At 38.4% G+C, this 143391-nt stretch overlaps 11 protein-coding genes, 1 long non-coding RNA gene and 1 pseudogene across 13 annotated transcripts; 5 read left to right on the plus strand and 8 right to left on the minus strand.

Moving 5' to 3' along the window:
* The first annotated feature begins 24705 nt into the window (after window positions 1-24705).
* LOC121052303 (receptor like protein 22-like) lies at window positions 24706-26283 on the plus strand. The gene has a single exon (XM_040517031.1). It carries the CDS (start codon window positions 24706-24708, stop codon window positions 26281-26283), a length of 1578 nt encoding a protein of 525 aa, XP_040372965.1.
* Window positions 26284-28312: 2029 nt separating this feature from the next.
* On the minus strand, window positions 28313-29213 carry LOC112192389 (annotated as a pseudogene).
* Window positions 29214-33416: 4203 nt separating this feature from the next.
* LOC112194418 (ubiquitin-NEDD8-like protein RUB2) lies at window positions 33417-35788 on the plus strand. The gene is made up of 5 exons (XM_024334660.1): window positions 33417-33514; window positions 33893-33976; window positions 34436-34490; window positions 34719-34978; window positions 35677-35788. The coding sequence occupies exons 1-5, from the start codon at window positions 33417-33419 to the stop codon at window positions 35786-35788; spliced, it is 609 nt and encodes a 202-aa protein (XP_024190428.1).
* An 8128-nt stretch (window positions 35789-43916) lies between these two features.
* On the minus strand, window positions 43917-47715 carry LOC112193180 (ATP-dependent (S)-NAD(P)H-hydrate dehydratase). Its single transcript, XM_024333254.2, has 11 exons — window positions 47270-47715; window positions 47065-47141; window positions 46762-46871; window positions 46549-46663; window positions 46375-46437; window positions 46082-46245; window positions 45526-45587; window positions 44896-44962; window positions 44477-44536; window positions 44259-44387; window positions 43917-44177 (listed from the first exon to the last, which is right to left on the minus strand). Exons 1-11 carry the CDS (start codon window positions 47487-47489, stop codon window positions 44150-44152), a joined length of 1095 nt encoding a protein of 364 aa, XP_024189022.1. The 5' UTR covers window positions 47490-47715; the 3' UTR covers window positions 43917-44149.
* Window positions 47716-50322: 2607 nt separating this feature from the next.
* On the plus strand, window positions 50323-51891 carry LOC112193709. The gene is made up of 2 exons (XR_002933979.2): window positions 50323-50554; window positions 51494-51891. It is a non-coding gene; the product is annotated as an uncharacterized LOC112193709 (long non-coding RNA).
* Window positions 51892-52452: 561 nt separating this feature from the next.
* LOC112193098 (peptide methionine sulfoxide reductase A5) lies at window positions 52453-55139 on the minus strand. 2 transcript variants are annotated; one of them, XM_024333125.2, is made up of 5 exons: window positions 54982-55139; window positions 54128-54474; window positions 53624-53736; window positions 53402-53546; window positions 52453-52899 (listed from the first exon to the last, which is right to left on the minus strand). In XM_024333125.2, exons 2-5 carry the CDS (start codon window positions 54437-54439, stop codon window positions 52702-52704), a joined length of 768 nt encoding a protein of 255 aa, XP_024188893.1. In that variant the 5' UTR covers window positions 54440-54474; window positions 54982-55139; the 3' UTR covers window positions 52453-52701. The 2 variants fall into 2 exon arrangements, with proteins under 2 accessions (XP_024188893.1, XP_024188894.1); XM_024333126.2 differs by having other exon boundaries at window positions 52757-52918.
* A 29060-nt stretch (window positions 55140-84199) lies between these two features.
* On the minus strand, window positions 84200-87077 carry LOC112191969. The gene is made up of 8 exons (XM_024331472.2): window positions 87035-87077; window positions 86326-86595; window positions 85911-86197; window positions 85348-85521; window positions 85142-85249; window positions 84949-85018; window positions 84764-84865; window positions 84200-84634 (listed from the first exon to the last, which is right to left on the minus strand). The coding sequence occupies exons 1-8, from the start codon at window positions 87053-87055 to the stop codon at window positions 84533-84535; spliced, it is 1134 nt and encodes a 377-aa protein (XP_024187240.1). The 5' UTR covers window positions 87056-87077; the 3' UTR covers window positions 84200-84532.
* A 6-nt stretch (window positions 87078-87083) lies between these two features.
* LOC121052304 lies at window positions 87084-95088 on the minus strand. Its single transcript, XM_040517032.1, has 9 exons — window positions 94833-95088; window positions 94159-94284; window positions 93605-93676; window positions 88588-88992; window positions 88237-88449; window positions 88044-88136; window positions 87850-87963; window positions 87187-87763; window positions 87084-87097 (listed from the first exon to the last, which is right to left on the minus strand). Exons 4-9 carry the CDS (start codon window positions 88987-88989, stop codon window positions 87084-87086), a joined length of 1413 nt encoding a protein of 470 aa, XP_040372966.1. The 5' UTR covers window positions 88990-88992; window positions 93605-93676; window positions 94159-94284; window positions 94833-95088.
* LOC112194419 lies at window positions 90709-92784 on the minus strand. Its single transcript, XM_024334661.1, has one exon. The coding sequence runs from the start codon at window positions 92782-92784 to the stop codon at window positions 90709-90711; it is 2076 nt and encodes a 691-aa protein (XP_024190429.1).
* Window positions 95089-108611: 13523 nt separating the features above from the next.
* On the minus strand, window positions 108612-112416 carry LOC112194941 (cation/H(+) antiporter 19). The gene is made up of 3 exons (XM_024335208.2): window positions 112060-112416; window positions 110802-111803; window positions 108612-110108 (listed from the first exon to the last, which is right to left on the minus strand). The coding sequence occupies exons 1-3, from the start codon at window positions 112252-112254 to the stop codon at window positions 108873-108875; spliced, it is 2433 nt and encodes an 810-aa protein (XP_024190976.1). The 5' UTR covers window positions 112255-112416; the 3' UTR covers window positions 108612-108872.
* Window positions 112417-116746: 4330 nt separating this feature from the next.
* LOC112193425 (chromatin-remodeling ATPase INO80) lies at window positions 116747-127723 on the plus strand. Its single transcript, XM_024333573.2, is given in 24 exon segments — window positions 116747-116982; window positions 117116-117203; window positions 117445-117829; window positions 117936-118368; window positions 118464-118664; window positions 118836-118946; window positions 119278-119687; window positions 119803-119911; window positions 120027-120107; window positions 120180-120352; window positions 121775-121900; window positions 122361-122522; window positions 122604-122661; window positions 123261-123491; window positions 123630-123776; window positions 124475-125035; window positions 125187-125307; window positions 125310-125443; window positions 125548-125655; window positions 125873-125967; window positions 126071-126227; window positions 126445-126642; window positions 126782-126937; window positions 127064-127723. Coding segments are annotated over 24 exon segments (4521 nt in total). The 5' UTR covers window positions 116747-116916; the 3' UTR covers window positions 127274-127723.
* A 466-nt stretch (window positions 127724-128189) lies between these two features.
* LOC112193427 (eukaryotic translation initiation factor 3 subunit E) lies at window positions 128190-131397 on the minus strand. The gene is made up of 8 exons (XM_024333574.2): window positions 131073-131397; window positions 130824-130978; window positions 130433-130660; window positions 130196-130317; window positions 129506-129725; window positions 129278-129420; window positions 128634-128771; window positions 128190-128538 (listed from the first exon to the last, which is right to left on the minus strand). Exons 1-8 carry the CDS (start codon window positions 131278-131280, stop codon window positions 128445-128447), a joined length of 1308 nt encoding a protein of 435 aa, XP_024189342.1. The 5' UTR covers window positions 131281-131397; the 3' UTR covers window positions 128190-128444.
* Window positions 131398-133920: 2523 nt separating this feature from the next.
* On the plus strand, window positions 133921-137874 carry LOC112193428 (alpha carbonic anhydrase 4). The gene is made up of 7 exons (XM_024333575.2): window positions 133921-134161; window positions 135165-135382; window positions 135524-135630; window positions 135913-136015; window positions 136699-136857; window positions 136981-137034; window positions 137595-137874. Exons 1-7 carry the CDS (start codon window positions 133999-134001, stop codon window positions 137682-137684), a joined length of 894 nt encoding a protein of 297 aa, XP_024189343.1. The 5' UTR covers window positions 133921-133998; the 3' UTR covers window positions 137685-137874.
* The last annotated feature ends 5517 nt before the right edge of the window (window positions 137875-143391 follow it).

Below are 143391 nucleotides of genomic sequence, written 5' to 3' on the forward strand. Positions count from 1 at the left end.
AAAGCTTGAAGGCGACGATATTAGTTCAAAGTGCAGAAAGTGTTGAACCACTCGATTTCCCTCTCTTTTATGTCAACATCAAACAAATCTAAGTCGTCCGCTGAAAAACGACATCACACGATAGCCATACACGTGCCCCACGATGGCACTTACTCTTTGGATTAACCGAGGCGTTGCCTCGGCTACAAAATCCATAATTACTCGCATTAATGGCGAAGATACGAGTGTGCTAAGGAGACGTTATCCCACACGCTAACCAAATGCATGATGGCCACGTGTCGGGCGCCGTCAGACGAAGCATCTATCCGAAGTAACCGTCAAAAGGAAAACATACCAATTAGCGAGACAGCCTCTGCTAAGCGCAACACCGCTAGCGAAACCTCTCCCTTCTCATCTTGCAAGCGAGACAGTCTCCGCTAAGCGCAACACCGCTAGCGGAACCTCTCCCGTTTCATCTTGCCAGCGAGATAGTCTTAGCTAAGCGCAACACCGCTAGCGGACCTTCTCCCTTTTCATCTGGCAAGCGGGATAGTCTCCTCTAAGTGCAACACCGCTAGCGGAACTTCTCCCTTTTCATCTTGCAAGCGATAGTCTCCGCTAAGCGCAACACCGCTAGTGGAACTTCTCCGTTTTCATCTTGCAAGTGACAATCTCTGCTGAGCATAACACCGCTTGCTGAGCTTCAAGCCAAAAGGTCCTCGCGACGTTTTTTATCAGCAGAGGGATTTCCGCCAAAGGCGATTCCGGTGGCAACACCTCATTCTAACGAAGACGGCCACGCAGCGTTACAGTTAAGCTACGTCCCGCCAGGCCAAATAAGGGGACATGTCAACAGTCTTCGACTGCCCTGATTAGGCACGTTAACCCCTGACACCCGGGTATCAAAGATTGGGCTCACTACCCAACACCCTCTGTTCAGTACAGATCCCCCTCATCAAATAATATGTCGGCCAAACGGAGGCCCATCTTAGCCGGGGAGTGGGGGACTCCCTAGGGGGCCCACTCAAAAGGGTATAAAGAATTTGCTCAGTAAATCCATGGTTGACAACGCACTGACGCTAATTATGCTGTCACAAGTCTAGCAGAAGTAACGCTTCGAACCGCTAGGCAACTCCCCAACCAAGATTGCCCTCCTTGACTGGGGACTTGTACTTATATGAGCATTTGACAAGCATAATGAGCTATAATGAGCCATGCTCATGCTACCGCTAGCAGTACCAACTACCACCAACGGTGTGACCTACGGAAACACAGCCAAGCAGGCTACCGCCTGAGCCCCAGATCACCGCTGATGCGCCGCCACGCGCCGCATCAAAACAACACCAGAAGCTTCACAAACTGGGAACTGAAGCATATCAGTCCCACATCGAAAAAAAGGAAGAGTTCAGCCTCTTCCCCGCCTATAAAAGGTTCACTCATCTCTCCTCATTAATTACGCATTTACTACTTACCTACTGTTATTCTGTCAACATAAATACATTGACTAACTTAGGCATTAGAGAAGAGAAGACCGCCTAGTGCGGGCTCCCTCTGATGCCCTTTGTATTTTACTTGACAGGTAGCAGAAGTATTGATTACACCACAAGTATCAGTCCGCCCATCGGACCAGCTTTAACCAAGGTTTAGCTACCGCTAAATCTTAGACATTAACAATAACAGAACAAGGGCATTTGATCAGACAATTACATGAACACACATGCACAGTTGCTTTTTCCCTGATGATTAAGCTATAAAACCTATACCTGAGGCAACAATAAGATTAGTTTGCTCGTTTTCGTTTTCTGGTTTACATTTACATTTATATTATTCCTTCAAGCATATACCGGGGGAATATAAAGCATTATTATTCCTTCAAGATTTACATTTATATTACAGGTCAACAGTGGCTTTACACAAATTAGAAAATACAATATCTTGATCTGATGTCTTCATGTTGACTTTTGAAACAATGGCTTTACACAATAAGAAAATACAATACCTAATCAATTCCTCCATTTCCAAAACCCTCCTCTCTTTATCATCAATCGAAAAATTAAGTCTTTTCCAATTAGGTTTTACGTTCTTCAAACTCCAGTAGCTTCACTATAATGGCCGCCTCAATCTCATACAATTCCTCATCCTTCGACTTAAACCAGACTCTTTCTCTTCCAAAAGCTTCTCCCAGCACCCAATTTCCTCCTCGCGGGTCTAAAGCTCTTTGAATTGGGTCGAGATTGTGGTCAGGATCGAGATAAACTGGTCCCCAATTTGCTTGCAGCGGGCTCGTATATTCTCGAATGCTTCGGCCAGAACGATGTGGTTCACCTCCGATTCTTTCAAATCCGAGATCATCTCTTCTATTTTTGTTCCTTCTCTGCAAAACCCTAATTCTACGAGCTTTCCTGGCTCCAAAGCCTATCCTAGGCATGAGATTTCGCTATAAAGCCCCGGTGTTTATAGGCTGAAGGCTATCTCGTATGGAGGAGATTTTAAAAGGAAGAGGCTGTTATTTCTGAGGCTCTTCTGCTTCCCAAATGGGTTTATTTATAAGGTCAGGTGCAAGTGAATCCGGAAGAAGTCAAGGTCGGCTGGGAGCCCTGGAGGCAAGTGAAGGACAATAAATCAAACTAGCATTTTTCCGCACATGCTGTGCAAGTGCAAGTTATTAATTTTTTTTTTCTTCGAGATAATGGCATTAACCATCTCCTTAATTGATGCCATTAAACTCGACCTCTCAACCAACTGGTCATGAACAAGACAACACGCGTTCGGCCCTAGGAATATAAAAAATGCCTCGTGTATTCAATATGTGGGTTTGCTGCCAAAGGCAATACGGGCAATTACATATCAAAGTTTACTCGCCAGAAAGTTTTAAGTTTGTTTCGAAACTGTCCTTGCTTTATTAATGTGAATACAAAAAACACCCCCAACATGTGCACTGATTCACAGATGTGCAGTTCATATTGTCGTGCTATAATTTTGAAATCAATTGACCCAGTGTGTCTAACCCGGCTGGATTGTGAACCTTATATCTAACAACGGCGTGTCTAACCCATCGTCCGTTTTGAGATGTGACGTGCCGTCATGCCGAAATGGTTTTGTAAGATGCCAACTAATTTGGTCTATATTGTTTGTGATTACGGAGAGAGAGTATACATTCCAGAATGAACAAGGTGCAACCATGGAGGGAATAAAATTTAAGCTTAAGTCAACTCAAATAAAAAATTCAATCTCAATATGTACCCATCATTCGGCTCTACTATTAGCGTTAACCACCTTGCCTAAAGCCAAAAGAACATTGCACCTACTTTTTTACTACGTCTCAAAAGGAGATGTGCAAATGCAAAAGGAGAGGTGCAATACATTTTTCTAGTAGGCTTGCATGTACTCCAATGACACTACATAGACATCACCAACTGCCCGTCATATCCATAGTAGTAGTCCAGGCTAGACAAGCCATATATCGTGTGTATTTGCTTGTAGGCAAGTTTGAGGTGGTGCCTATTTATGAATTCGATAGGATTTCTGAATTCAACAACGTAATCCTTAGACCATGTCAATTGATTGGCCGACGAAACTAAAGGCCCAGATAAAGCTGTAGGCCCTGACCAGGGGTTAGACTCAGGTTTCTCACTATATACTAGTGCAAACGTAAAGGCAAATGTGCAATTCATGTTGTTGCACTGCAATTTTGAAATCAATTAACATTCCCAATACAATTTTTGGTAATTAATAGTAAGAAAACAAGAAGGAAATTAAAAGTATTTGAGATAACATTACTATTTACGTAACAGAATAAAATGTGACCAGGTGAGTAGAGAGATATCGGTGGAGCGAGGCTCACTTAAGTACCACTCATCTCAAAACCTACCTAGACATCACATTTACATTGAGTACGCCTACTTTGAAGAAAGACTAAACTATTGGCATCTACTACAAAAATAATATGGCAATTGCCTACATCTCTTGGAAAATAAAAGGACTTAAAAAAATCGCCAGTTTCTTGGCCCTTGAAGTCGTCCACCCTAAGAGCGAGATCGTCCTCTTGATCTTCTTTCTCCATGTAGTGCGCCTCCCTTGCTTCACGATACGCTTTGTATGCGTATGCAACATTCTGGGATACTCTACATGCTTTGGCCCAATGTCCGATTGATCCACATCAAAGACAAACATCATTATGGTCAGGCTCCCTTAATCGAGGTGCCTTTGGGGCGCGATTTGGACGACCATTGCTCTTGGTGGCGTCACCGGCCACCATGGTCAAAGGCTCCGCCTCTCTCTCTCTTCACAAGTTGACCTCCAAGGTTCCGTGCACGCCTCTCTTGGCGGTTTCCTTCCTCTTTGGGGCGAGTATATGGATCAGAACGTCCAGAATTGTCCCTTTTCTTAGGGTTTCGCTCCTTGTGTCCTCCTTTGGGGGCGCGACTATAGTTAGACTCCAGAATAGACTTGGTTCCCACGGGTCTAGCGTTATAGTTCTTCACAAGGATATTGTCGTGCTTCTCAGCTATGTTCATGGCACTAATAAGCTCATGAAACCTTGTGATACGTCCTGCATTCACATCAATCCGATAATTCTTAGAAATCATCAGTGTAGAGAGGGGAAGATAGAGAAAGTCTTCTCGATCAACATCGTATCAGCTATGGTTTTGCCACAAAACTCCATCAAAGACTTGATACGAAGGGCTTCCGAGTTATAATCAAGTACAGACTTGAAATCACAAAAGCAGAGGCTATACCATCTTACTTCTAAATCAGGAAGCAGGGAGTCACGAATGTTGCCAAATCGCTACTCAAGTTCGACCCATAGTTTTCTGAGGTCTTCCTCATTGAGGTATTCACTTTGGAGCGCGTCATTCATATGCCTTGTCATGAGAATGATGGCTTTGGCTTCATTTTCCTCTCTTGTAGCTCTATTTGCTTCAAAAGCAGCAGCTTGTTGATGAGTAAGCATGTCCTGACTTGGCTCTTGGATGGTTTCCAGAAGTCCATCAGCCTTAAGATGTTGGCGCACATCTCAAACCCACCTATGGTATCCTGCGCCTGTTGTCTCTAGTGGAAAAAAGTTCAATTTGTTCAGGTTGCTCATCCTGAAAAACAACACAAGATTAGGGTTAGTTTCGGAGCGAAAAAGGCTACCATGAAAAACTATAAATTTTTGAGTGTAGTCGCTTCCAAGAAATTAGGGATTTCAGAGCATAGTTGCTTTCAAGAAAATCCGATTCCAAGAGGGGTTTGGATTAGATCTAAACAACTATGTATGTGGTCGATCGTTTTCCTCTTAACGAACTCTAAGTTTTGAGGACTTTACAAGCTCCAAGCTTGGAGTGAGCACGAACCCCCACAGTTCGGCTTTTGGTCTCCCTATGAAGAAGAAACGGGGGTAGAAGAAGGGAGGTTGCAAGTCCCCGAGAAAAAGAAGATAAAAGAATAAAAAAAACCTCAAAAACGGGAACTTTTAGAAAAGTTTACCTTGAAAAGTTGCCGGAAATCTTGACTGGAAAAGTTGTTGAAAATGGCCTGAAAAGGTCACCGGAGATTGTCGGAAAAGTAGCAGGAAACAGGTGGTCGACGGTAGTGGCTAGAGCAAGGCTGGGCTGTTACGGAGGCTGTGCAGGGCTGTTGCAGAGGCTGTACAGGGCTCATGCAGGGGCTGTCAGCAGAAGGCGCGCAGGGGCTCAGCAGGTGTCAGCAGTAGGAGCACAGGGTGTCGGCAGGTCTCGACAGATGCTGCAGGGACTCTTAGCAGGGCTTCGGCAGATCTCGGCAGATGTTGTAGGCACTCTCGGCACGGCTCGGCAAATGTTGTAGGCACTCTCGGCAAGGCTCGGCAGGGGCTCAGCAGATATGCGGAGGGTAGACACAAGGCAGGCACAGGGCAGGGGCCGATTTGGATTTTCCGACAGCTGGTTCAGGTGGTTTCCTGCCGATTCCGGTGGTTCCGCCACTGGTTCTAGGCTCCTTGAGGCTAGGGCTTTTATATGTGACGCAGTGGATGCTGGAATTTGAGGGCTACGAAATTAGGGTTTTCAGGGTTAGGGCTTCGTGCTGATAACGTGTTTTAGGGAAACGGGAATTAAGAGAAAATCGTTGTGTATTGTCATTGATAATAGGGGCCTCTTTATATAGAGGATTACAATGCATATAATCTGAATCATACAAGTAAAGATAATCATACATTAAATAGGAATCTCTAGATTCTTCTAATTAAACTCTATTACCACTAGGTCAAGTAACCTAGAGTTTGGGTCAGACACAAAATAGAGATTTACTTGAACATTTATTAGATTATGATGTTTCTCATCAGAAGATTTTAATAGAGAGTTCAACTTCTGTATAATTAATTCAGACATTGACCCCATTGGGGATTCTCTTTTGAGCTTTTTCAGCAATCTCTGATACAAGTGATTTACTGATCTAACCGATGCTCAAAGGTGACTGCTTTGCCACAGTACAATGACGGAACCAGATCTTCAAACTCCAACCCCAGCACCAAACAACCCTATCCTATCACGGGTCAGACGCCTCCACCAACAAGCCTGCTACATTCACTGAAAGAGAACGATGTCAGAAGCGCCCTGTAGGGTGTAGAAAACCTTCCGGTCGCCGCCGCCCTGCTACACGAAACCCTAGGTTTCGGTATACTAAGCTCCGAGTTTTTAGGAGTCGAGAGTAGAATCTAATCTGAAAAGATTGAAATTATGAATAGTGAAAATAATTGTTTACCTTCAAATATAGAGGATGAATTTTAACAATAATTGCTATCTAAACGAATAACTTCAAGACATGGATCCACCATGCTCCGTCATAAAAAAAAAAAAGATATTGTTCACTGTAGTAATAGTGAAACGAAAATAATAAAAGGAAAGGATGGTGAAAGAAGAAAGGGTAGGTAAAGGAATAATTATTAAGTGAAGGGATAATGACCATTTACACAATTTTGGGGTTTATTAACCCCACTTATCCAAACACTCTAAGAGATTGCCCACTTACCCAATAATTTATATATATTTTGCCTATTTACGCAATTAAGTATTTTTTTTATTTATTTTTAGGACAATTTTGCCCTCTCCTTGTTTGTGACTTAGAGAGAGAAGTCATTGGATACCTCGCCGGACTCCGGTGACCAGTGGCCGGCCGCTGACTCCGGTGACCGGAATCCGGCAACCGGTAACTGAATTCAAGCGTCCGATTTTACTGCCCCTAATGATACCCAGTAATCATATTATTGATCCCCCAATAATCGTATTATTGTCCCCAAAAAATTGTATTATTACTCGCCAAAAATCGTATTATTGCCCCCAATAATCATATTAATGCCCCCTAGTAATCGTATTATTGCCCCCCCCCCCCCCCAATAATCATATTATTGCCTCATAAATTTTTTTTTTTTCTGTTTTCTTTTTTCTTTCCTTTTGGGCATTCTGCCCCAATTTTACCAAAAATAAATAAATTTGATTTGGGCACCCAAAAAATGCTCTGGGCACCCATATATCTTCTTCTCCTCCCATCTTCGTAGCCCACCTCAAACAAGGCCTGCCCACCAGCCTAGGACCCAAACCAGCTTCCGTTGCCCATCGACCGCCGTGACCACTGCTCCCTAGCACCTCCACCGTCACCTCCTTATTTATACCAAAATTTGCTTGAACATGAGATACAACAATCTGTTACTCTATTTTTTATCTGTATCTTCAACCACAAGAAGAAGAAGAATGAATCAAAATCACATGATATTGCTTTCTTATGAGTAGATCTCTCCTCCACCAAAATTAATCAAAGGGTTGGTTCTCGATCTTAATAATCCAAATCAGATTGCTTCAAGGGCAAGCGATTGAACTTGTGCGTAGGCTAGTAGCGGCAGAGGCTTGCAATAGGAATAGGTGCACGGGCGCACAGGAGAGGTGCACGGCGAATGGCAGCGAACTGGAAAAAGGATTTTTGGGTTTTTGGCTTCTTGAAACTAGGGTTAGGGCTCGTGTTGATAACGTGTTTTAGAGAAACGGGAATTGAGAGAAAATTGTTGTGTATTCTCATTGATAATAGGGGTCTCTTTATATAGAGGATTACAATGCATAGAATTCAAATCATACAAGGAAAGGTAATCATACATTGAATAGGAATCTCTAGATTATTCTAATTAAACCCTATTACCACTAGGTCAAGTAACCTAGAGTTTGGGCTAAACACAAAATAAGGATTTACTTGAACAATTTGGAGGTTTTCTCTCTTTGTCCTTATTTGTCTTTTCATATGACATGACAAAGTCTGTTTATAATTGAAAAAAATTAGAGGTCCAAATATCAAATTTGAAGGTCCAACTAGAACCACCCAATTTATTTTATTTTTCGGAAGATAATTGTTTTATAAAGTGTCTTTAGCCTAGATCGATGGAAGCTGGAAGACTATAATAGGGTATAAAATCATAAATATGCAACTAGCTATCTAGTTTGTGTCTTCAATTTATGTGTTTCATTAAGTTAAATCATAACATTCACAATACTTTATTCTGATATCTGTATAATATTTCAATCATAATTCATAAGTGATGTGTATTAGGGGTGGCTAAGAATGCCGGACCTGCCGAAACCAGCTTGAAACCGGCCGAACCGCCGCAGTCGGCACCGACAGAAGTGGTAGCCGAAGGTACGGTACGGCTGAACTGAACTGTATGGACGTTTTCGGCTCAGTAGTAGTTCAAGCAAACCAGCCTATCGGTTCAAACCGAACCAGCCGAGACAAGGAGAGTTATTCAAAAAGAGAATTAAATTTCTCCATTTTCAAGGCTCGAACCCTCGACCCTTCAAGTTCGGATTGTAAGTTAAGCCACTTTCCACTGGGCTACAACGTTACTTATTGTATTGCACCCAGAATTTTATTTTTATACTAGTTTAACTGAAAATAATCAAAATAGAGAAAAATGCACCAACAGTCCCTCACCTCTTGTGCACCGGCCAGTTTGATACCTAGACTCACAATGGTATCAATGTGATACCTAAACTCAAAATTTGCTATCAACGACATACTTCCGTTAAATTTTCATAACGATTCCGTTAAAGAACTGACATGGCAGACATGTGGAGAAAATAAAGATGGCAAATGACCAAAATAACCCTCAACTTCTACCAAAAGCTTAATTATTTAATTAAATGATTTTTTAAAATAATTTTCTCTCTCCTCTTCTTCTTCTAGCTTCTTCCTCAAAACAAAAGCAATTCCCTGATCCTGTATTCATGATCAATTGCCAGATTCAAACAATTAACCCCCACTCTTTAACCAGATGCATGCTTAAGCCCTCTCATCCCCCTGATTCTCCTAACACATTGAATAATCCTTGGGCATAATTGTGACACTCTTGGCATGAATGGCGCACAAATTAGTATTCTCAAACAACCCAACGAGATGGGCCTCCGCTGCCTCCTGTAGCGCAAACACGGCGTGGCTCTGGAAACACATGTCCGTCCTGAAGTCCTAAGTGATTTCACGAACAAGCCTCTGAAAGGGAAGCTTCCTGACTAGCAGCTCCGTTCACCAAATCGTTACCTAAATCCTCGAACTTCGGTTCTGGGAATTCACAATCTTAGCTTTGATTCCCGAACAGGGCCATAAATCCCATATTTCCGATTTCCGATTCCCGATCTTCACAATCGGGAGACTCTTCTGGCTTCGAGTTTTTCTGGGAATCGAAATCCGATCGTGGCTAGTAGGAAATTGAAAAAGTGAAGAGCGTATTTCTGAAATCGTCATCGTCAGGCAAAAGTAAGGCTCATGAGCTGGTTGGGGAAGCTGGGTTTTATAAAGAGAATATCGAATTCCAATTCCCCAATCTTAATTAATTCCAATCTGAATAACCATGGCTGGAGGCAAGAGTAATACTAATGGTAATACTACTCCCCAATTGCGTAGAGGTGCGATTCACGAACAAGCCTCTGAAAGAATTTGATACTATCGGATTTCACAGAGAGCCACGTTCTAGGGTGTACGGCTTCTTCACGCCTCCGGTGGTCGGGGCCGAATTCCCGGTGGCCTTCGTCACCAGTTGCTTCTTCGGAGCCTTGCCGCTGGTGGACTTTAGTACGGGCCATTGATAGATTATTTTCTTTGATTTGAGGTGTGAATTGTATTTTGGTTTGATAGCCTGCTGGGTTTACAAAGAATTCATGCTGAAGCTCAAAACAAAAGAGGGAGGAAAAAAAATCGTTCCAGAAATCAAGCAAGAGCAAAAGAAAGGAAGAAGAAAAAAAAATCAATATTATCACCAACGATTATTTTCTTTTTTTTTAGTGTAATTCAATTTATTTTATTAACAAGTTTAAAAGACATTTTTGCCCCTATCTTTTACCTCACGTGTATGCCACATCATCATATTTAACAGACGATTGACGGAACATTAACGGAAGTATGTTGTTGATAGCAAATTTTGAGTCTAGGTATCATATTGATACCATTGTGAGTCCAGGTATCAAACTGGCCGATGCACAAGAGTTGAGGGACCGTTGGTTCATTTTTCTCATCAAAATAAAAAAAGTAGAAGCCTCCTCGAGAACCACGACTCTTCTCCTTTCCTTTTTCTTCGTCTCTTTCTCTATTGGTTCCCTTCTTCTTCGACTATTCTTCACTTCTTCTGGTTCATCTCTTCTTCTTCTTCATCTTTTTTTCTTTCTTCTTCCTCTCAATTTCTTCACTTGGCTTATAGATCTAAGGTTTATGAACCTCAAGATTTATAGATATGGGGCTCATTAACCTTTAGATGAAAAAAAACTGCATATTGTACTACTGGATTTTCGCCAGATCATCGCGAGATTTCGTTCATCGCCTCTGAATTTCGACAATCGATGTGTCAAAATACCAACTGATACTGACAGTTTAACTCGGTAAACCGAGGTTTCGGTAACCTAAACTTCCGGCATGGTATCGGTTTCAATTCTGGTGAAACCAAAGACTTTCGGTCAGTATTCGGCTAACTCCAAAAATGTCAGCAACCGTGCCATAGCCAGCCCTAAATTGTATATGTGTGTGTGTGTGTGTGTGTTGTAAATCGATTAGGCAAATCTATCTCAGCTGCTATTTCAATACGATTAGGTTCACCTTCAATCTGCTAAAGTAGTATTTACATGCACACATTACTACATTAGCTTGTTGCTCTCATCCAACCCCAAAACTAAAGCCTTCTTATTGTAACACAAGGGGAAAGGAAGGGTTTTATAAACCATGATCCCTAAGATGCGCCACGTCGAAGCAGAGTGAAAGGGTGACCAACATCTTTGTGCCCACAAGTACTGCATAAGTGAAGCTTATCATCCCCAGTCGGCAGAGTCGGAAGAGCAGCCTGTACCTCAACAGATTCCAAGGAATAGTTTAGTCCATCTCTGATTCTCCTCCAGCAAAAGACTAGGCTGAGCTTGGATTCGACACTTGGATCAGTCTAGCTCCAAAACCTTGGTTGGTGTAGGGTAAGTATGTTCATCTTACTCAGCATCTTAGTCTTCAGTTGTTTCCCATTCGATTGCTCAGCATCACTCTCTCTCTCTCTCTCTCTCTCTCTCTCTCTCTCTCTCTCTCTCTCTCTCTCTCTCTCTCTCTCTCTCTCTCTCTCTCTCTCTCTCTCTGCCGTTGCTCTCTCAAACAGCGTAAAATGAAAGTTATTCATAAAGTGTAAAGTTTATTCAGGTGTTGAGCAATCAAGGGTAAACTGCAGGGTTGTCAACATTCAGTTGTCTGTTTCCTTTTCCATATGCTCTTAAAGAATAAACACGAGTAATTTTATTTTGTGCAAGGAGCAATTTGTTGTACTAAAAATAATCTATTTGTTCTATTATTATTGCTTTATCAGTAACCAAATGAGGCTTTACAGTTTCATGTACTCCTGGTAGCTTAAACAATGTCGACTTTTTCACTTTTAGGGTTTTGTGAGTTTTAGGTGAAATTTCTTGTTTGAAATCAGTAACTTTTTCCCTATTAAACTTATGTTTCCATCCATTCAAATTTAACTTAATGTTTTATTCCTTTTGGTTGATGTTAGTTAATTTGGCAACAAGGTGCTTGAAATGGCTACAGTGACCTACCCACCTCCACCACCATATTATAAGCTATACAAAAATTACTTGCATGATCCCAAATCAGCTCCTGAGCAGCCGCCATCAATTGAAGGGACATACATTTGCTATGTTGCTAATTACACCGTAAGCTTTTCCTATTCTTTACCTTCTTCTCCACATTTATATACAGATTGTAAATTTGACATGTAAAAGTTACTTTGTAGCTTAATCTTTGGATACCATAAATATTGTCGTAACTAGTTATATTATTTAATGAGTAAAACCCACCAATAGAGTCAAAACTTTTCTTCACCGGACAAAATGATACCCAACTTTCAAAAGTGATCAAAATGATACCTAAATTTTTAAAAGTGATCAAAATGATACCTAAATTTTTAAAAACAAATCAACTTGATACCCAACTTTTAAAAGTGATTAAAATGATACCTAAAGTTTTAAAAACAAATCAATTTGATACCTCGGTTTAATTTTTTGTAACTTTTTGTTAAAATTGATCACGTGTGGTGCAGTATTTTATGGGGTTATAATAAAATTTTACGCAAAAAACTATTTTTCAATTATTTTTTATTTTACTTTGTTAATTCTCTTCTTCTTCTTCTATCTCTGCCTCTCTCTCTCTTCCCATTTTTCTTTGTTTCTTTAGAAGTTGGGAAACATCCGAATTTTATTTGTTTCTACGATTGATGGTATAATTGAAATTGAATGGAAGATTTTTTTTTTAATTCTATAGAAGAAGAAGATTGGGTTATAGATGATTGATGGCCCTCTGACCACAAATCACTTTTGTGCTTGATTCTGCATTTGATTTAACAAAGAAGTTAAAAAAAAAAAGGGCTAAATACTGACTACTACGTAGTTTGGGTCCAAAATCAATTCAATCTCTAAACTTCTAATTTCATCAAGAACACCCCTGCACTTTCAATTTTGAACTAATAGATCCAATTTGTTAGCCTTCAGACAATTGAGTCATTTAACTTGTTGACGTGACTCATATATGGCCTATGTTTTATGATGTGGTGTTGAGGTGGCCTGCATAGTCAATTTTGGAGTGAGTCCTACTAGTAGAAATCTATTAAATAAATAGTTTTTCAACAAATAATCCAACTATAACTTGAACTCATAATAGAATATTAATGAATTGGACCTATTAGATCAAAATTGAAAATACAGGGGTGTTTTTATTGAAATTAGAAGTCCAGGGACTGAATTGATTTTGGACCTAAACCACAGAGTAGTAACTAGTATTTAGCCCTAAAAAATAAACTGAGGTATTGAATTGATTTGTTTTTAAAACTTTAGGTATCATTTTGATCACTTTTGAAAGTTGGGTATCAAGTTGATTTGTTTTTAAAAATTTAGGTATCATTTTGATCACTTTTAAAAATTTAGGTATCATTTTGATCACTTTTGAAAGTTGGGTATCATTTTGTCCGGTGAAGAAAAGTTTTGACCCTAGTGGTGGGTTTTACTCTTGTTTAATTTATTTGTTTGAAGAATGTAATACGTCATTTACTTCCTTAGGCCAGGAATGCAATATTAATGCATTTGAAGTAGCAGGTTTTGAATTTTAACTATTCAGTTGTGGATTATCAGCTTTAATAAAATAAACTTATTCTATTTTTAACAAAGTTTCATGTTTATTTCATATAGACAGATAACCTGCTTCCAAGCTTGGAAGAACAGGGAGTGCGTCAACTATACCCAAAAGGCCCAAATATTGGTACGTCTACTTCCAGAAGAAAGAATCTTTATTAAGACAAAAGCTATAGGGTACATGCCATGGACAAGTAGTTCACACTAGTTTAGTGTTTGTGTCCTGTGAAAAAACCTACCTTTGATACATAGGAATTCATTTGAACATCAAGATTCAATCACCTATATATATAGCAGATTCTCCTTAGGGTCAGTGGAATTAGGTAATTAGTATTTTTAATAAAAAAAGTTAATAAGACTCTTCTCTGGTAAGCTAGGACACCGATACTATGCTGGGGATCTTCACTTGTGTTACAAGGCTGAGAGGCGTTCAAATATGTTACATATATAGAAAATTCTTGGCAGGAACTATTGAATGTAAAGGCAAGAGAAGTAGCAACATTTAGGATATGTTCATCCACATCTCCAACTTATTAACCTATTTTTCTAGCCGGGAATGCATTCATCCATACTAGCTATTGTTCATCCACGTGCTGCTTACGTATGCCATGACCATATAAAGAAATGAAGCCATTTCTCATATCAACTTTATATAGGTATTGATGTGTTTGATTGAAATGATGTGGATTCATATGAATTAACTTGCCATACAAAACTTAAAGCTCAGGTGTAAAAAAATGTATATATGCCATGACCAGATAGTGAAATGAAGACATTTCTCATTTCAACTTTATATGGGTATTGATGAGATTGATTGACTTGGTGTGGATTATTTTGAATTAACTTACCATGCAAAACCTAAATCACTTGCATATGCTCATGAATAAATTTTGTCCTCTTGTTGTTGTAGATGCTGGGCAAGGATCTTTTGGTGGTTGTTTGGGATTCCGGGAAGCTCTTGGTTCTCTCTTTCTGCAACGAAATGCACAGGTATATAAGCATTTTCTTGCTTCTGTAACAATAGAACGAAAAGCTTAAACAGTGAGCATTTGCAGAGTCCAGAGTTATATACAAATGGACCTATATAACCACATCCTTACCGATTAACCTCATTTTCTTGCGTCTCTGCTGCTTATTCTTATCACACTTCAAAATGTTTGTGTAGATTTTTTCCTGTGACACACGGTCAACTTTCTAATCCTGGAAACTCAAGGAATCAGCTTGCAAGAATGTTAGCAATTGATTCAAGGTAAGTCACCATTGCTTTGTAAGTTTGAGAAAGGCAGATTTATAAGATGCCGTTTTCTGCTGATGAAATTCTCTATTTGATTTTTTCTTGTGGCTATTTTCTTAAGTAGCTCTGTATCAGGAAAGGAAATATCTAGGAAATTATATTTTGATTAATGATAGCTTAGAAATAGTTCATCTTTTTTCATGCAACTTTGATGCATCGATTTATGTTGGGCTTTTGTTGTCTTTGTTTATTCCTGGTGTAATTCTTTAATCATTATCTTCATTGATTTCTGGTACTCTCTCTCTCTCTCTCTCTCTCTCTCTAATTTCGGGAAGATCCAGGTACTCTCTCTCTCTCTAATTTCATCTTTTTCATTGATTTCTCTGTTTCTTTCATATCAACCAAATATATCATTTATCCATACGATTTTTCCTATAACACAATTAGGGTGAGGTTTTCTTGTTGCAGTTAGGGTCGTAATTTCTGTATATAATCTTGTTTTCGGGTTTTATTATCATATGGGTTTGTAGTTATCTCAGCCTATGGTTTTTTTTTTGTTTGGTTGTGTTTTATTTGGGACTGAATGATTTCTGGGTGTTGTGAAGATTTGATAGCTAGGGTTAGGGTTTCTATTTGTTTTTTCAGTTAATGTTCTTGTTAAATAAAATCTCTGATTTTTTTTTTCTTCCAGAAATGGGGCCTCTTGACAACAATATAGACGAGATTTTCAATCAATGATTTTCCCTTTCCCATGGCTTAAAGGAGTGATTTTTCATTCCTAATTGTGTGGTTAAACCATTATGTCATTAGTTTTCTTTCTGTGCCGTCCTATTAGTGTACATGGTGTCTCGTATTGTTCAGCAATTCTGTTGCTGTACAAGAATTCAATCAATGATCAGGTTAATTTGTGTAGTCGCTACTCGGAAAAGTGAACTGATTGATATACATGATGGCAAAAAAGCTTATTGTTATCAAAGAACTACTTATCATGATGAAAGCAGTAGATGTATAATGTGAAATTTTATGATCAAGCATGGTTTTTGGCCTCTGATATCTGCTGTTTCCTTGAAATTATCCTTCCTTTATATGCAGCCATGTAATATACCCTTGTTTTCAAGATAAGGAAGGCATTCTTCCTGATCAACAGAGATTGATTTTTGCCGGTTAGCAATTGGAAGATGGAGAACTCTTGCAGATTATAACATCCAAACAAAGTCACTCTTCACCTGGTTTTGAGGCTGTGGAGAGGAACTATGATTAAGGTGAAGACTCTTACCTGGAAAGAAATTGAGATTGATATTGAACCGACTGACACCATTAACCGAATCAAGGAAAGGGTTGAGGAGAAAGAGGGAATTCCTCCGGTGCAACAAAGGTACTTTTTTCTCCTTCTCAGATTCAATTTATCGAAAGTTATAACTTACTTGAACTTGAGTTATGTCTGGTTTTGTACTTTTGTCTAGCATCAGTATGCATTACATGTTAATAAAGTGAACTCTTAGTTTAGTTATTTTTCATGCCTTATATCATCCATGCAAATATAACATTGTTTATGCTTGCTTGCCTATGGAGTTTCTATGAATTGAAGAAGAAATATGATTGATCTGTTTCAGAAATTTGGTTGCAAAATGTGGCAGTGAGTAATGCATTGGTTAGTTTGGTTTTCTTTCACCACTATCATAAGTTGTATCAGCATTGGCTCATTCTTTACTTCAGAAAGGCTCTTATGGTTTTCCGTAGAACTAGATCTGTTCAGTGGCCAACATTATCTTGACCACTGAAGGTTGGTCGACTTATGGTTAACTTTGCTGCAATTCCTGTTTGGAAATATTAGCTGCTCCGCCTCCGTATCTTGGTTACCATACAAAGCGAGGAGGCCTTTAGAGTTCATTATTTGGTCAAATTTTCAAAATTCCGATATTGCCCTTGATATTTCCCACGATTTACAGAGTAACAGAAAGGGGACTGATGGTTCTGGCTTTTGCTGCACAGAAAAAACTACTTCTGTCTTTTAATTCGAGGCAGAGGAGAGCGTTTAGAGCGGTAGGGTTGAATAATTATGGGTCCTGGGTACTGGAGATTGATGATTAGGGTTCTTGATGGGAGAGATTATTAGGTGAAAGAGTGATTTTTTTTTTTGAGAAGAAGGTGAAAGAGTGATTGAGGAGCAAAAAAATGCGAAAGCCTTTCAAGGATTCGCTTAAGGCGCTTGAAGCTGATATTCAGTTTGCCAATACTTCGAAAGACTCTTTTTAATCTTTTCTTTTGCTCAATCTTCATGATGCAGGACAAGTAGCAAAAGAACTCCAATACTAGGGTTTATTTGCAGCAGTCTCAATTGTTAGAAAGAAAAGGGTTTTAGAATAAGAAACTTAAGAAGAAAAGGGATAAAACCACTAGCATCACACCAGTAGGGTTCCTAGGCATCACACCCAGAGAACTTAGGCATCACACCCAGAGAACTTAGGCATCACACCTAAAGTTAGGTTGCATCACACAAACCTGGAGAGAAGCAACAGCTTTCAATTTTTATTAACTCAAATCTGCCAATAAAAGACTACAAAGGCCTCTATATATAGGGAGGCTCAGCCAATTCTAGAATAACTAGGAATATCCCTATGCTTAAAAGAATCCTAAAGAAATAATCCTAATAATAATAAGAATCCTAATAATAATAACCTAGATTTATTTGAACTACTTTCCAAATCCTGACTAAAAATATTCTGGTCGTATTCTTCATCACTTCATCCATAGTTCATTTCTGTCTGTTGATTACATGGATTGATTCTGGGTCATACCAAAGTTTGTTTATTTGTCATGATTTTAATGGAAATTGGTAATCTTGGGAATTTGATCTGTCTAGTTTTGCTTTCGTAATTTTAGTTTGCTGTATCTTTCATGCAAGATTAGCTTTATAGTTTGTACAGGTTGAACATCTGGGTAATTGTGTAGATGATTCTGCTCTTACTCACAATTCACAATTGCTTATGAATTGTGTGCTGAATTCTATAAAGGAGTGAAAAGTTGATTTGTGCTGATAAAAAAGAGTATTAGAAGGGTTTGAGGAATTGAGCTTACTTCAGCCACAGACAAGCATGCTATGATTTTGTATTATAATTCATATCATTTTACAATCTCATTAAAAGTATCCTATTTCAATTACAATATGAAACAGAAATCCATTCAGAAGCCAAAATCAGAACAGTCATCTAGAGTCGATGTGTGGTAATTTTCTTTTAGTTCTTGCTAATAGTTTTTTTCCAAGTGCTGTGTAAGTTAACTACAACTAAAGTGATCCATGGAATTTGAACCATTAATCACTTATTGTTTGTTGGGGTTATAGGCTGTCCATATGTTGTATATATGTTGATTCATGACTTGGTAATTACTCAAGAAGTGTGATAACTGGGGTAAGGTGAACATATATATAAAATCAGAAAGCTAGCTTACTAATTATGTTTTTGTTTTTCATGTTTGTTAGATTTGAAAGGTCTAGACTTCAACCATGCTCCATATTTACCAGGTTGGGATCTGAAACCATGAGTCCTCACATGTTTCTTCATGTTTATGCTTTCAAATGTAGAGATTTGAAACCATGCGTCCTTTTTTTGTTGAGTCACACAGAACTTCCCTTTTGATTGATCTCTGGATATGCAACTACAATGTTTTGACCTGAGTGAGTAGTTCTTTTTGTAGGCAGTGGAGGGGGAAAAAAAAGATATGATTTTCTGTTTCCAGATTTATAGCAGATGTTCTGTTGGATTTTGCATCGATTGTATATTTTGTTCACTGTTGTGAAACTATATGGCTGTTGCATGATCTAAGTTTTGAGAATTTGTATTTGAAATAAGTGGTACAGTTAACTATCTCTTATATAGAGGAAAGTGTTTTCATATCCATTACAGAATTTTGATTAATGAATGACATGAGTCTTTGGATAACAGAACCATTAAAAACTTTAGCATAATGTCATTCTCCTAGAACACTATATAGAGGAAAAATATTTAACACTTTGAATCATATAGGTCTGAATCAATAGTGTCAAATATTCTTATCATATATACCTGCTAAGATAGAATAGAAGCTGTCTAGAAATTTAATCTGATCGGTTACTCTAATACTGTCTAGAAATCTAATCTGATCGGTTACTCTAATACTGTCAAGAAATATAATTCTATATATTTTTTGTTAAAGACTACATGGAAATAGGCAACTGCTGAAAATAAAAAGAAAATACTTTCCGTTACTATGATTGAACTCATGGAAATACAATTGCTTAAAGAAACTACTTTGAGTTTCTTGAATTTTGCCCCAATTAAATTTTGCTGTACTTTTGCAAATTGGGTCAAGCTGTTTAAATTTCTTGATTGATTATTCGCAGGTACCAGCTCTGGAGCACAATGTAAAGATACAAAAATGTACTAGCAGTGGCTCTTTATGTGCGAAACTGGATTGTGCTAACAGCAGCCATTCAATTGCTGATGAAGGTACTTTTGTCAATAATAATAAGTCTGAAAGATTGGGGAAAGAGGTTCCACTGAGTAAAGCTTTGATTTGGGGAGGTGGGAGTAAGAGGAAAATGAAAAATGTAATGAGAAGCAAGGCAAGTAGCAGCTCCTTATTTGAGAAATAGTTACGAATTCTGACTGTTGTATAAGTGGTTGAGTAATTCTGACTGTTGTGCCTTTAACCACATAAAAAAGATGGACAATATAAATAATCATGATAATTAAAACAAAAGTTAATCGCACACGTGAGCAATGCACTTCCGCACGCACGTAAGCGTGTGTAGGAAGGCTAGTATGCTCATCAACTTGACAACTGTTTGGGATATCACCTGTATTTTGATTTTAATAGCCTAAGAAGACTTGCTAGAATAAAGTTTTATTAAGCAGCATGATTGCTGCATTGTTATTATTGTCTTATTAATAGCTTCACTTGTTTACAGTACTGGCCAATTTTCAAGAGATCAGCATCTAATGAGTTTTAAATCTTTGCAGGCTTATTTATGCTGGCAAGCAGCTTGGAGATGACAAAACTGCTAGACTACAACATTGAGGGTGGCTCTGTCTTTCATTTATTGCTTGCACTACGTGGTGGTAGCCTATAGATTGTATCATAGTATTGTATCTATTAATGTTCAGGCAAACTCTTTTGTGAAGGCTTTATCGAGTCTTGATACTCCAAAACATCTGAGTTGCCATGACAAGTGGGTTACTTTGGACATAAGTATCGGTGTTACATATTGCACTCTACCGTTCTGCTCTGTTATGTTCACTATAATGCTCCGGTGCTTTTACTTTATACAAGCTTAGCTTCACTTGGGCAACCAATTTTATCAATCCTGATTACAATTGTTTTCTGCTTGTGGATATTCTATAAAACTTGGTGACATGTACTCCATATGCTACTTGTGTGTCTGGAAATTAGATGAAGTATATACCTTTCAGAAGGAATGTGATAATTCTACCTAGTGTATCTATCTAAGAAGGGAACTGTTATCATACTTGAAAAGTCAATCTACACTCTTTCCAAACCGGCTGTTTAGAGTTGAAAGCGTGTGATTTAGAATTCACATTCTCAGAGATGGTAAACTGAAATGATTCGACAATGGAATTATAATAGTATAGTAATCAGGGCGATTGAAGTCACACAGATCTGTTGTTAACTTTTGGTTAATAACGATCTAAAGTTGGCCTAGATGAGGTTATAACTTGGCACAAGACAGAACATGTTATTTTAAGAATGGTGAGAATGATTGTAGATGGTAGCACAGAGAGGAAACATAACATTCATTGTATCAAATTTGAAATTAGAAATTTAAATCGACTGCTCATGGTCATTTTTAGAAATAGACTAATAGAGCTGAACTTTTATTTGGAGAAGTTGGTCCATGCTCTCTCACACAAGCAGCATACATTTTTAACAGCATTTGCATCCCTGTATAACACATTATATTACAAGCTTTGCATTTTTTTTCTTCAGGCACAGAAATCTTCCAGCTTTGGAACTAATCCTTCTTGAAAACCAGAAATTCAGCAACACTAACTATCAGAACCACTGACCACGTTGAGTGTGACTTGTCCCCTTTTTCCTTCCACCCAGTTTTCCAGCTGGTTGCAGAAAGATGGGACTTGGGTGGAAAGACTTCCACACAAGTGTCATCGTTCACCTTGTCAATCTCATAACCTAGAAGAGTAGGTCAGTGTGTCTGAAGTATTGCCTAAGCCAGAAGACTACAAGTCAATCCAACTACAAATCTCAGAAATTTGAATGCGATACCTATCAGAACTCAATGTACTGAAACACTTGATGGAACCTCACAGCACGCATCTACTTTCATTGTGTCTTATTTTTCCTGGTAATTACAGAGACATAGGAGAAGACTTGAAAGTCAAGCCAATCCCAGATTATCTCATGGAGGCATTCTTTTTTTTTGTTCCCCAATTCCAAGTACCTTCTAAAAGCCACCACAACCATCAACACTTAGTTAAAGCCCTCACTGCATTTGTGCTTGTGTCTAAAAATTTGTTAAAAGAAATGACAATTTTTTACCTCCATCTCTTCCTTTTGCTAGGGAAGAAACTCCAAACTCATGGAGGCAATTTCTCCATTTCCTGCATGTATATGACTGCCGGACTGAGACAGTCTCAACCAAGTCTTCCGAATACACCATAAACACACCCATCTGAGGCAATTTCTCCAGACTGAGACGTCTATTATTACTTTGAATGCATTGACTCATTCATTCTCAAATACACCACAAAAAACTATGAAGAAAATAAATTGCTACAATTGTAGCTATCAAAATAATTCATCATGAGAAATACCTCTTTCCCAGCGTCTCATTTTTCTTGGAAGTTGCCCATCGATAGAGATGAAGGACTACTTCAAAGTCAAGCCTGGTACAGATATTATGGACGCATTTTCCAATTCAATGACCTATTAAAAGCCACCACCAGTCCACAACCATTACCAGTTCCCAATTATCACTTTCCCACACTACATTTGTGCCTGCGTCAAGACCTTTGCTTAAAACATGCCAACTCTGTTCCTCCATTTCTTCCTTTTCTTATTCACCACCACTGTTACTAACCTCATCCCCGCAGTTCACAGCAACTGTATTGAAGCCGAGAAACAATCATTGCTCCATTTCAAGAAAAGTCTTGAATTTAATTCTTCCAAATCCACCAAGCTTATCACATGGAATTCGAGTACTGACCGCTGTTCTTGGCTCGGTGTAACTTGCAGCACCAATGGGCGTGTTGTCGGACTTGACCTCAGCCGGGAGTTTGTCTCATCCAGCATTGACAATTCTAGCAGTCTTTTCCAACTTCAACACATTCAGAGCCTCAATTTAGCCTATAACAACTTCTATGGCTCTTCAATTCCATCTGCAATTGGAAAGCTTGCAAATTTGAGGTATTTGAATTTAAGGGCAGCTAATTTTTCTGGGCAAATTCCCATTGAGGTTGCATGCTTGAAAAGGTTGAAGGTTCTTGATGTCTCTGACAATGACATTTCCAAGGATGGGGGGTTAAAATTTGAGAAGCCGCAAACTCCCATTGAGGTTGCATGCTTGAAAAGGGTGAAGGTTATTGATCTCTCTGACAATGACATTTCCGAGGATGGGAGGTTAAAATTTGAGGAGCTGAATTTAGGCACTTTAATCCAGAACCCTACAGAGCTTACAGAGTTAAATCTTGATGGTCTAGACCTATCAGCTGAGGAATCTGACTGGTACCAAACCATATCATCTTCAATTTGGACCTTGGTCCTAATTTTATTATGTTTAAGAGCCTTAATCCTTTGTTTTGTCCAGAAGTAAGTTGAATTGATTGTGCTGTCAATCTTATCTGCCAGCCTGGGTCTTATGTACTGAGTCGATTCGCTCTTCCCTTCTGCTTTGCTACTACCTATTATGTACTGGCCTCTGTTGCCATTCTACTTAATCAAATGAAATATAAAGCTTTTCCAATTTCTTTCAATTTTTCTTCTATTCTCTGTATGTTTCCAGTTCTAGGTACTTAATATCTGGTATCAGAGCCTTGCGCTCATGCCAAAGCCGAAAGGCGGTAGTGGTCCGTCCTCCGGTGACCCGTGACTTAACGGCGACGGAGTTGGATTATCTCGCTCAGCAATCGCTGTTTGACTCTCAGATTCAAACTCTGTGGAGGAGATTCGTGATGCTCAAGAGTCACTTGGTGCTCAAAATGCTGAAATCCAGGGTAGAAACGCTGAGATGCAGGATCGGTTGCTTCGTCATCAGCTTCGGCTTGCTTCTTTACGACCGGAGACCGATCTAAATTCACCGAACAATCTTCGTTTTGGCTCTCTACCTATCTCTGAAGGATTACTTTCCTCAGAACCTCTTCCAATAGCTGGCGTGGGAGCATTAAGCACTATGTCTGAAGGGGCTCCTACTGGGTTGAGAGCAGCGATACGATCGATAATGTCAAAGCCAAGATCCAGGTACTCTCTTTTCTCTCTCTCTAATTTTGAACTTTTTCATTGATTTCTCTTTTGTTTCATATCAACCAAATATATAATTTATCGAAACGATTTCCTACAACACAATTAGGGTGTGGTTTTCTTGTTGAAGTTGGGATTGTAATTTGTGTATATAATCGTGTTTGTCAGGTTTTTTTAATCAGATGGGTTTGTAGTAGTCTCAGTTTTTTTTTTTGGTGTGTTTTTATCTGGGACTGAAGATTTTTGGGTGTTGTGAAGAGAAGTTGGTCTTGGAAGAATTTGATAGCTAGGTTTAGGGTTTCCGAATTGAGCTATTGGCCTGTCTATTTGATTGTTCAGGTTTATTTTTATTGTTAAAGAAAATCTCTGATTTTTTTGCCAGAAGTTGGGCCTTTTGAGAGATAAAGGGATATAGACTTGATTGCCAATCAATGATTTTCCCTTTCCCATGGCTTAAAGAGTTACCGTTGATTTTTCATTTCTGATTGTATGGTTAAACCTTTATGTCATTAGTTTTCAGTTTGTGCTGTCCAATTAGTACGTGCACATAGTGTTTCGCATTGTTCAGCAATTCGGTTGTTGTACAAGTATTTGATCAAGAGAAAATATTTCAAACGGTACCCGAATTAAGGCCAACTCCTAACTTCAGTACCCGACTATGCAAAACTATAACTTTGGTACCCCAAGTTTGAAGCTCGACCTAAGAATGGTACACGCCATCCATCACAGCATTAAGTCTTTGCTACGTGGCAAACCATGAGGGCCCACTAGTCCACAACCATTTCCAGTTCCCAATTATCAGTTTCCCACAGTACATTTGTGCCTGCGTCTAAACCTTTGCTTAAAACATGCCCACTCTGTTCCTCCATTTCTTCCTTTTCTTATTCACTACCACTGTTACTAACCTCATCCCCGTAGTTCACAGCAACTACATTGAAGCCCAGCAACAATCATTGCTCCATTTCAAGAAAAGTCTTGATGTAACTCATTCCAATCCCACCAAGCTTATCACATGGAATTCGAGTACCGACTGCTGTTCTTGGCTCGGTGTAACTTGCAGCACTAATGGGCGTGTTGTCGGACTTGACCTCAGCGGAGAGCATTTCTCCAACCGCAACATTGACAATTCCAGCAGTCTTTTCCAACTTCAACATCTTCAGAGCCTCAATTTAGCCTATAACAACTTCTTGGGCTCTTCAATTCCATCTGCAATTGAAAAGCTTGCAAATTTGAGGTATTTGAATTTAAGTGAAGCTTTTTTTTTCTGGGCAAATTCCCATTGAGGTTGCACGCCTGAAAAGGTTAGTAGTTCTTGATCTCTCTACGTATTACTCGAGTGAGAACCTTCATCTTTCTATCGTTCAGCTCTCTATGTACTCGGGTGGGGAGTTAAAACTTGAGAACCCAAATTTAGGCACTTTAATCCAGAACCTTACAGAGCTTACAGAGTTAAATCTTGATTCTGTAAAGATATCAGGACAGGGGAGTGACTGGTGCGAAGCCATATCATCTTCACTGCCAAATCTGAGGGTGTTGAGCTTGTCTGGTTGTGCTCTTTCAGGCCCTATTTGTGAGTCCCTTGCAAAGCTTCAATCTCTGTATGAGATTGACTTGGGAAATAACTCGTTCTATGCTCCGGTTCCAAGATCCTTTGCCAATTTTTCAAACTTGACTTCCTTGTGCCTTCATGATTTTGATTTGCTCGGAACATTTCCTAAAGAGATCTTTCAGATACCTTCCCTAAAAACCATTGGCGTTTCTGGTAATTTTGCTCTTCATGTTTCCTTTCCAGAATTTCCAAAAAATGGGTCTCTTCGATCCTTAATTGTAGGCAGCACAAGTTTTTCAGTTGACCTACCTAACTCTATTGGAAATCTTAAGATGTTGTCAAGCATAGATATTTCAAATTGCAGTTTCACTGGATCATTTCGCAAGTCGATTGAAAACCTCACACAATTGGCTGACCTAGACATGTCAGGGAATAGGTTTAATAGTCCCATTAGTTCTATTCACTGGGAAACCCTTGTTAATCTGGAAATCCTCAATTTGAGAAACAGTCAACTCTATGGGACTATTCCCTCATCTGTTGTTTCTCTTCCCAAAATGAAAACATTAATACTATCCAACAATCGGTTCTCGGGTCAAGTCCCTGAATTTTCCAATACCTCTTCGCCCTTACTTGGCACCCTTGGTTTGGAAAACAACAATTTGGAAGGACAAATACCAACATCTATCTTCAATCTTCAAGGGCTTATATTTCTCAATCTTTCTTCAAACAACTTCAGTGGCTTCTCTTTTAATGGTCCTCAGGTGCCTAGAGATCTTTGGTCACTTGATCTTTCCCACAATAGCTTGTTGTTTAATTACAGTGGTACCAATTCCTCATCCCTTCAGATGAGGATCTTGTCATTGGCTTCTAACAAGTTGAGAGCATTCCCAGATTTCTTAAGAAATCAGTCCACATTTTATGACTTGGATCTTTCAAACAACCAGATTCAAGGCGAGATACATAACTGGATTTATAGTCTCAAATCTCTTGATTCCCTTGATCTTTCTACCAACTCCTTGGTGACTCTAGAAGCTCCTCTTCCTAATTCCACTTCTGCTTTATCTTCTCTGGACCTTCATTCCAACAAACTTCAAGGTATCCATTCCTCATATTCCTTCCTTCAGCTTGATCACTTGGGATTAGCTTCTAATAAGTTGACAACATTCCCAGATTTCTTGAGAAATCAGTCCACATTATATGACTTGGATCTTTCAAACAACCAGATTCAAGGCGAGATACCTAACTGGATTTTGAGTCTCAAATCTCTTGATTCCCTTGATCTTTCTGGTAACTCCTTGGTGACTCTAGAAGCTCCTCTTCTTTTCTGGACCTTCATTCCAACAAACTTCAAGGTATCCATTCCTCATATTCCTTCCTTCAGCTTGATCACTTGGGATTAGCTTCTAACAAGTTGACAACATTCCCAGACTTCTTGAGAAATCACTCCCATTTAACTGACTTGGACCTCTCAGACAACCAGATTCAAGGACAGATACCCAATTAGATTTGGATTTTGGATTCTCTTCAAAAACTAAATCTTTCTTGTAACTCCTTGGAAAGTTTAGAAGCTCCTCTACCTCATTTAACCATTGTTCCGTTATCGGTTGATCTTCATTCAAACCAGCTTCAAGGACATTTCCCCTTGTTTTTAAGTAGTAGTTATCAAGATTATTCACGAAATAATTTCAGCTCTAGTATACCAACTGACATTAGTGACTTCATTTATGGGTCTTACCTTTCTCTTTCAAGCAATAACTTTCACAGGGCCATTCCAAAATCAATATTCAATGCAAGGGGTGGGGTTCTTGATCTGTCCAATAATTCCTTGAGTGGAAACATTCCCCAATGCTTGACTCAATCACTTTCGCATTTGGTCATTGATTTGAGAAGAAACAAAATTAGTGGCACAATTCCTGATAATTTTCTCAAGGGTTGTGAGCTAAGAAATCTAGACCTCAGTAACAATCAGATGCAAGGCCGGTTTCCGAAATCTCTTGTCAACTGCTCAAGGTTAGAGGTTTTAAACATTGGAAACAATAACATAACTGATACTTTTCCATGCTTTCTAATGAGCTTATCCACCTTACGTATCCTTGTTTTGCGGTCCAACAAGTTTTATGGATGCATTGGATGTCCCAAGACCAATGACACCTGGTCTGTGCTTCAAATAATAGATTTAGCTCACAACAATTTCAGAGGTGATATGCCAGGAAGATTGTCACTGACATGGCAGGCTATGGTGTCTAATGAGGATGAATCTCCAACTAACCTTGGATTCTTTTATCAGCCGGGCAGGAATTATACATGTAATGTGTATAAGAGAGTTTGTCATACGCATTCGTATGATGTTTCTTCGTATTATGCAATTTATTATAGAGATGCAATTACAACTATCATCAAAGGTTTAGAGTGAGATGTGGTTAAGATTCTAACTATATTCACCTTGATTGACTACTCCTCCAACAAATTCAACGGATCAATACCTGAGGAAATCGGAGAGTTGAAATCACTATATGCCCTCAACTTATCAGGTAATGCTTTCACTGGAAAAATCCCATCATCATTTGGTAAGATGCTACAATTGGAGTCCTTAGATCTTTCAAAGAACTACTTGAGCAGCCAAATTCCCCCCGAGTTTGCAGATCTCAATTTCCTTTCGCACTTGAATGTCTCATATAATCAACTGACTGGAAGGATCCCAACCAACACTCAGTTTTCGACATTTCCAAGTACCTCATTCGAGGGTAATAAAGGATTGTGGGGGCCTCCTCTGACATCGGATACAACAATCGTATTGCCACCTCCAAAGTTTAATGGAAGCTCAAGTAATCCGAATTCAGGAGATGAGATTGATTGGAATGTTATCAATGCTGAAATTGGATTTACATGTGGGTTTGGAATTGCCGTCGGGTCACTTTTGTTTTGCAAGAGATGGAGGAAATGATACTACAGAGCAGTGGCGGATCCAGGATCCGAGACTTGTCTAGGCTAATTAGAAGTACACTAATCTTTTTTTTTCTTTTTTTTGAGGTTTGGAACCCACATGAAAACAGAATTACCAAAAGCAAATCCTAAACAAGATCGCAGTCTAAAATTTGAATTGATGTACTGGAATATAGAGCAAAGCATGTTAAAACCACACACATCCTAAACAAGATCGCAGGTCTAAAATTTGAACTGATGCGCTAGAATACTTCATAGGAACACACTAAAGGAGTTAACTTGCTGGTGTTTTACACAGTTTATATAAAGATTAAGGTACCTCTCGGTTTATTAAAGATTTTCATCCAATATTTATTGCCTCTACCAAGCATATCCTAGTGCATACACTTCTTTGATTACACATTTGAAGAGAAGCGGGGGAACCACAGATTTATATGGAAAACGGTGCACCGTGTATTGACAAATTGATCATAACTCAATAGCTATCTAAAGTATAGCCTCACACTATGATTTATAAGTATAGCATCAATTCACACTACAAATTATGATGATTACCTTAGCAGTAGCTTGAATCTCTCTGTAGGTCATATCAAGAGCAAGTGCATAACCTTAAACAATGTGATTGTCACTAATCAGATTCCAACTCAAACAAGATCATCTCTTTAAAATCAAATTAACACAAGAATCAATCGATTAGTAAATACAGCAATCAATACAAGAAATTACCACCAACGTACTCCATGGCCTTGGCCTGAGGAACATCGCGAGCTTTCTTGGATATGATGACAGCAGCTCCACGCCTCCACCTCATGGTCCAACGACTCCAGAGGGTGAGGGATTTCGATGGTGCCTCCGTTTTCCAAGTAAGAAGACATCGGTTTGAGAAAAAGCACAGGCTCCTTCACGGATCATCCGAATCAAGATTGGAAATTGAGACGGAAAATGAGATGCAGAAAAGAGTGGAAAGAGAAGAAAAGAGGGGACCTTGGGGACGGCGTTGCCGAGTTCTTTGGCTTGGGCGGCATAGTTTCTGCCGCCACTGACCTATTGAGGTCTGAGTAGTGAGCTGCTGTGGGCTGTGGCTGTGGGAGTACGCGACCTGCAGACCTGCAGATAAGTTTTTTTTTTTTTCTTTGGCTAGTATGGGCTAAAGGTAAATATATACATATAGTTAAGGGTTTTTAGCCCAAAATATTGTCTAGGCTTCGGCCCATAGAGCCTGCCACATGGATCCGCCCCTGCTACAGAGCCATGTTTAACATCCTGTTCAAGATATTCCCTCAGCTAGAACACAGATTTGGTAATCACAGAATGCATGTTTACATAAATCAAAGGTATTGGAGACGTTGAAATGGTTAGGCAGACCAAGCATGTAGCTCAACTCCATTACGCTGGAGACTCCCCAAGTGTTTTTTCATCACATGATTATAATGTAGTTGTTTTTTTTCTTTTGTCGTAATTTTTTTTTTTGGTCTGGTGTTGTAATTGTTGTTGCAATGTAATCACTTTACGTTTTTAACATTTATGAAATATTGTGTAGTGTGAGCATGTAATTGCTATGTTTTGTGATTTGGTGATTGTTTTCAAATATCCTACCTTCTGTACAAGGTTGGGGCCAAGATTTTCTCTTTGTGATCAAGGCAATGCCAACTTCTAGTGAAACTGCAACTTGCTCAAGAGCCCAAAACCGCCGGAAAGCAGTAGGCCCAAAAGGCCGGTCATTGTACAAAGCAGGTAGAGCAGCTCCAACAGATTCCCTATATTTTGATTGTTCTCTACTTTAGGGAAAAATAAGCCTCTTTTGCTCCAACAGATTCCCTATAACTATCTCTATTTTAGGGAAAGTGAGGAGAGAGAAAACCAAATTCCCTATATTTACAGCAAACTCCAAAATTTTAAAGAAGAATATGGAGATTTTATAGATTACTGTAAACTAAAGAATCTGTTGGAGTTGGAGAAGAAAAATAGGCTAAAGGTTTGACTTTTGCTTCTCTATAATACAAAAATTATAGGGAAGCTGTTGGAGTTGCTCGTACAAGAAGTAAAATATCCGTCGTTGGCTTGGAGCCTTCGACACATAAGCAATCAACCATGTTCCTCTCTCTCTCATTTCCCTATTCCTGAGACCAACAACCAAATTGGGTATGCATCTTTTCTGTCTCTCATTTTGTTTCTGAGTTGGTTTCTGCAATAGGGTCATTGTTTTCTGGCTTTTGTTTCCAAAACTTAGCCCTTCAAAGTTCAAATTGCTTCAATTTCTTGTGATTGCGAAATTATGAGGGCTACGAAATCTGAAGCTAATTGCCTCTCTCCCTTTTACTTCAAATTTCCTAGGTTGGGTTTGGTATATCTAATTGGGTATGTGATTTCCGGGCCATTCAATATTCAATGTATTCAATGATGAGTGATGTTGGTTCTTGTCCGGCCACATTTAGTGCCACTGTTTATGCTACTCCTAGTGCAGCTACTAATACCGAGAAAGAGAATAGAGAACAAAAAGCTCCAATGTGGCAATTTGGTGGCTTTCATTTTATTTTTTTGGGGTCAAAGCGATGGTTTTGCTTGCCAAGATAGATATGCTACTTGAACAAACAACGTAATTTTGAAAATTATTCATACAGTGTTATGGTTTATTCAGGTCCTGAGCAATCAAAACTACAGAGTTGTGAAATTTCAGTTTTCTGTTTTCTTTTCTATGTGTTCTTAAAGAACAAACACAAGTAATTTGATTGTGCGGGAGGAGCAATTTGCTGTACTAAAAATAATCTATTTGTTTTATTATTTTTGCTTTATCAGTAACCAAATGTGGCTTTACAGTTTCATGGACTCCTGGTTATTAGTTAGCTTAAACAATGACGACTTTCTCACTTTTAGGGTTTTGTGAGTTTTAAATTTCTTGTTCGATGTCGGTAACTTTTGTCATGTACAATTTTCGTCTCCGTCCATTGAAGTTTAACTTAATGTTTTATTCCTTTTGGTTGATGTTAGGTTTGGCAACAAGGTGCTTGAAATGGCTACAGCCACCTACCCACCTCCACCACCGTATTAGAAGCTATACAAAGATTACCTGCAAGATCCCAAATCCGCTCCTGAGCTGCTGCCACCAATTGAAGGGACATACGTTTGCTATGGTGCTAATTACACTGTAAGCATTTCCTATTCTTTACCTTCTTGTCCACATTTATATACAGATTGTAAATTTGATATCTGAAAGTTGCTTTGTTGCTTAATCTTTGGATACCATAAGTATTGTCGTAACTAATTTTATTGTTTAATTATTGTCTGGAGAATGTAATGAGTCATTTAGTTCCTTAACCCAGGAATGCAGTATTAATGCATTTGAAGTTGCAGGTTTTGACTTTTGACTATTGAGTTTTGGATTATCCTTTAACAAAATAAGCTTATTCTTCTAGATTATTGTGTTAACGTTATCAATGTCTTATTTGATCTCCATTATTTCCTTATAATTTATTCCTAACAAAGTTTCATGTTTATTTTATATAGACGGATGACATGCTTCCAAGCTTGGAAGAATAGGGAGTGCGTCAACTGTACCCAAAAGGCCCAAATATTGGTATGTCTACCTCCGGGCTAGTTCAACCGTTCCCTGTTTTTTTTTCTTTCTTTCTTTATTTGCTTTTTGTTATTGTTTTGTTTAAGAAGAAAGAATCTTTATAGACAAAAGCTTAGTGGACAAGTAGTTCACAATAGTTTAGTGTTTGTGTCCTGGGAAAACCTACCTTTGATACGTAGGAATTGATTTGAATATCTTGATTCAATCACCTATATAGCAGTTTCTCCTTAGGGTCAGTGGAATTAGGTGATTAGTATTTTTAATGAAAAATGTTAATAAGACTCTTCTCTGGTAAGCTAGGACACAGATACTACGTTGGGAATCTTCACTTGTGTTACGAGGCTGAGAGGTATTCAAATATGTTACATATATAGAAAATTGGGGAAATGATCATTTACTCAATTTTAGCTTTAAAATTGTCCACTTACCCAAACACTCTAAGAGATTGCTCACTTACCCAAACACTCTAAGAGATTATTTCCCTAATACCCAATTAAGTATTTTTTTAATTCATTTTTATTTATTTTTGGGACAATTTTGCCCTCTCCTTTTTTGTCACTTAAAGAAATAAGTCATTGGAGACCTTACTTGACTCGGGTGGATGACTCCTGCAATCAGTGATCGGACTCCAGCGACCGGTGATCGAAATCCGGCAACCGGTCACCGGAATTCTGAATTCGGCTACCGGACTGGTGATCGGATTCCGGCGTCTGAATTTATTGTCCCATAATAATACCCAGTAATCATATTATTGCCCCCCCAGTAATCATATTATTGCCCCCCAATACTCATATTATTGCCTCCCAATAATCATATTATTGCCTCCAATAATTATATTATTGCCCTCCAGTGAATTGTATAAACTCCCAAAACCAAAATGAATACACTACATGCACAATTGATCAATTTATATGCATATTATTGCTCCCCAATACTCATATTATTGCCTCCCAATACTCATATTACTTTTATACTTTATCAGCACGTTCAGAACCAATAGTCAAGAAAAAAAACTCTAGTTTTCTAGTTTCTTTCCGTAAAAAAAAAAACCCTAAGAAGGAAAAATATTTCTTCTTTCCTATCGCCATCCAAAAAAAAAAAAAATTGTTTTGGTCGCTAGCCTCACCGCACCCAGCCAAGAGAAATTGATCTCCGCACCCAACAGCAGGACCAGAGCAATTGATCTCTGCGCTGCCCTTGAGACCCGATCTCGACCTCAACGACGACTCCTTTGCACCGTTGCCGCACCCAGATCAGATTTGTCAGCCCCCCACCGTCGCAGCACCCAGATTGGCGACGATGTAGTAGCCCACCCGCCACCTTGCTGCCCAGCCCCCCGCCCCTGGTGCCTAGCATGCTCTACCCAGTGCCTCTGCACGCATTGCCGCCAGACACTGGTGCTCCTCCGGATATCGATCCAATCAGCCGCAAATCCGAGAGAGAGAGAGAGATCCCAGCACCAGCCGCAAATCTGAGAGAGAGAGCCTATAATTTTTTAATTAATTGAAGGTTGAAATTGTCATTTAACACTGAATTGGGTAAATGAGGTTAAAAAACTCTTAGTAGAGTAAGCGGGCAATTTTGAAGCTGAAATTGGGTAAGCGGTCACAGCCCCTTGAAAATTCTTGGCAGGAACTAATGAATGTAAAGGCAAGAGAAGTAACAACCTTTAGGAAATGTTCATCCACATCTCCAACTTATTAACCTATTTTTTCTAGCCTTTGGGAATGCACGCATCCATACTAGCTATTGTTGTCTTGATAGATCAGGTATTGATGGTCAAACTATGATTACCAGAAATAAGGAGCTTCTGGAGAATGTATGAATTTCTTCACTACTTGCGGGGATTGCTATAATAGTTTTGTCTGGTTTAGTTAGAATTATTATTTGAGATAATTCTCTGCAAGAAACGAATAGGAAGTTAGGAACTACAAGTTTGTACGTCGGTGTTTCTTCTAGTTTTATATGTATGTATGTTCTTACTCAATGATCAAAGCCCTTAGACAGTCATCGTCAATGGGGGTCTCCGAGGAAGAGTGCTCCTCTGCTCCAGAGCTCTCACTACCTCTCCAAGTGCCTCCTCCGTGGCACCGTCGTTCTCCAAGTCCTCTACGGTCACATCCGCTTCCCCAACTCCCACGACATCATTTTTGGCAAGGTTCCCCCCCCCCCCCCTCCCCGTTCTCGTTTAAGTTCTGATTTTAGTGGAATTAGAAACAGAGATGATCTGATATGTGATTCTTGACATTTCAGGAGAAATCGATAGAGTTGGTGATAATTGGTTCTCTCTTTCTACAACGAAATGCACAGGTATATATGCATTTTCTTGCTTTGTTCAATTTTTGTATAGTGACTTCTTCATGAACTTAAATTATTAGCATTTGCAGTGTCCCGATTATATGCAAATGGACCTAACTACATGCTTACCTATTAATCTCATTTTCTTGCATCTCTGCTGCTTATTCTTATCACACATATAAATGTTTGTGTAGGTTTTTTCCTGTGACACAAGTTCAACTTTCTAATCCTGGAAACTCAAGGAATCAGCTTGCAAGAATGCTAGCCATTGATTCAAGGTAAGTCACCATTGCTTTGTAAGTTTGAGAAAGGCGGTTTTATAAGATGCCGTTTTCATTTTTTTTTTTTTATCAGATGGGTTTGTAGTTATCTCAGTCTTTGTTTTTATTTTTTTTTTTTTTTTTGGTGTGTTTTTCTCCGGGACTGAATGATTTCTGGGTGTTGTGAAGAGAAGTTGGTCTTGGAAGAATTTGATAGCTACGTTTAGGGTTTCTGAATTCAGCTATTGGCCTGTCTATTTGATTGTTCAGGTTTATTGTTATTGTTAAAGGAAATCTATGATTTATTTGCAGAAATTGGGCCTTTTGCAAATTGAAGGGATATAGACTAGATTGTCAATCAATGATTTTCCCTTTCCCATGGCTTAAAGAGTTATCATTGATTTTTCATTTCTAATTGTATGGTTAAACCTTTATGTCATTAGTTTTCTGTATGTGCTGTCCAATTGGTGCACACAGTGTTTCACATTGTTCAGCAATTCAGTTACTGTACAAGTATTTGATTAATGATCAGGTTTGTGTAGTAGCAACTCGGAACAGTAAACTGATTGATATACATGATGGCCAAAAAGCTTAGTGTTATCGAAGAACTACTTATCATGACGAAAGCACTAGATGTATCATGTGAAATTTTATGATCAAACATGGTTTTTGGCCTCTCTGATATCTGCTGTTTCCTTAAAATTATCCTTAATTTACATTTTCCTTTATATGCAGCCATGTAATATACCTTTGTTTTCAGGATAAGGAAGGCATCCCTCCTGATCAGCAGAGATTGATTTTTGCAGGTAAGCAATTGGAAGATGGCAGAACTCTTGCAGATTATAACATCCAAAAGGAGTCAACTCTTCACCTGGTTTTGAGGCTGAGGGAAGGAACTATGATTAAGGTGAAGGCTCTTACCGAGAAAGAAATTGAGATTGATATTGAACCGACTGACACCATTGACCGAATCAAGGAGAGGGTTGAGGAGAAAGAGGGAATTCCTCCGCTGCAACAAAGGTACTTGTTTCTCTTTCTTCTCATATTCAATCTATCGAAAGTAATAAGTTACTTGAATTTGAGTTATGTCTGGTTTTGTACTTTTATCTAGCTTCAGTATGCATTAAATGTTTTTAAATTGAACTCTTAGTTTAGTTAATTTTCATGCCTTATATCATCTTGGAAATATAACATTGTTTATGCTTTGCTACCTATTGAGTTTCTATGAATTGAAAAAGGAGAAATATGATTGATCTGTTCCAGAGATTTGGTTGCAAATGTGGCAGTGAGCAATGCATTGGTTAGTGTTTGGTTGTTTTTCACCACTATAGGAAGTCGTATCAACATTGGCTCATTCTTTACTTCAGAAGGCTCTCGTGGTTTTCCGCAGAACTAGATCTGTTCAGTGGCCAAGATTATCTTGACCACTGAAGGTTGGTCGAGTTGTGGTTGACTTTGTTTCAATTCCTGTTTGGGACTATTAGGTTCTCCATATCTTGGTTACCATATAATTGATGTATATGCACATTAACTTGATAACTGTTTTGGGATCTCACCTGCATTTGATTTTAATTGCTTAAGAAAACTTGCTAGAATAAAATCTTAATAAGCAGCATGATTGCTGCTTTATTATTCTTGTCTTAGTTGATAGCTTCACGTGTTTATGGTACTGGCCAATTTTTAAGAGATCAGCACTAATGAGTTTTAAATCTCTGCAGGCTGATTTATGCTGGCAAGCAGCTTGGAGATGACAAAACTGCTAAAGACTACAACATTGAGGGTGGCTCTGTCTTTCATCTAGTGCTTGCACTACGTGGTGGTAGTCTATAAATTGTATCGTAGTATTGTATCTATGATTGGTTCAGGTGAACTCTTTTGTGAAGGCTTTACCGAGTCTTGATTCTCCAGAACATTTGAGTTGCATGACCAGTGGGTTACTGTGGACATAAGTGTTGGTGTTACATGTTGCACTTTACCTTTCTGCTCTGTTATGTTCACTGTAATGCCTTGTTGCTTTTACTTTTTACAAGAAAATTTTATCAATCCTCATTACAATTGTTTTTTGCTCGTGGATGATCTGTAAAACTTGGTGACATGTACTCCATATGCTACTCATGTGTCTGGAAATTAGATCAAGCATACCTTTCAGAAGGAATGTGATAATTTCTCAAAGTAATGTGATAATTGTACCTAGTAATTATCTAAGAATGGGAACTGTTATCATAGTTGAAAAGCCAATCTACAATGTTTCCAAACAGGTTGTTTAGAGTTGAAAGCGTGTGATTCATAATTTCCATTGTCAGAGATGGTAAACTGAAATGTTTCCACAATGGAATTAAAACAGTATAGTAATCTGGGCGATTGAAATCACACAGATCTGTTGTTAACTTTTGGTTAATAACACACAAGATTTATCCTCATGTTTGTTGCTGTCTAAAGTTGTAAGAATGGTGAGAGTGATAGATGGTAGCACAGAGAGCAAATATAACATTCATTGTATGATTTGTATCAAATAAATTTAAAACGACTGCTCATGGTCATTTTCAGAACACCTCGCGTGAAGACCATTATAGAGGGACTAATATCGCTTAATAAAAAAAAATTAAAAAAAATCCTCTTAACGCCTTCTTTTTCTATGTGACTAAATGATAGTTCATCATGAATGATGATTTGACAAGCAACTTGTGTACAAGCTTGTTGTGTCCAACCCCTCATAGATACATTACGTTTGGTAGTCCCATCATTAGTGAAAACTCGTTAGTCCCATCATTAAGGTACTACTTGTGCACGTGCTAGCCTCTTAAACCCATTATACAATGAATAAGAAACACAACTTCTTCTTTCTTCAGGAAAGCGCCTCACGCGCCTAGGAAAAAAGAAAAAAACCCAACGGTGTGTGTTTCTCTCCCGGCCGAACATGGTCGGCGTTCCCTACCGGCTGCCGCTGTGTTCTGGCTCAGGAGAGGATTGATGATTCGGAGTTGTTGTGGGCCTTCAGGGCATCGGTGTGGTCCAGGGAGGGTGGATTTTTCTCCGATTTCGGGCGGTACGGATTGTTCTCGATCAGGATCCGGGGCAGACGCAGTGGTGGAGCAGCGACGGTCTTCGGCTTTCCGGTGGTGGTTTCTGGCGTCATCGATCCTGCTTGGGTTGTGGCTATGGCGATTCAGATCGGAGCGAGGCAGTGGAGATCTCGAATGGGATCTGTCTTCGCTTTGGTCTGGGTTCATTTTGTGGCTGTCTACCTGGTGTTGGGGCTGGCTATGGCCTGACAAGGCGATGCTGTGACGGAAGGCTTCGGCGCAGTGGCTTGTTTTGGTGGCGCTGGGGATCACCGGCCGCAGCGTGGTGGTGATGGGGCTCGCTGACTGCGGGATTAGTTTGCTTGCTACGCTTGCTATTGCTGGAGGTAGTGTTTAGGCCGGGCCTTTGTTCTTGGGTCTCTCTGGTGGTCTTTTGCTTTCAATTTTCTTAGTTTTTCCTTTGGTTTTTTGTTGTACTGTTTAAATAAGTCTCTCCTCTTGTGAGCGTGGGTTTGGGTGTTTCTAGGTAGTGTCGTTGTCTTTGTTTGGTGTCTTGGTTGTTTTGGTGTTTCTGGTCATTTGTCGGTGCTTTCTGGTTATCAGCGTGACGGTGAATCACCCTTACACGTGGTCTGGTTGTTTTGGGATACTGTGTCTGAATGGATGGAAACAGTTCATCTTAATGCTGGTGGCGGGGTTGTATCGTTATACATAGGTCTGGTTATAGGTTAAATTGGGTTGGGGTTGAGCTTTTTTAGCTCATTTTTGTCCCTCTCGTTGGATCCGATGATATGTAACATGTTTGGTTATTAATAGATGGTTTATTTTCTCAAAAAAAAGAAGAAGCAAGATTAGTTGTGCGATACTTACATTTTGGTCTAACTTTGTGTCTACCTGACCCTACCTTCCATCTACAAGACTACAGCTTCGAATTTCGGCTTCTTAAATTTCTGATTATTTCTCGAAGTGATACCACACACATATAACCTTGTTGCACTAAACTTTGCAGCTTTTTTATTTTTTCTCTTCAGCTTTCTCTTGGTCTTGATTGATTTCTTATTGACTTTTGGATGAACTTTTTAACAACTCTTACTATTTTTTCTCTTCAGCTTTCTCTTGGTCTTGATTGATTTCTTTGAAGAGAGAATGGGGGATTTTGTTGGAAAGTAGAGCAAAATTAGCTTGAGTATAGCTGTTAACATTTAACACATTCACTCTAAATCATCACATTGATTCTATGTTATTATGCATTAATAGGGCTAGAATAGTTTTCCTTTTTGTATCCTAGAATCAAGCTGAATTCTTGTATATATGTTATGCTGATCAATAGAGCAATATATCTCCTACAAATCAGTCTTTGTTGTTTTACATGGTATCAGAGCAGGACTCACGATCCTGACTCTTCTCTAGCCTTCTCTATTCACAAAAATCACAATCACCATGGCTGGTGATATAGTCCCATCACCACCACCCAATCCCAGCAAGTCCAATAATTCAACTTCTGATATCTCAAATCCATTCTTCACTCACCATTCAGATCATCCTGGATTGGTCTTAGTCTCCAAACCATTGAATGGAGACAACTACACAAGTTGGAAGAGGGCTATGACATTGGCTCTTAATTCTAAAAACAAGCTCGGCTTTGTGAATGGTTCAATCAAAGCTCCATCATCCGAAGCTGATCCAGAAGGATATGCAACTTGGTCAAGATGCAATGACATGGTCCATTCATGGATCGTTAACACAGTCAGTTCTGAAATTGCTGACAGTATCATCTACTATCCTACAGCTCATGAGGTATGGGAAGATCTAAGTGAGCGGTTTTCACAAGGCAATGCACCTCGCATATTTGAAATTCAGCGAGACATCGCTTCACTCAGGCAGGAACAACAATCAGTTTCGGCATACTACACGAAATTGAAAAGTTTATGGGATGAATTGGCAACCTATTCAGAAGTATTACAAGGAGCCCAGGCAGATCAACAAAAGCTTATGCAGTTCTTGATGGGATTAAATGAGACTTACAGTGCAACCCGGGGTCAAATCCTCTTGATGAATCCCCTTCCAAGTGTCAGACAAGCATATGCTGCCGTTGCCCAAGAAGAGAAGCAACGTTTCATTGCAACAGCGGAGTCTGGTTCAAGCGCCGCTGCCATGGCAGTTCGAAGTGGCGGCCGGCCGAACCAGATCGTATAGAGGCGGTCATGGTGACCGACTGAATTTTCAGACCAGTCGGGATGCAGAACGCGGCTTCACCCCGCGTTTTGGTTCAGGTCGAGGAAGGGGAAGGCCGCATTGTACCTATTGTGGTGATCCTGGACATTGGGTCCAAATATGCTTTCACTTGATTGGTTTTCCTCCAGGTCATCCCAAAGCAAAGCAAGGATCGGGAAATTTCCCCAAGAAGCACACTGCTTCACCAGTCGCGCCCTCTCCTTCTGCTCACCAGGTTAGTGCGACAGGCATCGTAGAAGAGGAGAATGGATCAGCAATTACTTTATCTGAGGCCCAATTCAAGCAGTTTTTAGCTGCTCTCCAACAAGCCCAAAAACCCAATCCAAATACTGACTCGAGTTCCAAAGAAACGCAGTAACGCAGCCAGGTTTGTCTAGAGTTGCTTCCCGCAATTGGATTATTGATACGGGGCGACAGATCATATTACTTCGTGCTCTAAATTATTGAATAAAAAAAATAAAAATATGCATTACCGCCTGTTTTGCTACCTAGTGGAGAAAAAATGCATATTGAAGCCACAGGTTCTTTGCCTCTGAGTACCGCATATTATCTACATGATGTACTATTTGTGCCAAAGTTTAAAGTTGATTTAATGTCGGTTAGCCGTTTGACAAGAGGTCTGAATTGTTCAGTGACATTCTATCCTTATTGGTGTGTTTTGCAGGATCTGGCTACGAAGAGGACGATTGGTTTGGGTAAAGAACGTGATGGGCTATACTATTTGGTGGCACTAGTGACGGAGCAAACCAAACCTTCCATTACCAGACCTTCTAGATCATCTTGCAACCTTGCCATTTCCTCTACCAATCTTTGTCATAATCGCTTGGGTCATGTTTCTTCTCCATGTTTAAGTCACATAGCAAAGCATTTTCTGCATTTTTCCATTCAGCCAATTAATAATTGCCATGTATGTCCCTTGGCTAAACAGAGTCGTTTACCATTCAGTTCTAGTTCTATTTCTTCTACAAGACCTTTTGAAATGATTCATTGTGATATTTGGGGTCGTTATCGACATCCTTCTCTTTCTGGTGCCTTTTATTTTCTTACTATTGTGGATGATTTCACCCGATTTACTTGGGTTTTCTTAATGAGGCACAAAGATGAAACACAACCACTTTTGAAGCGTTTTTTTGCTCACATTCTCACTCAATTTGACTCTCGCATTAAAACTTTCCGAAGTGACAATGGTAGTGAATTTATTTCACTTCGCTCTTTCTTTCATGATAATGGCGTTGTCTTCCAACATTCTTGTGTTTACACGCCTCAACAAAATGGGGTTGTGGAGCGCAAGCATCGCCATATTATCCAAGTGGCTCGTGCCTTCAAATTTCAGGCTCATCTTCCTCCACAATTTTGGGGGGAGTGTGTTCTCACAGCCGTCCATATAATCAATCGGTTGCCCTCACCCATCCTTTCTTCCAAAACTCCTTTTGAGCTTCTTTACTCAAAACCACCTTCTTTTTCTCACCTTCGGGTTTTTGGTTGCTTAGCTTATGCCACTAATGTGCACCCCACTCATAAATTTGACACCCGAGCAATTCCTTCCATTTTCGTTGGTTACCCGGTGGGACAAAAAGCCTTCAAACTCTTTAACTTATCGACTAAGAAAATTTTTACTAGTCGAGATGTTATATTTCATGAAGATGTGTTTCCTTATGCCTCCAATCAGCCCACTCTTCCTTCTGCCCCGTTGGCCCATGACCCAGGCCCACTTCCACTTCTCCCTGATTCCTTTTTTGACTCTAGTTCTGACTCCCAGGTCAACCTCCCTACGCCTCCTCCTTCTTCTTCTCCACCTGCCCATCCTTCCATAGACGCCGATCTTGGCGCTTCCTCTATACCACCTCCGCCTCCACCTCCGCCTCTTCCCGTCCGGCCCACAGCAACCCTTCGTCAGTATTCCCGCCGACCCAGGCCGCCTGTCCCACCGCCCCTCGTCCCTCCTCCATCGTCCTTCTCCTCTCCTGTCCCTTCCCCTCTGTCCCCGGTGCCGGGATGGTCCCCCTCTTCACCATCTTCTCCATTTCCTCCTTCCTCGCCTCCACCCGACACCATTCCAGACCCGCCTCCTCCCGGTCCACCGCCGCTCCGTCGCTCCACCCGCTCCACTGCGCCGCCGACTCAGTTTGCCGATATCGACTTCTCCAAGCCTCAATCCAATGCTTACACTTACCAATCGCCCTCCTTCCCGCCAGGTCCTCCCAAAGGTACGCGGTATCCGTTGGCAAATTATGTCTCTTAGCATCACTACACTCCTGCCTACTCCTCTTTTGTTGCTCAGCTTAGTGCAGTCACTGAACCGACCTCTTATTTTAAGGCAGCTACTGTTCCCGAATGGAGGGATGCCATGAGCTCCGAGTTAGAGGCCTTGCAGGCCAATGGTACGTGGACTCTTACCACGCTGCCTCCTGGGAAGATCCCAATTGGTTGTAGATGGATTTACAAGGTCAAGCTCAAGTCTGATGGTTCGGTTGAACGATACAAGGCCAGGTTGGTGGCCAAAGGCTTCATGCAATTGGCAGGTATTGACTATCAGGAGACCTTCTCTCCTACTGCTAAAATTGTTACAGTCTGTTGTCTCCTTGCCTTAGCTGCGTCTCGTGGTTGGTCTCTTTCTCAACTCGATGTCAACAATGCCTTTCTCCATGGCAACCTGGATGAAGAAATTTATATGTCTCCACCGCCTGGCCTCCGGAGACAGGGGGAGGAGCATTTGGTTTGTCGGTTGCATAAATCCTTGTACGGTCTAAAACAGGCTTCAAGGCAGTGGTTTTCTAGATTTTCAGAAGTTATTCGGTCGGCTGGTTTTGTGCAATCTAGAGCAGACTATTCTCTTTTTACCAGGAGGCAAGGCAAGTCTTTTACAGTCTTGTTGATATATGTTGATGACATATTAATTACTGGCAATGATCCTGTGAGTATAGCTGATGTCAAGAAATATTTGCATAAAACATTCCGTTTGAAAGATCTTGGCAGTTTAAAGTATTTTCTTGGCATTGAGGTTTCAGCATCTAAGAAAGGAATATTTATTTGTCAGCGCAAGTATGCGTTAGAAATTATAAAAGATGCAGGATTATTGGGTGCTGCCCCTGTTGACACACCCATGGAACGTGGATTAAAGCTGTCAGATAAGACTGAGTTACTCAAAGATCCAGAGAAGTATAGGCGTTTGGTTGGAAGATTGATTTATCTCACAGTGTCAAGGCCAGATATTACATATCCTGTTCATATATTAAGCAGGTTTATGCATCAACCTCGAAAAGCTCATTGGGAGACAGCTTTGCGAGTAGTACGCTACCTCAAGTCAGCTCCTGGTCAAGGCTTGTTCTTTTCCTCAAATAGTGATCTTCGGCTACGAGCTTTTTGTGACTCAGATTGGGCAGGATGTCCACTTACAAGAAGGTCTACTATAGGGTATTGTGTGTTGCTAGGGCCTTCTTTAATTTCATGGAGGTCGAAACGTCAAAAAACAGTCTCTCTTTCTTCAGCTGAAGCAGAGTATCGTGCTATGACAGAAGCGTGCTGTGAGTTGACTTGGTTACGTTATTTAATTCAAGACTTGGGGATTTTACACCAGGAAACGGCATTGCTCTATTGTGACAACAAGGCTGCTTTACATATAGCAGCAAATCCAGTGTTTCATGAACGTACAAGGCATATAGAAATGGATTGTCACTATATTAGGGATAAAATCCAAGATGGTTCAGTGGAGACACGGTTTGTGAGTTCTGGAAATCAACTGGCTGATGTTCTGACTAAAGCTCTTGGCAAGGAGGACTTCGAGCTTATGATTCGCAAGTTGGGTGTGCAGGATGGAGAACTTGGGGGGGAGTGTTGGAAAGTAGAGCAAAATTAGCTTGAGTATAGCTGTTAACATTTAACACATTCACTCTAAATCATCACATTGATTCTATGTTATTATGCATTAATAGGGCTAGAATAGTTTTCCTTTTTGTATCCTAGAATCAAGCTGAATTCTTGTATATATGTTATGCTGATCAATAGAGCAATATATCTCCTACAAATCAGTCTTTGTTGTTTTACAGATTTCGGTGTTGGTAGCAAATTAGAGAATGAGAGATCAAGAACTGAAGTTTGGGGCTAAAGGATTTTAAGATTCTCTGCGGACAAGTCTAATAGTATGTAACTATGTATAGACTTGTATATAAAGAAGTTTCCGTTCAATCGGACACAAATAATGTGAAACCTTAGAGAAGCTTGTACGTATATCAAACTGTATATACTTCGTAGTGTGTGACAAATCCGAGGGTAGTCACCAACCGCCCTAGTTACTCAAAGTGCTAAATCAAGTTGTTCTGGAAATGTGTGGTTTGGTCATTTAGTGCAACGGGCTTGTTATTACTTAATGCAGCATGAAAAGTTTCTGTAAAGGTCTGGTTTTGAATTTTGGATGGTTTCACCTTCTACATAAATCACAGGTTTGAATTTGATACCATCCTTTCTGCTTAAATTTGCTACTTGTTCATCATTTCACTTGCGAAATGACAAATTGGTAGGAAATCGAGCACGCTGCAGGGCTTTTCTTGTTTTAGTCAAATCTGTTAAAACCTGTGGATTACTTGAGCAGTTTCACTATTAGAAGATATACTATATCACAGAAATCTGTATACTAGTTGATATACATGCTTCATGATCATGATAACAGAGGCTTATGGCTAACATCATTTCCTACGCAGAGATTTAGAGGCCAATGAAATATTCATCCTGATAATGTCATAATAAGCAAAACAGTCTATATACAAGAGAAGTTGTTTTCACCAAAAACGAGAAAAAGAGGGGAAAAAAAAAGTTTTAAGTTTGGAAAGGGTTTGAAGGAAACCAAGGAAATGTGATTCTGGTCAACCAAAGCGAGTGAAATTGAGGGTCTCTGAATGTCAGTACATGCAACTCTATCAGCAGAAGATTAACAGCGTCAGGGAACCGGACAAATATCCTGCAAACTGCACAAGAGAGAAGAATCTCCAACTTAACTCTAAATTCGTATATCAAGATTACTCTGTTTTATGGGCAGCAGCCTTTACCTTCTTCCCAAGCATTCTATGATGTCAGTAGTAAGAGTTGACCTTTTCTTATTCTCAAAAGCGAGGGATGCAGCCTTCCTCATTAAAGTGGAGCCAGCAATGCAACCCAACATTGTGGGGTTTCGGGAACTGCAAATACACAAATTGGCACAAGTAGTTGTCAAACATGGGGTAAAACTACAAGGAACCAAAAGTTTAACATGTTTAGACCGTGTAACCTGATACTCAGATTCTCATCTGTGACAATTTGACGGGCCCATGAAAGAAATATAGCAACGCTGGAGCAACAAAAACATGTTAGATTCAAATATAAAGTATCAGTCAATGCAACAGAATATAGAATTCAGTAAGTTCTCAAGATCTGAGTTTTAAAGACTAATCATCAATTGGTGACAATCACTTCAGCACACATGTACATGAATTTTAAAAAGGTAACCGGGACTAGGAGACATAGTGAATTTTGCAGTATTCCATCTCTCTGTCACCCATACGTACACATGCGCATGGATGTTTGGGTAATGCATTCTTGGAGAGAAACAATTGAAGGATTGTAGATAGAACTTCAGTTACCAGTTAACACATACAAAAAGAAGCCATTCACAAAAAAAAAGTCTGAAACTCGGAAACAAAAACTTGCCTTCCAAAAAGTATATCTCCCTGTCCACCACATCTTCGAGGAGAACCATATATGCTCACTGATTCAACTGAATAAAGAATAAAATCTTAGAACTAAGCATTTCAGGCTTCCTTATTTGAGAACACAATAGGGATTTCCAAGATCAAGAGGAGGCAAAAAGCCTTGAATTTAGTTAACAGTGTGTCAAAAACAGAAACCAAGTGACTTCCAGAACTTGTAGATCAGATAATTGAAACCTTTTTGTGTGAAAACTACAAGTATAATATGGCTCTCAGGATCTTTGACAGGTCATCTTTGCTTCGTTTCACTTGATTGACACAAATTGACAGTGTCTTGAATTGGGAGAAATCATATTATAAATGAAAAGGTTTAGATCATGCATTTGGTTTAAAAGCTGAACATTAGTCCCCCAAGATTAGAATGCAATAACTCATGGTCCAAAGAGTTGACAAGGTGTGACACAGGAAATGACTCCCACTAGCATAAATTTGTAAGATGCTTACCTACATTTTCAAAGGAGATGTGGTCACATATGCAAAAATATGTTTCAGGAACAGTAATGTTATTAAAGCAAAAGGCTTCACGAAGTACCTAAACAGCACAAAACATATAGGCATATTTGTTACGCACCTGTCTCACCATCACTAATGAGGTCAGCTTTTCCTTTCCTAAGTATAGTGACACCACCAATCCTGACAGATACAGGTTCAACAGTTAAATAAGTACCATAAGATTATTATTATTATTATGAAATAAAAGCATACAAATGCAACAAACAAACTACATCTATTTTGGAGTATAGGACAAAATACATCATAAAGCATTAGCCTTAAGTGTGAAGTGTATTTCACAAAATCATTAAGAAGGATTGCTCATGCATGGTATTCAACAAAGCTTCATCCAATTCTCAATCTGAACAATCACCAAGATGGTTGACGACCCTAAAAATGCCAGTCCAACAGTACTGTATGTAAGAATGCTAATACACATACATATTGCATAAGTGCATGTATGAGAATTTAAAACTGTTTTTGAAACTTAGTGGAGGTGCTAGAGAATTATAAAACACCATTAGTGCCTTATCAACCAAATATATTCCAATAATGTAACTGAATTATATAATACAATACAAACAGTTGTCAACTGCTAAAACACAATACAAAAGAATCTTGAAATAGATATTTACCTTTTTGCAAGAGATAGTAATTGCTCACGTGCATCTTCATCATTTACTTCACAACTCAAAACTTTTTGTACAAGTCGCTTGTATTCATTTACATTTGGAGTCAGGACAGCCAAGTGATATCCACTTACAAGATCAAGCCAGTTTGTAATAAGAAAGAGTCCATCCTGGCAAATTTGATGCTGACATTAACCGACAGTTTCATAGCAAGAACATGTGTGGTGAAACTAAGAAAAGAAAACACAATCATTTATTGCAGGATCTCAAGTATGATAAAGGCACCTGTGATTACATACCCCATCTATGACAATTGGAACATTGGACTGTCTTGCATGCTTTATGATTTTGCTAACACAATCCTGGATTACAATGACATAGTTAGAAATGAATATGGTGTACATTATGTGCATGATTAAACACTAAAGTAGCCTACAACAGCTCCTCAAGTAATTAAATCAACAGAAGCTAACCAGAAGAAATGGGTCCCTTCCAAGGCCCGGACCAATTACAAGACAATCAAATCTTTCCATCCACTTATCAACTTCACCAAGAACGTTTTCTAAGATAAAGCTCTTGTCCTCATCCCTGAAAATCGGCTTACAAAAATTAGCAGCTCACTAGATGATAAGGACTTATATTTTGATTGTTACAGGCATATGAATTTGTATTGAAAACTAAATCACCTAACACTGTATGACTCTTCTAAAATTGGGTGTACGATCAACTCAGGACTGTAGCTTTTTATAACCGAAGCAGCATCTCTTGTACAGAAAACATGGGACAGATCCGCACCCTGAGATGAAAAGGATATGCTTTCGTTTATCAAACTTACCAAGTGAAGAAAATACTTATTGTTCCTTTCAAAAAAAAAAAAAAAAAAATATATATATATATATACTTATTGTTTACCATTTCAGTCTATTAGCAACATTTTTGATTGAATCTGGCTAATATTTAGAAATGAAAAATAACAGCATGGCACTTACAATTTTTAATGCTGAGATAGCAGCAAAATATGGAGCACCAGTGTACTCACGGCACCCACCAATAACAGCTATATTTCCTGACCAGAACAGAGAGGAAATATTAGCAGATTTGCTCCTTTCTTCAGTACAAACCCATAAGAGAGATTTGCTCCTTTCTTCAGTACAAACACATAAGAGACATCATTAGCAGATTGAGAGAGCTTACCAGCCTGACCCTTGTGCCTATTTGGATCAAGGGTCGGTGTGATTGCTCTCAGAACATTCTCAGCATCAGCCTCCAAAGAAAAAGAAGCTGCTCCACTACTGAATCTAACTCCTTGCATTGGTTTCTGATTAGTGTTAATGTTATGATCACTGTAACCTCCAACTCCAAGACACCTTATCACCAACTGTTGCCTTCTCAACACAGCTGAAGAAGCCAGCATACCAATACAAATACAAATACGCTGGGAGGTGAGCCTCCCACTCGACTAATGGCTAATCGGTGGATCGGTGGTGTTGTGCGGGCGCTAGGCCAGCCTAGGCGGGTGCTTAAGCGTCTAGGCGGCTGGGCGGAATATCAAGCCGGTGAATATAGGTGGGTTTGGGCGTTTTTGTCAGAGGTTCTACAAGACGTTTCTTCTCCTCTTCCACTTCGAAGCAAATGAACTTGAGAAAAGAGGACAGAGAAAAAGAGGAACTGAACTTGAGTCCGTTGATAAAAGAAAAAGAAAGACAGACATGGGTTTTTTTATCTTCTGATACACCTTTTTGAGTTTGTAACCAACTGTTCTACGGTGACTTACCAAAATCACCCACCAATCAACTACATAGGATTAAATGAAATAGAAATTCTAGTAAAGAGAAACTCTTTTAAGTCTTTATATATATATATATATATATATGATATAAAAATAAAAATAAAATTAACAAATAAGAACCGCCTAGAGATAAGAACTCACAGAGATATCGTTAACTTGTCTGCTACTTTGTCTTTGAGTTCATCTCTTGGGAGGCTAACTTCGTGGCTGATGCGATGGCGAATCAAGGTCACCATTTGAAGACTCCTGCTACTTGGAAAGGAAAGCTCCCCCTTTCAGCCCTTTATGCTTTCAACTTTGATTTTTTTAGTTTTAGTTGTCCTAGGAGCTTCCGGTTGTAATTTTTTGTTTTACTCCTCAAAAAAAAAAGAATAAAAAAACAAAGGGAACCCACGGAGATTGTCCCGCATTTGGCATTGCTGGCTGCAGGGGCGGGTTATATTTAGAAAAGTGAAAGTGCGGGGGACGTTAAAATGCCTCATTTATTGCAGGGTCGCGTGCGAGGGTCCCCATACCCCATTAAGGTATTCATATTTTTCATTCTGAGAGAGTTAGTGCCGGTTTGTACATAGACGCCACCAAGCTGGTCTACATCATTGTCTTCTACATCCTATGTCATGCTAATACAAACAATGCATCAACTATTGGAGTTTTCCTAATCATGTCAGGAATCTTTTCTGATGGTGAGTTTTTCAAGTTTGACTAGGAAACTCCAAAATGTGGAAGAACAACAAAAAAACCAAACTTTAATTTTCGAGATTTCTCTAGCCAAAATGTTTCCTGGTCGAGTTAGGAACATTTCCAATCTTTAATAATTTGACTTGAAATTAATATTTATAGACCAATATTAACTAAAATATATCAAAATTTCAATCGAGACGGCAAAATTTTCAGATATTGAAAATACAACTCTTTTGATCAAAACTGAAATTTTAAACCTTACGTGCAAGAAAGGGGTTAATTGGCTAAACCATTTAACCGTTTGAATTTTATGATAACCTACCTATTAGTTTCTCGCCAACAAAAAACATAATACATAAATGCCATGTTTTGCCATGCCTTCAATCCATCTCATGCAGTGCCATCCATTAAGTATTGCCTGCAACTGGGATTCAGTAATCATACATATGTTAGCAATTCTACTTCAATGCACCAGATTCGAATTCCCCTCACTCACACTGCTCTATTAAGGAAAATTCATACAAAACTGTCCGAAAAGCATTGGAGACTAGTACAAATGAGTCTCACAATCATCATCAGGGACTGTACAGCTGCCGCCTAGTTATTTGTCCATTTTCCTCGCTGGCCCATCTACATCAATTGAACATTTCTTAGTATAATATGATTGCAAAAAATTTGTCTATCTAAATAGCTCGTTAAAAGAACATCACTACAACAGCTGGCAAACACTAGGATGAGCAAATGAACTTCCACTCAGAGGTTTAAATTTCATGGTAGTGTGGGTAAATGAACTAGGATGGAGACCTGGTTCAGCCACAATTACGGAAGGAGTATGGCTGAAAGTTGAAACTATGTGATTATGTTATAAACCAAAAGTTTTCAAATGAAAGACTTGAAATACAGAATAGTTAGGAAATAGGAAGGAAAGACATTAGTTTCAAGTTTTGAACATGTGATCAGCATCAACAGTGGTACATTAGACTATTCATAGGTGTATATCAATACCGGAAGAAACAACATGTGAGTCTACAAAATGTACACCAAATGGGAATCATGACAGTCATCTATATCATAGACTCAGAATTTCATAGATGCCATCATCTACAAGCAGCAAACAAGTTTGCAGAGTAGTAGGTGACGATAAGAACTATCAAAACCTGTACATGGCACTAAAGCTTCAAAGAAGTGAAGTTCACCCTCCCATTATTATAGGCTTAAGATATCATTACCAAATGTCATTTAAAACTTGGATATCACAAGAACTCCAATTCAATGCATGAGATTCAAATTCCCCCGACCCACAACCCCCTATTACAGAAGAAAACTATATCTATAAAGCTTTTGAAACCACTAGAAATAAGTTGATCTCATCATCGTCATCAAGGGCCATATGTACACCTTGTCAACTCTTTGGACCATGAGTTATTGCATTCTAATCTTGGGGGACTAATGTTCAGCTTTTAAACCAAATGCATGATCTAAACCAAGCATCAATGACCAAGCACCACTCCTTCCACTAAAAACCCACAAATACCAAATCCTCAGAATTCAATCCACCCAGAAATTGATCAAAATTGCACAAAGTAATCAACTTTGAAGAAGTTACAGATACGTACCTAGTAGAAATGCTCGACCTCTAACTGCAAAATATTGAAATGGGTTCGACAAAGTCCGTGGCTTTTTGCGTTGTGGAAGATGATATAGCCAACACCTGTAGTGGGTCCCCAGTTAAATTGCAAAACGGTGCCGTTTGGCTCAGTCTTTCCTTATTTTATAGACCTGGGAACTTTCGTTTGGGAAGGAAGGAGAGGAGGAATGTGAATGCGATGAGATCGGCGGTGGTGGTGCTCGGAGCATTGGCATTTGGGTACCTAACTCTGCAGCTCGGATTCAAGCCATATCTTGAAAGAGCCCAAATTGCTGCTGACCAATCTGAGCTCTCTTCTTCCTCAGAGCAACTACAACAAGAACAAGAACAACCCAACTCGAGCTCAACCCGCCATTTCTAAGTAAGTAAGACTCAGTATCTAGATAGCTATAACCCACTGATTTTACTTTTTGTGTTTTGTTTTTCTTACTGTTGCTGGTTAAAGATTGAGGCTTTGTGGATATTGGTTTCTTGCTGACCAAGAGAGGCATTGAATTGAACTTGATTTCTGGGATTTAGTACTCTTTATGATGGATTTGGATTTATAGAAGATGAAAATATTAGCTATGGGACGTGGTCTTAGTGGGTTTTAGTCATTTAGTGCTATGCATTTGGAGGGTTGGCTGCATATTGGGAGTATTTGGTTCTATATATGACTAGAAACTTTTGGTTCTGATGTTATTGATGGTTTTATAGTTCCGAATGATTCCTCCGAAAACTTGTGTATCCGATGAGTATCAAGTAATTTCAGGTTGATGAAGTAAAGCGGGCTTTTGCACCATTATGAGTCTGTGGCCAAATTCATAGTTAAAAATTAGCAATGCATTGCATTTGAAATCCAAGTTAATTGAAGAAAAATAATGCGCATTTCATTTGGGTATGTGGCTTTCATGATTCCCTTACACCTCTGCCTTCTTTCCATCCCCAAACCTTGTGCCTAACATTAAAACAAGTCACAAAATGTTAAAAAATTACTGAAAACTGCCCATTGTGGCTTTTATTTAGGACTTAAAACTTTTACTTGATGAGATATTAAAGGTAATCAGTTTTGAATTTCTTTATATACAAATAATACAATACATTTCTGAATTCTGTAATATCTGGACGACATAATGGTCTTCTCTATTCATCAATTGTTGTGAGTCTCATAAGTTATCAATTGTCTTAATTGTTTTAACAAGCCAGAAGGATTAGTCCCCAGAACAAGCATATATTTCCATGATTTTTATTTCTTGGCAACAGTTTCTCATCTCATATAAATGGATAGCGCTGATAAATGTATGGTAAACTTTTGTTGCAGGCCCTTTTGGCCGCGGCCAGATGCAGAGGCCTTTTGAGGAGGCAACATTCTCTCTCAAGGTTGGGGAGATAAGTGAAATTGTGGATACAGACAGTGGAGTTCATATCATCCTGAGGACCGGTTGATCAGTTGGAAGTGAAACTTGTTGATTTTTGAGCATCCAAGTTTATCAGTAATATATGGATTGTTGCTTTCTTTTGTTATTGCCAATGACTAGCCATTCATAGTGTATGAAGCAAAATTGGCTAACTAGATGGATTTGAACACTTCTTTTGATAACATTTATTATGGGAATTTTATGGTTGTGATTTGGAACTTTGGATTTCCTATGAAGTTTTATTCTGTGTATTTCACAATTCTGATGTTATGGCTAATAATAACTTTGATCTGAAGTATCATGTGGACTGCTTCTGATGTCTTATATCAGTAATCATCTTTACTGGTGATTTTGAAGTATTAATTGCAATTATGTTTTTCTGCTTTTTATTTATTTATTTTACCAAAAGTACTATTTAAATAGTTTGGACAATCCCTATTTTGGTGAAGCCTAAATAGTATTTTTTGGTAAAGTAAATAAAAAGCAGAAAAACATAAATGCAATTTTTTTTTTTTTTTCCGAAAGAAATAGGTGACAATTGAAGGAACTTCACCGATCAAACATGCATTGCACATGTAGGAGACTAGTTTAATTATCAATACAATTGTGATAATATTCTTTTTCAAAGATATTTATAGTAATTAATTAAATCCCCGGCCACATTTTCAACTTTTGTTTTTTCCTGTCATTTAGGCATCTGAGATCAATATACGACAGAACAAGACCAATCAGGCTTTGTTTTTTTTCCTTTGGCTGAAACTAATGAAGCTTTGTTAAGGATAAAGCTAACAGTCTACCAACGACTACCACAAATGACAGAATGAGACCAATAGAGCTTCAGTATATTCATTTAGCCATGACATTAAAAGAAACAACAATCAGTGTCGAGAAAAATGAATAAATTTATATGAGTTAGAAGACACTGAATGATCATCGTACTTTATGTGATCGGAGATTTCTAGATGCATACATAATGACGAGCCAGACTGGGCAAAGAGCACTGATGAATTGGATTGCCTATTCTACAGATAGGGGTACTCGGGAAACCAGCTTGACCAGGCATATAAATGGTGTACAAATGCGAGACCTAAAACTCTACCGCAAAGGCCACCTACAAGTCACTCAAAATTGGCCATCCTTTTTTAATAATCTCAGTGATCTTTACATCAATCTTCTTCTGAATATTTGGAGGGCAAAGCTCTGCAGCATAGCTATTCAGTTTCGCTGCCAAATGTGACCTCTCAAGTTCCTCTTCAGGCAAGTTTCCCATTAGTTGAAGAAGGACTGGCCTGCGCTTCAGCTCAAACTTCTGCATTTTAAAAGTGAATCTGTAATTCAAAAATTTTGGGATTACCAAGTAGAAAAGGTAGATCTGACTTGTAGTTTAAAAAAAAAAAAAAAGAACAAGCAAGCAACCCAATTTCCAAGTATAGCAAAGAATCCATTTCCAGATACTACACTCATCCACAAGACTATTAGTTTCCAACACAAAACATACAAGACCATATAATTTGGCACATCCATTTCTCTTGGTGAGGATGCATTAACCCTTCAGCTGAAATAGCAGCTTGAAAAAGGGAGGGGAGGTCGAAAATGTAAGTACACTTTTGGGACCTACCATGCTATTATCTCTTCTTCTTTCTTCTATTCAGATTCCCAAAGAGCTCCACATCAAAGGCAGGCTCTAAAATACCAGGAATAAAACCCCCACCCCCGATGATATAAGAAATGTTTAGAACAAATGATCTGACTGAAAATTCCCTCCTTAAGACTATAGTTTGGGCAGAAAGGTATAGGATCTTGAGTTGTACCTGATGTTCAGGCTCAGCAGGATAAAATGTTCCAAGTGGTTGGATTTGAGCAGTGACAATGCTGCTCTTTGACTTAGTTTGCTCTCTCCCTTTGCTTACAGAAGCCAATCTAGACTCTTCAGTTCCATTCGTAAAAATGATAGATCTGTTTACATAACTAGTGGCGATAAGTTGATGTTATGGAAGGATGAATATGTTATGTGTTGTCAGTCAAGCTTTTACCTGTATTGGTTACCCACATCAGGACCTTGCCCAAATACTTGTCTATAATCATGACTAGACCAGAAAACCTCCAACAGTTGCCTGAAGCTGATTAGCCTTTCATCATATACCACCTGCAAATCATTTACAAAACATACACAACTATATCAGTCACTGAAACTTTCAAACATACAGGTCGCAATTGTATAAAAAGCCAGATATCTACAAATAAATCATATGAAATGAAAGGAAGTGAAAAGTTATACTACAAAATTAATGTGTAGCCCACCAACACTTTCATGCCATATTAAAAAAGATGCAAAAGATAGGGAGGTCATATTGTGCACAAGATCGAATAAAATGATCCTATTTGGTTGAATTCTTAGAACTATACAGATAAAACTCCCCATTTTAAAGAGACACCATATTGAGGTATGAATGCTATCCGATTCAAGCTTAAATTCACAGGTGAATGTAGAAAAGGGGAAAACAAAATCAATCAATCAAAAAAAGAAGGGAGACCACCTGCACAGACTCGGCATGATCACCCAAACTTCTGTACTCAGGATTGGTTTTGGATCCTCCAGCATAACCAACAGTGGTCTGAAGAACCCCATTCAAGCACCCGAACACAGCTTCAGACCTCCAAAAGCAACCCAGAGCAAAAACTGCTGATTTCAAAGGCGGGCTGGTCGTTGGGTGGATCCCTAGCCTTGTAGTTTCAGTGATCTGATCTGGGATCCGGATGCACACCCGTTTATCAGCCGCGAGGATTGTCATAAGCACGAGCGTTGTTAATACACGGCTAAGGGAAATGTTGCTGCAAATAATAGCCATTGGCTTTGTCCAGTGGTTGATCCAGGAATGAAAACCTGGGTGGGGCTAAAACTTCTTAGTAAAATGAATTGAAGGCGAGAGAATTTTATCAATTTCAAAGAAAGATACACCTAGTCAGTGGGGATGTAGTGAGCATTACCCTGGAATCGTATATATAATCCTAAAGAGAAAACTAAACAAATAAAAGTGGAATGCGATATATATAACCCTGAAAGTCCTAGAGCTTCAAACTCTGTAAACACTGAATCATGGTTCTGAGTTCCAGGCTTTCAGCATTAACACTTAGCAATGGAGAAAGTGAGCAATAAGCTAATTCAACATCAACTGATTCCTGATTTTGTTTATCCCAATTCCAAAACATTAAAAGATATCAACTTCACATCGCATCATCTATTCATCTTTGGGAGACCAAACAACAGAGGCAAGAAATGCATAGAAGCTTAACAAATCAGAGCAAATTAGATGAATTTAACAGTAGGAATACTGGGGATAATCCCTAAACTCTTGTATCGAATGGAACAGGAAATCAAATAGAGACTTACACTTGCAGAGATTGGCCGGAAATTGGAAGAAGAACTCGAAGCAAGACTGGTTCCTTGGCTAGTCGCTTACACTCGTATATAGGTTGGTTGATCCCAGGCAGGGTAGATTCATCACTGGGCCTTTCCCAAACAAAGATCGATAGAAAGAGGAGCGTCTGAGACCTTCAGCATTGCTTTATATTTCACTAGTCAAATTTTCAGGCTCAAATTTTTTTTTTTTTTTTTTTTTTTTTTTTAAAAAGGGGTTTGGAACCAGCCTAACTGGGAGGCTCAGTCTCATGCCCGTTATTATTATTATTATTATTATTATTATTTAAAAGATAATTATACTGCGTGGGGGACATATAACCTGAACCTCGAGTACTAATACATGAATCCTCGTAGAGAATATCCCGGATCATCACAGGAGTCTCCTCTAACCAATAATCATCTAACCACTCAACACTAGCAAGATGCGCCAATCTATGGACCACACCATTTGCTTCACAATAAATAGATCGTAGAGTAAAGGAGGAAAGTGAGCTCAAATAGGCGTTACAATCCTCCACTATACAACCTATCTCAGAAATAGGCTCAAATTTTAACATTTTGATATGTTGTCAAGTAACAACCCTTTTTTTTTTAAGAATTGAATTGAACATTTATTAAGTTCAAGAGACCATTCTCAAAAAAATAAAAAATAAAAAAGTTCAAGAGACAATACAAAGGAAAATAAGTACACGCAACCTAGGGCAAAAGATATGACATAAGCAGTTACCTACTAACTAAGCCGGCTGTCTGCAACAATCGCAAAAGTATAAAACCAGCGGGAAGAGTGGCAAAATATCCTCACTTCTTCTCAAACCTATTCTATGGGTGGCCTCATTAAACCTTATTCAGGTAAAACCCATTGGGACACGTCACCCATCTTTAAGGTATCATCCTTGGAGTGAAGCATCTTCTTCTTGATTTGATCTCAATTGAATTGAAAACAATCCCAAATTCTAAATGATCTTTTGTGGCATCCACTGTGGCACTTGTTGCCATAATAACGGCAAGTAGAGACAAAACAAAATAACAAAGAAACTTGGAACAACACATAGTAAAGCACTGTCTACAGATGTAGACACTATCTCCCCTGAAATTAGGGAAGAGAACTTGGGGGAGAGGGGAGAAAGTGAGGGATGTGCCCTTCCAGCACGATAACTGCTAAGGAGTCCGAAAATGAAAGAAAATGAAATGTCCCACAAACATAATCACTCTGTTCACTATCAAACACAATCTAATCATAAATAGAATCACAATTAAAGTAGAGAACTAAAAGTTAACAGAAAATGAAAACGAAATGATGGGTCAAATCTTATCTGGATTTAATTGTGAATCTTAAACACCATCCAAGAACAAAACCAGAGATCTCATTTCTCTTTGTTGGGTAGCAGTTAGTGCAGTTGAGATTGGGAACATGATCCATTTCAACCATAGCCCACATGCATGACACCTATGGATGAGACTTGAAAGCATTTGCAAATCAGTTACATAAGGTTTTCGTAAGATCAAGTCAATACTCAATTGGAAAGATCAATGTAGAACACCACAAAGTACTCGCATTAAAGATTCATCACATTAAGCCAAGCAAATTGTTAAAGCCAGAAAAGAGAAGCCACTAGTGTACATGAGATGTAGGATAGAAACTCCATCATAATTGATGATGTAGTCGCGTATTTCGTTGCGCATGAGTTTGTTCAGTCTGATGATATCGAACCACGCTCCGTTGATGAATGAATGCCAACGTAGATAAATTTGGCCTAAATGGAAAGATGTGATCCAAGTTAAGATGGATTCTCTGACGAAGAGGAAGGTTTTCGAGCCAGTGAGAAAACACCTCCTAACATAAAACCTGTTGACTAATGGGTCTTCGTTAGAAAGCGTGGTGAGAAAAATATATGGTAATCTCGCTTTATGGCGCAAGGATTCTCACAAAACGTCCTGGAATCGACTACGATGAGACATATTCTCTCATAATGGATGTCACAGCACTCCATTACCCTGTCAGTTTGGCAGTTTCCAAATGACTGATCATGCAGCTTACAAATGTGGTCACTACATATCTCTACAGGGATCTAGATACGGAATATAAATGAAGGTTCACGGTGAACTTCATTTACCCAAGTCAAGTGGCTCTAGACCACGGAGCGCGTTTGCAATAAGGCTGAAACGCTCACTAAAGTGACTACTTGATTGAGAATGGATATGCCCGCGCGTTTCAATAACAACTTTCGGATTTTATCGCAGTTCATATTGGACATGATCTTCATTGAAAACCCTTAAAGAGTTAAGGGAAACCGCTGAACACTTAAAATCTGAGTTTGAGATGAAGGATTTTGGGAGAACATGATTATGTCTCGGTTTGGAACTTGAGCATCATGTTGATAGATGCTTAGGCATTTTGACAAGGTCAAGCCTTCAAGCACCCCCATGATCGTCTGTAGTCTTGATCCTGAAAAGGATCCTCTTCGTCCGAAGGATGATGATGAAGATGTGCTAGAGGCAGAAGTGCCTTACTTAAGTACAATAGGCGCATTATTGTACTTTGCTCAATGCACAAGACCGAACATCTCATTTACAATGAACTTGTTAGCTACATATAGCTTTGCGCCAATGCGACGCCATTGGATTGGTGTAAAAGATATCTTTCGGTACTTGAGATGTACGATTGATATGGGTTTGTTCTATCCCTACAAAGTGGATTTGGACCCATTACACACCAGAAACTCCACCAAACTCTAGCCTACATTCTCGCTCCCCATCCCAAAATGACATAAGTGTTTTGGAAGGTTTTGCTGATGTTAGGTATCTCTCTGACCCACACAAAGGTTATTCCCAAACTGGTTAAATTTCACCATGGGTAAAGACCGCGATATCTTGGAGGTATACAGAATAGACCCTAGTCACTATATTTTTGAACAATGCAGAGATTATTGCTCTTCACAAAGCAATTCGTGAATGTATATGGATTGAATCCATAATTACGCATGTTCGAACAATTGTGGTTTGAAGTCTACCACAGATGAGCCTACAAGCATTTAGAATGATGTTGCTTGTTTTGAACAAATGAAGTAAGGCTACATCAAATGTTACAACACCAAGCATAATCAGCAAGAACAGACACTTCACAAGATCAAAGTGAACTAGGTTCGATCTGAGGACAGTGTGGCAAACTTGCTCATTAAGTCATTGCCTAAATTCCACTTTCGAGAAACATGTTGGTAGCATCGTTTGCAGAAGTTATACAAACTCCCATGACCGTTATCATCAAGGGGAGTTGCAGACATCATGGGGAGATGTCTACATGTATGGTCTCGAAACGTAAAGGTGTATTGTGCTCTTTTTCCCCTTCAACTGATGTTATTTTTGTCCCACAGGGTTTTTGTTACTAGGCAAGATTTTTAATGAGATAACTAGATGAGCACCACGTTCACGTTTGGGCAACACAAGAGAGAATGTTCAAGTAAATCCAGAATATGTGTCAGGCCCAAACCCTAGGTTACTTGACCTAGTTGTAATAGGGTTTTGAATTAGAGATATTCTTAGAGATATTCATAGATATCCAATTAATTGTACGATCTTTCCTTGTACAATTCTAATTTTAGTCTTGTAATCCTCTATATAAAGAGACCCCTATTATCAATGAAAGCAAGACTCAATTCTCTCCCAATTCAGTTTTTCTTAAACAAAGCAAAAAATTTATTGTCAAATGCTTCACCAAATTTTGAAATACCTAAAATATTTTTTAGAAAAAAAAATTCACTTAATAAAATTATCTGAAAGGGTTATTATGATAAACTAAAAAAAAAACAAAATAACATAAAGAGAGCTTCTATTCATACATCCAAAATTGGTATTTAGACCTCCCCACTTAATAGACCTCCAACTTACTTTACAAATAACCAATATGCTATCTATACCTCCCTAATTTTTCCATAATACCCATCATCCAATAATATCAATAAAAACTTTTTTGAAGAGTGTTCTATTCATATACCTCCAAAATCAGTAGTTAGACCTCCATCAATTTTTGAACATTTCACAATATTATTTTCCTCTTGATATAACTAAGCTAAAAAAAAAAAAAAAACTTTCAATTGATAGCTCCCCCCCCCTCCCTTCCCCCCTCTTATTGTTGTATTTTGTAGGCATATGCATCTTTAGAGGCCAAGAGCAGTTCATTTCTTCAACTTCCTAAAATTCCCTCGTTTCATATATTTGCTCGATGAGAACAATACGCTTGAATGGATGAGATGATTTTAAGAGAAAGTAGTTTGTTGGTGTTTTGGTTAGAGAATATTGCATATCCGAAATTGACTCAAGGAACTTCAAAGTAAGGAACTGGTCTGTTGATTTCTCCGCTGCTTGGTAAGGATAAGACCATAACAAAAACAAAAGGAAAAAAAATGGCATGAGGATGACCATTTGTTGATTTCATACCTCTAAAAGGGAAAAGACTTTTTTTAATTTTTTTTTCTTTCTCTTTTGTGTCTTTATTTGTAATTTGACATGACTTGACAAAGTCAACTATCACTTGAAGAACAAAAAAAGGTCCAAATGCCAATTTTGGAGGTATGAATAGAAGCTCTCTAACATAAAAGGGAGTGGGTGAGAAGAAAATTTCCATGATCTCCTCCTTTTAACAATAATACGTGCATCATACAGGTATGAAGCTAATTTCCATTTAAGTGAGGAAGTTTCAAATGTAATTTCAAATGAAGCTTATTTTTTGTCAACTCATTTGTCTAAATTTCACGAATCTTTCTATAGATCAAAATTGGTCAACTTCGAAGCCTGCCACTAAACAAAACCACCGTTCGCGTCACTCTACACCCAAACAATCCCCCTCTACCCCGGTCATTTGAGCCGAGCCAAGAGCTCTCTCCCCGCCTTCATCCCCAATCTCCAGCGTCTCTCCAAACTCTCTCTCCCCCCCCCCCACCCCACCGATTAGGCATAACAAATTTCTCTAATAAGAAATTTCTCTAATAAGAAATTTTCTTGAAACTTTTATTGAGGAAGTTTTATTGAATTGATAGGAAATTTTATTCTAATTAGCAGTGTGGATCAGATATATGCTTATCTAAATCGACCTAAGAACCGTGAGGCTCTACTCAATTTGATTAGATTGGAACAGATAGATTACTTTATTTCAGATTAACAATTGGTTGATTGTTTCTTATGTCAATGGGTTCAAACCCACAATTATGGAGATCAGCCGTTTTTGTTTATTGCGAATGTTAATTATGCTAGTTTTTGTAGTCATTCTCCGAAACAGATGAGCAATTTAGAATTCCTAATTGGAAAAATTATCATTTTGGTCATCCAATTATTACTCAGTATGTTAATAGTTTTAGTATCCATTATATGTAAAAAGAGTGTAAATAGTAACAAAAAACAAACTCATTTAAACATGAATATAACGTCGAAACCCGTATATAAGTGCCTAGATAATGGCTCCAGGCGTATATAATATTGGAGCTAATTTTCTCCTTCAGCTTTAACTCATGCAAACCTGGCTAATTAAGCTTCCAACATATCTAGTGTAGCTCACATCACGTCATACATCATCATCATCTTACTACATGTGATGAGAAATTGATGTACATTGGCATGGGGTCACTATAACTTGCAGTTGAACATTAATTAATGTGCATATGTACATCTTTGTACCTAAATTAAGAACCTTTTAGAAATAATCAATATTTCATATTTCAATTTTGAAAGCCAAAATAAAAATAATGCATTTGGAACGAACAAAATATGAATTATATATCACTTCCATTTCCATGTTGTTATCTTCCATTTTCCAACTGTGAATGAACTAGTCAGCAGTCAGCTATAGGGATGGGGATCACAATACCATCCCCTTCTCCGGAGTCATTCTTCATCCCCATCCCCGCCCCAATCCCCAATAAAAATATATTGGGGATTCCCCGTCCCCATCCCCACTAGGGACTAGGTCTCCAAACCCGCCCCAAATCCCCAATAAGAATTTAATAAATAAATAAATAATTTCTCATATTGTCTTTTCTAAAATCAAAATTCACAACAAATAAAATTAAAACATGATTAAATTTATAAATCATAATTCAGTTTGGGTTAGAGAGAACAATATGAACGGTTGGGTTGTTGTTTATGAAGTTAGGGTTTATATGATGCCGTTTATATTGTAAAAGTGTAACAATTAAAGTAAAGTAGTAAATATATATATTTGTGATTTATATTATAAAATAAAAATTAATATATTTATAATTAAAAAATGTATAAATTAAATATATGTATATATTATTGGGGCGAGTTTGGGGATGGGGATTACAATACCATCCCCGCCCCATCCCTAATCTTAGATAACGGGGATTGGGGATCCCCATCCCCATTCCCCATTTGTCCCCGAATCCTCCCCCCATTAGGGGCGGGTATCCAATGAAGTTCCGCCCCGCTGGGGATTTTTGTCATCCCTAGTTAGCTACCTTGAACTTAATGCATACAGAAGAACTAATTTATAATTTGTTTTCATTTGAATTTTAAATTTGAAAAAGAGAAACTAATGTAGCTCCAAGGCCAAAAGAATAATGGAGGTTTCCTCCTTTAGTCTCTAGCTAACGTTATATCTCTATGCGCTTCCAACATTTGTAGATATCTTGCGCACATCACCATCTTTGGTACATAATGATGAGAATTGACATGCATGTCAATTTAAGTGCCCTTTAAAACAAGTATGGTCCTTTAAAGTTTATTTTGTTATGATCTAATAGTTGTGTTCAAAATAAATTACTACATATGGATCATTTTTTAATCTTCTTGGTGTTGTTGATCGACAGCATGCTGTCCTGATGACATGTGTCCATTTCAAGTTTTTGTTTATGTTTCTGCTCTAAGTCCATATGGATGTTGTAAGTGTCAAAATAGGAAAAGCTTACCAAATATCATGTCTTTATACAACATAATGTTGGAAATTTTGATTGTGTATTTTAAAATACTTTGTGTAACTCCCAATGCTTTGAAAAACTATTTACTATACATTTATGCTTAAACGTTACTACTTCATTATGTTCATAATATTATGGCATATTAAGGTTATGGGAGTTACAATATTCCAATAATTATCTTATTAAATTTGCATCATATCTCTAAGTATTTTCATCTACTATATATACCTGTCACTTCTTGCTCTTACACACACAATGAAATTCATTATCTTCTATATCTCTCTCCGTGGCAATTTCTCTAGTGAGTTCTTTGTTCTTGCTCTTCCATAATGCCAAAGGGAAAAATCAAGCATTTCTAAGATCTAAGTTTGCGAGTGTACACTTACAAGGATTAACGGTTGTTGTACCCTGGAGGGTAGGGCGCCACAAACCTGCTACACCGAGACATTGTCTCCGAGGGGCAAAATCTACTCTTAAGGGCAGTGTTTACACACCTCAACCTTAAATTTTTTTTTTTTTTTGAAGTAATTATTGGGTGGCGGCTCGCAAATCCAAAAGATAAGTATTAGTCTTCTATTTTCAGCTTATTATGGTATTAATGTAATTATATTTATTTACTAATAAAATATTGTATTTGTGGAATTTGTAGGAAACAAAATTTGATGACGAAAATAACATCCAACGACCAAATTTTCCAACAATCTTAAGAGTAGATACGTTGGTGGATTGTGGAAAGCTTGGATAAAAAGATAAGTCTTTTATTCATTGAGTGAACATAATTCTCTATCGTTAAATTTACTTTCAACTCCAAGAATTGAAAAGAACTACTAAAATTTTCCTTTGAGAATGGAGGATCACTATATCTTGAATTATATTTATGAATTAGTTGTTCTTTTTGCAATAGGAACCGTTTGATTTGGAATTATATGTGATTAGTTGGCTTTCTATTGATTGCAAAAGTATAAAGTTTAATCATGCATTAAGTTTCGGTTATATGTGATTAGTTGTGTGCTACTATTAATTTTAGTTTAATTTGCATTCACTTTATTGTTCAATGCATTATGTTGTAACTTAAAAACTAACCGTTTTGCACATTTACTTTTCTATATTAATTTCTGTGTTTAATATCGTTTTACCATTTTCGTAGTATTTATTTTGCATCATTCTATTAACCTTATGGTTTAGCAAGAGTTTTCAATTCTCTTTGTTATATGATTTGAACCATAATTATTTTCTATGCATTAATATATTTTTTACCGTTATAACTCGAAAAGTTGTTTCTTTGTTGTTGCCTTCGGAATCCGTCCCTTCAAAGTATTTTTCTTCAAAGAGAAAAAAAAAAAATTTGAAATGTTGCATTTGGATTATTGTTTCTTTGGAAACAATAAAGTTGTTGCCTCTCAATATTTCCATTGCCTCTTGATTAAGATGATGTCTCAGTTGCCTGAAAAATAAATGTATTATCATGAATAATGCATTGAGAAATTATTTTGTCAATTTTACATTGACGGTTGCCTATGGCAATTTGATATCTCGGAATATTAATGTCCTTACGGTTGATGTCCTCAAAAAGAAAAAAAATGTTGCCTTAAAGTTTGGTTATAAGTAATAAATGTTGCCTCATTTACATCTTGAATGATGAATCGGACCCTATCCTATGGATTAGATATAACGGTTGCCTCGATACTTTAATAGTAATGAACCTGGTTGCCTTGAGAATTCTGATACCAAGAAAATAGTTGCCTGATTATATATAATCAGTGCTTCCGGATATGATGCAAAGACAACAAGCCTCTAAACATGGTTGTCTAACCACTGAACGCGTCAATATTGTTACTACAATTATATATTGTTGCTTACTACGGTATTTGCTCGGATGATTAGCTCAGTATGTTGCCTTAAAGGTTTTGAGTTGCCTTTCGGTTAATGTTGCCTCAAAACAAATAAATGTATGCGGTTTTTATTCATTGGCGTCTCAATATTGTCCATTACGCTGATGCCCTGAAAAACTATCACATTAATTGCTGCGTTCGGTTTATGCTTTGAGAAAATGGACATTCGATGTACCTCCATGATCAAATTTAATTTTGATCAAAGAGACATTTGATGGCTACAAATATGGGAGTGACTAAAGTATCCGAAGTCACGAAATCGGTAAATACTGTTGCCTATTAAATTCTCAAGTCCTTGACATGCAAAGATTCGTTGCCTAAATATATATGGCTTGATATTATCTTGCCTATATATATGAGCCAGACAGACTCAAAAATGTGGGGGTCAAGGCAAAACAAGAAAAAAATGGGCTCTTATATCTAAGTGAGATTGGATAACTAAAAATCCAATGAAGATTACTTATTGTTGAGATTATTCAATAAACTGTGTAGGTCAGAGTTGATTTTGGCCAATACTCTGACAAAATCACTAGGCTAAAGGCCAAAACTAGTGGTTAATACATCGAGGGGGATGAGATTATGCCTATAACAAAGGTCAAAAGTGATGGCAACCCAACCTATGTGAAGGCGATCCCAGGAAGTAGATTCATATGGGTAACAACAAGTCACTTGTTGATCAGTGGTGCACTATCAAAATAAAGTTTGGAGTCTATCCCTATGGTGCATAGATAATGCTTTAACTGGAACGTATAAGGATGAACTTTGTTCTTAATAAGTACTATAGCCCTTACGCATAGGTGGTGTGTTTGATTCTGTTGGAAATGAAAGATCCCACATTGGAAAAGTGACAAATGAAATATAACTTATAAGTGGGTGGATCTCACCCAATTGTACCGAGGCCTTTTGTGATTAAAACCCAACACCTAACGGGTGGTTAAGTTGGGACAGTATCGGTACAATGGTGGGCCACGGGCCACGCTTGTCGCTGTTTAACATGGTATCAGAGCGGGTCCTTCTCCAATTGCATCTCCACGTAGGCACGTATCATGAACCCAAATTGGGGTTCCCTGTATTGCCATTGAAATTACCAAGTGTCCAATGTGGGCCTTGGATTGTATCGACCAAGTCTCCGATATGAGACTTGTGTCCCAATTTCTAATGTGGAAATTGGATTAATTAATTTCACGTGCAGACCTAAAGTTAGGTTGCACGTGAGGGGGCGTGTTGGAAAGGAAAGATCCCACATTGGAAAAGTGACAAATGAAATATAACTTATAAGTGGGTGGATCTCACCCAATTGTACCGAGGCCTTTTGTGATTAAAACCCAACACCTAACGGGTGATTAAGTTGGGACAGTATCGGTACAATGGTGGGCCACGGGCCACGCTTGTCGCTGTTTAACAGATTCCAGTACACACTTGATAGACTTACCTATATGAGTGTGGAAGTGGAGCCGCTTCCTATGAAACTTGGGCAAGTCTTCTAGAGCACTCATGAATATCCAGGTAGGAGCGCATGGCCTATTAGTGCCCACCCGCGGAAAATACTTGATTTCGAGAGTTCAGTGTGGATGGTAGTTCTCTGATTTATATTAAAAAAATTTGGTTCATAGAAAATTTAATTTTCACCAAATTTCTATGGATCACAATTATTTATCCTATGGCTGGTTCATAGTCCAAAAGACACCAGTTCAGAAGCATTGGATTCTCATTTTCCTTTGGCACTCTATAATTTCCTTTTTCATTTAGCAGCTTCCATTTTGAAATATGTGGGGGATTGTTGGAAATTTTGATTGTGTATTTCAAAATACTTTGTGTAACTCCCAATGCTTTGAAAAACTATTTACTATACATTTATGCTTAAACGTTACTACTTCATTATGTTCATAATATTATGGCATATTAAGGTTATGGGAGTTACAATATTCCAATAATTATCTTACTAAATTTGCATCATATCTCTAAGTATTTTCATATATTATATATACCTGTCACTTCTTGCTCTTACACACACAATGAAATTCATTATTTTCTATATTTCTCTCCGTAGCAATTTCTCTAGTGAGTTCTTTGTTCTTGCTCTTCCATAATGCCAAAGGGAAAAATCAAGCATTTCTAGGATCTAAGTTTGCGAGTGTACGCTTACAAGGATTAACGGTTGTTGTACCCTGGAGGGTAGGGCGCCATAAACCTACTACACCGAGACATTGTCTCTGAGGGGCGAAATCTACTCTTAAAGGTAGTGTTTACACGTCTTAACCTTAAATTTTTTTTTTTTTTTGAAGTAATTATTAGGTGGTGGCTCGCAAATCCAAAAGATAAGTGTTAGTCTTCTATTTTCAACTTATTATGGCATTAATGTGATTATATTTATTTACTAATAAAATATTGTATTTGTGGAATTTGTAGGAAACAAAATTTGATGACGAAAATAACATCCATCTACCAAATTTTCCAACACTTAAAAGTTCATTTACTACTACATTATTATTGATCTGGTTTGTCATTATAAAATATTCAATCTTTCACTTCTGAAGGACTTCAGCTTTTCAAATTCTCACAACAAAAGTATGAGATTGAGAATTTGGGATGAGCAATCTCAAACTTGAGAATTCAGTAGTTAAGGATTGCAGTTTGGAAACGAGAGCCTTAGGTGCCATTTCTATGTAAAAAGCCAACCAAAATGGGGAGAGATAGTATTTGATACATTATAATTGATTTGATCAGAAACATAATATGTGGTGGACCAAAATGGGTAGAGATAATATTTGATATTTATGTACAAGCAATGGTAGAATTACTCTTCTGCTTGAACTCCCCCCCCCCCCCCCCCCCAGCAATGGTAGAATTACTCTTCTGCTTGAACCCCCCCCCCCCCCAAAAACAAAAACAAAAAATTTCCAAACTTAATTACATATGCTAATTAACTAGAGAATTAGAAGGAAAGTTCATGCAATTGACTACATTAGACTCCCAAGAAATAAATACATGCATGCAAAGAAACAAAATAAAAGCATTAGAACGCAATGACCAATAAGAATATAAGATACTAGCAAAATTTAAAGGATGAGTGATAATTATATATAAGAATATACTAATTACTTTACTGATTATACTTTTCATTATTAATTTACAAGTGGTAAATCTTCATATTTCATAACAAATAGAGCATGTATCCTCATTCACGTAATAGAGTTCTCGAATGTGTAATTTGGTGGTGCCTTGTGTAATCTTCCTCAATGAGAAAATAATTACATCTCTGACAACACTTATTACGAATATAAGGACAAAGGATTAAAAATATTGTAATAAATGTCATGTTTGTAGTAATTACAAGGTCTAAAACAACATCTACCAATTTATGAACCATTTTACAAAATTGATGACAAATGTTTTGTACAAGTGGTAAATCTTCATATTTCATACCAAATAGAGCATGTGTCTTCATTTACGTAATATAGTTCTCGATTGTGTAATTGGGGTAAATATTTTGGTATTTATTCTATTTAGGACAATATTTACATGTATATAGACAATATTACAAATTGATGACAAGTGTGTTGTTAAATTGGTAATTTTTTTATAAATAGCCATGCACTATGCCACAAAAGCTATTAGACGACAGAGGAGATCTGTCGTCTGATAAAAAAAAAATTATGTTGTCTAGTACGGAAATATGTCATCTGATTTTTCAGACGACAGAAGGTTTTCAAGTCGTCTGTTGTCTGATTAAACCAAAAGACATATATATGTTAGATGCATTCATATGACAATTATATGTTGTTTGTAATGACTTACAATAACAGTTAACTGTTATTTAAACTACCAACACATGACAAAAGACAATTATTTGTTGTTGTACATTTATTTAAGATACAATTATATGTTGTTGTTTTTGTTTTGAGTCAATGAAAGTTTATATATTTTTGTCTTTGTTTTTATTGTAAGGCCACAATTTTATGTTGTTTGAGTGGGTAAATAACTAACAGTTAACTGTTAGTTAAACTACTAACACAAGGCAGTTATTTGTTGTTATACATACGTTCAAGATACAATTATATGTCGTTGTTTTTGTTTTGAGTCAACGAAAGTTTATATATTTTTGTCTTTGTTTTCATTGTAAGGCCACATTTTTCTGTTGTTTGAGTGAGAAAATAACAATAGATTTTTCCTGAATTCTGTTGTTCTTAAGTAGCTCCAACAACATATTTTGGCTTTGATTTAGTGGTCGCATGGTATTTCAGATGTCACATTTATATTCCTATCAGAATGTAATCTGGAAACTACACAAATGACATATATTCTTCAATTTGTCATTGCAGCTAGCAAATACATCCATAATTGTTTCATACATAAACCTAATGTGCATCATCTCAATAAACTCATAAGGCAAAAAACTACCATCTAGAACAACTATACTAATCTAGAGAGTCTAAGTAGCAGAAGCTTTTATTTATCCAATTATGTAACAGCTCTAGTTCTTCAAGAAGCGGATAGTCCTCCAGAGATATCAGCTAATTGAGGCATCAGAGTTTTGAAGAAAAAACAGTCATTGTTCCATATAATTCCTGCAATTGGCCAACAACACAAACACAGAAATTTAGTAAATTAAGATGACATATTTCAAAAGCAAAACTTAGTACAAAATCACATATCACATTGCAGCTGCCTCATGCTCAGAACAAGGATTGATACTTGTTTACATTATAACTATATACATTCAATTACCACCCTTCTCACCTCATTTTGTGCTTTTTCAACACCAGAGGGTGTTGGAATTTAGTTAGAATATTTCAAAATACCAGCTATATTTGAAACCTCGATTGGACCTTTAATTACAGATGGCAATAGTCATTAACTCTCTTTGATTGTGATTGACACAAAGATTTCATCAGTTTACTCATATATCATTCATTTGTTCAAAGTCTGCAATTATGGTGGTTCCTTATTTGCTTTCTTCCGTTTTGATTTACTCATCAATATCAAGATATATGTTGTCTTTGTGTTACATAAGTTACACAGTTTAAATGTCATTCCTATTTTGACGTTTTCATTCTTCCTAATCAATGTCATAATATTCCTTTCGGTTACATAAGTTACATAGCTTAATTGCTATTGTTAAATTATCATCACATTGATCATTCCTGCCATATATATAATCCCTAGCTTTCCAGATAAAAACACACAACAGAAATTCATCCTCCTTTGTTTCCTTTTCGAGCTCAAAGTATTCATGTGTTTCCTTTAATTTGTCTATTCTACCACAAGAAAGTTTCAAGCTGTTCGACACGATCTGAGTATTGTGAGTGTACACCTACAAGGATCGAGGTTGTTGTACCCTAAAGGGTAGGGCGCCACAAACTTGCTACACCGAGATATTGTCTCCGAGAGGCGAAATCTACTCTTAAGGGCAGTGTTTACACGCCTCAACCTTAAACTCTTTTTGAAGTAATCATATGGTGGCGGCTCGCAAACCTAAAAGATAAGTGTTGATTTTCTATTTTCAGATTATTATGGCATTAATGTGATTATATTTATTTACTAATAACATATTATATTTGGGAAATTTTGTAGGAAACGAAATCTGGTAACGGAAGTAGCATCCATCGACCAAATTTTCCAACAGAGGGTTCCGCATAACTGTATAAGCTCAGTCATTGTCCATACCAATACGGCTGAGCTGGCATCAGTTGCTGCTAAAAACATGTCCTGCAAAAAGATTTCACCTTTTTTAATTACTAATTGCACTGTATAAATATCGATCTTTCATTTATGAAGTTGTAAATTGTTTCTAGATGTCTAATATGTTATGTTGATAGAAGTTTAGCTAGACTAGAATTAAGGGTCTAGAACTCTAGTTTGACAGTCTAGCTAGCTACATAACATGCTACATCTTCTGGCAAGTGAACATGTATGTTAAAGAAATATAAAAAGTAAATAGACAAAAGAAAACATGTTGAGGTGCCTGTAGAAAGAGGCAAAATAGAACGTACAGTGATGACACCCTTGATTTGTTCAATTTTGAGGAGTATTGCTTGACTCGAATCCTTCTGAACTCGAAGCAGAACATTAATGAGATCTTCATTCTCTGTTTTAGGCCTTTTAGGATCAAGGTGTTCCTCTCTCACTTTGTTATAGAGATTGTCCAAGTTCTTAAATCACTTGTCTACTCTTTGTTCAAGACCACTGAACTTGTTTATCCAGCTGATCCATGGTAGAAAATCTGATACATAGAGTCCTCCCAAAAGGACCACCGACTCTTTAAGCAACTCATGACTTCTGCTCATGCCAATTTCACCTTCCCCATCATACTTCTTACCAAAAGCACAGCGACACAAAACATTGTTGGCCAAGGTAACTGTCACTTAACTGAGATTGACAATATCATTACACTTATGAGCTATTGAGTCGATCATAACTCCAACCTCTTCATCCCTCACAGACTGAAACATTTGGACCTTCTTTGGACCAAGTAGTTCCAAGATCACAAACTTCCTTACCTCTCTCCAATACTCACCAAAAGGAGCAAACGATAGATTGACACATCCATAGCTAAGCTTCTTTGCAACATACAAGGCTGGTCTGCCTGAAAAAAATAGGTCATGAGTTTTCAAAACCTCTCTTGCCATTTCGGCTTAGGAGACTACTAGAGTAGGCCTCAAGCCTAATTGCAAGAACATGATTGGCCCATATTACCTAGAAAGATGTTGAAGAACAGAATGGGTCAATTCATCATAAAGATGGTGCAGGTGGCCTCCTAGGACCAGGAGGCAACCACTTTCCTCTAGCATTTTGCTTCATCAAAAGGAAGAAAATGAAGGGTATGAGAAAAACAAGGCGTAGAAGCACCATGGATAAAGATAAGTAAGAACTCATGTAGCTAAAGAGCAAAGTTCAAGTCTGCTTCCAACTCCACAGAGCATAACTTATTTAAGTTTAGCCGAGTTATATTGTTTACTCTAATATCTAGTAGCTGCATTTATCTACATTCTTATATTTTATCTCCTTTTTCCTTGGCAACCAAATAGACAAGAAGGTGGTAACAATGAAGACTCCATGTAACTAACTAGATAGCCTGACATACATTTCTTCTTTTCTAAACGCCTACTAATTACTTCATACATTTCAGATATATATCATTTCAGTGCTGCAACTGATAGTTTATCTGGAAAATCAAACAAAATTTCTTACCATTTATATAACCCCGTGTAAGAAGGGATAAGAGTGATTTACCTTTGTGTCGAGTAAACCAAGGAAATCATCAGGCACTCCTTCAAATCTGCAGTAGATTGGAGCAACAATATTGATCATAGCAACTTCGAATCTCCGGTAAATTGGAGCAACAATATTGATCATAGCAACCTCCACAGTCCACACAATCGATCTCAGAGGCCCCAAGTTCTTCTTCGTGTACCCATACAAATTCAATACAAACATCATTATGTAAATCATTGCCAACCCAAAAACCTTCAGGTACTTCAACTCCTTCTACAACAAAATTCAACCAAAGGAAGAGAATCAAAACAAACCGTTTGGGATATAGAACAATGAAACTATCAATTTCTGGCTGCACAGTTTTTCAGAGACAATAAATCAAACAATTCATCATCAATTTTGGAAAAGGCTCTATTACTAGACTCACCTTAGCTCTGCTTGTCCCATCATTCATAGGCTTCATTCCCCCAGCGATCTATTGAAAAGAAATTCAGAAAAAGACCAAATTTGACACAACTTAAAGTGTAACATTTAGGCAGGAACAGTTTGGCTTTGAGGATTTAAGAAAAATTCATTTGTGCAACAATGAAGTTGAAATTTTCCAGAACGAAAGCTGACATATTTATGTACGACATACTTAAATTTCAAACTAATCAGAGTTCGAGAAATAAGGGAAATGATGGATACAAATAGACTGAACTGTCAGGTCTCAGAAAAATATAGCTAGTAGCAAAATCAAAATAGAAAATCCACCAAAAATACATTTTACAACCAATTGACAAGAAATCAATTTTGAAACAACTATTGGAATGTCTAATTCAATATATACAAAGACATAGGTTAGATGATTCAAATAGAAGTTAAAATCTCAGAAGAAAATTAGAGGGTACACTAAAAATTCTGGAACTTTGCCAAAGCAGACCAGACTCAAAAGAAAAATCACTGAAGATCCATTATACATCGAAATAAGGTGAAACTTTTCAAATCATTTTTTACCTAGTAGAACAGAAATATATCAAAATTTCACGATATTTAGAGATCAGTAAGTAGGGCAACACAAAGCTCAAAGTTAACATATTAGCAGCTTTCTCAGAAAATTCAGCAAAACTGTTTTTATCACAATATGAAGTTTTGATTTTAAAGTTGGTTTGTTTTGAGAGTAAACAAGAGAGACACAACAAAAAGAACTAGCTTACAAGCCAAAAGAATAGCTACTACATTGGAGAGTAGGGAATACAAAGAGGATGCATGAAGCATTAATACCCCATTTGGCTTTTCATATCCCAGGTAGTAACTAAACTAAACTAACCATCTACAATCTGGTTAGATGTTTGGGGTGTAACTCTATGCTTGTCAAATTGCACTTAAAAATCACATAGGAAAACGTTCCAACACAATCACACCAATTACATATCAAATCATAATCAAAGCTATAGAGAAAATTTTGCTTTCCCTACCTCAAGCCTTAGCTTTCAGCAGCTAATACAGCAAATAAAATACCAATTGCTAACACCCACATTGTATTTTACAAATCCAGCCACCTATACCAAATTTACAACAAATCACACCCAAACTCTTGGAAAGACTGAAACAGAACGAACTTACTTGAAAAGATAGGAAATTTGAACTTACTTGAGATAGCTGCATACACAGAAGGATTTCAGTGTTCTTCACCAACCACTTGGCTCCATCCTTCATAAATCCCACATAGCTGCTGTCAAACTCCTTTTTGAACATAAGCCATCTAAAATTGCAATAAGCTTGTTAATATAAGGATTAATTTCAGTTTACCCCCCTGAGGTTTGGGGGTGTGTTGGATCATAATTCATATACATATTTGTCCCCTAAAACATGGAAATTACTTGTTCTAAAGTCCAAATTTAATGTTGACTAATCTAATTTCATTATTTCCCTAATCTTGTACTTTTGCTTAACCTTTGTGTTTATTTATATATATTTATTATGTTTTCCTTATCATGTTAGGAAATAATGGAGAGGAAAAAGTGAGCTAGACAAGAAAGGAGAGGCAGCCGCTTGACCAAATGAACTCCGAATGAGTTGAAACTTTCCAGTTTCATCCTAGACATCCCAAGGATCATTTGTTATGAAGAGTTCCAGAGCTAGTTTTGAGTGAAAGGTCTTCAAAAAGTCAGTCTAATTTTCTAAAAAATGAAAACTGGAAAACTTGACCTGTACGTATTTCAGAAGCATTTACGGTGGAACCACAGTGAATTTAACTCTGAAATTTTACCAGGATGATCTCAACTCATGGAGGAACATTTTATATGAAGAAGTCAGAGGCCCATTCCAAATTCTTGGTGGAGATATAATTGACGGAATAAAGGAGCAGAAAGTGAACCCATAATATCCATACTCCACCTCCATACTTCCACTATCATATTCCATCTCATTGAAAGTGGAATAATTATTATTTCCACTATCATACTCCTCTTTCTCTTCTCTATATAAACATCCCTTCATCACACTCATAGATAACCAATTCCTTCATCCATTACATTTTCTTTCTCTCTTCATCTCCTTCACAAAACCTCCATATCCACCTCCCAAAATCCAAACCCACAATACCCAATCTACTCCATCTCCTCCATCATCACCACCACAACTACTATCTTCCACCACCATAAACTTCATCACCACCACTCAAAGTTAGCCAAAGGAGCATCATATCTTCATCACCATTCCATTCATTATCACTGACAGGGTCCGCCCCGGATTCCACCCTGGAATCCGAAGTGGCCCCGCTGGACCCACCTTTAAAGAAGGTTTACCAAAAATTTCGGCATAACCTCCCTTAAAAATGGGCAACCCAAAACCTATAGAATTTCAATTTCACTTCTAAACAACCCTCCCAAAACTCCTGGAGCCACCCTGCTCCCAAAACCGCACAACTTCACAATTTAGAGTATCAAATTATCCCATTAACACAAATTACAACCACGTCATAGGTTACAATATTTATACAAAAATCTCAAGGTTATCAGAGCAATCTAGAACCAAAAGAACAACGATACACATAGTAGGTTAGCAAGTAACCTACGAGGGATAGATGACAGCGGTGGTGCTAAGCCTCAACTCCTAAAGCCGAACAGCTACACTGCGAACTGGGCATTTGAAACCGAAGGGCCCAGGGGAAAGTACATAAAAACGAACGTTAGCGTGAGTAGACAAAAATAAACAATTTTTAATAAAAATGATTTTATACTTTCCCACATTTATTTCTTTAAAATTTCCGATGCATGCAATGATTAACAAAAATAAAACAAGAGGAGTTCCGCTCATGAAAACCAACTAGCCCCGCTAGTCACATACGATTTAAAAGAAAAAGTTGAAACTCTGATACTCAAGGAAAAATAAGACCAGCCCCGCTGGTTAAACGAAAATCGAGCTAGCCCCGCTAGCCTAAGTAGTAAAGTGAGTAGGGGAAGGCGATAGCCATACGAGTGAGCCTCCCAGGCTCGGGTGATAGCCTCCCAGGCTAAAATACTCCCATTACTCCCGTAATATACCCTCACGCCACTATGTGTAGCGATAGGATACTGGGCTTCAGAATTACTGTCACAGAGACAGTAACCAGCGCCACAAAGGCGGAGGGCTTCGGTGATCCCATCACCTCGCCACAAAGGTGGAAAATCAATGCTAGCAATGATAAGTCACCCAAAGTATGGCAAAAGAAACCCGAAAACCAAGTAAATCCATAAGTACATAAAGCTTCCCCAACTCTCGTAAATGAATGTCCAACGACGTGTCCCACACGCCAGGATAAATCTCATCATCAAAATAAATAGGATATAAATAAGTATAAAGATTAATTTTATCGAATCTCATAGAAATCTCAAATCGCCGAATATAAGTATAATATAAATAGTATAAATCCGGAAATCATATCGGAAATAAATAAATAAAAGAAGATAAGCGTAATCCAATGACGTGACCCCGCACGCCATAAAATCTTCAAGTAAATCAATTAACCGAAACCGTTTCCGAAATAACCATATGCTCGAGAGAGTAAATTAATAAATAAATTATAACTTCGGAACCGATTAAATAAATGCATGCATCAATCTTAGAAAAATAAAAGTCCACTCACAATAAACGGCTAACGTGGTATCCAAGCGTAAGGATCCTCGTCGAGCAATAGGTCGGTATCACGTCCTGTACACAATTATAATCCGTAAACAACAATTTGATAAATATTTACGATAATCAATAATTAATCTCAAAACCCATAACCTCAACTTCTCCAATCCTCTTCCACACCCAATCAAACTTCACCATTAATATCCATCCGTCGATTAATGTATTCCATATCGGAACAAGGGAAATCCGAAGGTCGGATTCCCTCAATTCAACAACCGAAACTCCCAAACTTCGGAAATTCATAATCCATGCCAAACTTCTCCCAAAATTAACCAAAATCACATATTTAACCTCTACAACAATTATAGAATTTAATAAGCTAAAATTTGAAATTAAAAAGCACCCCTACGCGCCTCCACGCGCAACCTACAGTGACGGCGCGTGGGCCCCACGCGCCGAAGGCCACCACCTCCGATGGCCACCAAATTTCGGCAGCAACAACTACTCAACACGCCCAATCTTTTTCTCAACTACAACACAATCTAATTTTACCTTGAAACAGTCGAAATCAACCGGTGAAGAAAACCCAGAAATTCAAGAACCCTAGGTTGTCGATTCTGCCTCTACACGGCAAATTGGAATGCAAGGCCTTAGGGGAAATGATCTCCGTCGAAAACCGAGCCTTCGACGCCGGTTTGGTGGCCGGAAACGAAAGAATTGCCGGAAAACCCCAATCTGCTACAGTTTGCTTCCCGCCGTCGATTCTCGTTTCTCCGGCCAAATTGGCGTGACTCACGGGTACTAGCGTGAAGAGGGGGAGTAGGCGCGCCGGTGATGATCGGTGACCCGTCCCCAGGTGGCCGGTGAGAGGAGAAAGATAGAGGCTGAAAGGGAAAGAGGGAGAGATCGGGGGAAAGAGAGAGAAAGGGTGGGTTTCCGGTTTTGGGAACCTACCACAGTAAAATTTCCATATATATAAATTTACCATGAACAGTAACTTCCTTAATTCGCTCATAACTTTCGCATACGAACTCCGATTTTTACGCACCACATATGCACGCGCTCGGTTTAACGTCCTCTACAACTTTCATGAAGGAAATTTTCTCAAATTTTGACCCGAACAAAAAGTCGACTTTTAGGGCCACTAAACGTACTGAAACGATAGTAAAAGTGAAAATAAAGGTTGTTTACCGTCCAAATGACTAGTAAACGGGTAATTGAGATACGGGACGTTACAATCATCATCAAGAAGTTCATTATCCATCCATTCCACCATCAAGGAGGATTCAAGGAGCATTGAAGGAGAAAAATGAAGGAGAAGCTACCCATTGATTTGTCAAGCTTCAACTAGTTCTTTCTTTCCTTAACTCTTTAATTTACCTTGATTTACTTTATAGATTTGATGCCAATTTGTATGACTATGAGTGAGTAGTTACTTTGTTGGGGCTAGGGTTGAAAGCCCTAGCCAAACTTGTATGAATTGATATTTTAATTTACATTTGAAGTTATTTGTTATTTTCATCTTCATATGCTAATTTAAGAAGTGAATGCATTCATTCAAACTTAACTATTTTGAATGTGTTGTGTTTGTCATCTCATGAAAAAATGTTGAGGGAGCAGTTAACCTTGAGCATTGATAGCATGATAGCATCCTCTATGTGCATGTGAAGGTTGTGAGTTAAAATCACCTAGATCTAGGATTGGTTTGCTTGCATGATTATCTAAACTCAAAGATTTATGCATTTAGGAACAATAAATTGAGACTTAACCGGTAATAGGATTTGTTCTTAGGTAGTTAATTCTAGACTTATCGTTGGAATTGATAACATTAAAGGAGTTTAAGCCTTTATAGTCTATCCGGATGCAAAGAGGGTAATTGGAAAATTAGAATATCATCACTTGTATTTGAATTTCAATACTTGCAAGGGAGGTTAGTGGTAGACAATCCAACCCCTAACTTCATCCATTATATTACTAGTTTAGTTTAGAGTAATTTAGTTTACATTAGAGCATTTAATTTAGTTTGGTTCACTATTCTATCCAACAAACAATTTCACTATCACCACAATGCACATACTCACAATGAGCCAAGATTTCCTTGTGAATTTAGGTTTGTGATTGTACATTTGCATATTCTAGCTCTCCTTAGGTTAACACCCTAGCTAGTGAAAGAAATCCAATCATCGTGGGTTTGACAACCTTTCTTAAATCCCTATACTATTACTTGTACCCCTTATACTTGAGGGTGGCTTTTTGGCTAACAGGGTGTCATCATTTACCCCTTTACTTTCAATTTTGAACTTTTACCCCCTAAACTTTCCAATTTCAATCAGCCGTGTCCAATTTCTACTATTCCGTCCAAATTGGACATTAAGTTTGACCCTTGAGGGCTAAAATGATCATTTCAACATTAAAAAAAAAATCTTTTCTGTTTTTTAGTTTTTTTTTTTGTCTTCAACCTATACACCACAAGTTATAATAGGTTTATAAAAAAAAAAAAAAATACTTTAGGTGGTTGAAAGCTGCTCACTGGTCTACGATATTTGTGACATATCTCCGATAAAGTGAAGAATTTAGGATATATCCTCAATAAAGTGAAGAAATATCTATAAAAAATAATTTTACACTTTATCTGTAAATAAATATCTGTAAAAAAATGATTTTACACAGATATTTCTTCACTTTATTTGGGATATACAGATATTTACAGAAAAAGTATAAAATCATTTTTTATAGATATTTCTTCACTTTATTGGGGATATATCCTAAAATTCTTCAATTTATTGGAGATATATCACAAATATCATAGACCAAAAATGATTTTACACAGATATTTTTTCACTTTATTAGGGATATACAGATATTTATTTACATATACAAAGTAATTTCAAAGGGCATCATTATATCTGGTTACAAAATTTACATCACTTTAAGGAAACTTCAATTTGATAATTGAATTGAAAAACTTACCTTACTTGATTTCTTTGGTCAGCCATTTTCAAAAGAAACAATTTTTTTTTGGGGGGGGTGTTGGTTTTCTAGTGTAGGGTTTGAACTGTGAACTATAAGTAACATAATCAATATTACTAAATGTAGTGGATACTTCGAGACAGTTGTCATTGGTTTCTTATGAAAAGGACAATCGAAATACTCCTTTGCATGGAACCTCGAGAATCAAATCAAAATAGCTATCAGGACTCAAAAAAATAAATCACCCAAAAACAATCGAAATCCACATTAACTGAAAACCAAAATTTTCAAATTGCCCAAATCAAGATCTCACCTTTAACCTCTTCCAACCAATCACTCAAATCGCAAACTCCACAACAAACAATATCCCTAAAACATGAAAACCCATATCAATTCAAAGCGAATAACACCCCCAGGAAAACCAAAAAAATCCTAGAAATCTACCAGACAATACCTTTGATGTCAAAGCTTTCACAATCCATAGAAAGAACAACCGACTATTATCAAAATCGAATAGAAACCAAGCTCTTCCCTTCTCCCCATGAAGATCCCAACGATGTAATAGCTGTATTGCCTTCCTCTGCTGATCCACGCCCTTTTATTGCAAAACGACAACCTGTTGATAAGCACAATCGAATAACAACGCACTAAAATTGTTAGGCAAATTGTAATTCACAACAAAGACCAGGGGCAAAAGCGTCATTCCATTTCGGGCCCTTAGGAACAGTGCTCATGAACACCAACTCTTTTTTAGTATATAGTAAATATGGCAACAAAAACATGTAGATGGCTTTCATATGCATAATTTGTTTTAATTTCTATGGCATTGAAAACACAGGTGGGAACTTCATAGTAGTATGACTGAAGAAAACAAGACAGAAATTTGTGAAGAGTTTTGTTGTATTATTACTTCATGAACAAGACAGAAAACAAGAATACAATAGATAGGCATTAAGAAGCAAACTTCCATAACTTTTTTAACAACTCTAATAGGTAAACACGTCTAACTATGTATTAACAACTCTTTCTTAACAACTAAAGTAAGGTATAAACAGTAGAAGATAATGCAGAAACCAGTAAGCCATACTGTAGCCATACTGCCAATACACCCCCTCAAGCTGGATCAAGAGGATTCATTGATCCAAGCTTGCCCAAAATTCTGTGAAAATGGTCAGTAGGAAGAGACTTAGTGAAAATATTAGCCAACTGATCATAGCTTTGAGTGCAGTGAGTATTAATTAGCTTGGACTGAACTTGAGCTCGAATGTAGTGACAGTCGACTTCAATGTGCTTGGTTCTTTCATGAAAAATTGGATTAGAAGCAATGTGCATTGCTGCTTGATTGTCACAAAAGAGAGACATTGGTCGACTACTCGGATACCCCAAATCAGAGAGAAGACCTTTCAACCAAATAAGCTCACAAGCAGTGGAGGCCATAGCTCTATATTCAGCCTTTGCACTAGATCGAGCAACAACAGTTTGCTTCTTGCTCTTCCAAGTAACTAAGTTACCACCAACAAATGTGTAGAATCCAGTGGATTTTTGATCAAGAGAATTGCCTACCCAATCAGCATCAATGTACCCCATTATTTGAGTGTTGCCATTGTTTTTCATCAAAATGCCTCTACCAGTTGAGCCTTTGAGATAACGAAGAATTAGCTTTACAATGTGAAGATGAGCCAAAGTTGGAGCATGCATGAATTGGCTGACAATGCTTACAACATAAGCAATGTCAGGTCGAGTGATTGTGAGACAAATAAGTTCACCAACTAATCGTTGATAGGCACTTAGATTGACAAGAGGCTCACTCAACACATCAAGTTGCAGCTTGCTACCAAGGGGAGTTCGAGCTGGTTTGCAATTCTGCAAATCAGTATCTTGTAAGAGATCAAGAACATATTTTCTTTGGTTTAGAAAAAGACCTTTATGAGAAGTGGCCACTTTGATACTAAGAAAATATTTAAGATTTCCCAAATCTTTGATAGCAAACCTGCTTCGAAGAGATTGTTTGAAAGACTGAATCTCTTCAATATTGTCACCTGTTACTATCAAATCATCAACATAGATAAGCACCACAAGCTTACTGGTTGAACCAATCCGAACAAACAAAGAGGAATCTGCATTGCTTCTGTGAAAACCAACTTCCTCAAGTACTGAACTGAGCTTGGAATACCAAGCATGAGGAGATTGCTTTATGCTATAAATAGACTTGTGAAGCTTGCATACTATCTCAGGATCATGAGATTGAGGATGACCTGGGGGCAGCTTCATATAAACCTCTTTTTCTAGATCACCATGTAAAAATACATTTTTTACATCCATTTGATATAGAGGCCAAGCATGATTTACTGCAACTGATAACAAAACTTTCACTGTACTCATTTTAGCAACATGAGCAAAAATCTCCTTGTAGTCTACTCCATATGTTTGAATAAAACCACGATCTACTAAACGAGCCTTATGTCTCTCCACAAAACCATCAGAATGAAGCTTCGTTTTGTAAACCCAACGACTTCCTACAACCTTCTTCCCTTTAGGAATTTGAACAATACTCCATGTATTATTGTCATGAAGAGCTTGAAGTTCATCTGCCATTGCTTGCTTCCATACATCAAGCTGATTAGCTTCCTCAAAACTTTGAGGTTCATGCTTACAATCAAGGGCACTCAGAAAAGCAGAATGAGTAGAAGACAAGTTCTTATAAGATATGAAGTGTGTTAACGGATACCTTGCAGTGTAGGTTTTATAGTCATTAAGCTTTGATGGAGGACCTCTTTCTCGTGGAGGATTTCTACGAAGAACAACAGCAGGTAGAGATTCCAGAGGGTTTCTACGGAGAACAACCACAGGTGGAGAAATAGGCTCGACAACAGGTTGCATGTCAATTTCTGAATCAGATATTACAACTGGAACTTCTTGAGCTGGAATATCAGGATTGATAGATGTGTTGTAATCCTCATTAATAGGAACAGTAGAATTGATATCAGGATTGATAGACGAGTTGCAATCCTCATCAACAGGAAGATTAGGACTTGGAAACAAATCAGATAGAAACTCCCCCTGACCAGTATCACATGATTTTCTAGTGAAATAACGAGTAACTTCATCGAACCTCACGTCCCTGGAAACAATGAGCTTCCTAGTAGCATAATTGTAGATTTATACCCCTTTTGAGTAGATGAATATCCTAGAAAAACACACTTAGCAGCTCTAGGATCAAGTTTATCACGTTGATGAGCTTGAATATTGTACATACCTCCAACAATATGGAGTATTTACTACATCACCAAGCATAAGTAACACCCTCTTTGAGACACCCACAAGCCATGGTGAGGCCCAACCGAGACATGCATCTTGTAGCCCTATGTTCAAGCTACGCTACGGTATCCGGAAGTCGCAAATCCGTCGCCGGGAAGCCACCTTCCCGGCCTTGCCAACATGCCCTCACAAATAGGCTTTCTAGACTATAAATAGTTGTTGCTTGTCCCACATCGAAAACCATGTAAAGGAAGAGCATTCATTCACCTATAAAAGGAATGCCTCCTCCCACAACTCAAACGATCCCATTACATCTCTTGTAATCTTGTTAGGCCGCAAGGCTCGACACACTAGTACACATTCAAGTGGACGTAGTTTCCCGCTAAGGCGGAAGACGAACCACTATACATCTCGTGTCACTCTCTCTCTCTCTCTAAAGCTAACTAGAGATCCCACGGATCACTAACGTTAACATTGGCGCCGTCTGTAGGAAGCCAACACAATGGCTTCGTCACGTACCATGAACTTCGGTAAACATCAAATTAGTGCTTGGTCAACGCCCATCATGCTTGGTCAACGCCCATTAGGGTCGGTCAACGCCCATCAGGGGCCGGTCAACGTCTGGTCAACGCTGACCAAGGTTAGTCAACGCTGAACCTTAAAAAAAAAAAATAATAAATAAAAAAATATAAAAAAATTCTGGGCGGCAAAAATTCCGCTGGGCACCCAGACATTTTTTCTGGACACCCATCTTCTTCTTCGCTGCGTTGTCTCCTTCCTCCGCTGCAGCTCCCTCCTCCAGCCACATCCTCCGCTGGCTCAGGCAGACCTCCGCTCCGCCACACTCGAAGCTGCAACTCCACCCTACTTGCATCCCCGCCGAACTGGTGCTCCGCCGAACCGGTCCCCCGCTTAACTCCTCCGCTCCGCCACTGCTACACTACTGATTGGGCTGCACCACTGGGCACCCTCCAACTGCAGCTCCGCCCTCCTAGCTTCGGTCCTCCCATGGAAAACGCCGCTGGGCACCGAGTCAACAATCCACTCCAAGTCAACACTTGGGTGCATGGTCAACGCTGAACTCAACAGCTCCAAAACCTCCGCTGAGCACCAGGTCAGCTAGCTACAACACCGCTAGGAGACACCGGCGGCAAAACCTCCGCCAGCCACTTAGCCACCTCTGCCGGCAGGCCTCCGCTAGGCTACACCGCCAAACAAGCTCCGCCGAGCATCACCGCTGGCCATGCCCGCTGGACTTCATCGCTGAACAGCCTCCAAGTCCCCGAGCTGAGCCTCACTGCTAGCTAGAACTCCGCTAGCTCGATTCCGCCGGATAACTAGCTAGCCATCTCCGTTGAGCATCAAACCTCCACCAACCTCCAATTTTTCACTCCACCGAGCTCCAAACACCGCTGAACTCGGAGCCTCCACCAAGCTCCAGGTCCGCCGAACTTCATCAGCGGGAAACAAGCTCTGCCGGCCACGTTTCCGCCGAGCTCCGTCAGCGACAACCCAGTCCACCAACGGGCCTTCCACTAGCTATCCTCAGCGGCGGCGCACCGCTGCACCCCAGTTCAGCCGGCCAACCTCCGCCAAGCCTCCTTCGCCGGCCACCACCGCTGACCCCAAGCTTCTTCCGCTAGCCACCTCCGCCGGCAAAAGCTCCGCCAACCAGCATCACCGCTGGCATCCTCCACCGGACTGTTCACCTCCGCTGGACTGTTCACCGCCGAACTTCTCATCCGCTGGACAAAGCTCCACAAGCCAAAGCTCTGCTGAGCACCAAAACTTCGCCACCGCCGACCGTGAAGCAGCGGCAGAATTCCTCCGCTCCGGCTTCGTCAGCGGCACCCTGTATTCATAAGTTTCTCCGCTAGACTGCATCAGCGGCAAACACCAAATCTCCGCTGGCCAGAGTGTTAGTTTCCCGGAAGCTCACTGTGGGTACCTTGTTGATTGATCAGGACACCCACCTAGTCTGCATCGACGTTCCCAGTTCTACCAAACCATGCAGAAAGCTAAGCCTCTCTCACCTTACTGATGCGATAGCTATGCCTATTATACTATAATAGTCTAAAGCATATATATAATATATTCTCAGTGCTTGCTACTCGTCCTTGACCAAGCATATATATTATATTACCATTTCTTGCAAAAGTTGGTGACTTACTATATGCAACACATACACTATGCCAAAAACTGCATCAGACGACAGACAGAAACTGTTGTCTGATTTGGAGTGCCACCGTTGTAGAGCGAGCCGTTGTCTGTTGAAAATTCAGACAACGGTGGAACACAGTTGTCTGATAAACAAACAGGCAACGGGTATGTGTTATAACTGTTGTGTGATGGATCGACAGATGGCTCGGCAGATGCCATGCGCAGCTGCGCAGCAGTTGAAGCGCTGCCTTCAGACAACAGTGCTTGGTTTCAAACTGTTGTATGTTATGCATATCAGACAACATACTTTTATTTTTTCTGTTGTCTGATTGATCCTCAAACTTCAGTGCTTGGACTATATCTGTTGTATGATCAACATTTGGGACAACGGAATTCAATTGCCACTGTTGTCTGATTTAGTTTTTGGACAACAGAGTTCAATTGCAACTGTTGTGTGATTTAGTTTTTGGACAACAGAGTTAATTGCTTCTGTTGTATGATTAATGTTTAGGACAACTGACTTTAGTTGCTTCTGTTGTGTGAGTAGAAATTATAATACACTGATTTGTTAAGAACCGATGTGTGATATGAATCATGGCAATCAATTTCTGCCCCATTTTCGGCCATTCAGACAACGAGCAGTCGACATTATATATATTCTGTTGTGTGATCACCTGAATTAGATTGTGCATTCATTTCGGCTATTTACCAAATGGACAGTACTCCATCAAACACGAATATTGAAAACCATCAAATGAGTAATCTAACCAATACTTTAAACTTCAAAAGCAAAAGAGGTGCATTTCCAAATAAGAAAGCCAACATTTTAAACAAGAAAAGCATTCTAGTGCATGCCCATCTACTTGGGACATCAAAAAGCTGATACACATATATGTATTGTTCCAAAACATGCCACATGGTGCGTGACAATAATGTACCAGCAGAGAAGCACAAAAAAGATGCTTTCCTTATCAAAATTGTACCAGCAACAAGTGCACTACTTCAAGGCTCATGCACGTATGTGTTGACAACAAATTTTCCCCACTCATTTCGCACTTGATCAATATCTGCTTGGGTGTATTGGCTGCTGCCTCTCCTCTCCCACTGAAATCAGTTTATTATATCAAAAGAATTAGTAACCAAACTTATTGGTGAATAAGGCATGGACATAACAACAAAGTTCTGAAAAATTGAGTCTAGTTACTATATTTATAGCTATATATATGTCGATACCTTCATAGGAAACAATGACATGTCTTTATCCTCAATGATATCTCTCATGTATCGCATGATAAAGTATCCACACTCCTTGTTGCTAGGTTGGGGAGGAATGCCCTAAACACAATCAAATGACTCAAGAAGTGAAATCGGACAAAATGAAATATTGTTTTCTGAAAATCAGAAGTAGTGAATCTTACAGCCAAATTTTTCCATTGGACTGAACTGCGGCCTTGCTTTTTCTTTTCAGCATTATACATACGCATAGCACTACACCAAAACAACAATATAATCAATACTTCTGCCATATAGGAAAGGAAACAACAAGTACTGTATTCAACAGATTTTATAAAATTGAGGCATGTGTGATCAATATATAAACCAGTGACTCACGTTTCCACGATAGACATCCAATCTCCTGTGGGTAAGCGTCTTTTTAGCGGGTCCATAAAATAGGCGGTTTGTTTGTCCGGATCAACAAGTGTTAAAGTCCAATGATCACTACATGCATGCAAAATGTCATATATCCTTAACACTAAATTTTTGTTTCTGACACAAGTTACTTAATTATGAAAGTTTGCAAACCTTCGTGAACTTACCCCGAGTTAAATGGCAACATGAACATCTGTCCTGGTTTAGCAGTTGCAAGCCTTTCTTTGATGTGTTGGGCCCTGACAGTTCCATTCCCACACCCCACAGCACCAACAAGTGAAGGGTCAACAAATGCAACCATGTCAAGCATTTTATAAGCCTTCAATTGATCATAGAGGTACCTGATAACAAACATTTACACAATGCAAGTTTCAGCAACTGCATTTCTTATCAAGGCAACAAACATTTACACATAGTAAGTTTCAGCAACTGCATTTCTTATCAAGGCAACAAACATTTACACCAAGTCAGTAAGTTTCAGCAAGATGCATTTCTTATCAAGGCAACAAACATTTACACAAAGTAAGTTTCAGGAACTGCATTTCTTATCAAGTTAACAAACATTTACACCAAGTCAGTAAGTTTCAGCAACTGCTCCGATTATCAAGGCAACAAACATTTACACCAAGTCAGTAAGTTTCAGCAACTGCATTTCTTATCAAGGCATTGGGGAGAAAGAAAAAAAAAATATATATATATATATATAATAACAGTACTGCATATTTCCTACCTCTGGTACACTACAATGCATGTTCCAGTTAATTCCCTCATGCTTGCCAATCGCCGAACATCTTTTCCCAATATATAAGTCTTGCGAGAAAATCCAAACACTTCAGGCTCCATGTAGAAGCTGATTGTATTCCCATCTTTGAATGCATCTTCACCCCACAAACATAACATCTTTAATGAAGCTGGTAATGATGGTGCCAATTTAGCCAAGCCAAATTCAATCTCCGAGTCTTCTTCCCCTATCTCTTTCCTTTTCTTCTTCTTTTCAGCACTATCCTTGGGAGGTTTCTACAATAAGAAAATAAATGTGAGGTATATATCATAAATATATGCTACAAATCTAAAGTTATGTGAATTTCTATAAACAATTGAATGTTACCGAAGTATCTATAGATTGAATTAGACTGAGTTTTTACCTTGAGATGTGATTTTATGACTAGGTGTTTAGGCCATGCTATCCAACTCCCCATAGCCTGCTTCACTGTTTCAATTTCATCTTTCACAGGAAATGGCACTTTTGCTTTCTCCTCAAGCGCGGCATAGATAGAAACGCGCACATTGCCATTCCCTAGTGGAGTGCCATGAACAAGTTGGGAAGGATCCTCGCACTCCATAACAGTGGCACAAGCAACAATATGTTCAACAGAACCTATTGCCAACTTGCATTCAACCTCAGCTACCTTTGACTAAAATGTAGACAAAAAAAAACAAGATTTATAGCTGGAAAGTAACAATAACTTGCAAGCTTGAGACAGTTTCAAAAAATTGGAAACATGAATAATAGTTATTCACCACCAACTATTGTTTCTTCGATTTGCAACAAAACTTTCCAGATTTCAAGTAGACATTCAAAGATACTATTTTCCAGAGTTTCATGCTATTCGCAATGAAATTCTTTAACTGTGCAGTAACTTAAAAATAGCATAATGGACTCACTTCAACTCTGTTTTTCTCCAAACCAAGTTCAAAATGATCATTGAAGATTCGCCTTTAAGCTACCAAAAACTGAGAGTAAAACAAGTACAGTTTTTTTGAAAAATCATGAAATGACCGACTGGTTTAGTTTTGATAATTAAACTTTGATCTTTTCCAGTTCATTATTGGCGTTAAGTAAGACCAAATTACCTTTGATGTGGGTGGACACATCGTCAAATCCACGTATTCTACCCCCTCCTCATTCTCTGGCTCCTTGGTCAGATTGACATTTTCTTCAACAGCCTCAGTGACATCCTCACGATTGACAACTGCTTTCTCAACCAACTTGGGAAACTCATTACCTCTGTTGGAGCAAGGACGTTTATCCAACCTACCTTCCTTAGCGATCTTTGTCCGTTTCCTTTTATGTATGAGGGTGTTGTTTTCCATTGCTTCAAAAATGCTCCGAATTTTAGTTCCATCCACAATGTTTGCTACTTCTTCCAACGGAGCTTTATCCGATTCTTGAGCAATCTCATCTACTGTCCTTGAGCAACTTCCTTGGCCAGATGCATGTGGCTGAATAGTTGCACCTTCTTTTCCATTTACCTTTGCTTCAAGTGCAGCAAACTTGGCCTCCCACATAGCCCGCTCATCTGCAAGTATTTTTTCTTTCGCTTCCTCAATTATCCTCTCCCTTGCCTCCTCTACTATCTTCTCTCTCTCCTCTAACAATATTTTCTGCACACTAACTCTGACAGTAGCTTCTATGCTCTCCTTTCTACGTTTAGGGAGGTGGAAGTAAGTAGAGGGAGTGACAAAACCTCCTATTCCACGCACTCTTCCCCCATGCTCTGGAGTCCCCAAAGCCAATGTCAAGACATCATTTGTCCCTTCAGCATTTAGTTCTCCACTAGCAACCTTTCTCTTCAAGTTTGCCTGAAAGTTTAGAGTAGGAAATATCATTACATATCATGTTCAGAAACCTTATACACCTAGTCATAGGCTTTCTATATTGGACTTACTATCTTTTCAGCAGTCCTTTTTGACTCCTCATCCTTGAAACTGCCATCCTTTGTTTGCCGTCCTTTTATCCACAAAGTGGCCCTATCAACTTCTTCGTCACTCATTCCGGTAGCCTACAAAGTGAAATAGTTAATGCATGCATTACACATGGTGTAAACTCCATACTAGTAAGGTAGAAAACAGTTTCACTAACCAACTCATCCTCCAACCCTGCATATCCCTTACGGGACATTCTATGAGGATACTTATTCAAGCTGCGCCTCTCTTGTTGCTCACGACGCTTTTCCTGCAAAATAAGGATACTTAGTTAAATGAGAAGTCTATATATACATAACTGCATTTGATATTTGTACAAGTAAATGATTTTAATAGAAGTGCATTTATACCAAGAATGAGGCCTTCGTCCGCATTTTCACAAATTCTGTCCAATGGTCAGCAAGGATGAAAGGATAATCATCCGGAGGATATCGCAAGGCTTCATGGTCATCCAAATAGGGGATAATGTACTTGGAAGTAAGTAGAGACTTGAATTGCCTCCACTTCGTTGCAGCAGATTCCAAGACCAATTTTTTAGCTTCAGGACCAATCAAAAATGGAACCTGTGCGTGTTTCGTTGCTAAATATCAGTTCAAGGTTAAGAAAATAGCGAAAAATTGAAACAATATAATGAACACTATTATACCAAACTAACTAACTGCACCTTTAATTCTTAATAAAACTGAGACTGATTTGCATACCTGAACACGTTGCCAGATTTTGTTCTTCTCTTCATCAGTTGCCGCTTTCCAGTTTTCCCTTATTATCGGTACTTTCCTTCTTGCCAATACACCAATGTAGCTTTGCATTTGCTTAGCCACCTTCCCACAAGGGGTCCCTTTTCGGTTAAATAAAACAACCTTCTTCTGAATACGATTCTTGCGGCTTGTAATGCGTGACATAGTCACCGCATGCCGCTTCAGCAACTTTAGGCCCCCGGTTGGTTCAACTTCTTTCTTTTTGGACTTTCCCTTATTTGAGTGAGATCCATCAGAAAATGAAGATGTTGTTGGTGACTTCAAAGACTTGGTCTTCTTATGCTTCGCACGTTTTTCCTTCGACTTTGTCTTCTTCGATACACTAGCAGATGGTGATCCCGCCATTATCTACACAAATGTTAGCCCCATTAGTACAGTAAAACAGAAAAATCATAGTCATTTCCAAAACAAACACTTAACACATAGTAGTACATAAATCTGCAAGTGTTTAAAATAACACACTTTAACACATATTACTACACATAATTAGTGCAGAAAATAAGAGTAATTAAAATAACAAACACTTAACACAAATTGAAGCAGAAAGTAAGAGTAATTAAAATAACATAAACTTTAACTTGGTACATTAAACTTAACAGAAAATAACCAACGTTGACCACACATTTAGTTAGCCAAATATCCTTTACACATGTCAATTATAAATTACATGAATATTACTATGTGAACTACTCTCCCTCAACTACTATATCCTCATCCCCTGCACGCCTATAACCCATTGGCTCCTCATCCGGATAGTTATCAAGTGACTGAATAGTAGGCATCGTAGTTGCGATGGGGGGGTGAGAAAGAATGGTGTCCCCAACATCATCATACTCAACAGATTCATGGTAGTCTCTTTTTGGGACTCTTACCACAACATGCCACCTACGATCTACAGGGTCTTCAACATAAAATATTTGCTCCACACTTTTTCCTAAAACAAAACTATCGTTTAGATAACCTTTCCTATTCAGATTAACCAAAGTGAACCCAAGATCATCTACTCTAACACCCTTTTGATTCTCTACCCAATCACACTTAAAAATAGGAACCCTAAACTGACCATAGTCAAGTTCCCATATTTCAACAATCACCCCATAGAAGCTCATGTCTTCAGTAATAAGGTTTTTGTCCCTAGCAGTAGCTACTTGAGGTGTTTTGGCAACCAAATAAACCCCACTGCTTTGTGTCGACCGAAGATCATCGCGAAACTTAGTGTTATATTGCACCCCCCTATTTGGTAACCACTAAACTTCGAGACTTCATTGCTTGGTTCATCTGCTAGCCACCTCACAATCTCTGGGATGTCACAACCTGGTTCTGCAAGCTGTGATTCAACCTACAAAATAAAATATAGCAGTCAACATTTCTGTGCTCAAATCATCCAAAACATTTCTAGCTACAATTATATACAAGAAATGGAGAATACTTACCCTCTCCTTCACCCACTGGCCAAAAGTCTTGTTTTGTTTGTCCAGCAGCCATTTTTTATTCTTTTTGTACTTGGGAAACTCCCTCTTCAAATGCTCCATGTGTTCCCTACAAGAATATTTGTAAAGTGTTAAGTGTATAAGCATTAGAACAACAAAATAAACAAAACTGTAAAAAACAGAATTTAATGATTGACTTACAAAAAGTAGCTTCTAAATTCATCAGTGTTTTGAAGCACGCATAGATGAGCTTGCTGAAATTCTTTGCCATAAACTGACTCAACAGTTGCACCGGAGGTAGGCTTGTCAACTATGTATTTTTCTTTTGGGATGCCAACAGTCTTGTCATCAAGGAGAAGTTCAGCTAAGAACTCAATCGCCTCTTCAGCTATATAACACTCAGCAATGCACCCTTCCGGATGCCTTTTATTTCTAACATACCCTTTGCACACCTTCATATACCTTTCGAAAGGGTACATCCATCGAAAACAAATCGGTCCACATAGTTCAACTTCTCTAACCAAGTGGACTGTTAAATGAACCATTATGTCGAAGAAAGATGGCGGAAAATACTTCTCAAGCTCACACAAAGTTTCGACCAGATTACTTTGTATTTTTGGAAGCCTTGAAGCATCTATAGTCTTGCTGCAAATTTCATTAAAAAAAGGCAAAGCCTGATTACTGCAACTCTGACCGGTTTTTCCAACACCCCTCGGATAGCAATTGGGAGTAGCTGTTGCATTAAGGCATGACAATCATGGGACTTAAGTCCGGTCAGCCTCAAATCATCCATTGAAACAAGGCTCGAAATGTTTGAACAATAGTTTTCAGGAACCTTCATGCCATGAAATGATCCACACATACATTTTTTCTCATCTACTGTTAGGTTCCAGCTTGCCAATGGCAAGCGCTTCTTTTTCGGACCATCTAGATTTGGGTGCAGCTGTTGCCTTATACCCATTTCCGCCAAATCCAAACGAGTTTTCAGTCCGTCCTTGGTTTTTCCGGGAATGTTCAACAACGTCCCTATTAGACTATCACACACATTTTTTTCAATGTGCATGACATCAAGGCAGTGCCTAACAGGGAGATACTTCCAATATTCAAGCTCAAAGAATATCGACTTCTTCTTCCAACATGGCCTGGTTTCATCCTCAGCACCCCTATAAGTAGGAGGAGGTTTTTTTTTTCCAAACGGCCACTGTGGAACTTCCTCCTCCAACCTCCTCAACAATTCTTCTCCACTCAATGGCACTGGAGCTGTTGCATGTTCTGGCTGGTTATTGAAAGCAGCCCTTAGCTTTCGATAAGGATGGTGTCTTCCTAAAAACCGCCGATGAATGGTGTAGGCCATCTTTCCTCCATGAACTAGCCTTGTAGGTTCTGTTTTATCAAGGCAAATAGGACATGCATTATAGCCTTTCACTATACTTCCTGAAAGGTTACCATAAGCTGGAAAATCATTGATTGTCCAGAACAGTAAAGCCCTAAGGGTAAAATTTTCATTCTTAATGGCATCGTAAACTCCATTCACCCCTTCCCATAACAGCTTCAAGTCATCTATTAACGGTTCAAGGTAAACATCAATGTCGTTTCCCGGTTGTTTAGGGCCTGATATCAATAAGGTCAGCATCATGTGTTTCCTCTTCATTACCAACCATGGAGGCAGATTATAGGTTACCAAAATAACGGGCCAACAACTATACTTGCTACTTAAGGAACTATGGGGATTGAACCCATCTGATGACAATGCAAGCCGTAGGTTTCTTGGCTCACTACCAAAATCTGGCCATTTATCATCTACCAACTTCCAAGACGTAGAATCTGCAGGATGCCGAATTAAGCCATCCTTGTTTCTATTGGTGGCATGCCAAGTTAAACTCTTCGATGTTTCAATTGATTGAAACATTCTTTTGAACCTAGGAATCGGTGGAAAGTACCACAACACTTTTGCAGGTACTCCCTCCCTTTCTTTTTTGTTTTTGCAGACTTCCCACCTAGAAATACCACATGTAGGACAACACATTTCATCAGCATACTGTTTTCTATATAGAATACAGTCATTCGGGCAAGCGTGTATTTTGGTGTAATTCATTCCCAATGCACTCAAAGTCTTCTTTGCCTCGTACACAGAGGCAGGTATCTCGTTTCCTATGGGCAGAAATTCAGCAAAGGCAATCAACCAGTCAGAGTATGCTGCATCACTCATACCATGCTTCGCTTTCAAGTTGTAAAGCCTAACCAACACATTCATCTTTGTGTGCCTATTGCAACCCGGGTATAAGGGTTTGTTGGCATCTTCTACAAACTGCCTGAATTCATTACACTCAGTTGAAAGCTCATCATTCTCATTGCCTTCCAACTCCACATCACTATCTAATTGTACTTCATAATCTGCCCCTGCATTACCCTCCACAGATTCAGATTCAACACCCTCTGTCTCTGCGCTATCAATATCACTATCTGATTCTGACTCTACCACAACCTCCCCATGTTCTGTCCATTTATCATAACCTACGTCTATCCCATTCATAAACAAGTGATCCTTTATCACTTGTGCAGAAAAGTCTTTCACATTTCCACATTTTGTGCAAGGACAACAAATGCGATTAGGGTCTCTAGCATTATCAACAGCAAACTGACAAAACTCCTTCACTCCTAGCTTATATTCATAAGACCTCCTATCAGCATGCATCCATGACCTATCCATCTACATTACACGAAACTAATTTATAACACAAACCAGGCCTACATTTACCAAACCATTTAAAAAAGACAGCAATTTGCATATATATATACTCCGATATCAAGTGACTAAGCAAAGCATCTATATAAACCAATTTACATGTCAGAGAAGTAAAAAACAAAATTGTTCGACCAAAAATTCATTCAAAAAGTACCTTAACAGTGCTCAGAAATATATAGGTACTCAACATCAAATTAGTTCAGTCAATACATGATATAAACAACAATTAGCATAAATATATGGATATTACGAAATGCATCTCTTTTAATAAACTTCTAGTAGCCTACCTGTCTTATACATTCAAAATGCATTAATTAATCATGGTAAATGCAGATCAATGCATAACCATAAGACACCAAGTCAAACCATACCAAAATGTTTGGACAACATTTTCCCAACTAATAAACATGCTCCACACTTAGTTTGATGTAATATTTTATTGTTTTCTACAAAAGCTTACTGCCCACACAGAGATAAAACAGCCTATTTCAATAAACAAACAACATAGATGCAGATCAATGCATCATGGTAAATGCAGATCAATGCATAACCATAAGACACCAAGTCAAACCATACCAAAATGTTTGGACAACATTTTCCCAACTAATAAACATGCTCCACACTTAGTTTGATGTAATATTTTATTGTTTTCTACAAAAGCTTACTGCCCACACAGAGATAAAGCAGCCTATTTCAATAAACAAACAACATAGATCAATAATTCACAACCATTTTTTATGAATCATATAAAGAATACAAAGAATCATTTTACAGAAAACCTTACCAGTTAAGCTCCCAGCAATACTCTTGCTTAACTCTAGCTAGCTTCAATCTCCCAACTCTAATGGATAAAACCCTATACAACAAAAGCAGTGGTTAAAAGCAAAACCAAAACATGGAGCCGAGAATTTAAGGCGGACCTTCAAAATTAAATACTCTTGTTTTGTATAAACCAAAAGCATATCCAGACTAAATTAATAGAGAACTGAAATCCCTACATCAATACTTCACCAAAACTCAATGCCTTATCAAAGTTATTCACATTGTCAAAAGTGGGAAAAAAACTCAACATATAAGCCACCCTCATTGACCAGTTCACATTACTATGTACTTCAATTAGGTATCTTGATTACAACAACAGAACATAAGGCGGTTTATTTATACTTTTAACTTCATTACTATATGTTAAAAAAAAAAACAGGAAAACTAGTTTCACTCTCATAAGTCTACCTCTAAAAAAGTTCAGTTCTTTTGCTCTCAAACAGTGTAGTATACATTACAAAACGAACTGCAATTTGAGCTCATAATATGAATAATCCTTGAGCCAAAAAAACACACCTGAAGTTTAACAAAATGGGAATGGTATCCTACAGCATTGACATTCCATTTTCTTTCAACATCCACATTTAGAATCAGAAGCAAATTTCGACCCAGATTTGTTGTTCTTAGAACTTCGATTCCTCCCTGCAATTCGAAAACCAAAACCAACTTCAGAACAACAAAAAATGTAAACTTGTTTCATTCAATGCACACACATACATAGGTTTCTACTCAAGAAGATTTACTAAGTACCTACAGACAACAAGAATATCTAAATTACAATCAGGTTGTTCATACAAAACATAATAAAGAAAAATTTCACCAACAATTCAATAAACAACTACTAACCACAAAGTCCACAAACCAATTAACAAAACGATCAAATAAGTATAATCTACCAAGAATTAACAGACTAAAAAGAATGGTCTTTCACCAAACAAAGATGGCACCCACTTTTGGACAACTAACATTTACATTTGAAAATATACCCATCTCTTTAACACCTGACAGAAATCGGAGGACTTGACAATCATCTAACAAGGTAAAGTTAGAACAACCAAAGAGAAGAATATGAACGATTGCACATGCAGTACCAATTAAGGAAGTCGCACTCACCCCAAATTCCTAAACGGAACAAAAATAGAATTCAAACACATGCAGCTCAATTATTTTTTCCCAATTCCAAACTTTACCTTGACAAACAGACCACCTCGGGCAGAGGATATCGACGATGATCTTCTTCCGCTACTGTTCCAAGTAACCCAGCTCGTTGTTCTTGTTCTTGTTCTTGTTATTGTTGAGTCTTCGTCTTCCTCCTCATCTTCTTCATCCAGATTTAACTCCCCCCTCCCTCCTTTTCCTCCTCCTCCAAATCCCCAAATTGAAAACCCTAATCCCGTGTTTTCAGAAGATGGTGTTCTAAGAAGATGGGTTATGGGAAGAAGATGGGTTTGGAGATGAAGATGGGTTCGATCCGTAAAGAGAAGAACACGGCGGGGTTTTGCTTTGAGATATGAGTTTTCAGGTTTTTGTCGAAGACTAGCTACACCAGTGTTGAAAACGGCCAAGTACATTTAAGTTTCGCTGTTTTGTCGAAGATGGGAGACAATATGAATGCCCTAGCTATTAATTCTTGTCAGTGTGGTAGTTAGACATGCGTTTAAGTTTAGTTTTTTATTTGTATAACCAATTCAGACAACACAGAAATTCATTTTGGTTGTCTAATAATATACAATGAAACTTCAGCATAGAGATCCATGATTAGCAAATCTCCCGCCCAGACAAATCACAAACTCATTTTTCCCTCCAAGGATTACCATCGCACATTCACACAACAAAAATAAGTCATTCCGTTGTAGGAGCTTACTATCGTGTAACAGCATTTCACTCAAATATTGGTCTTTTTGCGATACTCACTCACATTTTGGGGTACATGTGATTTTCTTCCTAACTTGCACAACGGAAACAAAAAAATGCGTTGTATGTTATTTTGCAACTTACTCTCATACAACATATACAACAATACTGTTGTGCAAGGTGAGTCAAAATTTCGACCCAAATTTGAGCAAGGTGAGCGGGAATTTTTTTTTTCATTCAGACAACAGACAAATCCTTAAAACTGTTGTACAATAATCTTGGACCCAAAAAATTTATGAACAACCCCCTTATACAACGCCAATCTCATTAAACCTGTTGTGTGATGCAGTTTCAATGATCACACAACGGAAATTTTTTTTTCGTTGTCTAAAAAGTGTAGTGTGATGCATTTTTTGGCATAGTGATATGAACGTTTCTTGCGTGCACATGCCATGCATTTAAAATCTGCAGCTTTATGATATACATGCATATGCATATATATGTACACATGTTATAAGCCCATCTGACATGCTAGTACTTTGATAAATCCATGTCTCCATGAGACCATGACTAATGCATGTCTAATTATATTCACAGTATGCAGCTACGCTTATAAGCCTATTGCTTATAATATTGCCATACATTGGTACATGGCTATCTTGTTAGTCACATATCAGACACACCTTGGCAATTGTCAAAAGCACAATCATTAAACATTTCCACTATATCATAAATGTGCAACGCACACAACCACATAACTATATAAACAAAACGTGCCATCTGCACATTCAGTTTTTTGGTAATTAAAAAAGCCAACAAAAGCTTCTTGTACACATATATATAGGCTATTGCATGCGTATACCAAGGTGATTCTTGTCAATTGGGCCATATACATTTACATGAAAACGCTGCCATCACGGCCATGTTTCATTTGCTTATACACTTTGCTCACAATTTTATCAAAGTACATATGCAAGCTATTACTAGTGTTGATTTTACACACTAATGTACTAATCACCTACCTTGTTTCAAGGAAAACGCAACTATTGCTATGGGATATTCAACCTCAACTACGAGTTGACGTGCATTATCGGAGTACTTTATCCGCCACAAGCAATGGACCGTCATGCTCGGCCAATTCCAACTCACTCCAAATTGGCATAAGATAAGTCACTATGTCTTATCTCTTACGCTCTCGCAATTAGAGCCGTTACATGCTTTCACTACTTTTAAGCATGCTTATTGAATATCACACTTGATATGCTTTTGCATGCTTCCATAAATTTTTGAGCATGCCAACAACATTTCGTATATTTGGCAACACTTTCTAGACCTCACATACTAGATATGCCATGCTTCACATACCGGTCTCAATGATCCTTTGGCATATCTACAAAAATGCAAAAATGATATCAGCATCCACATTACAACTACATGCTATATACATATGCCATGCTCCTATTTAATTGCAACCCAATTAAATAAACATGGGACACAAACAAAATTTTATTACTTGCTCTATTTTGTTTGCCATGTTTCATACAAGTACACACTGTATGAGTCTATGGTCACCGCCAAGCGGTAAGGCAACGCCTCATAATGACAATGACCGCTACGCGGCATTGCAGTCAAGCTTTTCTCCTTCGAGAAAATAGCAAGGGACTAGTTAACACAGCCCACGGCAGCCATTGATCCGACAGTTAACCCCGACGCTTGGGTATCTAAGATTGGGCTCGCTACCCAACACCCTCTGCTCCGCGCAGCTCCCCTCATCAAACAATTTTTCGACCATCCGGAGGTCTATAGCCAGGAGTGGGGGACTCCTCGCAGGGCCTAGCAGGGGCCCACCCGAAAGGGCAAAAGCGTTCGCTCTAACAATTCTAGATGGACGACGCACTCGCACTAATTATGCTTGATATACGGCACAAAGCTACGCTTTGGTATCAACCCGCAAGAACACCCTCCTTGACTGGGGACTTCGGGGACTTGTACATACAACCCAACATAATTAGCAACGGTCACGCTCATGCCTCAGGGCATCACCTTCGAGCTACCCGTTAATGCCTTCTCGGCACCCCGAGCTTCCCGCTCATGCCTTCCCGGCACCCTGAGCTTCCGCTCATGCCTTCCCGGCACCCCGAGCTTCCGCTCATGCCTTCCCGGCACCCCGAGTTCTTGCTCATGCCTTCCCGGCACCCCGAGCTTCCGCTCATGCCTTCCCGGCAACCCTTGAGCTTCCCGCTCATGCCTTCCCGACACCCCCGAGCTTACCGCTCATGGCTTCCCGGCACCCCCGAGCTTCCGCTCATGCCTTCCCGGCACCCCGAGCTTTCCGCTAATGCCATCCCGGCACCCCCGAGCTTACCGCTCATGCCTTCCCGGCAATCCTCGAGCTTTACACTCATGTCTACTCGACACACTACACGTTAATGGAACATTGAATTTTTTCTACCATTTGTCGTTTACCGATTGCGACAAATCAAATTCTTTTTGTGTTCCATTAATACGAGAGACAACCAAACAAACACAACCGTACTCGCGATCATCGTTCATGAGTCACAAATGCATACCTCCGCGGCGCTCATGCAACTTGCATCTCGCGAGCATAACCCCGTCAAACTCGACCTCGTTCGTCTCCTTGAGCGCGTCACGCATTTATCATATGCAGTTCATTTGCTCACACGACCATATGGGTACTATTACGCTCATATATGCCAACGCATATCAATGCAACTCACATTTGTTGCCCAATGCAACGAGCATTCTACATATGCCTGTTTTTTGTCTTTGTTGTGCAGGTTTACGAGTCCCTTCTTGCTTACGGAGTTCGGGGACTTGTAGGGGCTCCATACCGCCCGCTTACTTATGCTTGGTAACTTCGTGATTATAACTCCCCAACCAAGAAGCTCCTCTTACTTGGGGACTTCGGGGACTTGTACATACCTCCAACAATATGGAGTATTTACTACATCACCAAGCATAAGTAACACCCTCTTTGAGACACCCACAAGCCATGGTGAGGCCCAACCGAGACATGCATCTTGTAGCCCTATGTTCAAGCTACGCTACGGTATCCGGAAGTCGCAAATCCGTCGCCGGGAAGCCACCTTCCCGGCCTTGCCAACATGCCCTCACAAATAGGCTTTCTAGACTATAAATAGTTGTTGCTTGTCCCACATCGAAAACCATGTAAAGGAAGAGCATTCCTTCACCTATAAAAGGAATGCCTCCTCCCACAACTCAAACGATCCCATTACATCTCTTGTAATCTTGTTAGGCCGCAAGACTCGACACACTAGTACACATTCAAGTGGACGTAGTTTCCCGCTAAGGCGGGAGACGAACCACTATACATCTCATGTCACTCTCTCTCTCTCTCTCTCAAGCTAACTAGAGATCCCACGGATCACTAACGTTAACAAATATGAACAAAACATGTGCAGCCAAAGACTTTCAAGTTAGACAAATCAATTTTTCTGCCTTTCAATACTTCAAGAGGAGATTTGAAACCAAGCCCTCTACTAGGGAGTCTGTTGATGAGATATGTGGCAATAAGAACACCTTGAGACCAAAAAATTTTTGGAACATTCATTTGGAACATAAGTGATCTGGTTTTTTCAAGAAGGTCTCAATTTTTTCTCTCAGTAATCCCATTATGTTGAGGAGTACCAACACAGCTAGTTTGATGCACAATGCATTGTGTGCTCAAGTAGTGTGACTTGGACATATACTCAAAACCATTATCGAATCTTAAAACAAGAATAGATGATGAAAATTGAGCCAAAACAAGTTTATGAAAATCCTTAAAAACATCCACAACTTCACTTTTGAATTTTAATAAGTACAACCAAGTAATCTTCGTAAAATCATTTACCAAGGTTAAAAAAAATACTTAAATCCATCATAGGATTCAAGAACTGGACCCCAAATGTCTGAATGAATGATTTCAAAGGGATTACTAGCTTTAGAATGAGAAGAAGTAAAAGGCAACCTAGAAGATTTTGACAGATGACAGACATCACATTGATTGTCTGCTTTGCACATATTTGGAAACAAAAAAGACAACACTTTTTCTGAAGGATGAGCCAAGCATTGATGCCATAGATGATAATCTTGTGCTGATCTTGAACTAACTTGGAAAACCTTGGAATCAAAAGAATTCTAGGATAGATAATAAAGACCATTCAAAAAGAAACCTTCACCAATCGTCTTCTTGGTGATGAGATCCTGAAATATGACATTATAGGGAGAGAAGATGACAAGACATTTCAATGTGTTTGTAATTCTTCCAACAGATAGAAGTTGAAAAGGAAAGGAGGGCACATACAGAGCTATTGACTCAACAAGATTAGAGAATAGTTTGATTTTTCATTTTCTTAAAACTGAGGCACCTTTGCCATTTGCTATAGACACTTTAGAAGGAATAGACATTTTTTCAAAATCATGCAAATTTGTAAATTTATTTGTCATGTGATCCGTAGCCCCTGAGTCTATGATCCAATAATCATCCATAGCACAAACATTAAGAGCAGTAAAGAAGGACTTTAGAGTACCTGAAGCTTCTTCATGTGGAACACAATCAGTTTCTGCAAGGAAACCAGTAAATTTTCCAAGAAGTGCAGTGTGACCTTCAATTCCAGCCATGGTTGTTTCTTCACTTCCACTCTGCATCTGCTTCTTGCTAAGATAGGCAGCAAATTCGTTGATTAAAGTGGTAGGATTGGAGGTGAAGTTCAGCATACCTTCAGAAGGAGTAGAAGAAGTTGCTGCAAGGTTTGCCTTTGGTGAATTCCAACCTTTTTGAGAACTTTTGCCTTCCTTTAGAAACTTCGGCTTCTGTTCAGGATATAGAACCCAACATCTGTCCTTGACATATCCAACACCCTCACAGTAGCTGCATTTCAAGTCTAATCACTTGCCTTTGTAAACTTTAGCTTCAACTTTAGCTTGCCTATGATTAGAAACATAAGCTCTAGTTTCAGATACACTTGTCTTGGTCTCCATTTTCATCACCTTTTTTTGAACCTCTTCCCTTTGAATGGTAGCACACACATTGTTGAGAGAGGGTAGCTCAGCATTCATAAGAATGTGACTCCTCAGATCTTCATAATTTGAGGTTAAGCTTGTGAGGAGTTGAAAAATCTTGTCCTCCTCAGCTCTCTTTAACAAAACACTAGCTTCAGTGGTATGAGGTCTATAAACATCCAGCTCATTCCACATGCTTGTAAGAGTACCAAGGTGTTGAACAAAAGGCTTACTTTCTTGTTGAAGTTCAGCAATATCTCGTTTGAGTTGAAAAACTAGAGCAGCATTATTCTGATTTCCATACATCTCCTTAACATGTTTCCAGACATGCATAGAAGACTCAGAAAAACTGAAAATCTCTGCTATTCTACTCTCCATAGAGTTAAGTAGCCAAGACATAACAAGTTGATCCTTGCACAGCCAAGAATCATATGTAGGGGAGTCATCTTTAGGTTTTTGTATAACTCCATTGACATAGCCAAGCTTGGACCTTCCTCCAAGTGCAAGAGTAACAGCTCTAGCCCAAGAAAGATAGTTGAATTCATTCAACAAAACAGAGCTAAGACATTGGTTTGGATTAAACTCAACATCGGAAGAATTTGCAAGTGGTTCATCAGCTTTAGAACTGGATTTCCCAGCCATATTAAGCTAGTAAACTTAGGAACTATAAAAGACAGAAAAAACAGACTCAGGCCTTGAATTCCTGCTCTGATACCATGAAGAAAATAAGATAGAAATTTGTGAAGAGTTTTCTTGTATTATTACTTCATGAACAAGATAGAAAACAAGAATACAATATATAGGCATTAGGAAACAAACTTCCATAACCTTTTTAACAACTCTAACAGCTAAACATGTCTAACTATGTATTAACAACTCTTTCTTAACAACTAAGGTACGGTATAAATAATAGAAGATAATGCAGAAACCAGTAAGCCATACTAGCACAAATCAGTAAGCCATACTGGCCATATTGTAGCCATACTAGCCATACTGCCAATAATGACAAATAACACAGTTTCTGGAACTACATTAATTACTTAAAGCCCTCAACATTGGGTCTCTGATTTGGGTTTCTATGTTGAAAAAATTCCCATCTAGAAGTTTTGAAGTATCTCAAATTCCTCATCAACTAGATTCAAGAAATTAGGCAAATTCACTAGTATCTATGAAATTGCCAACCTATAGTAAGAATGCATATCCTAACTGTATTGGCCTACCCTAAAACTGATGTTTGAACAAATTTCCTTCTAATTATATTTGGCAAAATCAATAATCTGCTTTATAACCAGAAAAGGTTTTGTTGGATGAACCCAAACAGCAGCTACCATTCCTCCAGAGTCCAGATCAAGAAAATGAGTTCTTCTCACTCTCCGACATGATGAGAGGTAAATACTTTAAAAAGGATATCTCTACGTGCACTTCATCTCAATATGAACTCAATGAAGATCTAGTAGGACGCCACCAGTGTTCCTGTCAATAGAAGGCTAACAGCGTAAACCTGCCAATCAACCAATGGTGGAACAGACTTCCTGGTAATAACAATAACAGTAATAGTTAGAATCATGGTTGACTACAAAACTACTCCCAAGCTAGTTACCATGATTGTGAAGCAATACATCTCTTATACCAATCCCACTTAAGATTTTGGACAAAATACTATTTACTCCCTGTACTGATAGGGTATCGACATTTCAGTCCATGACGTTTCAATTTCACCTAAAAACTCCCTAAACTCTCCAATTTCACCCAATTGGTCCTTGCCGTCAGCTTTCCATCCAAATCTCCATCATCTTGCTGACGTGGCATTATTTTCACGCTAAAAATAACTATTTTACCCTGATTGACCAAATTCTCTCTCTCTCTCTCTCTCTCTCTCTCTCTCTCTCTCTCTCTCTTTTCTTTTTACTAGGCCTGGGCTCGGGTCGAGCAGGGCCCGAATTTTAGTGAGACCGAGACTAAAATTGTCGGCTCGGGCAAATTCGGGCTTTTTCCAAATTGAAAACCGACAGGAACCGACCCCAGTCGGGCCGGTTCTGTCTTTCAGGCTTTCGGGCCCAGAAAAGCCAGTTTATCTGCTTTGCTCTTTTCCCAGTTTTCCAAAGACAGTTCTGCATTCTGGCAGTTTTGGCTCTCCTTAATCTCGAACTGAGGCTTCTCGATCTTCTTGAAGTGCAACCACACCCAAGATCTTCCAGCAGGTTTTTCAGACTTTTCTTCTTTTCCTTCTTCATTTGCATCATCTCCAGCATTGCTCGGTCCAGCATCTATAGCTCCACCACGTTTTCTCTTCACAGCAGCCTTGTTCTTCGAGCTTCGTAATGTTTTCGGAATCGTCTGAACCCTCGAAGCATCAGTTGATGTTGGAAGAGCAATGGCTTTTGAATTTGAATTGGAATCGGAACTTTTGGATGGATTGAATCGGAACTTTGGGATGAATTCTGAGGAGAAGCCATGAAATTTGGGGGGCGCTTGAATACAAGATCGCCTGAACCTAATTCACCACATTCAAGTTCAGTAAATTTAGAAACTTTAGATCGAAAAACTCAAATTGAAAACCCTAGATTACTCATTACTGAATACTCACCGAATTGGGATTCGAGGAGAATCGAGTTGATCGACTATTAGATTGAAACCATGTGGAATCGAAGATCCGAGAGCCCTCTCTGAAATTGTCGGGCTTCGGCGACGGCGAACTTCTGGAGCTTCGCGTCCAGTGGCTCACTGGCGAAGGCGAATTTCAAAAACAAAGAGTGGCGGAGGAGCTGGTATCGAGCTGGGAGAGCCAAGAGAGTGGCGGACGGAGAGCTGAGAGATTGAGACAGAGAACTCGAGAACAGAGGGTCAGAGTTCAGAGGGTTAGTATCGAGTTAGGTCTCGACTCGATGACTAGGTGAGTTAGGTCAGAGTGTTTTAATTTTTATTTATTAATATTTAACATATTAATATATTGCCCAATCATAGACTGACAAGTGGAAAATGATATACAATTCGGGTCGGGTCGGTCTTTCGGTCTCCAAATATTTGAAACCGGAGACCGAACTGATTCACTACAATCGGGTCGGGCTTTGAACTGAACCGATAATTTCCATATTAAAACCGAACCGAATCGGTCTTTTTTGCTCGGTCTGGTTCGGTCTTTCACGTCCAAACGCCCACCCCTACTTTTTACCTCTTCTTCTTCCACCGTGTCCCTTATCTTCCTCCTCTCTGATCTCTTCTCCTCTCTAATTCGACTTTATCCCTCTCTAATTCAACTTCAGATTTCTCCAGTTCGACTTTCTCTCCCTTCAATTTGACCTCCTCCTTTCTGTCCAGTTGCACCTCTCTACCACACCTCCGACCTCGGACGGAGCCTAGTGTATTTCCGGCGACTCAATCCAATGATAGCTCCAATTTTCGGCCATGCTGGACGCCGAACTAGTCGGATTCTCTTCCTCTCGGTGGCGTGAAGCGGAGCCCGGTCCTCCTTTCTCCAAGAGAGCAACGGCGGCGGCAGGACGAAGCCCAAAAGGTTCTCGGGTTCACGGAAAATTCTCCGATTCCGGCCGATTCGTGGTGTCGGACCTATATCAGAAGCTTCCTCTCGACGTCAGCACTGTATCTATGGTGTTGATTTGCTGAGATGATGAGCTAAGATAGAGAATCGAAGAGGATAAGATGTTTGAATTTTCCTGCGAGTTTCCATGTTTTCGGGCAACTTTGGTTTCAATTTAGGTATCAGAGTTTGTGTACTTGTCGAGCTCTATCACTCGGTATAATTGAATTTGAATTTGGTTGAGATTTGGAGATTTTGATATATTGGGCAGCGTCGGCCACCGTGTGGCTATTGTGCACGACCGTGATTTGGTTTTTTGGCAGTTTCTGATGGTTTTGATCATCACTTGGTCCCTGGTAGTCTTATTAACTGTAATTGAAAATTTGAATGGAATTCTAGATCGATCGAAGGATTGTTGGTGTTGTGCTCTTGTACTGTTGTTCTGGTATAGTATTGGAACTGTGTTGCTATCGATTTGTTTGGTCTTCCTTTGTTGATTTCCATCCTTGATGCAGTCCAAAGAACAAATTGAAGTGGTTATTTGAGGAAGAAAGGGAGGTGGATAGGATGAGGAGAATGATTGATGAGGCAGAGGTTGGTGGTGGTTGAAGGTTGCAGTGAGGATGAGGACGGAGACAAGAGAGAGAGGGGAAGAACAAGAGATAAAAAGAAAAGATATAAATAAATAAATAAATATTAAATAAATAAATAATAATAAAAAAGAGTAATTGAGGGTAAAATAGTCATTGTAGCGTGAAAATAATACCACGTCAGCAAGATGACGGAAATTTAGACGGAAAGCTGACGGCAAGGACCAATTGGGTGAAATTGGAGAGTTTATGGAGTTTTTAGGTCAAATTGAAACATCAGGAACTGAAACGTCGATACCCTATAAGTATAGAGAGTAAACAGTATTTTGTCCTAAGATTTTTATAGTTTGAAATGTGATCCTAAGCTACACAAAAAATTAAAAAAAAAAACAACTAAATAAAATGAGATGGTATAGCAGCAGGTCTAACCTTTTTTTGTAGGGTGCGGCTATTGCTACCCTACTATTTTCTTAGTTCACCCTTCAAACATTTGAATTATTGAAAGTCTATATTACCCAAGTGCAAAATGACTAATAAGTACACTAATTTTATAAAATTCAAATATGTAAGAAAAAATAAATATATAAGTAATTAATTAAATACAAAGACTACTTATTAACTTTTCATTGAATAACATTAAGGGTGCGGCTATTGCCACCCTACCATTTTCTTAGTTCACCTTACGAATATTTGAATTATTGAAAGACTATATTACCCAAGTGCAAAATGACTAATAAATACACTAATTTTCTAAAATCTAAATATGTAAGAAAAAAATAAATATATAAGTAATTAATTAAATACAAAGACTACGTAATTTCTCATTGGATAATATTAATCTTTATCTTCTTACTATTTTTTTTTTTGGCTTTTTGTTGCCTCCTCATCATTAATTTGTTATTCAATTCACAAAACCATTACCTTTAACTTCATCAAAATCTTTGTAATATTCTTGGAAAGAGAAATAGGTTATTTATTTTTTAATTGGATATGTCATATAAGGATATTTTTGGAAAGAGAAATAGGTTAAATAAGTAAATTGAATAACTAAAACTAAAATGTAGGGTGTAATAAGCAAGTAGGGTGAACAAAGAAAATGGTAGGGTGGCAATAGCCGCACCCTAACATTAATCTTTATCTTCTCAACCCAAATTTGAATTTATTACTATTTTTTGTGTTTTTTTTGCCTCCTCATCGTTAATTCGTTATTCAATTCACAAAACCATTACCTTTAACTTCATCAAAATTTTTGCAATATTCTTCGTGAACACTGAAAGTAAAAATTTAAAACACGAAAAAAAAAATCAATCTCTTCTTCATTGATCATAGTTGTAAATTTACTAATCTTTTTACATAGATTAAAATAGAGAACATTGAAATTCTTGATAAAATAAAAAAGAACATTGAAATTGAAAGAAAAAATTAAAAAAATAGAAGTAATCAGATTATGATTTTATTAAGAAACTTTAATAAATTTTAATTTTTTATGATTATAAATTAAATGAGAGATTTTCGTTAAAAATATTTATTTTCTAATTGGATATGTCATATAAGGATATTCTTGGAAAGAGAAATAGGTTAAATAAGTAAATTTAATAATTGAAATTAAAATGTAGGGTGTAATGAGTAAGTATGGTGAACAAAGAAAATGGTAAGGTGGCAATAGCCGCAGCCTTTTTGTATGTACATCAAAATTCCAAGAAGCCACCACCAAAAGAAAGTTTTAGGATTAATTTCAGTTTACCTACTCTAACTTTAACTCAATCTTCATGTTAGTCCTTATTCTTTGAATTTCATCAAGATTACCCATATACTCCTAATTTTAATCAACTGTGTCCAATTTTTCAAATTCCATCCAAATCTACCGTCAAGTAATGACGTGGCAAGAGACATAATTCAAAAAAATTTCCGACGGGCCCACATGAAGGGCTAAAATGGACAATTGCACTAATTCTTCCTCCTTCCGTTGTTGTTGACCACATTCACCCCCAAACCCAAAAAGCCTCGATCATCTGAGGGAACAACCTCAACGATGCATTTGCCTTCTCTGTTCTTGTTCTCAACCATGTCTTTTTGAACCCACCACGCCTCTTGGATTTCCCATCGCATATTTCTGAACCAACATCAAAGTCAAGCAATTTTTGGCTACTGGGTTTCTGTTCATATGGAGTTCGAGGAGAGAGAAAGTAAATCTAGGATTCTCTCTCTCCTCCACCACTGGTCTCTAGCACCACCGTGACTCACCTCCACTACCATCGTGCTCACGGCCTCCGTCGAGTCGAGCCTGACATCTATGACATCCGACGACGCCCCGAGTTAAACTCATGCGCCGACAAGCCAATACCCAGACTTGATTTGGACACTCAAATCTCCTCTGGGTACGCGACCTTCCTCTTCGCTCATCCAGCTCCGGCATAGAACTGTCAAGAGCTCCTCCCTTCTCTTGTTAATCAAATATTCAAGCCTCACGTTTCTGGGTTCATGTTTGAGAGTGAGAGTTCTACAAGACAAAGAGAGAAATTTGCCTCCTCTGTTCTCGGTGGGAGTTGGTAGAATCTATTGTTATTAGAGTGTGGTCATGTCCATTTGGGTTATGAAATTTTTAGTGAATTGCCGATTCTCTTCATGGCAACGTTTCTAATTGGGGTTTTTGGCTTCTGTTCTTGAGAATTTAGTTCATCTCAATTCTAGATTTTTCTGAATTTGTTATTTCAAGTTATGGGTTAGCTGCAATTTCAAGGTAAGGGTTTGATCTTAGAATTTGTTCATGTGACAATTGGGTATCTGAATTACAAGTAATTTGTGTTTATCATGGCAATTCGATGGACTCTCATCTTCAAACTTGTACTATTTAAAGACATCTGATCTCCTATATGTTCTTGAAATTGAATCTCACTGAGAAAAATAGTTTTGGTGAACAACTATTATTATTATTATTTTATTATTTTTATTTTTTTTCAACTATGCTTTTGAGTATATATGCATACTTGAATAACAGAAAGAAAGTCACTGCCATGCACAAGACGAACATCATGAAGCTTGCAGAAGGTCTGTTCTTGGAGTCAAACCAAGTTAATCCGGACAGACTGAGGTCGGGTACTGATCTCGTCTTCTTCTTGCTCTCCGAGCTTTGTGGTTCCTTCCCACACTAGCAACCCAAGCAACCTGCTTCCCAACATTGTAACTTTCCAGGGGTAATATCAAAATTTAACAATCTCTCTCCTGCCACGTCATACTTAACAGAAGATTTGGATGGAGTTTGGAAAATTGGACACGGCTGATTAAAATTAGGAGTATAAGGGTGATCTTGATGAAATTAAAAGAACAAGGACTAATATGAAGATTGACTAATATGAAGATTGAGCTAAAATTGGAGTAGGTAAACTGAAATTAATCCAAAGTTTTAAGTAGACACACTATCAGAATCAAGTTTTAACTTCACTTCATCAAGGCAGGCTTTAAGATGTTGAAGTTCTACCATATCTGATAAACTCCCCGCCTGACATGTCCCAAATGTATCTTATTCAGTCACAAAAATAGTGAGACATCTATGGGAATTAAAGAGATTTCAAATGATAGAAAATATTGTGTTATAGTATATCATAGATTCATAGATGGAGGTGACATGCACCCCAGTCAAACCTCTACACACATTCCGATTGATACTTGATGAGAGGTTACCCTTTCTTCTCCAGTTATTGACAAAATCAAGCACATTTGGTTTTTTTTTATGGAATAAAAAAAATTAGTAATCAAACTAGACTAAACAACATAATTCAATACTACCTTATACACCATCGCAAAAAACTAAATCTTATACACTGACAATAATTCATTAAGCTTCGCACATTTGTGGCTGAGATGTGGATAAAAAGGATAGATAGATGTTCATTTTCAAATGCAAATTTACTTATTACACCTGTGCATTCTTACGTCCCTAGCTACAAACAAGAAAATGGTTATTTCATTCAATAACGTTAGAAACTTGGAATGAACTGATACGTAAGCAATTGTTATTGGCACGGCACTCTGCGTACTACGAATACAAATTTGGATGAGAAATACAAGTATAATTTGACTACAGTGCTTTATGACCCTATGGATGATCTCCTAGCTCATTACATCAAAGTTTGAAAATGCTAAAGCTCTTACTCCTGACCTAATTTCATTAAATATCTATATGCATGCATGTGTTTGCAAATATACTGTCTAATCTCTCATATTTATACCATAGACGACGACTCCGGCAACTCATAGTCAGCTTCCTCCACCACAAGCGGCCGCGACGCTGTAGCATCATATTGTTGAATCACCACAACTGAAGCTGTGGAAGAGAAGTCTGACGAGGCTAAGAAGCTTCCGATTGGCCCAAGCTCTGCACAGTCACTCGACTCTACCAACGGGACAGTCGACGACATTCTCCCTACTATAAACAAGTTGTGCTTGCTCAGAGTCTTTAATGCCACCGCGATCTCCCCTTTGCTGTCCACCACCTTCTCCTCGTAAAACATGGACTCTTCCTTTTCCTTATTGCTACTTCTTACATTCTTGTACTCCTCCAAGAACTTCTCGTCCTCTTCATTCTCTTGGCTACTATCTTCTTCTTTCAGTATTTTCTTGTTGTCAGCTGTTATCCCAACTAATTTCGCTCCAAATCTCAATGTCTTCCCTTGTGGAGCAACGAATCTAAAAACAGTCAACGCAATCCCAGGATGTTCAGCCAGTCTCATACCATAAGCCAGTGCCTCCCGGTCATCTCTTCCTCCGAAGAACGCCACCACCGCCGTAAACGACACTTCGCTAGCTGAGACCTGCGTGGTGCCACCGAGTCCTCTATCAACTAGAATCCCAACCGAACAAGGCGCATGTCGGAGCACACGCTCGTTCACCACTTGAAATGAGTGTCCGACCGACTCCATGGTGCCGTCCAGCTTCTGATGCTTGTGAAACGGCAACAAAATCATTGCCACAGTTTTTTGGTGCGCGCAGGCGCATATGTCCTCGTGCATGTCGTTTAAAGAAGAGATGGCGGTGGCTGGCCGAATCTTGACGCTGCTGAGCTGCTCGTAGGCCTCAAAAGCAATAACCATTTGGTCATTTCCATCACTCTTCTTGTTCCAAAATGGGAGGCCATTATAGCGGGCTTTGTGGACCATGGAGATTGCAGAGGACCGCTCCGAGAGCTCCATGAGGTGCATGGCGTAGATGGTGAGTCGTCCGCGCTTGTGGGTGCCGCGAGACGACTCGATGAGGTTGATAATGGTGGGGATGTTGCGGGTGGTGTGGAAGCATGCCAATATTCGAAGTTCTGTGTCTGGGCTTTTGCGAAAAATGGTGCGTAGTTTGTAAGGGGCTCCCTTTCTTGCTGGTTTGTACACTGCCATCACTAGTGGTGTGGTGATGAAGGTGGTGAACAACGCCATCAAAACAAAGATGGCAAAAGTCTGTTCGTTCAGTACCTGCTCGTAGTCACAAGAAACAAGATCAATAATGTACGTAACAGAACCAAACAAATATCACACACAAGTTTTCTAAAGTAAGATGTAGCAAAACGCAACTTATGCTCTGTTGAGGTGGAAGGTACTAATAGAATGTGGTGGTTATGTTAAATAAGTTCATCCACAGAGTATAAAATGAGTTCTTATTCGGCTAATTAAGTCATCAAAGTGGTATTCATATATGCCAAACATTTCTGCGCGCAAGAGATTATATCAACAGTGTATTATGCTAGATTAACTTAATACAATGAAAGACTCGGTATATTACTAGCCCCCACTAAGCTACTCTACATGTATTCGGTTGTTGTGATTAAGAGAAACTCATTCGACAACTAAGAGAGAACCCATTAAATTTTCATAACTAAAATGAGAAAAGGTGGACTTCACGATTAAATTTATATGCATTAGATCTAACTAATATATTTTCAGGATAAACGATAAATGTGAGCTACAAATAATTTCTAAGTAATTATCACTACAAAAGAGTTTTTCGTATGGCAACATGAATGGAATCATGGTTCATTTTCAGCAAAATTGATCTTGTTTTGTGTTTCTTGCTTTGAAAGTTTCGATTTATAGAGGTCAAAACTCACACGCGCGCGCGCGCGCACACACACACATACATACATACATACATATAAGGAGGTAAATTACCTTTCTATCCTTGCCAATATTGAGGACGATGAGCTCCACCAAGCCCTTTGTATTCATAAGGAAGCCAAGCGCCAAGGCTTCCCTGAAAGGCACCTTGAACAGCATCGACACAGTGACAGTCCCGACGATCTTCCCAAACGACGCTGTACATATCACCAGCACCAGCATACCCCACGACACCCCCCCGCTTATAGTCAAAAAATTAGTCTTGAGCCCACTGGATACAAAATAAAGCGGCAATAGAAGCCCCGAAACCAGGTCCTCAATCTTCTCTATCAACACACCAGCGAACGGACCCTCCTTCGGCATTATGATCCCCACCACGAATGCGCCGAACAGCGCGTGTATCCCAATCGTGTCCGTCACGAACCCCGCAGCCAAAACCAGCGAGAGAGTGATGCAGATGTACAGCTCCTTCACGGGTTCGCCCTCTGGGGACCTTCGCGCCATCATGACCAGTATGGGGCGGATGGCGACGACGGCGAACCCGACGAAGCCGGCACCGCAGAGGAGGACCCAGACGGAGACGAGCGGGGAGGTGTTGTTGCCAGTGAGGGCGATGGCGAGGGCTAGAAGGATCCAGGCGGCGACGTCGTTGACGGCGGCGGCGGACATGGCGATGCGGCCGACGTCGGTGGTGAGGAGCTTGAGCTCAGCGAGGATGCGGGCGAGGACGGGGAAGGCGGTGATGGAGAGGGCGACGCCGTTGAAAACGAGGAAGGGGCCTTGTTTCACACCTTTCGAGACAGTGGCGCGTAGGGCTTCGGAGGTGCCGATGCCGAGGACGAAGGGGAGGGTGATCCCGCAGAAGGCGATGCCGAGGGACTTCTTGCCTGTGCGGCGGATGGCGCCGATGTCGAGCTCAAGGCCGACGAGGAAGAGGAAGAAGCAGAGCCCGATGTTGGCTACCGTGTCTAGCACCGTCATGCCTTTTGGGGGGAAAATCATGTGTAGAAAGGTCTTGCTCCTCCCGAATGCGGAGGGGCCCAACAGACATCCGCCCTATATTTATTAAATTTGTTTACCAAATGATGCACGCATGTATAAAAAAAATTGATTCAAATACTGCTGTGGTATAAACAAATTGAGTGAGCGTTAGAAAAAAAGGGGGAGCTTGATATGAAATGTCATAGTGACCAAATTTGATGAATGCAGCACTGCGATGTCAGAGTTTTGTAAAACACTTTGTGCCAGAAATGTTGATCAAAAAGAAAAAAATGAGCATTTGCTTAATGAACAGAAAAGGAGAGGCTCTTACTATAACTTCGGCTATGACTCGGGGTTGCCGGAGAGGTTTTAGAAGATATGCAAGAAACCTGGTGAACACCACGACCAAGATGATTTGGAGGATGAGTAAGGGAAGAGCGTAATCAAGTGGATTTTCACCTTGAAATGATCCATTTGAAGTGGCCTTCATGGGTGGGGTGGTCGCCGGCAGCGGCGCAGGTGCCATCTTGAGACCGACTTAGTTAATTGAGATGCATACAATAATCAATACAAAAATTATCTCAGAACCTCAGAATTATGTTCTTCCTGTTCTGTTACATGTATAAGAGATCACCAAACGCATAACTAACTGTAATTTTGGGATCTCTTAATGTATGGACTGTGGAGGAGCACAAGGCTAGCAGTACAGCATGGGTGGAGAGTTTAAATATAACTAACCAACTTAATTATAGAAAGTAGGACTGCACATGTCCATCGGTTTCTCTGCTTTGGTTATGGTCTGGTTTGGTCTTATTCCTTCTTCCTCTCCTATGTATGGTTATTGTTAGTTTGAAAGACTTAAGACTTGTGTGAGTCTCTTTAATTTCACCCACTAAATTTTACTCGACATTTAAACTTTATCACAAATTTTTTTTTACCATACACACAGAAAAGGCTGTAAAAGTAACTAGGAACAAATAAGCTAACAAACTATACCTTACCACAAATGCAGCCACAAATAAAGAAACAAAGAACAAATCAATTTTCTCTAGTTGTATGCAAGAATTTTCTTGCATATCAGCTCCATAATGTCCGTAGCTCTAACAAACTAAAAGTCCCTTATAATTGTTTTGATCTCCTAGCAAATGATACTGCTAAATTTAACTGTAAAATGGGCAATAAAAATGAGATGAAATAACCAACCGCATTCCATATTCTCTGCGTTTGGGAAATGGCATGAAAATTTTTTCTTTGATGACGTTTGTTAAGTGTCTTTGATTCTAAAACTGGTCATGGCATTTCATAAAGGTCATAAAAAAAAAAATTATGACGTTTTACTAAGCTATTTTTTTTCAGGTCAGGCAAGATCAAGCTATTTGGGTGGGCAGGGCCGAGCTCATTATATATATAGGGCCCTTCCATTAAATGATCCATTTTTTGACCATTTTAAGGAATCCCTTGTGGGACTCAATTTTCCATCACATATCGACATCTTAACCTTTAAGTTCTTAGGACTCCACGAATAGATCAACTCTGCAAATTTTCAGCCAAATTGATGATCGTTAAAGTATCGTATTATATCAAATCAATGGACGAATCAAATATGTCCAACCTGACGATGATCAAATTTTCAGTTTTGAATGCCATAACGATGTTCAGTTTAGCTGAAAATTTGCATATATGATCTACTCATAAAGACATAAAAATTGAATGCTTAAGATGCCCATATGTGATCAAAAAGTTGGTCTAATAAGTGATCCCTAAAAATGGCAGAAAAAAGAGATCCTTCACTAGAAAGGTTCTATAAATATATTCGAAGAAGTACAAAAAGCTATGGGATAGCTCTTTTGTGGTTAATAATAGCACAAAATAGAATGCAAAATTAAAGGGAAATATGGTGTGATGAAATAATTGGCCAACACGTTCAACTAATAACTACATCAAAAAATATTAGAGTAATTTACCAATAAGGTAAACTAGCCCAGGCCTAATGCCCATGCGGAAAAACATTTGAATCAAACATCATGCGGTCAATTCAAATTATGTCCAACACGAAATAAACATTAAAGTTTTCATTAATTACGAAATTGCCACCGCATCTTTAAATTGATTGATAATTACTGAAATGCCATTACAGCATTTGGCTCAATCATTTCCATCAACAATACTATTGTCCAACAGTAACATTCACAATCTTATTGTATTGTATTAGCTTTTTCAAAGTTCACTTGATTGACATCTCAAAAACACATTCAAAGTTTTTAACAAGTAAATGTTGAGATTGATTTTGTACTACAACATAGTAGTTTCTCCTTTGTTATATTTGTGGTCTTTATCATTCTTCTTGGCCTTGAGTTTTTGCTTGTTTGTACTTCCTCCTTCCTATTTGCACCTTCTACATGTTATCCATATTGTGTGAAACTGCAAACAATGAGCTCATCATTAACATGTCAATTGTTATTTATATAGAAAAAGTTACTGATATGCAGTGTTAATAAATACATGCTAGAAGTGAGGTAACCGACATGCATGAATAGAGAAATACAGATTAATCATCTCTGAATACATGAAGATCATATGAAAAACATTTAGACTCACTAGTATCCATATGATGATCACTATTGAGTATTAGTACAGAATTGAATTATTGCTATTGAGAGTCAGTATCATTGTGTACTTGTTACTGAGAGTTAGTAGAATTGGGTAAATTGCTAAAAAAATCAGTGAGAAATTGGATAATTCTTGCTCATTATCAGTAGATATTGGGTAACTACTATTAAATGTAAGCGATACATTGAGTAATGAATCATTGCTACTGACGGTCAGTAGGAAGGACTGAGTGTTAGTACATAATTGAATTATTGCTACTGAAAGTCAGTGTGTAATTGTTACTGATATTCAGTAGAATTGGCTAAATTGCTAACAAAATCAGTGAGAAATTGGATAATTCTTGCTCATTATAAGTAGAAATTAGGTAACTACTATGAAATTGAGTAATGCATCATTGCTACTGACAGTCAGTAGCAAGGACATGTTTCCTACTGAGGGTCAGTATAAATTGGGTAATTGCTACTAAAGACTGTAGAGAATTGTGTCATTGGCTACTAAGGGTATGTAGAGAATTATTGTAGGCAATATGAAAATAAAAAGTTCCTATGAAAGATCAGTATGCAAATGGATAATAGCTACTGAGTGTACGAACAAAGTAATCGCTACTCTGGGTCAATAGGAATATGCACCCTCAGTAGCAATTTCAATAGGGAATGAGTAGATAATCTGGAATTTGTAAAACCTTTACTATCAAAATATATGTAATGGTAACAAATTAGGAAACAGAACAACTACCTTAGCCACCCAATACAAATTAAAAAGCCCAGCAAGAATGTCTCCTTAACCAACTAATTCATGAAAACATAATTGTGAAAATTCAATCACCAAACACTACAGCAACAAATTTTTCAATGATCGATTGAGCAAAATCAAATGTATTTGCTAGAAAAAACAACAATCAAACTATACATATCAGCTAGAACTTGATGACAACTCCATGAACAAAATCAAAAATAAGAACAAAATTCAAGTACAGAACAATCAATTGTGAATTTCAATAGAAATACAATTGAGAAATTCAAGATACCTAAAAAGTAAAAACATATCTCAAATTGTTAGATTTACAAATCAAACTTCGTTTTTGAGTGTGAATTTCAGATTCGTTGCCTCAATGCCTCGATCTTAATACGAATCTAGATATCGATCTAGATCTCTTCCCCCCCTCTCATGAGAATTTCAAATTCATCATCTTGATTGATTTTGATCTCGATCTCAATCTAGATCTGCTCTCTCTCTCTCTCTCTCTCTCTCTCTCTCTCTCTCTCTCTCTCTCTCTCTCTCTCTCTCTCTCTCTCTCTCTCTCCATCTCTATCGTTATCTCTCTCTTTATCGCTTATCTTTCTATATTAATATATTTAGGGATATTTTCGTCAGGAAATAGGCCGCACGGGGTTTGGGCCTTGCACATGGGTCATGAATAGTTCCGCAAGGGGAATAAAAAAAACAAGCTTGTTAATGGTAAATACTAGAGTAAAAGTGTAGTTAGTGGTAATTTGCTAAAAATATTAATACTAACACTAAATGGGATTCTGGGTTGGGCTTATAAGGTCGGCCCAGGCGAGTTTTAATGGTCATATATTGGGTTGAGTTTGGGGTTTATACCTTCCGCCATATCTCTGCCCTATGTTTAATGGGTCAAGCTGATTCAGGGCACCTGAAAATAAACATGTCATCTTGTGCCGTAATCAATAACCAATTTTGAAGACTCTAGACCTTCACCATCGTCCCTATAAACGCCTTCATTCAAAGCATACAGCAGCCGCCCTACCACATAGTAGTGGTTCGAAATGGTTGAATCTCCCGCATAATCGAAAGATGTCTTTCCCTTGTCGGAGATGGCCCAAGACGCTGCTAGTCTAGCTAAGACTTTGTCCACCATTGTTCGATGGTGGAGGTGGTTAGAAACCACGAAAAATCCCTAAAATTTTTATTTTTTAATTTTTCTCTCTAAAATAACTTTTAACACTTTTTACCTTGTATATTTACCCACATATACAAAATGAGATAGATATGAGAGAGTATTATTCATGTATAGATTAAAGTTGAAATCTGAATTATATAAAATCTAGACCATGCATGATGAGAGAATCAATTCTCATACTTGGATCGGTGCCAATGAACGACTAGAGTCACTAGAATACGGCAAAAAATCATTTGAAAATGTGATACGTTGATTAAATGGATGATGATTCAAGCCGACTTGAATAGGATTGACCGATCATAAAGAACACAATGACATCCGTTTGTCATCAAAAATTGACAGTGATCTGGTCATGTCATCTTTGAGATACATATACTTACTCTTTTGTAAATCATAAAAATTTGTAAAAATATTAAAAATTCTAATATTATTGGGACATTTTTGAAAATGAAAATGAAAATAAAAATAAAAATACGAGAATATGGCCATAATTGGCTGAAGGGAAAAACAGAAAATCTAATGGCGGATGAAACTTGGAGGCATTCCAATTTGGAAAACTACGGTATAAAACAATTTTGGGCGTCGCGCAATGGAGGAGCTTTGGGTTTCTTCTTGAACTCCTCCTAGGGTTAGCTTTAAACACTATTCGACCCCCACATGGACCACAGGCGCCAGTCCAAGGATTCTCTCTCCTCCTCCTACTCCAACCTCTTCAATCTTGAGGTTCCTCACGATTTCAATTCTCTCTTCTCTCTTTTTTTTTTCCTCAAATTTTACGTCTTTGATTCGCCGTGTTCTTGTTAGACTTGGGAATGTTGAATTTCGCTGTAATTGTTTGTTTTCTGTTGTAATGTAGCCTTTGATAAACTTTCAGCTTCCACAGCCAGATGATGATTTTGATTATTACGGCAATAGCAGTCAGGATGAGAGCAGAGGTAGCCAAGGTGCCCAATTTCTCTTCATCTTTTGCGTTTTTAGGTTCAAATTTCTCTTAATCTTTAGCTCAAGCTTGATAAGACAGTATTCAATTTTTATGTTTTCTAGTCAATGCACGCTTGTTTTGCATATTCATAGACTCTGTGTGTGTAGTAGAGAAGTCGGTTAGACGATTTGAGCAGGAAAGGTGTGGACTTGTGCATGCTGATAGTTTGTTTGTGCTTTTTTGTTGGCTGGTTGCACGGGTAGGTGGAGCTGCTGGTAATGGGATCATGTCCGACCGCGAACTGAATTCAGTAAAGAAAAGGAGGCGGTCTCAAAACAGTGATTACGAGGAGGATGACAGTTATTACGGGACGCACATTACAGAGGACAAGTATAGATCAATGCTTGGAGAACACATTCAGAAGTACAAAAGGAGGTTCAAGGATTCCCCGTCAAGTCCTGCACCAATCCAGATGGGGATTCCGGTTTCAAAGGGTAATAAGGGTTCGAAATCGAGGAAGCTGGCGAATGAGAACCGAGGAGGGTTCTATGAATTGGAAACCACGTCTGAGTGGCTCAATGATACCATTCCTCAGAAACCAGGGAACTACCATGATGCTGATTTTGCGCCACAAAGTGCCGCTGATAGGTTTGTTTTCTTCCTCTGAGCATGGCTTATATTCTGCCATGGGACCATCTGTGTCATTATAAGTAATTATCCAATTATTATATCTTCATTTATGTGTTCTATGCAGAGTAATATATGAACCTCCTTATCTGGATATTGGAGATGGTTTCACATACAAGATTCCACCAATTTATGATAAACTGGTGACATCTTTACACTTGCCGAGCTTTTCTGATTTTCGGGTGGAGGAAGTTTACTTAAAAGGTACATTGGATTTGGGATCCTTAGCAGAAATGATGGGTAGCGATAAAAGGTTTGGGCCAAAAAATCGGGCGGGAATGGGGGAGCCCTATCCCCAGTATGAGTCCCTTCAGGCAAGATTAAAGGCCTTGTCCACTTCTACCTCTGCTCAAAAGTTCAGCCTCAAAGTTTCTGATATTGGGTTGAATTCCTCCATCCCAGAGGGGGCAGCTGGAAGTATAAAGAGGTCTATTTTGTCCGAGGGTGGTGTCTTGCAAGTCTACTATGTGAAGGTTTTGGAGAAGGGAGACACATATGAGGTTTGTATTCTGCTTACCTTATGTTTGGTTGATATATTTTTTTTTTCATGGGGGCATGTGTTATTTGGGCTGGGTTTTCACTAAGCATTCTGCAGATAATTGAACGAAGCCTACCCAAGAAGCAAAAGGTACAGAAAGATCCTTCTCAGATTGAGAAGGAGGAAATGGAAAGGATGGGAAGAGTTTGGGTAAACATTGTAAGAAGAGACATACCAAAGCATCATAGAATGTTTACTACTTTTCACCGCAAGCAACTAATTGATGCCAAGAGGGTCTCAGAGAACTGTCAAAGAGAGGTACTTATGATGTCTAAGGGCAATTTAGTCTTCTGATTCATTTTCTTGCACTCGGTTTTTGTGTCCTGTCTGACCTTGTTCAGACTGATTCTCTTAACCTTCAGATGAATGCTTTTCATTATCTTACAGTTGTACTACCTACTGAGGCTATGAATTGTTTTTTTCTCTTAGGTAAAAATGAAGGTAAGTAGATCACTTAAAGTGATGAGGGGTGCTGCAATTCGCACAAGGAAACTAGCCAGAGACATGTTACTGCTTTGGAAGAGAATAGACAAAGAGATGGTATGCTTTCTTTCTTTACAAAAAATGCACGAGTACAAAGATTATATGCAAGAACATATAAAATCCATTCATCCTATTGGCCTTAATCTAGTTGCATGTATAGATATTAGTTGGCTTGAAATTGTTATTCTTGAAAGAAAAAAAAATCATGCGCAAAGTTCTGTTTTGTCATTTCTCTGGAGGCTTCAATGTCAATATATTATTCTCATTAGTAGAGCATGCTATCTTTTGTTATTTAGCATGATATCGAATTTGTATTTTTGATTCTTTTTTATTAAAACTCAACGGATTTTTTTTATTGGTCTATTTTCTGTTTTTGAAACTCTGGCAGGCAGAAGTGAGGAAGAAAGAGGAAAAAGAAGCTATTGAAATGCGCAAGCGTCTGGAGGAGGAAAGAGAAGCAAAGAGACAGGAGCAAAGACTCAATTTTCTCATAAAACAAACCGAACTTTACAGTCACTTCATGCAGAACAAGTTGAGTTCACAGCCATCTGAAGACTTGCCTGTAGGAGATGAAAACCAAGATGTATCTCCAAGCTCCTCAGATATTGAGAATGTTGAAGAAGATTCTGAGGAAGCTGAACTGAAGAAGGAGGCATTAAAAGCTGCTCAAGATGCAGTTTCAAAGCAGAAAAAGTTAACTAGTGCATTTGATGACGAGTGTCTGAGGCTGCGTGAAGCCTCTGAACCTGAGGCACCACAGGATGTTGCTGGAGCTAATAACATTGATCTGCATAACCCGTCAGTCACCTTAGTCTTTTATTGTTGTTCATCTTGCTTTTCTTCTCGTTTGTACTAGGAAATTGGAGGCAAGCGTTTTTAGTCAAGCTGATAAAGTTTCTATTTCTAATTGCAGTTCCACTATGCCTGTTACATCAACCGTTCAGACACCTGAGTTGTTCAAAGGCTCCCTTAAAGAATACCAGCTAAAAGGCCTCCAGTGGCTGGTTAATTGTTATGAGCAGGTTGGTAACCTGTTCAGAAGCGGATATACATGGACACAACACACATACAATAGATCACTTGGATTTTTTTTTTTTTTTTTTGATTGACTAATAAGAAGGCTTTCTTGTCTTTCAGGGTTTAAATGGCATCCTTGCTGATGAGATGGGCCTGGGTAAGACCATCCAGGCCATGGCATTTTTGGCTCATTTGGCTGAGGTAATTGTTTGACTTGGTGTTGTACTCATATAACTTGTATTTGTAGTAACTTGGTTTGGTTGTCTCATTCAGGAGAAAAATATATGGGGGCCTTTTCTGGTTGTTGCTCCTGCTTCTGTCTTGAACAACTGGGCTGATGAAATTAGTCGTTTCTGCCCCGACTTAAAAACTCTTCCGTATTGGGGTGGCCTTCAAGAGCGTATGGTACTTAGGAAGAAGATCAACGCTAAGAAACTTTACCGTAGGTAATTTGTTATGCCCTTGCCGTTATTTTACATTTTCAAGAACGAGAAAAATGGTCATACTTGACTGGTCTTGGTGGTATGAACAAAAATATTGGCTGGGTTACTAGATAAAAATTTAGCTTCTCATATCTGGGTCCTGCTGTCTTGCAGACATGTTTGTGCTAAAAAGACCTTCGCAAAAAATTTTAAAATAAAATAGAAGTATTACCTATAAATGGGTAATAATCAAAGAAAGTTTAGAACATATTACTTTTTCTTGTATTTTTTATTCCCTTAGCTTTTCAAATGAACACATTGTTTTAGTCAGTTTCAATTATAATTTCCATCAATGGAAATATGTTTCTTCTGAAAAAAGAGTTTCAGCTATGATACAGATAGAATATAAGGAATAAAAAATTATGGAACTGTTAGCCGGAATAATGCTGGAAAGAAGATTTGACAAGGGGGAAACAGTCATTGTATTTCATTGATTCCACATAAAAGAAACATAAGCTATCTAACCACCAAAATTTCCTGAAAGAGCATACAAGGCCGTAAACAACCTCCATAGAAGAGAGAGAGAGACCCAGTCATCCTTCATTATGACTTCTCCTATCTTTAATTTTTCATTCAATTTTGAGTGAAGGCAACTGGCAATTTGGGTAATGCACTATTGCACTGTTTGACTGGGAATTATGAAAAATTTAGGTATTGCAGTTGTTAAATATCCACTTGGTATGGATTGTGCATAATGCGGTACTGCAGAAGTTGTATGAGATCAACCAAGAGAGTGTGATTGGTTATTGGAAACTGGTTATGGGTTACAAAAGGCTCGAAAGCAGTACCTGAATGCAGAAGGATGAGATGATTTAGAAATACTGCATTATGTTCAGAAACAAGGAAATGAAAGAACTTGGTGTTTCCTCTTTTACAGATGGAAGAAAGAAAAGTAGAACCAAAACATAGTCCTCCGTCACACTAAATGTAGCCTAAAATTAGTCTAGCTTAAGCCACCCCCATTTATCCAGGACAGTCTTAACACCTAGGGAGGTACACGGGCACACGGCACTCCTTTATACCAAACGACCTAAGAGTTTCAGTACCCTTGAGCTGGCTATAAATATTGTCATGTTTGGTAATGGAACTTGTTAAAATAGATATTTGGTTGTCTAAGTATGGATTCTATGTTACTATGTCTGACCGCATGAAGATATTTAAAGCAATACATTGTTCCTGAAACATTTTTCTCGGCATGTCTTATGCAGGAAAAATGTCAAAAATATGAGATTTTCTTTTCAGTTTATCACTTGGGATTATCAATGACTTTTTAAAACTGGACATTGACTTGTGGTTCATATTTTCTTGAAACATTTTTGTACCTGAATAATGTCATGCCTTAGTATATGTAATTTATATCAAATTTTGTGTTCTATTTCTTGTCAGGGATGCTGGGTTTCACATTCTCATTACCAGCTACCAGTTGCTAGTGGGTGATGAGAAGTGTTTCCGGCGTGTGAAATGGCAATATATGGTATTGGATGAAGCACAAGCTATCAAAAGTTCTAACAGGTTCGGAACTAAAACCTTGCTTAATAAATTACTGCAAGGCTTTTGAAACTGCTCGTACTCAGTCGTGGTTACCTCTACGTGAACCTGGCATTCATCTTTCTTAATTTACTGTTTTAGTTTACCATTTACCACTATTATTTTACTATTAGACCAACGGGCTTGTATTATTTGATCCACCTTACAATCTTTCCTCATTTATCTTTTTTGGAAGTTAAAGATATAAGTGATTTAAATCATAAATTTACTTTAATTTCTAAATGAATTTAGGAATTGTTTAATATGGGTAATAAATGTTACAAATTAAGCAATAATAATAATAGCAACATGACAATAATATGTTAATAGCAACCATGGACAAAATTTTTGTAAAGCCAATTAGATTGTAGGTTCATTTATTTTCTTATTTAAAATCATATTTGTTCCCATCTCATCTCTGTTGTTGGATATTTTTGTTTCACAGTATAAGATGGAAGACACTGCTCAGCTTTAATTGTCGAAATCGTTTGCTGCTTACTGGTACACCTATCCAGAATAATATGGCAGAGTTGTGGGCCCTACTACATTTCATTATGCCAACCTTATTTGACAGTCATGAACAATTCAATGAGTGGTTCTCTAAAGGGTATGCAATTTTATATCACAAACTCCTATGTACTCACCAAGTTTTCTTATTAATTTTTTAAATTTTATTAAATATTACCAGAATTGAAAATCATGCGGAACATGGGGGTACTTTGAACGAGCACCAGCTTAACAGATTGGTTAGTACCCTGAATCTGATTATTGCTTTTATTAATTGTTTGGAACTTTATTGTATATTCTCTTGACCTTAAGCCTTTGGGGAGTTCTAATGTTGCTAATGAGCTTCTATGATATTGATCCTTGAAATGTACTGCTTTGTTAAATATTCTCCTGTTAGAACTTAGAACTGTCAATTGTGAATGGGCTGCACGTTTACATTCAGTTCAGCGATGCTCTGTTTCACCTGTGTGTGATTTGAGAACTTTCAAACCCAGATAGGGATTGAACGTGGGGGTTTTTGGCAAAATTTGATACAAACAAAGGACCAATGGATGCTGATTGGTTTGGGTTATTTAGATGCATTGGTAATCATCTAGTGAATTGGGGACTTAAATTGTGTCTGGAAGTGGGACATTATAGCGGGAAAATATTGGATAATGTTGTTCTTTTTGACAGTAACACCCGATTTAAGATTTATTTGACAAATCGTTAGGCAAACCAATATTATTATTTCATCATCCTGTACCCCTGAACATCTTGGAACTGTGGGATTCGATAACTTTTTTTATATTATTTTTAACCTTTCTGACTTAATACTACTTCTGTATTCTTCTTACAGCATTCGATATTGAAGCCATTCATGCTCCGTCGAGTTAAGACAGATGTGATTTCTGAGCTGACCAGGAAAACTGAAGTTACTGTGCACTGCAAGTTGAGTTCTCGGCAACAAGCTTTTTATCAAGCTATCAAAAACAAGATATCTCTTGCTGAGCTGTTTGACAACAATCGTGGGCATCTTAATGAGAAGAAAATTTTGAACTTAATGAATATTGTCATTCAGCTAAGAAAGGTATGCTCTCTATTCCATTGCAATTTTCATTTCGGCAACAAGTAGAATTATTAGTACTCTATAGGTGGGATGCAATGTTATCGTGATATGTGTCTAATGTTAACAAGTGTCACAAGTATTTTATTTGTTTAATGATAGGTCTGCAACCATCCTGAGTTATTTGAGAGGAATGAAGGAAGCACATATCTTCACTTTGGTGAGATTTCAAATTCTCTTCTTCCTCCACCATTTGGGGAGTTGGAGGACGTACACTACTCGGGAGGTCAAAATCCTATAACATACGAGGTACACTCTCAGACCATTTTTCCCTTGTATGCACTCTGTACACAGAACTCTCTTTGGTCATTGAATACCCATCTTTGTAGCCTATGGATTGTGCTGGTGTTTATTTTTGTATCCTCAAGGTACTGTCTAAGTTTAGCTAGCTGCTGGTGTAGTCTGGGTTTGGGAACCATTGTTTTCCAGCCGTGGAGCCGAGATCAATTTTGGGTCATGGTTTTCAGACTAATTTTGGATGCATTGAATCTGTTCATAAGTTTTGAATCTATGACTTAATTGCCTCAATAAACCCTTGAGAAGTTTTGATCTGTTTTTTCTCCTGTTAATTATATTTTAACAAGTATGACGGATATGAAGGTTGTGCTTTTGAGTCATGCAAAGCTACTTGAAATTCATGTTATGATATCTTAGATTTTGTTCCTTTTAATTTTTGTAATGCACATCAGAGACCTGTATTGAAATGTGAAGACCTTTTAATGCATTACTGAGGATCATTACCTTGTAATATGCCTCCTTTCATGTGGGTTTTACACTTACTTCCTACAGAATTGTTAGCATATTCATTGCTTCAGCAACCCATATACCTTCAATATGTTTATCCACCGGAAGAAAATTAAAGTCGCTGAATTATTTGTTTTGTGCTTTAGTTTCAAGTAACTGAACTACTGAACTGAAGGTTAACTGGAGTTTCCTTGTTTCTCCAGGTCCCCAAACTTTTATATCAAGAAATACTCCAGAATTCTGAAACGTTTTGCTCTGCAGTTCGGCATGGTGTCTACAGTGAATCTTTTCAGAAACATTTTAACATATTTTCACCGCAAAATGTGTATCGATCAATATTCTTGCAAGAGAATGACTCAGATGAGTTGTCGGTTGGAAGTGGAACGTTTGGTTTTACTCATCTGATGGATCTGTCCCCTGCAGAGGTTGCATTTTTAGGAACTGGTTCTTTTATGGAGCGGCTAATGTTTTCCATTATGAGATGGGACCGGCAGTTTTTGGATGGATTGATAGACACACTAATGGAAACCATGGATGATGATTCTGAATGCAGCTTCCTTGAGAGTGGAAAAGTGAGAGCTGTTACACGTATGTTGCTGATGCCTTCAAGATCTATAACTACCATCTTTCAGAAGAAATTGGCCACTGGACCTGGTGGTACTCCATTTGAGGGTCTAGTTGTCTCTCATCGGGACAGGCTTCTCTCTAATATTAGGCTTCTCCGTTCGACATACACATTCATCCCCCGAACTAGAGCTCCCCCGGTATGTTTCCATTTATTAATATTCTTCACTGCTTATTTTTATTTTTTTGTGGTGAGGCAAACTGACTCCTAAATGGCAGGAACAAAGCTTGTCATTATCTCCGTGAACAGTTTGAAATATATTTCCTTTCTTACGAACTTGTATTATGTAGGTTAATGCCCATTGCTCAGATCGAAACTTCACTTACAAAATGAGTGAAGAACAACAGTACCCCTGGGTGAAGAGGTTGTTTTCTGGTTTTGCGCGAACATCTGACTACAATGGACCCAGAAACCTGAGACTCCTCATCATCTGATACAAGAGATTGATTCTGAACTGCCTGTTTCACATTCAGCTCTTCAGTTGACATACAGAATTTTTGGGTCTTGTCCTCCAATGCAAAGCTTCGACCCGTCAAAAATGCTCACTGTAAGAGTGCTTACTCTCTTCTGTTTTCTTTTTTATTCTATAATTTCCACTTTTTTCTCATTGTGTGTGTGTATTAAGATAAGCTTATACTGGCTTTTATATAGGATTCGGGAAAACTTCAGACACTTGATATATTGTTGAAACGCTTGAGGGCAGAAAATCATCGTGTTCTCTTGTTTGCACAGATGACAAAGATGCTGAATATTCTTGAGGTATATAATAATTCATTTGTTAGACTATCTTGGTTAGTTGGAGTAACAATGCAACGGTAGAAGCTTAGACCTGAATTAGATGTTTTAGTTATGCTCTTGTTATTTCAGTTACCTCACTTGTCAGCATGTCGTTTTGGAAAATATTATGGAACACCATACGACTACTATCTGTCTTCTATGGAAGTTTTTTCGTTTGCTGATGATTCTAAATGTGCAGGACTACATGAACTACAGGAAATATAGATACCTCAGACTCGATGGATCTTCCACCATTATGGATCGTAGAGACATGGTCAGAGACTTCCAGCAACGGTAGGGCTTTATCATCATGCAATGGTTTTGAAGAGATGGATCTGTTCTTACTCTTATTACGTACTACTTCATTAATGTCTTTTACATGATTATCTTCTTGCAGAAGTGATATTTTTGTTTTCTTGCTGAGTACAAGAGCTGGTGGACTAGGCATTAACTTGACAGCTGCAGATACTGTCATATTTTATGAAAGTGATTGGAATCCGACCCTGGATCTACAGGCAATGGATAGAGCTCATCGGTTGGGCCAGACAAAAGATGTGAGTTTCTTTTTGCTAATCCAGCGTACACCAATCCGCTCCCAAATGGCTTGACCAATATTTTGGTGGAGCCGTCTGTTTGTATGGTGCTTTAAAGATATCTTGCTTGTTTATATGGCATCTTCTACATAACAGTCTCTTTTGAAATACATACGAGTTCTCTGCTCTATTTGGTATTACTTTTTAGTATACAAATTCTCTCTTCCTCATGTTATAGGTTACTGTCTACCGCCTAATTTGTAAAGAAACGGTTGAGGAGAAGATTCTGCAAAGAGCAAGTCAGAAAAATACTGTGCAGCAGCTTGTAATGATGGGTGGTCATGTTCAAGGTGACCTTTTGGCTCCCGAGGATGTTGTATCTCTACTTCTCGATGATGTCCAGTTGGAGCAGAAATTAAGAGAAGCTCCATCACAGGTGCTACATTCTCCCAAACTTGAGCTTATTTTTGGATATAATTTCTCTTTGAATTTTGTTTGGTGCAAGTGTTATCTTGTTGTCTCTCTTTATTTTCCAGAGTTCAGTATTCTTAATCCATATCATTTTGTTTTGCCAGGTTAAGGATAGACAAAAGAAGAAACAGACAAAGGGTATACGGGTAGATGCAGAAGGTGATGCCTCTTTGGAAGATTTAACAAACACTGCTGCATCACAAGGTACTGGAAATGAGGAATCTCCGGATGTCGAAAGATCAAAATCCAATAATAAAAAGGTACTGAAGTTAATTTACATTCTACTGTAGTAGTCATGCTTAGTATTAGCAGCTGGAGAAACAGAAATGCTATGGCTATTGCTCTAGTTTCTATCAGTTCTGCTTATGATAATAACATATGTGCAGAGGAAAACAGTGCCTGACAAGCATACTCCGCGGCCGAAGAATCCTCAAAGTATGGATGAACCAGAGGGCTATGAATTGGAGGATTCCTTACAAAATACTGATCCACAAGGTACAAGACCCAAGAGGCCAAAGAGGTCAAAGAAGAGTGTAAATGAAACTCTTGAACCTGCATTTACAGCGGCATCCCCTGTGGTCCCGAGGCAGACCTGATATGAGCATTGCAGCAGTTTGGATCTTGTGGGGTTTTAAACCAGAAGCTAGGCAAGACATCTCAAGGATCTCAATGGCTTATCTGCTTGATAATATCATGCAAATGAAGAAGATTATATTTGACTGATGAGCATGAGCATCACTTGCTGGAACTCTTACAACTGGCCCCTATGGAGCTGGGAAACAATGGAAGCAGAAACACGGAGAAGCCAAGACAGCTGTATGATTGTATATAATTTGTATCATATCTATCTCCCCCAAATGTGGAGGGTGATTAGTTTTGGTTACTTTAGGGCTGTGTAAAGTTAGTTCGTAGTCACACTGCCAATATCAAACACCTCTCTGGTCTTGCCTAATCAGGGCCTAAAATGGTGCAAAAATTTTAACGATGGAGCATAGAACCAATGAATTGCAGGCAAGGGGTATTCATGCATTTACGTGCGGATGGAACTTTGGGGTACAAGGCAAAGTTTATAGTAGTGAAGAGATGCAAATGGGCATGTATTGCCAATACCTCTGAATAACATATGAATCTGACCCGTTAGAAACCACTAATAATTAAGCAACATGGAGTAGTATTATTGTCACGTTTGAAGGAGAGAAGATTCGGACATCTTCTACAATAATCTACGAAAATAAATTTGCTCATCACTAATTGGCTGCTCATATGTAATCACCATAAAGCCTTGAGCGCAAGAGTTCTATAGCAGAAGCAAGAACTGCGGTTGGTTTCTTGTTTTGCAAAAGCATGCATAAGTAAGACATCCAAGATGTAAGCCTGACTTCCAACTCCCTTCAAAAAGTAATCAAGCAAGCCCAGATGATGGTGCAACTTTGAACATTGTCACTATTTTGAAGTAGCGCTCGCTGCTCATTATATGTATTATATGAGTTATGTTTCTTATCAATTGCATAATAGTAGAAAAAAAAATTTCCATACGCAATAGCTCCAAAAGTACAGACCAGCAAAGCAAGTAGGAAAGTAAATTACAGTTTGATCCGATAAACCTCATGTTACTGACAAACTTTTTAACCCTTTCCACTTACAAGTCAACAAAAATTCTACTAATTCAAATCTCAGTCTGGACCTGGAAAATGACAGTGAAATAAATGAGGAAATTGGCCACCAAACTTATCGCGCAACCTGTGAAAAACTAATTCAAATCTCAGTCTAGACCTTTCCACTTGCATGTTCCCTAATCTGATTAACTAACTTGTAAGTACGCCCAGATAATGCCTTAGTGTGGTCTATCAGTTGCTCATACCTGGAAATCATGATGTAGAAAAACAAAAAATGAGTCCTAAACAAAAAAGCAGTAGCAGTATTTATCAATTTGGCAATCTGTATCAATGAACTTACACATTTGGATGGTTAGGTTCCATGATAGCAGTTCCTGACTGTGAGTCGATCTTTGCGTCAAGCTTTGAGCTCCGAATAAGATTCACAATCCATCTCTCAGCCTCCTCATAATTCAAATTCAATTTTTCAGCAAGCACTCTGCCAAACAAGAAACTCAATTAGAGGAATGAAGAAAGTTTATTTTCTACTAACAAGAAAAGGAAAACAGATTACAGTTAGGATGGTAAAGAAGCCAATTGTGCAATGAAAACTTATTACAACTAACTACTTGATTCCTTCTGATATACAACCACTAGCCATGATCCACATCTTAGAAACTGCATGCCTGAAAATTTTGACCATATCTTAATATACAACCCCACATTAGCTCTCTATTGCCCGAGTTCCCGACCAAAAATAGACAAATATGTAGAGACCAGTTTAAATGAACCCAAAAATTTTGAATGAAAAAAGAAAAACTCCGTGTAACGAGCCTTGGGAGGAGGGTGGGGGGCTAAAACACAATGAAACGCATAAGGAACAAAGTAGAACAAGAAAAATCGCAAACTCTGATGGCTAACTTACGCACCACACATCACTTTTCATAATGTATAACAGCGTGCTACAATTAGAATAATATAATTTCATTAAAAGACATTACTAACCCCATGTCAATGCGCTGATGTATGCGGCAGTAAGTCTCAAAGATAAAAAGACGAGCATTTTCAAGGAATTCATCCCTCAATGGCACAGTGGTGAAATTGCCTTCTTCAACTCGCTTTCCAAGGAAGGGATCATTCAATATCACCTGCATTGTCATACCACCCACATTATCACTTGATTATCATCTAGAACATTATCATAGATATAAGCAAGCATGGCAATCTACTTACTTCCTGACACTCCCACATCTTCTTTTGTGCTCCATCAAAGTCATAATTAACATAAACACATGTCAAAAACTCAGTGATAGGGTCTTTGTAAGAATGCTGCTCCTGCTGAATAACCTTTATAAAATCCTTGAATTGAGGTCTCCTTCTCTTATTGACAATGAATGCAGTGGCCAAGTAACGAATGAGATGGGGAGCATTGGTTTGGATAGCATTCAGATACCTGTAGAAGTTAAAACATTTCAGTAAGGGGACATATAGTAAAATTCAAGCCACTTGATGTTCACCAAAACCAATTTTCACAAGGGAGAAGGACAGCATATCTTATATGCACCCAAACCATGACTGGTCTTCTTCAGAACAAAATGCAGACATTATTGATGATTATCAAAGCTATTTTCATTGGAAAGAGCAAAAGCAAGAGTTTATCACATTTACTGGATAAACATCAGAGCAACAAAATATCAAGAACAGAAGTAGCAGCAACAAGAGTATTAATAACAAAGATCACAAATAATATAGTTAGGAACCAAGTTGATTTCTGATTCCCATTAAAGGAGAATAGATGATATAACAATCTTTAAACTTTCCGCGTGAAAGCGATCAAAACAATTTTTTTTTTGCAGTAGTTGAAGCAAGAAGTGATTCTAGTAAAAGCCAAAATGTCAAAATAGATGAATGCAGATGACATACTTGTCCTGATTAAACAGTTCAATGATTTGAGTTCTTCCATTGTCGTGGTTAAAAAATATGAAGAGACTCCAGTGCATCAACCATATTCTGTTTTGCACCTGATTCATAGGTGAACTGAAATTCTGCAACAAAAAGCATCACCTTGATAAATAACATGCCCGTTTTAATAAATAAGTATCTGCGTGTCTTTCTGTGTTAGTGTCGTGTAAAAAAAAAAAACATAAAATGAAGATGAACCTTTGAATCAATAATTTCTTTCAGGCGGTTAAGCTCTTCAAGAGCAATATCCCAGTTTTGCATCAAAATCTCAGCGGCCAGCTTTCCCCACAATGCACTGAGACTCCTCTCGCTGTTGGTGCATAAAGCCCTGTACTGATACAGATAATCAGCAGCGCCAGAGTAGTTGCCACATTCAAACTGAAACTTTGCATACTGATACAGCGCCTCTATCTGCTGCGGACCAATCTGATATTAAAAACGACACGACACGACATGAGCTCACAGCACCAAAACCCCCACAAATCATCCAATAATAAAAGGCATTACAATATTTGTCAATTCATACAACGTACGATACGCTAGACTTATCTACGGGCTGAAACACAAAAAAGAGGAACAAGAAAGAAACCTGGTAACGGTCATTGAGCATCTGGAGATTGTACTGCTTGTCAGACCTGAGCTCCTGAACGGCGGCGGCGTTCTGCAAGAAGTTGACAAGGGGCGCCGCGGACTCCTCGAGAGCCTTGAGGCGAGCGACCACCTCGGCCCTCATCTCGACCATCTCTAAATCAAATACAGAATTAAATCCAATGAACGAATCCCAAAGACAATCACAGATATCTAGAGAGGGAGAGAGAGAGAGATGAGATGTCCTTACCCGGGGGGACATCTTCGGTGTGATAGAGGGACTTGTGGATGTCCATGGCGTAGTCGACCATGTTGGTCTTGTTGAGGAGCTCGATCTTGGACTTGAGGATCTGCTCATCAGGGTAGAGCTGCCTCTCCTGAAGAAACTCCATCAGAGGGAACACCAGATGCCTGTCGAGGTTGGGCGCGATGCGCGGGGTAAGGTCATGCTCAGCCATCTCTTCTCTTCTCTCTCTCTCTCTCTCTCTGGATTTTGCGGCAACAACAACCCAGACGCACCAAGATATATCAGGGTTTTGCAACTGCGACCGAACGCCTCTATTCTACTAGGTTTAGGATTACGAGTCTCTTCTCTTGTGTGAGTGGGTTTTTTTTTTTTTACTTTTAGCCCGTTTACCCCTTATATTTTGGTAAATTCCCCTCTTATCCCCAGTACTAATAAATTTAGGTAAAACGTGCCTTTACTCGGATTTGAGATTTTTTTTTAAAATTTAGATCAAATAATTGTATTCATACGGAAGAAGTTACAAGCAGTATGAATACTACATTTTAGGCCACTAATGGACCACTTATAACAAGATCAAACCAAAAGGCCTGAACACCACTTCCGAATAGAGCTACTACTTCCAAATAGAGCTACTAGATCTCTAGTACACCATGAGACAAGGAAAATGGTCATACCGACTAAGGAGACTCAAAATCCGACGAAGTGCCAACATCGTTGGTAGGGAAGTGTCGGCATACCAACTGGGTAGTGGCACAGATTCAGGGTGTGTTTGTTACGAGAGGTTGGACATGACTGGGTAAAAACACGAGCTCGCTCTAGCTCGTGTTTGGCAACAGCATGGATTTTGTTAAATGAGACTCTACAGTTCCCAAAACTAACCGTACACCTTCTACAAGAGCAACATGCACCAAAAAATCATGTGATTGTGCAGGTAGGTGTTATAGACGCTGAAAACTATTGTCGCTGGTTCTGCTCTTCACCTCAACCTCATCATTCTCTCTCACTCGTGTCATTCTTTCGCTTTACCTTAATAACATACATAAATAGTAGTTAAGGTAGTTATATACAATTAATTATCTCTCCAAATCTCCTAAAATTAGTTGTTATTTAACAAAGAAAATAAAACTTCCTACATCAATTACAAAAGTGATGACCTAAGGGCCAGGCGGGTTTGAAATGGGTTTAGGGCCTAAGGGCCAAGTGATGACCCCTATATCAACGTTGATTTTGACATTGTCACTTAGTAGGGGGTCGTTTCTTCTTCCTTGTAGCCTTTGGATGATACTTCTGTAATTCTTCCAAGCTTTTGATACACTAGCTAATCATATGCATATGTTGGAAGTTGCCACCTTTCTGAACTAACTTATTTATCTCTGTCCATATAGTCCAAAGAGCCATGAAAAGCAGGTCATATCATTTTTAGCATGAAGCATTTAAGTGCGGAATGTTACACCCCATACCTAGAATTACATGTTTCCTAGTCAATTGGATGTAAAAGATAAGATTATACTATTTTCACCTTTGTAAAATCATTTAAGGGACTCAAAAGTTTACTTTTTCTTCAACTCAGTTTTTTAGGAAACTTCATTTATGAAAGTTATAAAGGACGTTACATCGAGTTTGTGGACATGCGGCACGTTGGAGTCAGAGTTCGTATGAAGAAGTTACGATTTGAAAAGCAAAAGTTACCAGTTTGGGAAACCTACTATAAATAGAGTTTGCAACTATCTATTTTGGGAAGGTTTACATTTTTAGTCAAATACTAAATCCATATTTCTCTCGATGCAACTTGGCTCTTGACCGGACCCGCTTCGTGATCCGAATTGTGACCTGCCTTTTCCGTTGTCCTCCAGCCACCAGAGCTCTAGCCATTGGTCAAAAATGGAGTGCCTCTTCACGCTATTGAGATACATACCCTTGGGTTGAATCAATTAGTAGCAGAGACAGAAAATTGAAGCACTTTTCTAGTCGCAGGTCCATGAGGCTCAACTCAGCTCTTCTGTCGTGCTCAGTCATTTCAGGCGACGCTGCTATATGGGTTTGGAAGCTCTCTGCACCCTCAATCCACTTATACAAGTCTCATTCATTGATTTGGCTTAAGGAAGGGGAATTGAAGCATGGAAAGTTTTCGGTACCGAAACTTTTGATGTAAATTTTGAGTTTCTCGTTCTTTTTCTGACCTTGTTGTAGTAAAAGATATTATTGTGCTTGTTTGGATGAAAAGTTAGGCATAGGTATCGGCTCATGATTTGGGGTTGGGATGACCCTTTGCGCTGCCACTGTTGGCAGCGTGTGAGGGCTCGTGCCACCTCTTCGGGCCATGTTTGTTGGCTCGTTAAATAGAGCTCAGTGTTAGTGATATCAACTTTTCGTGGTCATTGAACAACTTTTAATGAGCGATTGAAATTTTAAAATTTCGGATATCATTTCGTGACGATCCGGCCATTAGATTGTCATGATTTTTCCTTAAGTTGTTCAATTATTGAGTTAACAAAACTTATGAAGTTCGAGTCAATTCCGAGGTGAGTTTGGATTTTCAAAGTTTACGACAAATTAATTAAAGAGGTTTTGTCTTGAATTTAAATTTAGATTATAATTTATAGCAAACTAGTCTTCTAATATTTTAAAAAATTACTCAATATGTCAAAATATTGCGATAATTTTGACATTTCACTGCTGAAATTTCTGATGTTATGGGCTTATGGCGATACCTTCCAACTTCCAAGATAACGCCGCATTAACTCTTAAAAATCGCCGATAAAACCCTATTATTATGGAAGTACAAAAATTTACAGATATCATTAACTTGTATCACGCGCCCGACAGCAGAGCGTGAAGACGAGGAAAGCTGCAGTTTCTCTTTTACTCTCTAGCAGCAGAGGAGACCTCTGCTCCTCTCTATATATGAGTCTCACTCCTCCTTGTGCCAATGCCATTTCCAATTTTGAAGCAACGAAGCATTATGTGGTTCTTCAATCCCAACCCCAAACCCAACTTGCTCTTCTTTCTCATTTTGGGTTCCCTCCTCCTCTTATCCCATCATTCCTTTTTCACCATTTGCAGAGCCGCACTTGATGACTCCGGGGAAGTTGGTAATTTCGGATTCCTCTCTTCGATTTTTTGGTTTTCTGTCTCTCCCAGTTTGATGATAAATATGGATCATCTTTGCTCCATCATACTGTCCTTCAATGACTGTGTATCACTTGCATTCATCATTCATCATTTATCGTTCAGGCATTTTCTTCTTCCCTATGTATTGGGTTTTGTGTTCTTATTTTGTCTTTTTGCCTCTGGCCTTTTTTTGTTTCTATTTTCTGTCAAAGCTCTGGAAACTGAGATTGAATTTTTTAACAATAAATATACAGATACGTTTTTCTATACATACATTCATTAGGAGATATAACTTCATACAAACAATTAAGAAACACCCCAGATGGGTACTGACAAACAATCAATCTCCATTGAAGTGCACTTATGATCAGGAAAAGGTTACGTATAGAAGAGAATCGAGTCGTTTTCAGTTTCTCAGTTTCTATTGACCATTTTTTTTCTTTTGGTGCTTATAATTAAAAGAGTCAATGGACCCCCTAATACATGTGTTAGGTGTCTTCAGTTATTGACAACCTTGTTTGCTAATCAAGTCAATAATGCCTCTTTCATGGTTTCAAATACTAAAATTATGCACATGGTGTAGATCTGGCTAGGTAACTCATGTCCCGCCGTGGACCAAAGAATTACTTTCATTTTTATGCAACAGAAGTATTTCAAATTTAGGTACCGTTGTCACGTGCTTAAACAGACATTCCACATATTCATGTCTCTTATCATATGAGCTCTTTTTTGCATGCTTGGCAGCAAAGGAAGTATTAGCTTCTCTACACTTTCACCTGCTTTTTTATTTTTACAGAATCGCCACTTTTCTTTTTGTCTGAGAAAGAAAAGATTCTGTCTTTCACATACGTAAATGTAAATGGAATAGATTATTAAGTTTTACAAAAGTAGGGCAATGATTTAAGATCAAAAGACATAATGATATTCTTGCCATTGAGCATAAGCATACCTTCTGATATGACTTTACATATTTTGTATGCACAGGTGATGAACTTCCATTTACTTATGTTGAGGGAACTGGTAAAGGACCAAAGAAATGGGGTCAAATTGACCCACATTGGAAAGTTTGTGATAATGGAGAAATGCAGTCTCCTATTGATCTTCTTGACGGCAGGGTGCAGGTTTTCCCTAACTTGGGGAAATTGAAAAGGGATTACAAACAAGCCCCTGCTACTATCAAGAACAGAGGGCATGACATTACGGTGAGCAATGCCTAAACGTCTACTAAATTACTATGCTTATTCTAATCAAAATTAGTCGAGTAACCAGAACTTCCAATCCAATTTGTTGAACTAGAGGTTGACTGTTTTTGTTGTTTTTTTTTTTCATACGAATTTTTTCAGGTGAGGTGGAAAGAAGACGCAGGGAAAATCAATATTAATGGTACAGACTATAATCTGCTACAATGTCATTGGCATTCACCTTCTGAACACACATTCAATGGATCAAGGTTCTTATTCTTTTTCTCTCATTTTTTTGTCATGAAAACCAGTGTCCAAGAGTAAATAATGCAAGGACTACATTAACAGTTGATCATTATAACTTATGTCATAATTAGTAATTAAACATTAACTGCATGCCCTGTAGTGTTGACAGCTAATGCCATTTCATGGTTCAAGCCATGTTGTTTCATATAATTACTAGTTTACTACTCACTTAGCAAGGTTTTCTTCTCCATACAAAACCTTCTAATGACTGTCGATGACCTTTTGCCTCAAATCTTCTTTTTCAGGTATGCTTTGGAGCTCCACGTTATTCATACAAGCTCTACTGGAAAGATTGCTGTTATTGGAATTGTATACAAATATGGCCGACCTGATCCCTTCCTTTCAAAGGTACCAATTCTGAATGTGCATTCCCAATGAAATAATACATTGTAAGATTATGAAGTAAGTTCAATTTACCAATGCAGAAAAGCCCTAACTATGACTTAAAACGAAGATATCCATGACTAAGTTAGGGATTCAATGCTATAGCTTGGTCAAACAACCATGTCACCAGTTCTGTCACAATTCACATTAGACACTTTCTGTACGATCAATTTATAATCAGCTATTTGAAAGTAGATTATCAAATGTCTAATTGCTTGAATATACCACAACTGTTTTGGTAAGAAATTCTATTCTAGAGATTCTCAAAATCTTGTCTGATGTTTATGGTGATGTATTGAGTTTACTAGACTTATAGCCTCATCCTTGAAACAGATTAGTATCCAGTATCCACTCTGGCACATATCGAAAGAGTAGTCTGCCTTATATAGCCTCCGTCACTTTGTACACATTGGTTTAAAATGATTAAGCAATCTCAATTCATCTCTGTTTACTTCAATTTTGCAAATGAATTTCAAAAAGGAGATATATATACTTTTGACATCTAAGCATTCATAGAGTCATCACTACATGGTGAGTTATTGTGCTTTAAATTTTGTGGTCATATCATATGTACTCCTAACTTCTAGATGGTTTCCTTTTTACTCACTTTAATTTTCTTCTTCTTAATTTATAATTCCCCATGGCAGCTGTTCCACCACATAAAATCAGTTGGGAAAGAAGAGGTTGATATTGGCATTATTAATCCAGGAGACATCAAGTTTGGAAGCAGAAAGTATTACAGATATATTGGTTCTCTCACTGTTCCTCCCTGCACTGAGGGTGTAATTTGGACAATAGTCAAAAAGGTAGTCTTTCGCCAATTAAAGAAATCACCTCTTCTTTACCAGTATGCGATATATTGGTTCTCTTAAATTTTCTCATTCCAAAGATGCACTTACCGACATTTATATATTACTTTTCTTTTACAGGTGAGGACAGTTTCAAGGGAGCAAGTGAGAGCACTAAGGGAGACTGTTCACGATGTAAGTTTTTACTGAATTGACTGTTGAACTAATCTGCTCTTTTTTTTAAACTGTAGAGTATGTTTGTGTGAAATGTTGTAAAAGATTCCTGCCAAGCACGTATTTGGCAAAGCACTGGCCCCCTAAATCAAGAGTCAAAACATTGGCTTGGATCTTAATGTGGCTTAGCTTCAACTTGCATGACAGTCTAATCTCAAATTTAATATCCTTGAGGCTTGTTATAACTCAAAGCCTCAAATATTCTCAAAATCTCAAATAGAAGAACGATCACTTATCCTGTGGATCTTTCAGTTGAAATTGGTGTGGATCTTTCAGTTGAAATTGGTGCTCTTATATGATAATTGGCTAGGGTTCAGTAGGCAGTAATGTTTGATAAATAATTGTAGGATTGAAGAAAATTTAAGCATGTTAAAGCATTAAGTTGATTGTAGGATTGAAGAGAAGTTAAGCATGTTAAAGCATTAAGCTAATGAAGCAATAGTTGTTCGTATATTTTCCTTGTTTAATTAAGAGCTCTGTAGATTTCAATCTTGCTTTTGTGTTGTGTTTGTTCATCTCAGGGATATGAGGAAAATGCAAGGCCAACTCAGCAATTCAATGGGAGACCAGTGTTGTTATACACTCCAGGGGAGAATGGAGGTTCTGGTTAGGTCTATATATAAATGTAAGGGAAATGTCTTCTTTAATTTTCATCTTACCAACAAAGAAGTGGGATTTAGAACCACATGTTCGAATATGTTGTATATTTTGTGGGTATCATTCATGAGTATGTAAACAAAGTTATATGTTCCCGACTTTTTGAAAAATACAACTTGATCTATGTACTCTTGTCTACTTCTCAAGTTTCTTCTTTCTCTCTTAACTCTCTTATTTCCCCCTCCAACTCTTTTCCCAGCAAGCTGTTCTTGCCTGCATTTCTCTTATTAAGAGAGATGACTCTGGAAATGGTTGTATGGTTCTGATACCACATGTAAAAATTAAACATTAAATAGTTGCCACAAGATCATTCACATTATATAGACACAATTGTGTTAACATCCTATATGATAATCAAACAAGATGTAGAACTTGTACCTGAGGAGTCATGCATGTGCTCAGGTATAAGTAACAGAAGACATTTTGCTAGCTAAAGGTGTTGTGCAATTCTCATATGTTATGAACTGCATGCTTGGTTGTAGAGGGTGCATGCACTTTTTGCTTCTTTATATAGGAGTTAGAGTTGAGACTCGAACCCCGCCCATAAAGCAAGTTCAATTGCATTAAAATTATACTCATAATATTATAGATTCCATATATTTTGAGTAACTTAATATCCCAGAAATAACTTTACCTAATCAGTAGATATACATATTGTAGGTTCTGGGACAAAATTCTTAACAGTTGAACTCGTGGACATTTTTTCTCCATTGACAATGGGGCCAGAATCATTGTGTAGCAATCTTTTATGACGTTTGTGCCAAAAACTTTTGAGTATCTTCCTATGAATGCCGTGCTTCTGGAGTACATTCAAGCTGTTGAATATGTGAGTCACTATAGTTTCGGTCAGAGGAGGCAGTAAGCTTTGATGCAATGGCCTTGTCTTCTCGGGTTTCTGCTGGACCTCTGATGGATTCCTGTGTTTAAATCCTCGTTGTATTTCAGTTTTAATGCATCGTGATTATTTGAACGTCATTTTCTTGTACCGAGGGCTAGGTGCTGTGAGAATATCTTACTCCTCTCTCTGAGGAAGCTTGACAGAAGATGCATATTTATGAATATAATGTGACTTGAATTGTAATGTTTGTTGGAGAGGAAAGATCCCATATCGGAAAAGTGACAAATAAAATATAACTTATAAGTGGGTGGATCTCACCCAATTGTACCGAGGCCTTTTGTGATTAAAACCCAACACCTAACAGGTGGTTAAGTTTGGACAGTATCGGTACAATAGTGGGCCACGGGCCACGCTTGTCGCTGTTTAACAATGTTTTGCGTCTACTAGCAGACCTTTGTCATCATATCTATGACTTAACCATGGATAGTTTGCATTTCAAGAGACTACAGCAAACATTTTAAACTTTAACCAGATTTTCTTTCTCTATAACGAGCTCCAGATAATATTAATGGGAGGATATCGATAATACCTTATTACCACGCATCCAGGCTTCCTTTCCATGTAAGTGCTATAACCACAAGAAGAATTTATCGAATGCTCTCTCAGTTCAAACCCAAAATCATTCGAAAGTACTGAATTCCAATTTTTGGGTGATAAACTAAAGTTTTTGAAACTCAAGAAAGAGTTGGAATAAAAAAAAAGTCATGTTAAGCAGCACCTTCAAAGGCAACAGGGATCAGCTGAATTCAGTTGTGATATGCAATCGACAAGGCTCATGATCGCTGGTTTATATTATGTTATCATTTATAAATAAAAAGCAGAGAAACAACAAGCTTCATGAAACCATCGGGAGGCCTTTGCCACACCAGCATGTTCAACTCATAAGCTCTATCAGTGTTGGCTTTGGCTTGAGTTAGCGAATTTTCATTCGTCAGTTGCAGTCTGAAAAGGCTGTAGAAACTAGCATATAAAACTCTCTTATTACTCCATTTCCAAATTAAACCAGCAAATGAATACAAACGCATCATATCATTTTACAGTTGAAAGAACACAGATTGGGAACAATGAATTAAACCAACCAATCCAAGAATATGAGAAGTAGTAGTATTCCAAATAGCTTGAGAAAAAGGCCGGACAGTCCCTATAAAGATGAAGAAAAGTTTCCTTACCAGTATGGCAAGCAGAGCAAGTGTTATCAGTGGTAAAATGTCATGAGCAACAACCCAAATGAAAGTTTTAAGTTAAGGGGGAACTCCAAATTTCCAGATATTTTCCAGAGAAGACTAGAAGAGTAACATTTGAAGGTTCTACGAATTCATATCCCAGAAGTCACAGACTATATTGTTCATAATGATTACTGCATCAGGAAGAACAAATTTATAGAGAGTATTAGAAATAGCCAAATATCCGACCAGAACTTAATATTGGGACCATCTCCAAATCGTTATTAATTCTTGGTTAAGGTTCCATCTTTCATCATTGTTAAAAAAAAAAAAAACACAAAATTTTGAAAGAAATCATGTTGTTAGGCAGCATGCATCTTTAATATGATCATTGATCTATCTGTTTACAGCTTATATCCTCTCCAGATTCGCCATAGCCCCTTATCATTGGGACATGCATGACAGTTTAGGAGAGATTAGTATGGGACTTTTAATGTATGAAATGACACAAAGTGCAGAGCTTGTGGATTATTGATTGTTTTTTTTTTTTTTTTTTTTTAAATCACACGGTATTCTCAAAGATTTTTTAGGTTTAGAGACTAATCCGTATCAAGAGATATTGTCAGAACGCATCCTCTCCCTTGACCACCATGCTTATATAAGATGGAATTGGATGTAAGGGAATGTATCTTGGATCATATGCAATTAATGGCTTCTATTAACACTCACCGGTTAGTACTTCTCACGGATATGATATATATATTTGTGTACCAAACAGAATGATGATGTTAAAGGTCATTTATTCATTACCAGAAATATATACATAATACATGATGGCAGGAAGACGCTCCCAGTGAAAGCCTCGATAAAGACGCTCATCCCAAGCGTGATGGCAGGACCAAACCTAGGCCTCCTGACCACCACCTAGAGCGAGAGTCTCGCCTCGAGTGGGATTGCCAGAAAGATTTTCAGAATGTACTAGTTGCTCCTACCTGTACAGAATCTGATAATGACCTTCTTTGGTCGAGGATTTGGGGGACTGGAGACTGGAGTCACTGGACACACCAGTGACTAGGACCGCCTCTAGGATCGGTCAAGTAGGAGTTCCGACCTTACTTTAATACATTGATGAACTAGACTCTGTCCTACATCGAAAGTGGAAAGGAAGCAAACCCTCACCCACGCTTTATAGGATCATTAATTGGCATTAACGGTAAGAAACTAAAACTCCATGAATATTCATATATACCGACCGGGATTGTCTCTAGGGGTTCCGACCTTACTTTAATACGCTAATGAACCACACTTCGTCCTACATTAAAAGTGGAAAGGATGCTACTCCTTACAGGACCATTAATGCTAGTAAGTAACTACATCTTTCCTACCGTTACTCTATTAATATTCACACATAAGCATGTGACTTCGGCGTCAGAAAGTACTAGGCCGGCTCACCCGGTCTTCTCCTTGACATCTTGTATGTTAATATTGATAATGATTGCGAGATCTGAAGCCCAAGCCTGGGAGCCCACATTGATCACAACCTCGGTAGAAGTACTCGGGGTCTCAAAAGCGAGGACGCGCAGTATGTTCAGGCTTGGCGCACTATGTTTCTGTTGAAATCTAGGATGCCTATGAGATAAGAAGCATGGGGGAGCCGATGGACTATGATATTAGATCACTTCGCTACTTGTCAAGAGAAATATACGGGGTGTCAAGGAGGTGACCGACCGGGTTGGTCTATGTTACTCTGATGCCAAAGTTAGTTTCCTTATATTTCTCTTGATAGAATAACGGGTAGGTAAAGTAGTAAATGCCCATTAATGAAGATGGGCTTCAAATCTTCTGTCCTCATTTCTCTATCTCCTTCCCTGTCTCCCTATAAAATTTTGACACTTGACATTTGTTGCCTACTCAGCCTAACAATCACTTACCAGCCTACTAACCTCGTTAAACTCGCTCTAACTCAACTCTAACTCTAACTCTAACTCACCCTAATTCAACCCTAACTCAACATCTCTAAATTAAAATGATAAATTTATGGAAGGAGGACTCGACCTCTTTAGCTCAAATATTAGGCATTGGTTCTGAACATAAGAAGCAATGTGGTTATTATGGGAGCGGAGGGAAAAAAAGAGAATGGAATAATTAGATGATGATGATGACGCCTATTGTACGTTGTTTTCTGCAGGACTTATTTTCCAGGAAAAAGGGTCTTCTACTCCTCTTTATTACCATATTTCTTCTTCCCTGCCTCGAGGAGATTACTCGAATCTCTCCTCGAGCAAATCACTCCTCAAGCAAATTTTCCTTGAATGATTTCACCGTAACTAGATCCTCCTTGACGAGATATTTCCTTCTAGACAAGAAATATGCTCCTCAACTAGATATTTCTTCCTTGATAAGAAATATGCTTCACGACAAAAAATTCCCTCCTCAACTAGATATTTTTACCTTGGACAAGATGTCTCCTTTTTCAATAAAATTTAGACTTGAATCATATATGGTTTATTTTACCACCCTGAACTTTACATCTAAAAATCATTTGTGTCCCCAAACTTCTAATTTGATCACATATGCCCTTATACTCTCCACGATGATCAACCAAAGCCATTAGTAAACTAATTCATCAATTTCTTCATAAATTGGTGATGATGAGAGTCCACCTAGGTTAATTTAGTTTTAGCTTTGGACATGTAAATAGTGTGTTTCTTGCATGATGGAAGACCAAAATCTAGTTTGAGTGGGCAACACTATATGAAGAAATTGATGGATTAGTTAAGGATTAACTATAATCAATCACATTGGAGAGTACAAGGGCACAAACGATCATATTAGAAATTTAGGGGTACAAATGATTTTAGATATAAAGTTCAGGATGGTAAAATGATTTTAGCTCTTTTTTTTAAAAAAAAATTTACTAACAAAGGAAATTAATTGAGTCATTAGAGAATGATAGAAAACTAGCCTGTAGCATTTTGATTTTCCTCATCAAGTAGGAATCTTTTTTTTTTTTTTCGTGGGAACGGATTGAGAGGAGAAGATCTATGATGAGTAGGCTTCTTAATTTGTGATGTGAATTTATTAAGAGAATTCAATGTTGATACAACGGTCTCTTTCAAACTTATGTTGTGGGATTTTTACAAAAAATTTAGTGGTGACAAGATGGCAATTAGAGGACTTTATAGAAAGATTCATTTGGTCAATAGACAAAAGGAGCTCCACAGAATCTATATATAACAGCATATAGGCAAAAAGAACAAGTAAGCCCTCAGGTGCACTATTGATGATCGGTGATTCCTCTCACCCTAGATAGAAGAAGAAGAAAAAGAAGAAAAAGAGTTGTTAGTTTTAGTGTTTTAATCAACGTTTGGTAATCACCCAGATTTTTTGCAAATATAAATTTATAATTTGAATTTAGAGATGTTGGGTTAGGGTTGAATTAGGGTGAGTTAGAGTGAGTTTAACAGGGTTAGTGGGCTAGTAAGTGATTGTTAGGCTAAGTAGGCAACAAATGCCAAATGTTAAAATTTTATAGCGAGACAGGGAAGGGGATAGGAAAATGGGGATAGAAGATTTGAAGCCATGAAAGGGATTAGACTT

The sequence above is a fragment of the Rosa chinensis genome, chromosome 3 (assembly GCF_002994745.2).
Source record: "Rosa chinensis cultivar Old Blush chromosome 3, RchiOBHm-V2, whole genome shotgun sequence".
NCBI classification, from domain to species: Eukaryota; Viridiplantae; Streptophyta; class Magnoliopsida; order Rosales; family Rosaceae; genus Rosa; species Rosa chinensis.

What these genes read in the sequence shown, in the direction of transcription:
- LOC112193180 (XM_024333254.2), bottom strand. Translation starts at nt 47,489, where the DNA reads ATGCTGGCTTCTTCAGCTGTGTTGAGAAGGCAACAGTTGGTGATAAGG. An exon ending in CTATCTCAGCATTAAAAATT is followed by an intron (nt 46,872 to 47,064) that starts GTAAGTGCCATG and finishes TTTTCATCTCAG; the next exon opens with GGTGCGGATCTGTCCCATGT. An exon ending in GGAGATATACTTTTTGGAAG is followed by an intron (nt 44,537 to 44,895) that starts GCAAGTTTTTGT and finishes TTGTTGCTCCAG; the next exon opens with CGTTGCTATATTTCTTTCAT.
- LOC112191969 (XM_024331472.2), bottom strand. Translation starts at nt 87,055, where the DNA reads ATGTGTCCACCCACATCAAAG. An exon ending in TGTGTCCACCCACATCAAAG is followed by an intron (nt 86,596 to 87,034) that starts GTAATTTGGTCT and finishes TCTACATTTTAG; the next exon opens with TCAAAGGTAGCTGAGGTTGA. An exon ending in TCCAATGGAAAAATTTGGCT is followed by an intron (nt 84,866 to 84,948) that starts GTAAGATTCACT and finishes GATTGTGTTTAG; the next exon opens with GGCATTCCTCCCCAACCTAG.
- LOC112193427 (XM_024333574.2), bottom strand. Translation starts at nt 131,280, where the DNA reads ATGGCTGAGCATGACCTTACCCCGCGCATCGCGCCCAACCTCGACAGG. An exon ending in GAACTGTTTAATCAGGACAA is followed by an intron (nt 129,726 to 130,195) that starts GTATGTCATCTG and finishes TAACTTCTACAG; the next exon opens with GTATCTGAATGCTATCCAAA. An exon ending in AGATGTGGGAGTGTCAGGAA is followed by an intron (nt 129,421 to 129,505) that starts GTAAGTAGATTG and finishes ATGACAATGCAG; the next exon opens with GTGATATTGAATGATCCCTT.
- LOC112194419 (XM_024334661.1), bottom strand. Translation starts at nt 92,784, where the DNA reads ATGGATAGGTCATGGATGCATGCTGATAGGAGGTCTTATGAATATAAG.
- LOC121052303 (XM_040517031.1), top strand. Translation starts at nt 24,706, where the DNA reads ATGTACTCGGGTGGGGAGTTAAAACTTGAGAACCCAAATTTAGGCACT.
- LOC112194418 (XM_024334660.1), top strand. Translation starts at nt 33,417, where the DNA reads ATGGGGGTCTCCGAGGAAGAGTGCTCCTCTGCTCCAGAGCTCTCACTA. An exon ending in AGTATTTGATTAATGATCAG is followed by an intron (nt 34,491 to 34,718) that starts GTTTGTGTAGTA and finishes CTTTGTTTTCAG; the next exon opens with GATAAGGAAGGCATCCCTCC. An exon ending in ATTCCTCCGCTGCAACAAAG is followed by an intron (nt 34,979 to 35,676) that starts GTACTTGTTTCT and finishes AAATCTCTGCAG; the next exon opens with GCTGATTTATGCTGGCAAGC.
- LOC112193428 (XM_024333575.2), top strand. Translation starts at nt 133,999, where the DNA reads ATGCCATTTCCAATTTTGAAGCAACGAAGCATTATGTGGTTCTTCAAT. An exon ending in TGATGACTCCGGGGAAGTTG is followed by an intron (nt 134,162 to 135,164) that starts GTAATTTCGGAT and finishes TTGTATGCACAG; the next exon opens with GTGATGAACTTCCATTTACT. An exon ending in CACACATTCAATGGATCAAG is followed by an intron (nt 135,631 to 135,912) that starts GTTCTTATTCTT and finishes CTTCTTTTTCAG; the next exon opens with GTATGCTTTGGAGCTCCACG.
- LOC112193098 (XM_024333125.2), bottom strand. Translation starts at nt 54,439, where the DNA reads ATGGCTATTATTTGCAGCAACATTTCCCTTAGCCGTGTATTAACAACG. An exon ending in ATCATGCCGAGTCTGTGCAG is followed by an intron (nt 53,737 to 54,127) that starts GTGGTCTCCCTT and finishes AATGATTTGCAG; the next exon opens with GTGGTATATGATGAAAGGCT. An exon ending in CTGCTGAGCCTGAACATCAG is followed by an intron (nt 52,900 to 53,401) that starts GTACAACTCAAG and finishes TTTAAAATGCAG; the next exon opens with AAGTTTGAGCTGAAGCGCAG.
- LOC112194941 (XM_024335208.2), bottom strand. Translation starts at nt 112,254, where the DNA reads ATGGCACCTGCGCCGCTGCCGGCGACCACCCCACCCATGAAGGCCACT. An exon ending in GAGTCATAGCCGAAGTTATA is followed by an intron (nt 111,804 to 112,059) that starts GTAAGAGCCTCT and finishes TAATAAATATAG; the next exon opens with GGCGGATGTCTGTTGGGCCC. An exon ending in ATATTGGCAAGGATAGAAAG is followed by an intron (nt 110,109 to 110,801) that starts GTAATTTACCTC and finishes GACTACGAGCAG; the next exon opens with GTACTGAACGAACAGACTTT.
- LOC121052304 (XM_040517032.1), bottom strand. Translation starts at nt 88,989, where the DNA reads ATGGCGGGATCACCATCTGCTAGTGTATCGAAGAAGACAAAGTCGAAG. An exon ending in GGACGAAGGCCTCATTCTTG is followed by an intron (nt 88,137 to 88,236) that starts GTATAAATGCAC and finishes CTTATTTTGCAG; the next exon opens with GAAAAGCGTCGTGAGCAACA. An exon ending in AAAGGACTGCTGAAAAGATA is followed by an intron (nt 87,764 to 87,849) that starts GTAAGTCCAATA and finishes CTAAACTTTCAG; the next exon opens with GCAAACTTGAAGAGAAAGGT.